This window comes from Microtus oregoni, unplaced genomic scaffold, assembly GCF_018167655.1.
Source record: "Microtus oregoni isolate MIOR12 unplaced genomic scaffold, Mior012 000028F_ref0000031, whole genome shotgun sequence".
In the NCBI taxonomy this organism is placed as follows: Eukaryota; Metazoa; Chordata; class Mammalia; order Rodentia; family Cricetidae; genus Microtus; species Microtus oregoni.
In genome coordinates, this window is record NW_024543087.1 from 21,047,857 (window position 1) to 21,180,000 (window position 132,144).

A 132,144-nucleotide genomic window follows, 5' to 3' on the forward strand; every position below is an offset into this window, starting at 1 on the left:
GAAGTGTAGAAGAAATTTTAATGTCTCTAAACAGAATTTTTATGAGAATTCTGTTACTGGTTTGCTAGCCTATCAGAAGGAACACGTGGGTCCTAGTGGCAGAGTTTTTGTTGGGAGTGTATGTGATGAAAAGGTAAGGTGGAGCTGGTGGGGGGGGGGGATGCACAGGCCCTTTGGGAAGGAATTGTTAATAAAATGGTAGAGTAATCAATTGACTTCATTCATTAACTAAGTATAAACATAGGCAGAGCTCTTTTGTCCTGGACACTTGGTTGTTGACAGAGATTTCTATCCCAACTGGTCCTGCAGCCGTTCAGCCCCAAAGAAACACACAGAGATCTACATTAATTATAAACTGGTTGGCCTATTAGCTCAGGCTTCTTATTAACTCTTATAACTTACATTATTAGCCCACAATTCTTGTCTGTGTTAGCCACGTGGTTTGGTACCTTTGATCAGTGAGACGTTCTCATCTTACTTTCTCTGTGTCTGGAGGATGACTGCAAACTCTGTCTTTCCTCTTCCCAGAATTCTTTTGTTCTCATCACCCCACCTCTACTTCCCACCTGGCTACTGGCCAATCAATGTTTATTAAAATACGAGTAACAAATCTTTACAGGGTACAAGACCATTGTCCCACAGCACTTGGCACCAAATATTCACACAAAAGCTTATGTTAATTACAGGAATCTCGATCTATAGCTCAGGCTTATTTCTAACTAGGTCTTACAACTTAACCTGTTTCTATTAATCTATACTTTGCCATGTAGCTTTGTGGCTTTATTTGTTATCTTGTAAAATGGGGTTGGTAATTAAAAATCTGTGCATAAGTAACCTTAAAAGAACCATGTGACACAGTTTTGTTCTGTGAGACAAGCGACATGTGGCTTCCTGCCATTTTGGGCAGCCGCATGGCTGGTCGCCATCCTGGCTAAGGTTGGAGAAGACAGATGTTTTGTGGTCTCACCACCATTTTGACTAAGGCAACCAGATGCTATGGGCTGACCAAGGAGACAATAGGTCTCCAAAGATATTTCTAAATTGGGGTAAGATTTTTGCATAATTCCTGTCCTGTCTTAAATAACGAGGTTTATAAAAGATAGGATTTGAGCTGGGCGGTGGTGGCGCACGCCTTTAATCCCAGCACTCGGGAGGCAGAGGCAGGCGGATCTCTGTGAGTTCGAGGCCAGCCTGGTCTACAAGAGCTAGTTCCAGGACAGGAACCAAAAGCTACAGAGAAACCCTGTCCCGAAAATCAAAAAAAAAAAAAAAAAAAAAAAAAAAAAAGATAGGATTTAAAACAATGCTTGTTTAGAACTGCACCTCCACTGGGCAGTGGTGGCACATGCCTTTAATCCCAGCACTCAGGAGAGAGAGACAGGAGGATCTCTGTGAGTTCAAGATCAGCCTGGTCTACAGAGTGAGTTTCAGGACAGGCTCCAAAGCTACAGAGAAACCCTGTTTTGAAAAAACAAAAAGCAAAACAAAACAAAAAAAATCAAAACAAAAAACCTGCACCTCCATGTGTTCATATACAAGAATGTATTTTGCTGACAGCCAAACTTTGTAACATGTGAGTAATCCACTTGGTATTGATTTAGAAACACTGGGTTGTTTTCATTGGTGGAGGTTGGCTTCAACTTCTACAGATCATGGCTGCCCTGTATCTTCACTCTTGAAATAAAAAAAAAGTATTTTATTTTGATGTTCCAAGAACACAGTTCTTGAAATTTTAAACTTCTTTCACAAAACTTTGAGTTTAACAAAAAGGTTTTTAAAAACTGGATATTCTTAAGGAACAGCTTTTAAAAATATTTAAATTTATAAGGCTATGAGACATTTTAACATTTATATTTTACTATAATGTCTTTATTAATATGTGATCTTGACAAATAGAAAAATAAGTGGCCAAAAATTAGAGCCCCAGCTAAACACCAGAGACTGAGGCATTCCTATTTTATGATGCAAAGAACTTGGATCAGTTTCTCAGTCTGTGAGTCACAACCCTCTGGGGTCAAAGGATCTTTTTACAGGGGTAGCCTAGGGTTGCTTGCATGTCAGATTTTTGTATTGCAATTCATACCAGTGGCAAAATAAAATAACAATTAGAACGATGATTGGGGGTCACCACAACATTAAAAACTGTTAGAGGGTCACAACACTAAATAAGGAGAGAATCACTGGCTAAGGTCTATTCAGGCTAACAGAGACTGATTTAAGGATGTATGTCTAACCTCCTTGTTTGTAACAGCACTGTTTAGCTATAGCTAATTTGGTAAACTGAGTCATACAGGGAACTGTTGTGCTCTATACTGGTACACTATGTAAGGACCAAAAAGTAAGGTTGCCAGTCTCCCTATGGCCTATATTCATGAAAACAGCCTCAATTCAAAAACTGTTATCTTATAATAAACTGTTATAAATGATTAAGCCTTGAGATGTTCAGAACTACACTCATGATAAGTATTAATTTAATTAAGTACAGGAAAAGCTTTATTTAGCCTCTTGAATTTGCAACTAAAAACAAACAAGGATTATTTAGCTCAGACATATTTAATAGATAACAGTACTTAAACTATTAGAGATCTGTTGATTATTGCATTAAAAAATGTTTAAACTTACTATGACAGATAGACTTCCAGATCCTAACAGTGGTCTTCAAGGTCTCTCTCCAGAAAGACAACAAACAAGACAACAGACAACAATTGCACCTGGATTGTGGTAATGCTAACCACTGGCCCAATGCCCACCTGTGGTCAAGGCCCAGCCCTAACTGTGGACAATCAGAGCACTGGAGGGTTGTTTGTGCCACTTTGCATTGACAAAGAAAGGTCAGTCCCTCCCCTATTTCTCAAAAATGTCTCTCATCTTCTAGGTCTGGAAGTTAAAGACTGATGCTATCCTGATACCTCTGCCCAGCTGAATGGAGACCTCAGGAACCTGGGATGACTATCTGGTAACGGACTATGGATTAGTCTCTATCATTTTAATTGATATATAGGCCACTCGATTATATTCCTGCTACAGTTTATCCTTCTCAGATCTCTGACATTGATGGCTAGGCAACAACAGACAATCAGCTCCTTTCCCCAAGGCTGGCAGCCACTTTGTTAGTTCATTATCAGTTCATTAATTAATTAAAGACACTAAGTCTCTTGTTAAGAAAAGGCATGAATGTTTGCCTTGCTCACGGACTTCATATTAAAAAATAACAGGCTTCATGGATAACCTTCCACTAAAGAAACATGTTTTACAATGACTGTTCTCAACAATAACTACTCATCTCTCTGGCAAATGATTAGATTTCAAGAAGAGGTTCAAAGTCCATGTGAGGTCTGAAGAGGTAAAATCTTAAATAATTTCTAAGTGTCTTAAAAAAATGGCATCTAAATATATCATTTTAAGATATATAATACAAGCTCTAAAGATATTTTGTTACACTGAGATTTCAAGGGTTCAAAGTTTTAACATTGATAACTGGTAGAGCACTGACTGCTTGTTGTGGGACAATGGTCTGGCACCCTGTAAAGATTTGTCACTTGTATCAGTTTAATAAAACACTGACTGGCCAATAGCCAGGCAGGAAGTATAGGCAGAGCCACCAGAACAGGAGAATTCTGGGAAGAGGAAAGACCCAGTCTGCAGTCATCACCCAGACACAGAGGAAGCAAGATGAGAATGCCTCACTGATAAAAAGGTACCAAGCCACATGACTAACACAGACAAGAATTATGGGTTACTTTAAGATGTAAGAGTTAATAAGAAGCTAAGCTAATAGGCCAACCAGTTTATAATTAATGTAAACCTCTGTGTATTCTTTGGGACTGAATGGCTGTGGGACAGGGTGGGACAGAAACCTCTGTTAACAACTGCTCACTATTCAGTCACAAGGTCAAGATTTTAAATTGTCTTTTATTGTCTTCTAAGTATAGACTTAAAGATTTTTTTTTTAATCAAGCTTAAAACATCTCTGTTCAATCTATATACCTGGCTCTCAGACAGAGGAAAAGATAGTTATGCTTCTTAATACAATAATAAAATAATAGATATGCTTTTGTTATGACTCCAAGGTATAAAGCTGGTCCAGCTGTTTTACACACACCCATTAATTGCTTTTTCTACCATGTGGATTTCAGTACAATGGTAATGCTAATATACCTAAAACCTTTGTAAACTAAAAATGTTTTTTGCAAATTAAAAATTCATGTAAGCTTCAGGGAGTCAAAAAGGTCATAAGACTTGGAGTCATCTGTCACAGGTCAACTGGACTCTAGATAAATACATCCTAAATTTTTTTACCTTTCTATTCCTGAAAATGGAATCTCTCTCCTGCTCTTGGGATTCGTCCTGTCCCTCAATTACTAGGACTGTGTTTGGAACTGGAAGTTCCAAATGGAAGGTTTTCTTTTAAGTTCCTAAATTTTAAGTTCTGTCCCTAGACTGTATTTGTCTCAGCAGATTTCTGCTTGGCTGACAGACACCATCCAGGTGCAAACTGCCAGCTCTGGACTTACCGAAAGGTGATGTGATTGTTCCCTGTCTCTTCAACCGGATCAGCTAACCAGAGGCTTCTAATAGATGCCCATTGCCTAGTCTTTGACTAACTTTTCAGCCTTCCTGGGCCACAGCAACCGACACCCCAGTTTCAACTGGAAGTAGTTACAGAAGAGAGTACACCATCCCTTGCCCCTTTAACAGGCTGGAATGCTAAGTCAGAAGGGAACTCCCAGACACAGGCAACAAAATGGCTACCTATAATACCAATTAGCATACCAGGAAAAGTGGGCTCAGATTTATCAATAGGTAGATTCATTAACTAAAACAGTTCTACAATATTATAGAACACTTGGCCTGTTTTATATAGAACAAAGAAATACCATTCATCACCGAGCCTTTGACCTTCCTGCTCCTGCCAATTACTATTGGCTCTTACCTCATTGGTAAAATAACGAAGGAATAATTCCTATCTGGGCACATAAGTTGATGATTATTAGATCAAAATATTAAAAAGCACTTATCAAAGATTTGACCCAGAATACAACTTGGTGGGGGGAATGCAATGCCCTAAGTTAACCTGTGAGCCTCACTTGCCCAAAGACCAGGTAACTTCCAGGGATGCAAGGAATTGTAATTCTTAGAGAATAACAACAAAACCACATAGGAAACTACAGTGGCCTTGTGTGTTTTCCTTAAATAGCTTTGTAACTTGTGTTTCAGGGCCACTCAGTTGGGAAATTCCAGAGAGTGACCCTGACCAAAGCCCAATTTGGTCACTATTTAATATTTAAATAAAGCTTTCTTCAAGTCCAGCTCAAAATGGTGGAACTGGTTTTTCTGTGGTGAATCACAGGATTAACACGAATTGCACTGCAAACCAGGGAGACAGGCAAGTGGATTGAGAACACCATAGCTCACTAGGAGAGGCTCAGGAGGGGACGCCACAGCTGGAGTTGGGAAAGGGGAAAAGGAATATTTAAATAGAAGTGTTGGTGGATGCTGGTGCTGGTGAAGTCGGGAGTCTTGAGGGAGAAGAGTGATCCCAGATACAGTAAAACACACTTGGACACAGATTCTCATCAGAAAGGAGATTTTATTATTGTTAGAGGGACAATTGGGGACTGCTTCTAGACTGGGCAGAGACAGTGATGGCCCCTGGCACACAGCTGTTTTTAAGAGAAAGGAGAAAACGGTTGTCCTCTCCCCCAGAGTTGGGGTGGCTGTCTCTGACTAGCTAGGAGGACAACAATGGTGGTGGGGTGGAGCCTTTTCATCATGGAGCCAGATGCCACTTTATGAGGTAACTAAGACAATTCCTATGAACCAAGCTCAGTCCTCCTGGGCCCCATGGAACCAGGCTATCCTAAGCACAGGATGCAACTGGAAGGAAGAGTATGGCTTTTGTTCCAGGGCTAAGGGCTAGGATATGTGACAACCTTCTCCTCACTGCTCTCACAGATGTTGCCTCATGAAGTTACTCTGCAAAGGGCTGAGGTTCCTGAGAGGAACACTGTCCCACCCTTCAAGGCCAGGTCAGACTGCCTCGCGAAGCCTCGCTGACCCGCCCATTTGAGTGCCTTCCACCTCTTACGCTGGAACAGTAAGCCAGCCATCAGTGCGTGCACAATGCTGGATTCAAGGCCCTCCCATCACTCAGCCTCCTGCACTGGGCTGCTTGTATACCAGGGGTCTACCCCAGTTATGCACAGGGGACTTTTTATTTTGGTATTAGCATTTGTCTAGAGATTTGGGATGGAGGGCTACTTTGGAAAAATCTAACATTCTGTATGTTCCACACAGATTCAATCCACGGTAAGAACAAGTGGGTTCTACATGCCCGTCCTCAGGGTCCATTCCCACTAGGTTCTCCAGCTACTCTCGGGGAAAAGTGTGAGAGTCCCGTCTGCCATCCCATCACACTGTAACCCAGATGGTTAGCATGGCCATTCTTCCAGGAAGGACACTTTGCACAGTCACAGGCTTTGACGGAGATCTCAGAGCCCCAGGGAGAGGAAGAGAAGTCATGATCCCATGGCCTCTCCTCTCAAGCCTTAGGCTAGCCTTCAGCAAAGCAGTTGTCATCACCTGCAGTCATGGCCGAGTCCTGTGGCCAGCACAGGAGCTGGCTAACTCACAAGCCAAGCCATCTGCTATCATCAGGCCATAGCTAAGAGGCACTGAGCCCCCACTTCTATAAAGTGGCCCAAATTATCCCAAATAAAAATCATTAATGACAATAGATCTTTTCACACTGTTACAGAAAGTGGGAATCAAGCCCCTTTAGAATGCTTGGTTATTCTGTAAGCCTGTGGACTCAAAAGAACAGAGTGCTCTCTGCAAACCAGAACAACGGATCTCTGGGTCCCCTCCACCCACAATGCCGCCCAGACGTTCTGACGCTGACATGGGTTGGTTCACTCATTCTTCAATCTCAGAGCACTGTGTACTTCTCAGTGATGTTTATGACTTGTAATCAATTTACCCCTTAACCACGAACAAGTGAAATTACAGAGTGTAGGCAGCAAATTTCCTTATTCCTGCTCCCCGATGCGACCTCCAGCAGGCTCCCAGCTTTCCAATTATTCTTGAATAGTAACCATTATCACTTCTCCAATGATTTCTAGTTTTAAGAATCTTATAATAATGACAACCAGCCCCGTGAAATCACCAGAACTCAGAACTCTGTGACCAGTGAAATTTTCTCCCTTGGTGCCCCAGCCCACTCCACAATCAGCTTCTCCCTACTGGGTTGTCATGTTCTGAAAGTCCCTCTGTGCCTCAATTTCTCAGTCAGCAAAACAGAAAAGCTGCCACGTGCACCGTTTATCTTACCAGTTTCTCTTCTAGATAAACGGTAGGTCTTGCCTGCCAAGTTCGTGTTGTAACTGCACAGCCTGCGTTAGCAGCTTGGGAAGGAGTGATGTGTTTATGGTCTTGGATCTCTGCATCAGAAACACAGTCAACATCGCTGTGTAATCAGAGCCGTTTCCAGCTTGCTGCTTCCATGCATGCGTCACGCATTTGTTGACTTGTTTATTCCTTATTTATATCAGTTGTTTTAAAAGCTATTTTACCCAATTATTCTAAAAAAAAAAAGGTTACTGAGTTTATTACTAGCTATCTGAAAGTAAGACACGTTAAGTTCTCTTTACCGGGTCTCTCAGTTATTAATTAGTATTTTAAATTTATTCTCATAGGTGATTGGCTGTCTTCCACTTTCTGGGTTCATTACAAAATCATCTATAAATCATTCCCCCATTACTTCTTGTCCATGTCTCGCTGTCAGGATGGATGTGCTGGCTGGTTTCATGTCCTCTTGACGCAAGCTGGAAAGAGGAAGCTGAAAAAGTGCCGCCGCCAGATTGGTCTACGAGCAAGCCTGTGGGGCAGCTTCTTGACAGATGATTGATGTGGGAGGGACCAGCTCAGTCCAGGTGGTGCCACTCCTGGGAACGTTCTCCTGCGTTCTATAATAAGCCAGGCTGAACAAGCCTTAGGAAGCAAGCCAGTAAGCTATACTCCCTCTTAGCTTCTGCTTCAGTTTCTGCCTCCAGGTTCCTGCTTGAGTTCCTGCTCTGACTTCCCTCAGGGATGGAGTGCAACGGAAGAGTTGGAAGAAGAAATAAACCTTTTCCTGAACCAGTTGCTTTTGGTCATGTTTTATCGTAGCAATAGAAAGTCTAAAAGACAGTGAGCAATAATGTCACAAGAGCAGCAGAAACGGAGCCTTGCATCGATGCCATACATATCCTGCTGCTAAAATCACGTATGTGAAATGTCCATGCCCCCATATCTGTATGTGGTAGGTCCACATGTGTGAGCATGCATGCGGAGGCCAGAGGAGCTCGGATGTTCTCTCTCACCCTCCACCTCTTCTCTTAAGAGGCTCTCCCACTGAACTGGATAACAAATAGTGATCGGAGAGGCCCCAGAGATCTTCCCATCCCTGCTCTCCTTAGCACTGGGGTGTAGGTGTGGGCTTGGCCATGCCCACCTATTCCATGGGTGCTGGGATCTGAACTCAGGGCTCCACGCTTCCAGAACAAATGCTCTCACCCACTAAGCCACCTCTCCAACTACTGCATGTGCTGCTCCAGAAGTTGGTGTGTTCTGGTGAGTTCTCGAAGAATTGTGTTGTGAATGGGTGCAGGATTATCCAAGGCTCTCTTTAGGGTTTACTGAGGCAATGTTATTTTTTCCATTAATCTCGTGTTGAACCAACATTAACTTTTCTCCATTGATATGGTCATGCTCCTAAGAGTCAGGTTTTGGTTGTCATGATCTTACTATCCTATTTCTATTTTTGCTGGTTTCTACCCAATTTTCATTATTCTTTTCTTCTACTTTTTATCAGGCGAAGCTATTTTTTCTATAGTTTCCAAATGGATGGCCTTAAGGTATTAGTTTTATATTTTCTTACACAGGCATTCAACCTTAGCTATATCTCAAAAATCAGTAATTTGTTATTTTGTACGTATTTGATATGTATAGGTATGTATTAAGCTTCTGAGCTGATCAAATTCTGCATCTGAACTAAAAACTTCATTAGACTTGTTACTGGTGGGCTGGAGAGACGACTTAGTGAGTAGGAGTGCTGGCCACATAACTTGATGGCCTGAGTTTGACCCTTGACACCTCAAGGAAGGAGAGAACCAACTATTGGAAGTTGTCCTCTGGCCTTCATACATGCACTGTGGAACAAGCATGCCTGCACACGGCTGTAAACTGTGTGTGTGATGCTCTCATAAGCAAAACTTAAAGAAAAAGAATTATTATATTGATTATCAAGTTTGGCTATACTTGGAATTATGTAGGAAACATAAAAAAATACTGATGCCTAAAATTCTGATATAATTGTTCCAGGTTGTAGCCAGGGTATCTTGGGTGGTTGGTTTTTTTTTTTTTTTTTTTTCGTTTTTAATTCTCTCAAACTTTAAAATGCAATAAAATCTGATAACCACTGCACTGTGGCCATTGTTGGGCACCTGCGATCTTCAGACTAAGAGCAGTAGCAGTAGGAGCCTGGAGCTCTTGAAAGGCTGGCTGGCAGGCTCCACCCCAGATGCTAAGGTGAGGCCCAGGGTTCTGTGTTTAGAGAAGCCCTCCAGGTGGTTATGAGGCTCACTCCAGTTTGAGACCACAGATCTAAGAGAGAAAACACAGTCCTTAAGAAGGCAAGAGAGCAAGGGCCAGACCCTAGATGGAACTGACCTCTCTCAGGCTGGGATGCTTTCCACCCTAGAGAGAAAGGCATTTTCAACACATGAACCTTCTGGGGGAGACATTCCACATCCTCACCATAGCAGCAGCAAACTTGTGCAAGGATGCTGAGGGCCAGGTGACGTTTGAGGTCTTCATTCCAAAGGGGAACACTTGGCCCAGGTCTATAATTCTCAGAAATAATCAGAGTGGTTTACTCTCTTCCTTTGAAACTGCCGTTTTCCCCCTTTTGTGTTTTGTTTTGGTGAGACAAGAAAATTCCATGTAGCTCAGGCTGGCCTCCGTTAGTTCTAAAAGAGTTCTAGGAGTACAGAAACGTGTAAGTGTGTCTGGCTTTCGAGGCAAGGTGCAGACTCCAAGCACCTGACCTACAATGACCTGAAGAACCTGACCTGGCAGGACCAGGAAGGAGTCTGACTGGTGGAATGGATTAAACATATGAAAACAGCCTTCATGGATCCAAAGGACAGGCGGGGCATGGCTGATGGACAATGGCTAGTGTCTTAGTTTCTTTAGCTGCCATCATAAAACACTAAGTCTGATGGCGTGAGCTTGATCGTTCGATCCCTCGTGGTAGAAGAGGTGAACCAGTTCCCACACGTTATCTTGTGACCGCACACATGTGCTGTGGCTTGGCAAGGATGCACGCCCCACCACACATAAAATAAAATAAATAAAACTGGAAAAAATGTAACGCAACTTGGGGGAGAAAGGGTGATTCCAGCTCATGGTGAAAGTATGGACCTGAAGCAGAGAAGAAGGATAAATACATCTTGCTGCTACGCTCTTTTACTCCATTTACATAGAGTTCAGGATCCCATCAGTAATGGTGCCACCCACACTGGGCAAATCTTTAATAATCTGCCACAGGCATACCCAGAAGCCATTCTCCCAGGCAGTGTAAATAATTAAAAGAAACTGTCACAGCCTGCATGCCTCTAAGCAGCAGAAGCCACCCGTGATCCTGTACAAGAGACACAGCCACTACAGCACATACTCCACATTGATTCCACTCCTTTATGTACACAGACTCTGACTTGAAGCCCCAGTTTCTAGAAGTTTCAGGCCTGAAATGTACACTGACAGAGTACGTAGGAGAGCCAGGGTCATCAGAAGCTTCCTCACCATCAGGCAAAGGAGTGAAAAGGTACCATTTCATCTTCACCCTGGGCTCTGAGTGGGCAAGAAAACGTGCCCCTTGAGGAACAAACAATCCCAGCCTGGTAACTGCATGTGTCTGAACTGTATCAAAAACAAGTTAAGGTTTAATAAGCTATCAGTTGACCAATTAGTACTAGAAGCAACCAGCGAGCTAAATCACTATGAGTCAACACAACAAACGAGACACAGGCTTGACGCAGAGCCTATGGATTTTGACAAACAAGGAATAGGGTCAGAAAAATCATACGAGGAAAAAAGCCACCATGGATAGACAGTAAAAGCATACATAGCTTTCAAGAGCTTCAAAAATCACTATAACATAGTTGTTTTTTTAAGAAAAGAAAAAGCCCACGGTAGTGGTATACAGTCTGTTCTCAAAAAACCAAATGCTCAAAAATTAACATAGGTAAAAAGGAAATCTTTAAGAATTTTAAGAAATGTTGAGCGTATTGGTGTACATCTTTAATTCAGCACTTGGGAGGCAGAGGCAGGTGGATCTCTGAGTTCAAGGCCAGTCTGGTCTACAGAGTTCCAGAACAGCCAGGGCTACACAGGGAACCCCTGTTTTGAAAAAAACAAAAATAAAAAACAAAAAGCATCTAAGTGCAATATCCGGAAGTGGATAAAGAAAGAGCTAAAGCAGACAGAGGGTTACAGTTCCTCTGAGCGCAAAATTAACGAGGAGCAATGTTTTCAAAATACTCCTAAAAAAACAGGGTCTCAAGAATAGAGGCCATAGAAGGCTTCAAAACTAGTTTTTTCTTCTTATTGTTAAGAATTTATTGACCAGCCATAAATCCTGAGCCTATATTCAGCATTTGACATTTTGTCTCAAAAAGGTAATCAAACACTTACTGTACAAATACAAATATGTAGCAAAAATCTACATTTCAGTAGAACTTTGGAAAACAGTTTCAAAGCATCTTTCTAGCAACCTGGGCCTGGTAGGAAAGTGCATCTGTAACTTTGTAACAAGATACCGTGTACAGCAGAAGGCTGTCTTGAGGAGCCCAATTTCCCAGGCAGGAGGGAGACAGGCTACTTGTTGCAAAACCATTTGTGGGCAGTGTCTCCCCCAGGCAAGAGCAGCTGACTGTGGCAGCACCATAGAGCAGCAATTCTAGCTCATGTTCCTGTGAGTGAACCGATGAGGCAGGACATGGCTGACGGCAGGTCACAGGCCATTTCCTCAGTGGGTCAGTCACAGGTTGAGCTCAAACCCAGCAGGCGCCTTGTGGTCTCAGACCTAGATGCAGAGGTCAGGGTCAACGTGTTGAAGTTTCTACTTCTACTAGGAAAGCAACGTTGGGACTAGCTGGATAGTGTAGGCTGAGTAACTATGGGCCAGAGTGTGAGCATAAAGACAGGCTGTGGGAAAAGGCTCTCTGCAGGTCAGCACTGAGGTGCCCAGACTGAGAACAGAGACTTCGAGAAGCCAAGGATCCAGAATAACCTGCAGAGGTGGGTTGCACAGAACGAAAGCGTTGCCTAGACTACAGTAGGGATGGAGCAACATTAGACAGATGAGATTACATGTTAAGGCACAAGGGGTATGTGTGTGCCCATGCATGCACAAGCACATGCAAATTAAATGTCACAAGTAGAAAAGAAACCAGCTTGTGAAGTAGAGGGTCAGGGACCAGATGATGCTACAGTGTGGGACATATATTAAAGATTGGTCCTCTGGTCAAGGCACTATTGTGAGTGGGTATAGCCTTTAAGAGGTGGAACCTATTTAGAGGTCTTCCAGCCAAAAGCGGTCATGCCTTTAAAATGAATACGAAGATCCTGACATTTCCTTTCTCTCTGGTTTCTGGCTACCATCAAGGAACCTGTTAGTCCACCATATACAACCTCCCATGTCATCAACCTGCCATGCCATACTGCCTCCCCACAAGCTCAAAAGCAAGAGGGCCAGCCCTATGTGCACTGAAACCTCCACAAACTGTAAGTGAACATACGCTCTCCTCTTTCCCTCAGTTAGATTGAGCTAACAGAGAGTAGAGGGTCCTGTGTCCTAGGATGCCACTGCTGACCACGCCCATGATGTGACTGTCCCACCCCAATCCCTCCACCTCCCAAACTCTGGCTTCAGGAGTCTTATCCTTCAGAACTAAGCCACTCTGGGCTCAAATCCAGATTCCACTGTAGCCACAAACTACCACCTCTCATTCATCAACTTTCTTCCTGCCCTACCCCATGTTTACTCTGGAAACTCTCAGGCTCACAGTATTCAGATCTTCAGTATCTTGGTTCAGACACTTTGCTTAACTTGAGGGCCTGACGACGTAACTCCCTTTAGCCATCGTCAACAGTCTGGAGTGCTGCTGGCCTCACAGCTATCCAAGAAAGCCCAGTTCTTGACTAACTCCTCCATCACCCCTTTTCTTCTTTGGTAGGCTGCTATTTCCAAATCCATCCTCTCCCAGCCAGCGGCCTCGTTGAGGCTCTTTCTAGATGATGTCCCTGCTGCTGGTACTCAGGTCTTCCCCGACAACAGCAGAAGCGATAGCTTTTCTATCACTTATAAGAAAATGACTTTCCACTCTGCTTGTGCTCTCTTCTGGGAGCTGCAGTGATGTCACAACCCAGCAGGCCCATAAAAATGGCCTGTGACGTGAAAGGATAGAATGGAAGGCACCTGAGATGGGTCCTTAGACACCCTCCTCCCTTTAGACTACAATGTAAGAGGCAAACGTTTACTTTACTATTTGTTATAGCAGATTCCACCATAACCAAATTCCTGAAGAAAAACGGGATGGTTAACCAGGGTAGTATCAATATGGCTTGCCTTGGCTCTGGCCCCTTTCTCATTTGTACCTGGCCAGCTCCCTTTCTAATTTCCCTCTGTAGAGTTCTAGCTCCTACAAGGCTCCCAAGCCCCTACTCAACCTTGCACTCCCAATCAGAATTACTGCCTCTCACACCATTAGAAGTGTTGAGACCAATAGGCAGGGTCTCCTAAGATGTCCTGCCACCCTTGCAAATCCTTTCTTCTCACCTCCAGGACACGGTGTGTTAGCCAGACTCCCTGGATTAAAACACAGCACTACTTATGCAACTGAGCTCAGCTTTCACTTGCTCGACTGCAAACTGGACAGGACAGTGGGTAACCAGTCCCATGCCTGATGTACGGTGGCAACAGCTGCCTGCCACTAACATTGCGGGAACAGTGACCACATCACTCTAATGTGAGCCCTTTATTGAGTTTCTATCACATCCTGACCGAAGTCTCCACTTCTGGTTGTTAGACCCTCACGGCACACCTTCCCACTTACCTCCCAACCTTCCCTCCTTGGGAAGAAATCTCATTTTTAACCAATAATAGCATGCTGTCCATGGGTCCAGAAAACCAAAATCATGAATCTGTACTCATTGGACAGATGTTTATTAAAATGACTATTAATGGGGTGTAGGTCAGCGTCCTATCAAATTCATTTCCTTCCTGGAAAAGTACACCCATTTCCTATAATACACCAACACAAGAAACAGCCTACTACACACCCTTATGCCTACAAGTAACAGTGAGGGAGTTAGGCTATCAGCGCCTGTCTCCAAAGCACAGCTATGTGGAGGAGCGCGGAGGCGGTGATGGGAATCCAGTATGTATATCCTCTACCAGATCTTATACTATTTTAATGCACCTAAGAGCCACATCCTGTGGAAAGAGACCAGAATTCCTCAAGAGGGACAGGCACAGCACGGGCCAGAGGCCGAGGCCAACAACAAAGGGTGCCTAAAGTGTGCAGGGCCTGAAGGTCAGGGAAGGTGGAGCAGGGAACTTCCCACCAAGCCCAACAGGCCAAGCTGTCTCTTCCATTTCCTGCCTTCCCAGAAGGGCTGAGGAGGATCCTATGGGAGCACTTACCACAAAACAAGAATCTCTTTAGGTGACCAAGATGGCTGTCAGGCCAACTCCACCCTCTCACCACCCTCTCCTTCAGCTAAGGCATCTGTGGGCCAAAGGGGCACTGCCTAGAGATTCCAACACAGAACTCAAAACACAAACACCATGCACTGCACTTCCTGGCCTGGTCAGGCCAAGGCCATTCTGGCTACAGACGAGTTGGGGCCGAAGGATTCTTACTCATAATAGTAACTCCGGCATTTCTGTGAAGCCGGGAATGGCGGCCAACACCCCCTCGAGTCGCCCATCTCTGGAGAAAATCCTAAAGTGCTCTTTAAATACACATACTTTCGTGACTACGTGGAGCTAGTTTAAGTTGACAGACCTAGGCGCCAGGGGAAGGAGGGGATGGCTTAGTCAGCAAAGCACCTATCACCGGACCACAAGGATCTGGGTTCAATCCCCAGCACATACACAAAAGCCAAGTGTGACATATAAACCTGCAATCCAATGCTGGGAAGAGATCAGAGGATCCATGAAGCTTATTAGCCAGCTAGTCTAGACAATCAGTGAGAGCAACTGAGGAAGTCAGCTCTGCCTTACACACACATAGAATTAAAATAAAATGTCTAGCTGGGCATGATATCACACACCTATAATCTCACTGCCACGCCAGGGGATCAAGAGTATTCTATCTACCACCAGATCTTATACTGCAGGATTCCACTTAATGGAAAGTTCAGAAGAGAGATAAAGTTCAGATTAGTAACTGTCTAAGGCTAGGAGTGGGAAAGGAGGGCTAGAGAGATGGCTCAGGGATGAAGAGCACTTGCTGCCTGTCCAGAGGACCTGAGTTCAATTCCCAACAACCACATGGTGGCTCACAGCCATCCATAAGATCTGGTGTCCTCTTGTGGCTTGCAGGTATACATGCAGACAGAATCCTGTATACATAATAAATAAATAAACCTTAAAAGAAGTGGGAAAGGAATGTGGGTGTCTGCAAATGGGCACTGGGTTTCTTTCAGGAGTGACATCTGAGCTGGAGAACTAGACACAATGGTGCCCCACTTTATTCCAGTGTTGAAGAGGTTAAAGCAGCCTGGGCCACAGTCAGAACCTCCTGGGCTGCACTGTAAGGTCCTGTCTCAAACAAACAAACAAACAAAAACCCAAAGACAAACTGAATTAGACTGTGGTTGATGACCATTCAACAATGGACATATCAAAACCCACCTACTTTGAATTCGATTATCAATTATATCTCAGTAAAGCTACTTTTTAAAACCCAACAAAATCTAACTCCTGGACTGCAGACGTAGCTCAGAGGTTAGAGCAGTCACTGCTCTAGCAGAGAAGCCAGGTTCCATCCCAGCACATACATGGTGGCTCATGTGTAACTCCAGTTCCAGGTCATCTGACGCCCTCTTCTGGCCTCCATAGGTAGCAGGCACACACATGGTACACACAGTACATACAAGCAGGCAAACACTCATACACATAAAATAAAAATAATTCTTAAAATTTCTTTTTTTCTAGAATGCCTAATAGTCATGTGTACCCATGGTAAAACTACACAGTTAGCCCGCTCCCTGTTCCATGTCTTTGAACTCAATCAACCTTAGACCAAGAAGATTTGGGAAAATGCACTAAACATGTCTGGATTTTCAACTCAGTGTTCCCTACGAGCACAGCAGAGCAACTATTCACGTTCTATTGGTGACTAGAGAGAAGCCACTTTAAGGGCCTTCAGCATCTGTGGATTTGGGACCTGGAACCCACCTCCTTTGAGATGCTGTGGAGCGACTTTTTTTTTGGTTGCCATCACTATGATGTAGGTCTCCACCTAATAACCTGTGCTAATTCTTGGATGCAAGAAAGCTGAAGGCCAAAACCTAAAAAAGATAATCAGAAACGCTGACTCCAAATGGAACTTTCAGCACCATGATGTTTATCTCCAAATTTTGTTTAAAGATAACTTTTTAGAAGATTTATTTATCTATTATCTACACAGTGTTCTACCTGCACGGCAAAAGAGGGCACCAGATCTCATTATAGACTGTTCTGAGTCAACATGTGGTTGCTGGGACTTGAACTTGGGGCTTCTGGAAGAACAGCCAGTGCTCTTAACCTCTGAGCCATCTTCTAGCCCCCAAGATGATAACTTTCAAACTGTGCTTATTTCTTAATATATTTTTTTATAGTTTCAGAGATGTCCTTACTACTTTAGAAATAAATCACTACTAAGCTAGACATGGTGGTTTTACTTTTAGCCAGGCAGGAAGATGGCTGTAAATTTTGAGCCTAGCCTCGGCTACATTGCAAGATGCTATGCCAAAAAATTTTAAGAGTACTGTCAGCAAAGACAGCCTTCAGCTGTCTCTGGTGCTCCATCAACTTGCTTCTTTTTTATACACCTATGTTTTTCTGGGGATGGGGGAAGATAACGCTCAGCAGTAGTCACAAGGTATACAAGCCACTGGGGGAGGATCAGCTGTGGAAAGCTTGGAACTGTCCTTTTCTTCCCTTGCCACTATCTCCAAATAGTTCAGCAGAAAAACCTACTGAAACAAGAGCATGCACACGTGCCTATGCAAAAGAGCTTAACAAAACCCAAAGCAAACTAAGGCGTCTTCACTTTACCTTAAACACGTGTGTGCACGCAACGCACGCCTTTTTAAGTTTATGACATCATGTGCGTGTCTGACACCTGTGGAAGTCAAAGGGATCCCCTAGGGTTGGAGTTCCAGGTGACTGAGCCACCTGCTGTTGTGTTCTGGGATCCTAACTCAGGTGCTCTAGACTAGCAGTGAGCAGACTTACCTACCAGCCATCTCTCCGGTCCCAGACAGGGTTTCTCTGTGTAACAGCCTTGGCTGTCCTGGAACTCGCTTTGTAGACCAGGTTGGCCTCGAACTCACAGAGATCTACCTGCTTCTCCCTCTTGAGTGCTGGGATTAAAGGCGTGCGCCACCACCCAGCTGCCTTTTTTTTTTTCAAAGCAATTCTTGTACACTGAACTGTGACTTCTAAACATTGTTCTCATTTGACGATAAAAAGAGCGCACTGAATGTTGGAAAAGGCGGGAAGCACTGATTGCTCTATGAAGGCGATGTCCACCCTAGGATTTGTTGACTGCCTTCTAAGATGTAGGTTATTAACAAAGCATCTCCAAGCTACAAACACATCAAAGGAAACGTTTTAAAATGGAGACATGTGGGGATGAAGCGCATCATGAACAGAACACCAGCACATAAGTCTGTGTGGACAGAAACATCTGCACGTTAGGTTCTGTGAATAGAACACCAGCACGTTAAGCTGTGTGGGCAGAATATTAGCATATTAGATTGTGTGAGGGTCACTGTGCGTAGGACATCAAGGTCCTGATTGCTTGTGGGAGCTTGTACTGTGGGAGCTGTTTTTCAGATATTCTGCTTATTCCTAAGACTTATTTTAATATAACAGCCCTGTGTTCTCCCTCACAGCCCAGAGAGGAAGGACAGAGGCAGGCCTCTGTAGGCCCAGGCAATTTACGGGCTCACTTGACTCTCCCTTAGGTCAGTGAAAACACATGCCACCTACTGGCTGTGGAGAGACGGCTCCATGTGATACTTCACACGCCACAGAGGCCAGGAAGAGTCAGCTGCTCTCCTATAGGGGTTTTGGAACTGAGGCACATTCTCATAAGATCAAACACAACTATCCAGTGGTTGCATGTTCAAAGACTTCCAAGACACAACCACCAATCACACATTATGAGCAGTATTTGAATACCGTCGTATAAAATGAGTTCTTTAATTTTCCAAATGTTTTAAAAAACAAATTTATACTTAAACCAGCCTTAAAGAGGAGCATAAAAATTACCAATTTAAACTAAAAACAAAACAACCCAAGCCCACAGCAACCGAAGCGCCAGCTCTGTGTACACAAGCCCAGGTGCACGCAGAAGGAACTGCGGGCATAGAGAGGGTTCACTCTCTGGAACAGTATCATCTCCTTGCCCAGAGAGCAAAAATAAATAAGGTCACCACTGCTTCTACGAATCTGCCCCAGCCTTCTTCTGGCTCACAGGAGGGCTGAGATGTGATGAACACAGCCACTGCTTCCCCAGACAAGAGAGCAGAGCCATGTTCGCTAAACAAGCAATTTTCTATGCAGGGGCACTATGGTTTTTGCTGTTGTTGTTAAATTTTCCTCTTTACCTCTTCTTCAATTTTCCTTCTGCTAATATACTGTCTTTCCTTGTATAAGGCAAATCAGGCATTTTTTATGCTGTTTTTCCTAAGAAAAGTACCATGTTTTGAAGACAAACCATTCCCAAAAGCAGTGACAATATTAAAATAGCTTTAAAGGTGAGTCACCTATATTACCTCAATGAAGTAAAGCATAAAGATAAAAGCAGTTGGCACTAAGACAGCTATTCCAAATATCTGTGTCTAAACAATTTTTTAAACTGTTTATTTTTTTTAAGAATGCACCCCCTAGTCCAAAGTAACTATATTTTAAAAAAATTTTTGGCCAAAAAATTTACAAAACCCCTTCAGTTCAACCTAATAAAAGTGGTATCTAGAAAATACTCCACGTGAAATCTGTCTTTAGAAGTTCAGGTTTGAAAGCATTCCTAAGGCATTCTGGGAGACAGAGGTGCTTCTGCAGGCACTGCGCTACAGGCAAAGCATCTGCAACAGGCACTTTCTTCCGAGCTGTGGTCTGGGAGAGTAGTCAGACGTAGGCTCCCAGGGCGGCATGAAACTCTGTGAGGCACTGGACCAGCTGCTGAAACTTAGGCCTCTCCTCCGGGTCCAAGGCCCAGCAACAGGCCATCACAGCAAACCTGCGGAGTGACGTGGAAAGGGGGCTAGTCAGGGTCTTGCAGTCAATTCTGCGCCAGCTACACTTTCTGCTCAAACGTGGTTGTAGAGAAGACGGCCTAGTAACGATCACTTAATCTGACTATGAGTTAGCAGTTTTAGAATTGAAAAGAAGCTGAGTTATTAGGATTACACACATGGATTTCAGTTCTTCATGAGAATACAAAATACTTAGCAAGTGCGGAGTTTCTTGTAAATACACAGAACACAGAATAACAGCCTGTGTCATCTGGGATGCTGAGGGAGAAGAACTCAGAGGAAGAGTTAACTGAAATCAGGATTCCTGGGTGAACTGGCAGAGAAACCTTCTTGGGCCTCTTAGACAACATTCATTTCTGCACTCACTTCCCAGACTCTGTGCACCCCATGGCCATGATGGAGAAGGTCAGCTATGTGATGGAGGCAGGAGGTCAGAAGCACCTGTCACCCGCTAGCCCAGAGCATCTTCCTGAAGCATCACTGATGCTTGGCAAGGCAAGATCACAAAGAGAAATATGTCTGTCTCTCTGTCTCTGATCTCTGGTGGGGTCTATGTACATGTCTGTGTGTGTAGGCCAGAGGACAATGCTGAGTACTGTCTCTATTGTTTTCTTTTTTCAGACAGGATATCTAACTGAGTTCATAGATGCAGCTATGAACGCTAGCCAATGAGCTTCAGGGATCTGCTTGTCTCCAGTCACCTTGTGGTACGGTCACACACACACACTACCATACATGTCTTTTTAGTGGGTGCTGGGCATTCAAACCTGGACCCCAAAAAAGGCTTTCCTAAGTACTGGATCTTGCTAAACATGTCTGTTTAAACAAAAGTCAGGAAACTGAAACAATATCCTGTCAGTTTCCTCACTATTATGTTAGATTCTTAGTAAGTAAGATTGTGTACCACTGATACAAGATGCTAAGGCATTCAACAGTGACTGCGGTTCTCCACAGGTCTCGGTCACATCTTAAGACTCATCACTCTCAAGGGGGAAGGCTCTGTGTGAACACAGGAACTTGTTTTCCTACTTTTATAATAATACAGTAAATGCATCAAAGCTCATGTCCAAGACCCAAAGCACTCACAGTTCATCAGGGCAGTTGATTGGCTGGGCGATTCGGTAACCATCTTTCAGGTAAGCGGCCATCTCAAAGGGGTCGATGTCCACGTAGGGCGTCTGGCCCAGCGTCATGAGCTCCCACAATGTCACTCCAAAGGCCCACTAAGAGAGGGATAGCAGCATAATGAAGGGACATTTAAAAACTGGATGCTGGTGACTACAGCAAGCTATAGGCCAAGAGAGCAGCTGAACAAACTCTTAAAGAGGATACTGTTCATAAAAGAAATCTATCACACTGGCTAGTTTCACTCGCTGGGATAAGAAAGAACATTTTAATGAATTTATTCTTTAATATGAATACTGGTATTATTTGTTCTGAGTAATTACGTCTGTTGGAAGAAGCCATTTTTACCACTGGTTATAAATAATGCTACCCCCAAATTAATCGATCATGCTGGGAAATGGAAAACAACTTAAATGGACAAAACACCCTCGATAAGTGAAATATGTAGATTATATAAACTGTAAGAAGTTTTGAGTTTTTGATTTGCTTATTTTGCAGAGCTAGAGCTGGAACTCAGGTATAATGTAAAAAAAGCATTTGTTCTATCACTGGGGTACATCACGAGCTCTGTATTTACAACTTTCGGTTAGCAGATGGAAACACCTTGAAAAAATATCTCCCGGCTGAGTAAAAGATCAGACTTACTCAAATCAGCAGGTGAACTGTCAGTAAGAACAGAACCTACAAAGAGGCAGCAGGAGCACTGAGGGACGGACTAGGCCTTCCCCTCTCAGCTCTGCCCTGGCTGCACAGTAGCTCCTGGAGAATGTGCTGAAGATAAGCTCCAAGTGCACCCAAAGCTACTGGTATGCCGCTGGGAAGGGTTTGGGTGGGGACAGTCTCCAGTCTGCTGTCACTTGTGAACAGTGAATACACAACAGCTGAAGCCAGGGAAAGAGAGCAATGCCTGTGTGCCAAGAGCTCAAGCATTCTTGCAAGGAGCCTCCAGTCACATTCAGTTTGCACAACAAACCTCGAGAAGCTCAGACAAGGAGCTTAGGTTTATAAGGTGAGGAAGCAGGTGAAATTAGTGGCTTTCCCAACAACACATTTCTCAGTGAGTGAGGGAAAAACTGGGGCGTGGGGAACACAAGGCAAATACATTCCGCAGAATCCAAGCACAGAGCACTGAACTTGAGGTTATTGCTTTTCAGTATGAATGAAATCTGGAATCAGTGGGTAAAATACACGTCTGTTTGTTTTTTAAAAGTTTTTTGCAGGTTGAACATCTCTAATCCAAAATGCTCCAAAATCCAAGTTACAGAGCTGACATGACAATAAAGAAATTTCCATACCATGAAGCTGTTTCATGAGCAAAATCATTAAAAATATTACACAAAATAAAACTGTGTTTAGACTTGAGTCCTATAATACACGCACACACACACACTCAAGTCTAGAAAAAATCCTGACATTTTGGATAAAGGATACTCAACCTATTAGTGAGTAACAGCCACATTTCTTAGCAGAATCTAGGAAAATAACAATGGAATGACATTAAAATTTACTCTAAAAAGTGATCTCCTCCTTTCTAGTTCTAGCTTTGGTCAGCAGTCCTTCGTGTTTCTTAACGTCACATTCCTAGTTACGGGGATTAAGATTTCCACTACATCTTTTGGAGAACTGGGGTGGGAAGGTGATATAATTCAATCCACTATACAATGCTACGAACTCTTAAGGAGCAGGCAGCACTGCCTCAACATCAAAGCCAAAGGGTCCAGCCTTTCAGAATCTGCTGTCCCCTCACACAGTGAGCAGCACAGCCATCTGACTTTGTGGTTGCTTTGACAGAAGGTCATGTAAGTAAGAGGTGTAGGTGAATGCTATTCTCTATTTTGCGGGGAGGTATATGTACACTCCTCTCTCTCTCACCCAGGCTGATCCCAGACTTCAGCAATTCTTCCTCAGCTTCCTAAAGTGCTGGGACACCGCTCGTGATCTTGCCATTTAAGATGAAGGACATGAAGCTATTCTTTCCATTAACAATACAGCATGGGCTGTCAGAGAGTATGGAATTTTTTCATCTTAATGCACGATGCTGGGACCACTGGACGATGGAACTTCTATTTGACCGATTAAAACATCAGACTGTCCTTAGCATAGCAGTCAGTCAGCTGACTGACAGTAAATAAATATGAATATTCAGTGGGAAAGTAGTGCGATGAAATATGCTTCCACACTCTGCCCTGTCTGGCAGACAGCCACTACGGAACTTCTGTGAGCAGCTGTGGGTGAACTTACCAGTGGACCTGGATGGCAAGGTTCTGAGCTAAAGAGAATCACAGGAGTCTAAAGTATCATTGTATTTGCTGGGTTTTGGCTTTTTTTTTTTTTTTTTTTAAATCAGACATTGTATTGTTGTTGTTTTCCTTTCCTGTTTCATCCTTTTGGAGACAGATACACCAACCAACCACTGCATTTTCAAAGTCAGCAACTTTCTTGGTTTCCTAAACTTAGAGCTGAAGACCAAATTGCCTCCGTATAAATCTTACCTTGATGAGATTCTGATTTTAGGCAAATGAGTTAAGGCTTTTAGGACTCTTAGGAAGGAATGACAGCAATCTACCACAAGAAGGATGTGAATTAGAAGGCCTGGTAGCAGAACATGATGTACTCACTGTGCGTGCGCCTCCGCCACACACACGTTGAACTCCTGACCCCAGTGTGATGGATTAGCAGGTGGCACTTTGGGGGGAGTTGACAGCATGAGGGTGGAGATCTCAGGAGTGAGACTGGCACTTTATAAAGACCTCAGCAGACCCCACTCCTCCTTGTGCCATGTAAAGATGTAGCAGCAAGGACATTCTGATCCAGACCTCACACTCGACTTCCCAGGCTTCAGCGCTACGAGGAACACAGCCTGTGTCTTAAGAGACCCAGTCTGTTCTATCAGCCATAACCTACTCAGACACCACTTAACCTTGAAAATCAGCAATCTGTAGCTGCAAGTACAACTAAGTCCTCAGACACTATCTAACGACTATCACAGAACAGGCTGTCCATGCCGTGTTCTCCATAAACGGATACACATGGCTTCATCGGAACATTAGGGTCTTCCAAGGGAGTATGAAGCAGAGGGGAAGAACAAGATTTTAAAGCAACCAGGAAGAGAGATGCTCAGAGCCCCATGAGATCTCGAAAGGTAGCAGCCACAGACAACACTGCCAGGGCAATTGCTCACTTCTGGAAATACTAGAACTGGTTTTTCTTTTCTTTCTTTCTCCCCACCCCCCCCCCAAAAAAAAAAACAGGGTTTCTTTGTGTGGCCCTGGCTATCCTGGAACTTGCTCTGTAGACCAGGCTGGCCTTGAACTCACAGAGATCCGCTGACTCTGCCTCCCCAGTGCTGGGATTAAAGGCATGTGCTACTGCTGCCCGGCTAGTGCTCATTTTCAGGAACTATCAGGACAACTAAAGTTAGAGTAATACAACTAAACAGCATCTTAGCATCAAGAATACTAAATCTCTATTTTTTAGACGAAGTCTAAACTCATCTTTTCATCTCTACATTGTTCTTTGTGTCTTTAAGTTAATTCTCTTAATGAAAACTGGAAACTTAAATAATAGGTTCAAGATTGCTGGTGTGTAAAACCTGCAACCATGAGGGAAACAATCCTCTAAGCACTACTCTAACCTTAGTAATGGAAAACATAAAACAAAAAGCATTCTATACTTTTAAAAATAATAAGCACCTTCCAGTAACTCCAGCTTTCACTGAGTTACCACCAAAGGCGGCTCTCAGTGAAAATACTGGAACCTTGAGGGTCTCCTGAGTGAGTCTGCTCAGTACATGGCAATGGCCTCAAGAACTCTGGGCAAACAGGAGTAAGATGCAGATGCAAGCTCTGGATAACACAGATTTTTCCTCCTAGGGAAATGCCCACTAATGTCTACAAAGAAACAGCAAGGCACACGGGGCACATCTGATTTGCCCTGTGGCGTAAAAACCATTCAAATGCAGTAAAAGATGGCTATAAATCACACTGGTAAGATTAGCATGGGAGTCATTTCCTTGATTTGTTTTTCCCAAGAAAATGCTTTTTAAACACAATGTAGGACCATAAAGACAAGAAAACCAACACGAAAACTCTCAACTGTGGTTTCCTGATTGCATTCACCCCTCAATTGGAGGTAGAGTCTTGACAACTGAACTATGTTAGCTACTATAATTATCTAAATAATTCAAAGGAGGCATCTATCAAAAATATTTTTTTTTCAAATGAAAGAAAAGAAAGTCAGAGAAATCTGTGTTTGTGCCTACATTTGACGAAAATATTGAACAAGAACAATACCCAGCTAGCCTTCAAAGGGCCTATGTGCAGTCACATAGAGACATTCATAATTAGCTGAATCTGGTTGTGGGTATTTCCTAGGCTGATAGTTAAAAGAGTCTAATGGTATTAACGCACCAAAATATTGGAATTTTTCAATAAGAATTACAAAAACAAAGCCCAGTCACAATGTATTACTTTTATGACAACAGGAAACAAAAACAAAAAACACTGTGTTTCTAAGCAGATCACTAAGAATTCTTAACTACAAAGAAATGCAGAATTGTTAAGGTTCTTTCAAGGAAAGAAAAGGGTCCTGTCTACGGCCATACCACCCTGAACGGGCCTGATCTCATCTGATCTCAGAAGCTAAGCAGGGTTGAGCCTGGTTAGTACTTGGATGTGAGAAAAGGGTCCTTATTCCAACAAATGTTCATTTTACACACCTACAAAGTGTGCGTTTTACACACCTACAAAGTGTGCGTTTTACACACCTACAAAGTGTGCGTTTCACACACCTACAAAGTGTGCGTTTTACACACCTACAAAGTGTGCGTTTTACACATGCAGACTCCAGGGGGGGTGAGATTAATTTTTTTAGTACATGATGGTGAAAACTGTTCAGCAACCTCTAAAAATGATAGTGAGTATAATTCTGACACCCACCTCCTAAGCTGGGCATGGTGGGTGGAACACACCTTTAACCCCAGCACCTGGGGGACAGAGGCAGGGGGAGCCCTAAATTTAAGGTCAGCCTGGTCTATAGGGCAAATTCCCAAGAATAGCCAGGCCTACACAGAGCAACTCTGCCTAGAAATATAACTAAATAAATAAATAAATAAATAAATGAATGAATGAATAAATGAGACCTCCCCTCCACCCACAGAGGTAAATGAACTCAGCCTCTGTTCATGGAGCTATTGGCATTTTCTACCCAACATTAGAATGCAACATTTAACAATCTCTAAGAATTTAAAGCAATATTCAATGCCCCAAACTGAAAGGCAGAATTTTCACACTAATAGGCGATCATAGTCACAGGAAAAGACGTAACTTTTAGTCCCAATTATTCAAGGCAAAAGACACTTAGAGGAGGTATCTGTGCATGAGAGAATCTGTGCATGAGATGAATGTAAGAATTTAAAAGAGAAAAATCTGAACATCTTTAAGAATTAGCCACTTTAAATGTAACCAAGGGACAGTCTTATAATGATATGCTAAGCCCAACCAAAAAGAATTTTAAATAAGACAAAAATATAATATTTAAACCCTGGTAGCACATGCCTGCAATCCTAGCACTTAGGAGGCTGAAGCCAGATTTCATGTTCAAAACCAGCCTGAGCTGTAAGAGTGAAAACCTTGTCAAAACAGGGGTTGGTATTTTGAGTTTAGAAAATTCTGTCAAGATGTCCATTACTGAACTCATAGTAATTAAAACAAAATAAAGCTAGGCCATTTGAGGAATCATATGGAAACCTACCACAATAGAAGTTTCTTAAAATATATACATATATGAAAGACAGGCAGATCTCTGAGTTCGAGGCCAGCCTGCTCTACAGAGCGAGTTCCAGGACAGCCTCCTAAGAAAAAGAACCACCATCTCGAACAACCATTTAAAAAAAATAAAAATATTAAACTAAAATTAATAAAAATTAAATTAAACCATTAAAACACACACACACACAAAAGAAATCTAAATGGAGTCACCAAATGATGGAAGAGAGAATGCCCCACCTAGACATCTTTCACCATCAAGTGAAACTTCCCGTAACAGTAAAGAGTTTCATCTAGTTGAGCTGCTGCCAAAAGGGGCCCCATGGAAATCCCCAATCAGCTCATGCTATTGCCAGGGTTATTGGTTGCTCTTCACAAGTTGATAAGGTCTTATCACTGAAGACAACACCTATATTAACTCTCTGAACATGGAGAAGTCACACTGGTGCCGAACTAAGAGTCTTCACTCCTGCTGACTACTGTTTACGGCACACTACCGAAAAGAAAGGTAAAACCACCAACCCATTCACAAACCCTGAAATCTACGATGGTTACTGCCTGCTTGATGCGCTGGTGCCAGAGAGGCACAAACGCTGTGGAGTAGCCGACCACTCTCTGACTGGACTTAAGACCCACTCCATGACACAGAACCCACGCCTGACCCTGGGTGGGTGATCAACAACCTGAGATTAGACTGACCATAATCCTACAAGAAAACCAGATACTATTGTTATGCTAAAGGAAGATAGCGATAAAATGACTCCTAATGACATTCTACCTGTCCCATAGATCAGTGTCTTGCCTAGCCATCACAAGAGCAGCTTTCTCCTGCAATAGATGGGATTACTACAGAGAACCACAGCTGGACAAAGTGCAGACAGCGAGGCTCTGGAATTCTTAGTCCTAACTGGGCTGTCTCCCCTCAGAGCTCCAGGAACTATGCAGAAAAGGCGGCACAAAGATTATGTGAGTCAGAGAGGACAGACAACAGCAAGGAAACAGTATCTTCCAGACACAAGGGCTGACATACATATGAACTCATAAGAATGTGGCAGATGCACAGGTCCAAGCCAGATGGAGTTCCAGGACTGAGAGGTGAAAGTGAACACAATCCCTAACCCAGAAGCTATTTCTAATTGATAACTGCTTACAAAGGAAAAAAATCCAGTTCTCTCCAATGGATCTCATTGGGTATGTAAACAGTTAAGGGCAGGCCCCATGTTCAGCAGCAGAAGGCCAACACAAAACAAACTCACTGATATTTTTGTTTTCGTGTTGCTTTGATTAGGCTTTTTAAATAAAATCTTACTGGTCTTTTGTATAATTTGTATATTATGATTTCTGATTTTGTATTTTTATGGGTTTTGTTTTGTGTGTATGTCTCTGCATGTGTTCTTATGCTTTTTCTTTGTTTTTCTTTGATACAATTCAGTCTGTTTGTTTATATTCGCTGTTTGAGGAAGAAGGCATGGAGTTGGATGAGTGGGGAGGATCGGGGAGACAATGGGAGAAGAGAAACCTCACTCAGATATACTGTATATGAAAAATCTGTTTTCAATTAAAAAGAGGAAAAAATTAAATAATAAAAAATAAGGCTGTCAAAAAAAAATAGAAACAAAGTATTTGGTATAACGGCATTCTGACTCCGACAGGTTCTTACACAAATATGAATGCTCACAAGTTTTATAAAATATCATGACTGCAAAGATAAGTGATCATAAGTATGATTTTGAGAATTTTTTAAAGTATGATGTTCCAGTAGCCCAGAGCAGTTTCATTCAGTAATTCAGCACTCATACATTATATTCTAGTTAATAAAATACATGTCTGAACAGTGCCTGAAGAGGCACCATCTGTACTGTTTAGACTTGCATTATATTAACTAGAGTCCCATTCGTTCTGCTTATCTGTACCGTCTAGACATGCATGACATTAACTCGGATCCCACTCACCCAGTTTATTTTTGCTCTAGGAGTCTAGAAAGTATGTGATCATAAGTGTGATTTTAAAATAGCTTTGCTGAGGCTGGAGAGATGGCTCAGCAGTTAAGAGATGCTCTTCTAGAGGACCCAGGTTCAATTCCCAGCACCCACATGGCAGCTCACAACTGTCCCTAAGTCCAGTTCCAGGGGATCCATCCAGACATACATGCAAGCAAGATACCCACAAACATAAAATAATTTGTTAATTAATTATATTTTGGAATAACTACACAGAAACAAATCAACTAAGCAATTCATACTGAAGCACTATTGGAATCAAGCAATTCACATTAGGGTTCTAGACATCTTACATGCTCTTCTGAAATATTTTTTTAACGTTTATTCTTCTCTTATACAATATATCCTGACTATAGTTTCCCTTCCCTCCACTCCTCCCAGTCCCTGCCTGCATACCCCTCTCTCTCCCAGATCAATTCCTCTTCTGTTTCCATTAAAAAAAAGAGGAGCAGGTCTCCCAGGGATATCCACCAAACATGGCCTAGTAAAACACAGTAAGACTAAGCACAAACCCTCATATCATAGCTGGATGTGGCGTATCATGAGGAAAAGGGTCCCAAGCCCAGACTAAAGAGTCAGAGACACCCCTCCCCCTCTCCCACTGCTAGGAGTCCCACAAGAACACCAGGCCACACAACCATAAGGTATATGCAGAGGACCTAGCTCAGACCCATGCAGGGGCTGTGCTTGCCACTTCAGTTTCTGAGAGACCCTATAACCCCTGCTTAGTTGATTCTGTGGCCATGTTGTTCTCTCGGTGTCCTTGACACCTCTGGTTCCTACAACCCTTCCTCCCTCTTCTGAAATATCTATCAATATTCTTTTTACCAAGAAAAAAATTACTATTTCCCAGTCTCCTGAAGTCTACTTTAAAATAACACAAAATACTTACAAATTATCATCTAGGAAGTGACTCCTTTTTCCTGCCCATCAAATAGCTTTTGAGTTTCCAAAACTACGATTTCGTCAAGGCATAGATGCTACTGATTTCACTGGAACTCTAACTTGTGAACATTAACGTTACAAAAAGAAGCTGTTTCGTGACAAGAAGCTCTGGAGAGAGCCCAGACCAGAGCCCAGACCTGGTTCTCTTCTGTCTTGTAAGCTGAATCCCTAAGACTCTGCATTTATCTCCCCCCCCCCCCACCTGCCACCTTCTTTCCAGCATGCCCCGGGGTTCTCTAAGCAACATAAAGCAGGTTCCTTTTGGAGTCAGCCCGGCAGTCCCTCCTGGAGTCAGGTAACACCCATTCTTATAATTATGTGTGCTTATTCTACACATTTCATATGTCAGGGTTGGGTATTTATTTATTTATTTGTTAAAGGTTTCTGCCTCCTCCCCGCCACCGCCTCCCATTTCCCTCCCCTCCCCCAATCAAGTCTCCCTCCCTCGTCAGCCCAAAGAGCAATCGGGGTTCCCTGCCCTGTGGGAAGTCCAAGGACCACCCACCTCCATCCAGGTCTAGTAAGGTGAGCATCCAAACTGCCTAGGCTCCCACAAAGCCAGTACATTCAGTAGGATCAAAAACCCATTGCCATTGTTCTTGAGTTCTCAGTAGTCCTCATTGTTCACTATGTTCAGTGAGTCCGGTTTTATCCCAGGCTTAGGGTTGGGTTTTTGTTTTTCGAGAATAGTTAATTTAAAAATAAGTAAAAGATGACTTTGACTATATATATTGAAAACCTTAATTAACAGGATAAGTTTTTAAGAACTCAGTAAATTATTCATTCACATCACGTGAACAAATTTTACAATACATAGCACATAAAAGGAGAAATACATCAAACAGCATCCAGTTTATGAAAGAGGAGAAAGAAATCAATTAAATCATAATTAATGAGAGGTTTTTCTCTCTTTATCAAATCATTCTGTTTCCAAAGATTGTAAATTGGAGTTGTTTTTCAAAAAGGAAATCAGATCATTTCAATTATGGAGAACAGTGAACTGAATGATAGCCCTAAAGATCCATTTCCTAACCCCTAAATCCCTTTCTGGAAAACAATGTGACTGAGACCTTGAAAGGAGCTTATTCTGGACTGTGCAGGGATGAATGCAGTTACCAAAGTCTTGTCAGAGAGGAGCAGAGTTCTGAAACGCATCTCATCTATGAGTGTACGACACAGATGGAGCACAAACCAAGGGAGGAGCAGAGTTCTGAAACGCATCTAATCTATGAGTGTACAACACAGATGGAGCACAAACCAAGCACTGCCACCAGCCACCAGATGTCTCTGCCAACATCTTTAATTCAGCCTTTAGAACCTTCCATGAGAGAATAAATCTACTGTTTTAAATTACTGAGGTTGTAGTAACTTGTTATAGCAGCCAGCAAAAATTAATACACTGAGTATATGACAGAGTTTACACTAATCAATGTAAATAATAAACTAGTAAAACTGGTGTCAGTAATACACTATTAAAATAGAAATTTGTAACGCATACAAACTAAAATTAAAAAGGTAACTCTGAATAGTAAATAAAATATACTGGTATACAAAACACAGTAGGCCCAGTTCTTCAATGCTGAAACATTAGATCAAATCCCAATTAATTTTACAAGAATTGTAGTATTATGGAGTGATGATTTAGGGAAACTTAAAGCAAAAATTCTTACCAAATTTCTAAATATACAGCTACAATATGTAACAGACAAGAGATAGAAAAACACATTAGTTTTTCATTCTTTTCTTTTTGTTCTCTGTGTAGCCCTGGCTGCCCTGGAACTTGTTTTGTAGACCAGACTGGCCTCAAACTCACAGAGATCTGCCTGCCTGCTGAGTGCTGGAATTAAAGGCGTGCATCACCACACATGGCTTAGTTATTCATTCTTTCTTAAGATAAGTCACTATGTACCCTAGGTGGGCCTGGAACTCATGATCCCCCTATCTTTGCCTTTCAAGGGCTGGGATTATAGGCATGTGCCACCATGCCTGGCCCAATTATGATCTAAACTGGAATAAAAAGTTAAGCAATGAGATAGAAAACTATTATACCAGATGAGTCCATGTGGCTCCCGAAACTGCCTCACTAAACAGAAGGGCCTAAATGTGTGATGTGGATGAGGAGACGGAGTAACTGAAGCATTGTCAGGATGACAGACGAGAGACTGTTCAACTGAGACCATTTTCAGAAAGCAATGCCTTCTGTGTTTTAGAAGCTTCTTGGTCATCTGAGACTTGTACAGGGAGATAATGAGCTGGTCAACTCTCTGAACCTCAGTGTCCTACTCTAACATTGGATACCAGCTTGTGGTCAGCTTGTGTCCACAGGGAGAGCACAGCACCAGCCCAGGATCTAGGACAGTTTCTGTGTTGTAAGAGGGTCAAAAGGGAGCTAACTACACATGCTCTCTAGTGAAAACACCAAGGACTAGCAGCAAGTTTTTAAAATGACAAAACGACTACATGCTGTTGACACCTGGGCTCCGTACTTACCACATCACTAGCGCTAGAGAATTCATTGTTAACCAGGCTTTCCAGAGCCATCCATCTCACTGGTCTGTTCTCATTGTCCCCTAGACAGTGGTAGTCCATGGGAAATAAGTCTCTGGAAAGGGCATTGTCTGTGATTTTCACTTGAAGAGTGTCGTCGATGCTGAGAGGTAAAAACACGAACATGGCAGGCGTCAGGGTGTCAGGAAGACCAACATTACCCATAAACAGTCTGAGTCCCACAATGACTCCCAAGAGAACCTCAAATCCAGGAAGCACTACCCAGCTAGTGAAAGTAGCAAGCCCTTGGGCACCTACACACAGTTCCTAGCAGCCAGGTCTTTATGGATCACTTCCCTTCTTGCCAGGTAGCTCATTCCACAGGCAATCTGAATAGCCATATGTACCAAGTCTTGCTGGGAAATTGCCTGTCATAACAGAAAAAAAAAAAAGACATTTGCTGACAGTACAAAGGTGATTTGGGATCTGACTACATGAGTCCATAGTCCAGCCCTAAAACACTTCTTTGAACTGAGTTTTTTTAAACCTATTTCTCAAGCAAGATGTGCTCTAGGAGTACTGTCTACTGCTCATCTATTCCAACAACCCGTTCTGTAATAGGATTTGCCATCTGTATGACTTTATCTACGTGATACATCTCATCTGCTGCATCTCTCTAAAATCAGCATTACAGAACAGCTTCTCAGTGACTCCTGCTCAATGACCATGGAATCTCTGAAGCAGCATGTCAAAAGGGTGTGCAGTGTAATAATAGGAGCGGCAGGGCTGTGTCCCCAGCACCCCGGCCGCCTGGCTAGCTTATGCCCCGAAATAACAACACACAAACTGTATTCTTTTAAACACTGCTTGGCCCATTTCTATCTAGCCTCTTCTAGGCTGATTCTCGCACCTGGACTAGCCCATTTCTAATTATCTGTGTAGCCCACGAGATAGTTATAGTTTTCCATTGTTATGATAAAAGATAAAATAGATATAAATATTGTAACTGTAATTCTTGTTTGATAACTGTTTTGTTATATGTAATTTTGCTATGTTAAAGTTAAAGCCTTCCTTTTTTTGTTTAAACAGAAAAAGGGGAAGTGATGTGGGAGTGTCATATATCAATCTGTTGATTTCATTGATTAAGCAATAAAGAAACTGCTTGGCCCTCATAGGTTAAAACATAGGTGGGAGGAGTAAACAGAACAGAATGCTGGGAGAAAGAGGAAGTGAGCTCAGAGAGACACCATGCCCCCCCGCCCCCAGGTAGATGTGATAGCTCTGCTCTCTGAGACACATGCGATGAAGCTCCGACCCAGGATGGACGTAGGCTAGAATCTTCCCGGTAAGCGCACCTAGCGGTACTACACAGATGATAAGAAATGGACTAAATTAATATGTGAGAATTAGCCTAGAAGAGGCTAAATAGAAATGGGCCAAGCAGTGTTTAAAAGAATACAGTTTCCATGTAATTACTCCGGGGTATAAGCTAGCCAGGCGGCCGGGGTGCTGGCGACGCAGCCCCGCCGCTCATATTACTACAGTGTGGCAATGATCTGCTCTTTTCCTTTGTAGCAGTAGGTTTTATCGGATTACCCCTAGGCTCCTTCCACTAAACACGTCCACAGCTCTCTCTGCTGAGACATTCCTAGATGCACAGCAGCACTGCAGGCTGGGGAAGGAAGTTCTCCCCCTGGTGATACTCATGGGCCAGAGCCTCCAACTACATGGTTCAAACCACAGCTTTATCCTTTTAGCTTAAACAACATATCATATACATTAACCCAAATACTCAGGGCAGATCTGAGTCCATTTTCCTTATCAATAGGTATGCTATTATAAATCTTAAAACCAACTTAATAAAACCACAAAATATAGTCGAGAGCAAAACACCAAGCAGACTCTCTTACCACTACATTACATGTCTGGACTCTGCTCAGATGTCCCAGCAGAGGACATGGGTAGTGACAAGACAGAAACTCTGAACTGATGGCACCTTACAGCACAAGGACCTCCCACAATCCAGGCCTCTCATCATCGCCACACTATGGTCACACAGACCTGTTAGGGTTTCCTTTCCGGGAAGGGAAACCTGGACACACGTCTTCAGACGCTATCTTGCAAAGGACTGAGATGCTGTCACCGGGCATTGGAGGTGACTATGAATGAACATACAGTGAACAAAGCAAAACAGCATCGGCCAAGTGTGCTCGAGGGGAACCATGAGTCACCCTTATTTTCCTCTAAATAAACAGATTATAAATAATGCCTGATTCACTCTGAGGTTCTTTGCAAGTCTTTAAAACACACGTGTGGTTATTAATATCTACTTCAAAAGACATCAGAAACCATTGGTATTTGGGGAAATTTTCTCACCTGTGGATTATTGGCTTCTACTAATTTGCACTGTCGTAGAAACAACTTAAGATTCCCCCAGTTCATGTATGGCAGTATCACCATGGGCTTTTCCCCTTCTTCTATGCACACATGAGTAATAGGAAGAAGGTTTCTATAAAATAATAAGAAATTGGGAAAAATACAAATGAAATCAAAAACTTTATGAGTTTATCTTAAATTAAAATAAAGATAATCTAAAGCAAAACAAAATCCCAAAAACATCTAAAAAGATAATCATTACAACTTTTATTTACAAATGTTCTCCTTTTTGAACCATGTGTTAACAGTTCTGTATATATGAGCTTTCTTTGCAGGATAAAAATTACTAACATGGAATGGATCCCTTTATACTAGATTTTCTGAAGATACTCTAGGCACGCTAAGTCTCCACTCCCAAGGATAATCATAGACAGCTGAAAACGGTTTGGCCTGAGTACATCATGACGCAATCCCATTAGTTTCATCATCACACTTAAAAATACAAAGGCCCACACTAGACTGTAGATAAAAATATGGTCATCCAAAAAGTCTTTTAACTAATTCTTACTGTCACAAAAGTAAAATGCTTATGGTCTCATAGAATTTGGAGTCCAATATTTAAAAGTAAAATTCACTATCCGGATGAAAGATGGGGGAGGAGGAAGTGTCTGTGCACCTTGGCCTTAGTTTTCAAACTTGTTACGCGGATTTCACCAACTACAAACAGTTTTCTGTGCAAAATACACCAAGTGTTTGGTGAACAATCTTATCTACTTTACCGTTTGTCTCACACACACACACACACACACACACACACACACGCTCACGCACACGCACACACCATTCTCTGTGGAATGACACCCCAGCTGATGTATGAAAATAATATTTTCCCCAAGATTGTAACTATTGAAGTAATCACCTCCACTTTACTAAGCCAGAAGTAATCACAGACTCAACTTATATATTCAGTGTATCATGTCCTGTTTGAAACACATACAACAATGATGTAAAAGCAATCCTATTTCTTAGTAAATTCTGTTTCTAAGGATGGTTTCATAAAGAACTAAATATCAAACATAAAAAGCTACAATACCAAGATCACTCAATAAGCTATCAATAGTGAAAAGTCACAAACAACGTAAATGCCCAAGAATAATGAAATAACACATTACAGCTGAATGATCACAAAGAAACTTAAGAAAACATGAGAGGAGCTTAAAGAACGTGAGACACAAACCACACATTTACAGGACAGTCGCAAAGACAGAGAAAAAACTGTGGAAATATACCAAGAAGTTGTATCTCTGACTTGTAAGACTACAGTTAGTTTCTACTTTGCCTTTCTTTATGTCCTAAAAAACGTCCCCAGACGTTTTTTGAGCAGAACTGTAAGAGGCATGGGTCTCTAAGAGGCACTGGACCCTCCAGGGTTTCTGCTTGTACTACTGGTAGCCAGGCCAGGGAGAAAGGTTAGGGAACCTACGGACAAAGATCAAGTATAAGGAGAAGAAAATGTAGATATCATGAGATTCCATGATGAGGAAACTATCAACTGATACTTTCAACCAATCACATTTAGTTAGGGTGTGGCCACATAAAGCCCAGGTAGAAAAACCTGGGGACGTAGGTATGCGTTCTCTTGTCAAACATATAGGACATGCAATAGTCATCTATGTTTGTCATATTTATATTTAGGCTAATCAGGTTCTCTAGATACATAGAGATTATATTCAGTATAGATAGTCTTCAACCTCTTCAAAGAGCTGTAAAAAACGGCCTTTAATCTAATTTAGAGATCTGAGGTAATGAGACACATTCGCTCCTGGCAACACCCATCAATTCCCGAGAGAATGTTAAACACCAAAGACACTCCACCTGGAGCCTTTCTTCTTGGCAGAGCTGGCCTTTGGGCAAAGAAATGCCCATACCTCAACCGCTGACAAGAGATACAGAGTATCTGTAAATGGATAAAACAGGACTGTCATATCCTGCCAAGACAGGGTAAGATAGTTTAAAAAAGTTTCTTGCCTTTAAAAAGGCAAGGTGTGTCAGTTCCATCAGGCCTTAGCTAAAGTTGGTTGCTTCAACATTACAAATGAGACTTTGGGTGATTGCCCAGGTAGTCAGTTGTCTCTGTCATTTGTTGCACAATTTGAAAGTTTCTCGATTGCACTTCCTGTTTACTCAAGTAATATTGCTTCCCTTCTCAGATCTTTGGTGGAGTTAAAGATTAGATAATTATAGTTACCTTCCTCATGATTTAGCCAAACTTAATTTCAATACATTATTTAGACTCCTTAAAATAAAATATTTAATAAAACTTTTGTCATGTGTTCCTTGCTTAATATTGTTTACTGTTTGTAATTTTATATTTGGTATCTATTCCTATTGTATACAGTTGTATTGGGTTGGGATCGATCTTGTTTAGACAAAAGGGGGAAATGATAGGGGAACTACCTACCAACTGATAGGTTCAACCAATCACATTTAGTTAGGGTGTGGCCACCTAGAGCCCAGGTAGAAAAACCTGGGGACGTAGGTGCGCGCAGGTGCCCGCTCTCAGGGTGCAGTGCCCACGGGACATATAGGACATGCTGGACCTCCCATTCTTGTAATGTGAGTTTCCCCTTTTCAACTATTAAAATATTACAGTGATTCTTGAGCTGGTCTGGTATAATTCCACACTCCATAATCTCCCCTGGGCTGCTGGACATTTCCTCCCAGTTAAAAAAGGAGAACCCAGGAAGAACTGCAGAGCCACACACACCCCTAGCAACCTCCATGCACACAACAACTCACAACTCACAAGGCAAACCCTGACATCAGAATGGGCAGGTGAACTGGCCCCTTCTTTAGCCCTAAAGGATTATCTCTGCTCCGTCCCTCATGACTGAAATAGTTCAGCAGAATTAATGGCATTTTGTCCAGATACAACAAAAACAATAAATGAAATCAAAACTTTTATTCTATAACCCCAGGATTAAAAATCCTCTGGAATCAGTGGTTAAGAACACTGGCTGCTCTTGTAGAGGGACCAGGTTTCATTCCTAGCACCCATATGGTGGCTCACAACTGTCTTTACCTCCAGTTTCAGGCGATCTGATGCCCTCTTCTGCCCCCCTCAGGTACTGCATACATGTGGTGCACAGACATATATATATATATATATATGTGTGTGTGTGTGTGTGTGTGTGTGTGTGTGTGTATAAAACACTGATGTACATAAAGTAAAAAGGGGGAAAACAACTCTGGAAGCAGTAATAAGCTTTATGGAAATGTTTTCAAGAACAAATGACAGCCCTTCGCTCTGTTCATCTTACAAAGGAAAACAGGACAAAGAGAAAGGTCTGAAACATCTCAGAATGGATTGATGGGTGTAAAGGAGGTGCATGTGGAGAGAAGGTAGAGGGAAGGTGGTGCTGTGGGGCTGGGAATCACTTCCCCACTTGCAGCCTTAAAGCTGTGTTATTCAGCACTAACAAGTGTCATCATCAGGCATTCTGATCAATGGGGATTGCAAGCCACAAGAAATGGCTTAGGGATTCTCTGACATGAAGTAAGGGAAGCAGATTATTTTTAATTTATATGAGTATTTACTTATGATAAAAACTTATGCTTACAAGTTCCAGTGGAAAAATAAAAACCAAAAATTCCAAGATGCTTTAAAATGCATCAGTACCTTTCTACCCTTCATCACAGATCATTAAAACAGAAAGCAAACTTTCTGAATTATGCACCACAACCAGTTCAAACAGTGAAATCTGCAAACAGGTAACATTTCTTGCCAAGCACACTGAGTCTGCACAAAAAATTCTATAGTATTGATCTAAGATTACTGTTTCATTTTTATTCTACGTCTAGCACCAAAACGGGAAGTTAATGAATCTTTAAATCAAAGAGAGCGAACACACAGCCATGAATGCCTGTCTAAGAAGAAAGTTTGGTGAGATGAAGTGCTACAGGCCATGCTGCACACAAACAATTTTATCCCTACAACTGGAGCCCTGATGTCACTTCTCACACAAGACGACAACAAGCTCTGACCAAGCTATAACCTGCCTACAAGTCTCCCTCTCATCCAGTATCAAATGTTTCACGTCAATATCACTCAGCTCCATTCTGTGGGGTGTCATGGGACTGTTAATCCATCATGGTGGGATCCTGAGACACCATGCAGTCCACAGCTCCATGAAGGAATGCTGAAGATGCCTGCTTGGGGTTGCTTAACCAAAGAATGCTTAGGGCTACAATGGATCTAAAACAACTTTTTAAGGAAAACCTGCCTTTGCCTGAATTTATCCCTGCCACATGCTTCTGTGCTGGTGGGTGCACATTTCACTGGGCAGAGAACTGGCTAGGAGAAGTCCTAGTACAGTAGACTTGTGGGAAACACAGCTGGCGCACCCTCCGCGTGTCAATCAAGACTCATAGCGCTGTCAGAAAGGACAGTCCAAATGTCCCGAGGAAACAAAAACACTTTTGAGGGTTGTTCGTTTGTGTTATTGTTTTATTTTGTTTAACAAATAAAACTTTCTGAAAAGCACATATAACCTAAAAGGGGAGAGGGGACTGTCCATCCGTTCCCCACAAGTGAGGACTTCAGCTCCTGGGGCTGAACCTGGCCAATGAAAGGCAACATTCTTGAGTCGTGGACTCAACTCTTTCATGGCACACTCTACTATTCCACAATACTGAATTCAACGTTTTTCCAAAGCCTATTTTTTTCCTTCAGTGAAAATTTTAAAAATGAGCATTTACTTTTATATCAGTCAATATCTACATTATATAATAAACCAAATGTGACATCTGTCTTAGAATCTGAAACCAAAAAACTTTTTAAATTCCTACCCTAAACAAAGTATTTTTTTTTCTTTTCCATCTGTTACTAAGATTTACTGGACTTTAAGGTTGCCTTTATTTCAACTAACTAGAAGCTAAAAATTAAATTGCTTTTTTTATTAAAAAAAAGATTTACTTATTTATTATGTATATAGTGTTCTGTCTGCATGTATGCTTGCACACCAGAAGAAGGCATCAGATCTCATTATAGACGGTTGTGAGCCGCCATGTGGTTGCTGGGAATTAAACTTAGGACCTCTTGAAGAGCACTAGAGCACTCAATGCTCTTAACCTCTAAGCCGTCTCTCCAGCCCAGAATTATGCTGTGTTTAATCACAGCCCAAACAGTTGTCTTCTGCTCTTGGCTTGTTTTCTTTTCTGCTAACACAATGCCAAAAGTCTGTCTCATTTTCATTACCAATTTTATTTTTATGTGGCTGTCATCTTCTTAGGCCCTCAAAAGCCAAAGTAAAAACAAAATGAAAAGAAGAAAGTTCTGAGTTTCTTATTTTTTTAATCAGAGCTCAAGTAACCGCTCAAGTCCACTGAAATGGAAATGGATGCATACATCACTTCCTATTCCCAGAAGTCCATAGACCCTTTCAACATGTAGAGTCATGGTTCATTTTCTGGACATACGAAATTCTCATTAGTCATACAAACTAAGGTGAGTCTACACAGTATCTGTGTGTGGTGCATGGACATGTATATGTACATGTTTGAGCATGTGCGTAGAGGTCAGTGGTCAACACCATGCGCCTTCCTTAGCTGCTCTCCATCACGGTCTCTCACTGACCTGGAGCACATTGATCTGGCTAGGCTGGTCAGTGAGCTCCAGATATGTACTTGTCTATACCCCAAGAACTCTGGGTAATGGATGTACACCACCTCTGAGATCTCTAATCGGTGCTTTGCCAGCTGAGCTTGGTGGCACATGTCTTTAATTCCAGCCTTAGAAAGCAGAGGCAGGCGGGTCTTGGTAAGTTTGATGGCAGCTTGGTCTACAAAGCAAGTCCCAGGACAGTCAGGGCTGTATAGAAACCCTCTTCAAAAACAAAAACAAAAAACAAAAACAAAAAAAAAACAAAAAAACAACAACAACTTTGCCATGATATTGATGCTGCTGTCCCTAGTGATTCTTGATCTAAAATTCTCCCTACAAGTACCTTTTGTGAAATCATACTACAATTCTAGGAGCATATGTAAGAGATGAATTAAATAAAATGTGGTATAGCCATTCCGTAAACCACTAAGTAGCCTTTTAAAATGAGACAGGGATTTATAGTTACCAACATGAAAACATAGAAAGTTTTTTATTAGAATAAGAAATGCACTAATTTTATTAAAGATAACACTATCCTTTTTAAATGTATACTGGAAACACATTAACAAGTTGAGATATCTAACATATTATAAAATATCTCTACAGACAAATACATAGATGCTGTTTCTAGATATACAGACCTCTACCACAGACACACACAGACACGGTCACATACACATACACACACACACACACACACACACACACATTTGAGTGCACACTCAGCAAACATGACAGACCATCAACCTCACTATATCTAAGAGTACTTGAAGTACTTTTGTCAATGGTGTTCTATACATTTGAAATTTTCATTGCAATTAACTTTAATGTATGCATCACTTTGTCATATTTTTTAAGGGGAGACAAGTGCATAAATACACACAGACTATTTCATAAAGCTTAGTTGTATCCATTTATTATTTATGTGGCTTACATACTGTCCTCTATCTTCTTTGTGCTTTACTAACTTCAAATAATATTTTATGAACATGCATTTACCATCATAGTCAGAAAAAAAAGGCAAAAACCAAAAACCAAGCTATTGCAAAAGTTTTCAATTCAGAAGCAGACATAACGTACTTAAATAATAAAAGGAAATGAGCTGTGCTTGATGCTGAGGTGTGGCCTTTGCTCTCACCTGTGATGGAGACCGCGAAGCTTACAGCTCTCAGTCAGCATCATCGTCACCTGAACCTCAGACGCTTGATCTGTATAAAGAAGAGACATAGCCTTAAAAGACACTGTATTCAGGACATTAACATTTTATTAGCAAATACCTTTTACTCCAAAGTAAATTTTCATTATAAGTTATGAGTAAATCAAGAGATACAGCCTAAAGTACCATTGCTGAATAGGTCAGCTTTCTCAAAAACTCCACAGATGACAGAAACTAAGTAAGGTTCCAGAAGCCAAGGAGAAGAGACAGCAGCAGATTAGGAAAATACACGAGACACAGATGTCATACAACTATTAGGGAAATACTGAAGCACAGATGGAGCCCAGCAAGATTATAAAAAGACTCTGGGTCCCACTACTAAGTGAAGATAACCAGACTGAACAAGGAGAGGCCACTTCCCAACAGACCAGTTGCCTGCTGATTTGGGCAAGAATGTATGGAGACAGACTAATGGCAGGCTTGTGGAGGTGGGTGGGAGAAGCCACACTAACGAACATGAGAATATATTTATTTGCACTGCATCATCACCAAATGCAGACCCATCAAGAGCCACATGGGCTCCCTGGAGTGTCTACAGAGATAGGTCTGCACGCACCGACAGTGGAAGTCATTAATTTAAACATACATTAAATTTCAGAAGCAAAGTGCAAAGGTCTGTGTGATCACTAAAAACAAAATTTCTTGGGAAAAAAAAAAATACCCAGGAGCATGTTTTACCTGACTCAGAGAAAGAGTCATAAACTCTTATGCTGGTTCCCTGGGATGAGATAACTTAGATTTTGCACCTCTCTGTATTGTTTCAACTTTCTGAACTTAAAAAGTCTCCTACAATGTAGCCTAGGGTGGCCTTCAACTCTTGATCCTCCTGCTTCAGCCTCTTAGACACTACGACGACAGGCATGCTGTACTAACTCTACTTGTGGCTTTGGTCCAGGTGACACATCAGACACTGGACATCCATTAGCTCTCTGTATACAATTCTTAAACTTAAAAAAAAAAAGCAATTTTTTTCCCCCATAAAAAATATGTGTTCTCGGGCTGGAGAGATGGCTCAGTGGTTAAGAGCATTGCCTGTTCTTCCAAAGGTCCTGAGTTCAATTTCTGGCAACCACATGGTGGCTCACAACCATCTGTAATGAGGTCTGGTGCCCTCTTCTGGCCTGCAGACATACATGCAGACAGACTATTGTATATATAATAAATAAATATTTTTAAAAAAATATGTGTTCTCTAAAACGAAACCCAAAACCCAGAATTTATTCTTTGTAAACTACTATTTATCTAGCATGTGATAAGACGAAATAAAGCACACGACCCTGTGGGAAGTCTGCTGGTAGTACACAACACACACTGTTAACCAAAAATCACCAGGCTAAAGGATAAACTCAGTGTGGGGCGTGCCCCGCTGTGCTTCCCTCAGCCCAACACCAGCCCTGACTGGAGGCTGAGGACCCACTGTGTTCTCCCATTTCCTTCCAATTAGGGAGAGCACAGGAGAGGGAAGCCTAGCCATGACAACAGCTCTGGCTCAGAAGAGCAAGCTTATCGCAGAGTTGCAGAATCCGTACTGTGTTTTCTTATCATTATTATTTCCTTTTCAACCCTAAATCAAACCAATTCTGTGTGGAAAACTCTTTTGTTAATTCAGGACTCATTATGATCCATAGAGTGTTCATAAATCCAAAAAGTATCAGCATTAAAATAAAATATGTCCTTTAAAAAAATAAGAAAACAAAAAGCAGTTTCTTTTACTAAACTTGTGTCTCAAACCTCATATTTATAAAGAATAAAATATAAAGAGTCATGGACGCCATCCTTCAAAACTAGTCAGAAAGCCCACTACAATCTAACAAAATATTAGATGTTTTGGGACCTAAGGGGAGTTGGTAAACAAAAACTAAATAAAATAGCAACTTAAACCATTAATTTAGAAAAGGTAAGGGGAGTGTGAAGGGTTTTAATTATTTAATTATTAACTGGGCAATTTTGCTAAATTACAGGCAATAAATTCTAAGGGTTTAAATTAGACTAGTAAAACCCAAATTTTTAAAAATAATATACATAAGTCTTCCATCCTTCCCATGTATGCCTTTAAGTAAATTTAGAAACAGTTATTATCGTTTAACTTTGTAAATCTCATAAAAAAATGAGTTTAAGTAAATTCCCCTCAATCTCTGCAAAGTGCTTAATTTCTTTTTCAGAAATTAGACTTATTGGTTGGGGAGAAGGCTTGGTCTGTGAAGCACCTGCTTCAAGCACGGGGCACAAGGTTGATGGTGATGGTGATGTAAAAACCCAGCACTGTTGAGGCATGTCCAGGTGGGTCCCTGGAGCTCGTTAGCCAGTCTGCCCAGCCTAACTGGAAAGCCTGGGTCACAGAGAGACACCTGTCCCCAAAACAAGGTGGACTGGGCTAGAGAGACAAAAAGTTCTGGCAGCTTTTCCAGAGGACCTGGGTTCAATTCCCAGCACCTGCATGGTAGCTCACACCATCTGTTCCAGGGGATCCAACATACTCCTTGGGGTCTGGGGTACCCATGTGGTAAAAACACATACCCGCAGGCAAAATACTCATATACATAAAATAAAATATTTAGAAAAGAAAGCAAGAAAACCAAGGTGTATAGCACTTGATTAAAGAAACCTAAGGTTGACCCCTGGTCTCAGCATATATGTACACTTGCTCACCCACAGGCGTGGGGTTAGGGAGTGGCAATGGGGGCAGGGATTGTGTCCGGCAGGCATTCCCTAGGATACTATACGGCATATAACAGAACAAGCTGGAGAGGAAATGAAAGATAAACTGCGTATATCTAAGGTACTGGGGATCTGAAGACATTTAACTGTTTTCTTTGTAATGTCTGTGTTGAAAAATAATGTCAATATTTTCTTAGGTGGGATAAAGGATGGTATGAAAAAGTTTTACAGGTCAAACCCAAAATTAGATACAGCAACAGTCAAGCTAAGAACATGCAATTTAACTACAGTTAAAACCATATCTAATGTTTAGTAAGTTAGGAAACTATTTTCTATACCTGAGGAGAAAAGCGAGCCTCTGAGTTACACTGATTCCAAAGGTCCGGCACACAGAGGCAGAGACAAAGCTTTACCAGCCTGGGTCGTCTACACACAAACTACTATGAAAACAGCAAATAAGAAAACCCTACCTTTAACTGTTTTTACAAATGCTTGCTTTTCTTTATTTGGATCTTTTTCATCTACTAAAATCCCATGGAAAATACGCCCAAAAGTACCTAAAAGAAAAAATAACAGTTAACGAGGCCATATGATCATCTGTCCTCACATCACAAAGCTTTCTGGCGATGTCAGCCAACATGATGGATATGGCAGTCCTTATTCTCGCTCCAGAGTGAACTGGACCAAAGCAGCTAAAAGCCATTTGTGCCTACAAAGCAACTTGCTTTGAGAAATCCCATATCTAAACTAAGTACATGAGAATGTTTTTCTTAACTTCCCTAACTAAACTAGGAACACAGTCAGGAGTGCTTCCTGTATAGCTACAGGTATCAGCCCAAACAGTTGCCTCTGACAAAGAGGGCTTCTCCTTTCTGCTGATGCAGACTTCAGTGAAGAAACTGCCAAGGAATGCACACCCTGGCTTGAGAGGTTCCTTGCCTTGCACCGCTAAGTCTCAGACAGGTGACTGAACTCTCAGGTCATTCTGTGTTCCTAAAAAGCTCTTACAGCAGAAAAAAATTGTAACATTTCTGTGGGGATAAAGCAGTGGTTAAAACAAATATATAAAAATCCACACAGATTTATTAGTAAAATATTTTAATCTTAATCCTCTTTTTTTTTCTTGTTTCCTTTTTTGGGGAGAGGTTGTGAGTCAGTGTCTCTCTGCATAGCCCTGGCTGTCCTGGAAGCAAAAGGCTTTCTAATGAGATGAAAAATTAATTGCATGTTATTCTTTCACACAAGACCATTTTTACGTTCATCCTTCCATAATTTAAAAGAAATGCCTGAAATGCTTTACATTGCTGTGGACATTAAACACACCCCGGGCTTTAATGTCTGTCACATTATGTATGTGCTCAAGTTACTGGTGCCCGTGTGGAAGGTCCCACTGAGGCACAGAGACGGAGGAACGTGGATGCTGGAGGCAGGAAGGCAATGGAGAACCTTCGTGCCTCTGCACTGTCAAAAGAGCTCCTCCGTGGTACACAGTGGTACAGACCAGCTGTTCCTTCTTCCCCATGCCCAGCCCCTCTAACTAACCGGGCGAACCCATACTAAAAGCACATGTGCACACAGATCACCTGACTACAGGTCATGGTGCATATTCACTCATACCCTGTCTGGATTATCTAGACATCTCTTTAATTATGTCTAATCTGACAGATGAAAAGTGGCCCATAAACTATTGTTTGGTTTGTATTTATCAGAGTTCCAGTGAACCTGACCAATTTACAAAATTTTAGCCAGCCATGTTTTCTTTCCTGAAAGCAAAAGTTCTAATAAAAAAAAAAAAAAACTATTACGGTTCCAAAAACATCAAGAAAAACACTTGATTCCAAATTCCCTCAAATTATAAGCAAGTAACCTTGCTCCACTCTGTTTGGGATCCCAGAAAACTGGAAACAAAACCATTAATTCTGTAGGAAATGCTCTTCAGACTGCAGACAGCTCTGAAAGCCAGTTATTCTTAGAAAACGGACAGCTGCAGCAGCAGCACTCACACACTGGAAAGGGAGGGTGACACCTGCTTCCACTGAGGGCCATTTCCTTTAAGGGACTTTAAGTTTCTCACTTAGCTGAGGCTAGTTTCCAGGGGTCCCAGCAAACAGAATGGATTCATATGACCAAAAACATTCCACAGCGAACGGCGGCAGAGGAAACATGAAAAGTTCAGGGCAGTTAGTTTATTGTTAATTTCTGTCCTCCTCTTTCACCATCTCCTTAATCAAGACCCTAAAACTCAAAACAGAAAGCAAGGACCTGCAAGATGAGGAGGAAAGAGTACTGAATATGTCAAATACAGACTCTGTTAACTCTTTCACGTGTGTCCTTTCATCTCAGCTCTCAGCTAGTCTAAGAGTGATCAAGACCACTTTGTTGTTAATTCTACTGTTGTGGAAATTCATTCAGCCAATAGCTTTTTGGGTGCCAGCCCATTAGGGTGTGGTCTGAGGTACTACATGGGTCTGATAACTCTAAGATGCTGTGTGGTTTCTCTATGGTCACACAGGGGCTGGAATCAGAGTCTAACCCCAAAGCCCATCCATCCACTTGATCACCCACAACCCATGAGAGTAAAAAAATTGAACCAAATATTTTCAAATACACCTGCTGGGAACTGATCACTTTAAAAAAGAATAAATAATAAAACATACACCTATAGATAACAAATGCTAGTCTGTGTTTTATCACACTTCAAAATCAAGATGCTCATCAAAGCTGTTAGGGCGAACCGAGTGAAGTCTAAAGAAAAGGAATATGAAATCTTTTTTTTTAAACAAATCTGAAAATTTAGAGAAAATAAGTACCTTCTTGAAGTACATCTTTCAGTGTTATCCGTTCCCTGGATATTGCTATATCCTTCACCTTGGCTTTGGCCTCCAAAAGGGTGACACTCCGCAAGTCGTTCTTCTCTATCCTCAAGGTAGGATAACCTGAGGAGCCAACAAAGCCAGACCAAGCAATATAAATACCCTACTGTGGCACTGGAGTCGGCTAGTTATTTATGATCTCAGGACTGAAGGCACAGCAATGAATAATGCAACAACATAAAAGCAAACAATGTACACAAACCAGGAAAGCTACTTATGAAGGACACATAAGATGTTTTAAAAAAAGGAACTGGAGAGATAGCTCAGTGGTTAAGAGAATTGTCTGTTCTTCCAGAGGACCCAGGCTCAATCCCCACAAGGCAGCTTACAACTTTTTAACTCCTGGTCCAAGGGATCAGACACTCTCACACAGACATACATGCAAGAAGAAGAAAAAAAAAAAATCAAAGCACACGAAATAAAAATAAATTAAAAAATATTAAGGAAAACATTGCCACCCACCACAATACAACTCCCAAATGTCTAAATACAGTGAAAGAAAGAAAAGCCAAAAACATAATGACTACTTGAATGCCTTTAAGACAAACGACATCCTCTGATTTACAGACTTTAATCCCTCTTATGTAGTTTTCCTTCCAAATGATTTTCAAAATAATCATGTAACAAAAGATCTTCTCAAAGGAAGAGATATCTGAAAAGGCATCATTTAATAACATACATCATCAATTCAATCACTTGCGTTTGTACTCCCACAGCCTAGCCCGGGGTTCAAATTTAAGTTCGTTTAATTTCCACCCATTCTCAATACAATGACAACAAAAACAGAATTTACAGCCATAAATTAAAGTTCTCATGACAAGAAAATAATTAGAATAAAAGGAAGAACCACTATGGGCAAACAGAAACTGAAATGGCATTTCTAATGACTTACTACCTTTGATAGATAACAAAAAGAATGCAAGGAGGAGGGATGGGCAAGGCTAGAGGACGGGAAAGGAGGAAACCATGCGATTACATCTTAATTTTTTAAAAAATAAATGGGGGGCTGGAGAGATGACTCAGAAGTTAAGAGCACTAACTGCTCTTCCAGAGGTCCTGAGTCCAATTCCCAGCAACCACAAGGTGGCTCACAGCCATCTATAATGAGATCTGGTGCCCTCTTCTGACATGTAAGCATACATGGAAGGAATATTGTATATATAATAAATAAATAAATCTTTAAAATAAATAAATAAATAGATGGAGCGTGATGAGCATCAGTAGCTGCCAAAGGACTATATGAAGGCACTAAAAAATTTCCTAACAGTTGTAGTCTGGCAAAGCCTGACCCAGTGATAAGCCATTTTCACATGTTTAATTCTACCTGAAGTTCTCTGAGTGTCTTGGATGTGTGCTATGTTCTATTATGTTGCCTTGAAAAATTCTTAGCCAATATATCTGAAGTTTTGGGTTGTTTTTTTTTTTCTGCCCTCTTTTCTTTTCTTTTGGAGACAAGGTCTCAGTAGAACTCATCATCTGCCTCAGCTTCCCAAGTATAGGGGTATGAACCACTATGCCCCATTCCTTTTTTGTTATTAGCTACTATTTTCTTTTGAAAATAGTGAGGATCTCACTATGTAGAGCTGGTATTCCTGGCTGGTGTGGAACTATGTAGAGCCGGATGGCCTGAACTTTACAGAGATACACCTGCCTCTGCCTCCTGAGTGCTAGGATTTAAAATGTGCACCACCATGTCTGGCCTTCCTTTTTTAGTTATAAAACAAATGCATTTCTATTGAGCTCTTTTTTCTAAGAATTTCCTTCTTTTTTGCTATTTTTTTATCTTTTTTCTTTCATCTACTGAGCTTTTTAAACAGTGTTTTATGGTGGCTGGAGAGGAAGAGGTTAAATTCCCAGCACCTACATGGCAGAAACTGGTCCTCTTTTGATCTCTGAAGGCACTTCATGCCCATGGTCACAAATACACATACAGGCAAAACACTCATACATAGAAAATAAAAGTAAAGGTTAAAAAGTTTTAAGTGTTTTGTTTTCATCATCTATTAATAATGAATTATCTGGTTCTTTATGGTAATGTTCACAATTCAAAACAAAAATTAAAAATTTCATATTAATGATAAATTTTTAAGATGTAAATATACTTTTATTGTCTTTCTTAAAAGAAAAAAATTTATCATCTTTAGTCACTGCAGTATCTGTTGATAAGGTCACATGCACAGGAAGAACAGGCCTAATAAGCAAAACCTGGTGTGTAAACATTGAAACCAATGGCGTGTCTTTCTGAGCAGGTATGACTTTCATATCTACCATGGCATTTTCATGAAGGGCTCTTTCTATTTCTTTCTTTCTAGAGAGTGAAAGTAGGTGCTGCAATGATTTCTCTTAAGTTTCTTGTCATCCCCTTTTTCTTGACACAGTGAAAGAAATAAACTATGCAGAACTGGTCTCTCTGCTCCTTGGTGTATCATTTATCTTCTTCCTCTGCTCCTTTATTATACAAAAACTGCAAGCCCTACAGCCTTGGTTAAATTCAGGCTAATTATTTTGGGTTGGAATATCATATCCACAGGTACAAAATATGTGTTTGCAGCATTTTTTCTACAGCTAAGTTTTATCAGTGGATTTGAAGAGGATTTGGGCTAGCTAATGGTAAAGCCTCCATTTTCCTTTGTTCTTAGGGTTTTCATCAATCTTTCATAAATAAAGTATTTTGTTAAGGATTGTAAATCTCATTTTCTAATTGTATCATTCCTTTCACTTTCATGATCTGGGAGCCTTCTGTAAAGAAATGTTTGTCCTTATCAACCAGCACTAGCTCGTGACCCTGGAATATAATTTATTTAGCCAGCTCCCAAAATAATAAGGTATTGATGAAGCCCTAGATATTAATTATGCTGAGCAATTTTAAGCATTATAAATTTATAGATTATTACACATCTTTTGTTCCCATCCACTGCAGTCATCATTCTCTTGGATACTCAATGGCTGCGTCCTTGGTCAGTGGGTGCTTCAATCTGCAGCAACAGGTCTCAGATTTACTCTGTTCATTTCCTGACCCAGACCTGGGATCTGCTTTCTCCTAAAAATGCTCATTCTTTTTCAGGGGAAAATTTAGAAAGGCCACAACAAAGTGTGGTGGCTTGAATAAGGATGGCCGCCACAGGTTCATATACTTGAGTGCTTAGCCACCAAAGAATGGAACTATTTGAAAGGATTAGCAGGATTAGAAGGTGTGGCCTTGTTGGAAGAAGTGTGTCACTGCGGGTGGGCTTTGAGATTAACATTCCATGTCAGGCCCAGGCTCTACAGCTGTGGATCAGGATGTAGATCAGCTATTGTCCTAGCACTATGCTCCCAGGCATAAGGAGAACGTCTGAAACTGTAAGAAAGCCCCCAATTAAATGTTTTCTTTTATAAGAGCTGACTTGGTGGTAGTGTCTTCACAATAATGTACCACTGACTAAGATACTGATGAAGACAGTCTTGATCTAACTTTCCTAAAACGAAAATGCCAGTCCAAGGAAACGGATAACTAACTACAAAACCCTAAACTAATTAGCCACCTTTCCAAGTCAAGGCCTTATCTGCGACTCTTTAGACCTCTCTTTATCTTATGTTTTGTTTTCATGCTGATTCCCCACTATAATCTGTCAATTAATTATTTTTAAAAAAGAATTGCTTTAGCTGGGTGGTGATGGTGCATGTCTTTAATCCCAGGACTTGGGAGGCGAGCAGATCTCTGAGTTTGAGGCCAGCCTGGTTTACAGAGCAAGTTCCAGGATAGTCAGGGCTACACAGAGAAACCTTATCTTGATCCCTCCCCCAAAATAAAAATAAAATAAAATAAAAATACCCCCAAATACATAACACTGATGTGCATGAAAATAAAAATGGATCAGGAATGTTGGCCCCTATAAAGTCAATCAAAGCTATGTGCTAGAGTTCCAGGCTAGCCTGAGCTAAAAACCAGTGAGGCAACATTCATCAAAATTCTGTTAATAAGAAGGAAATTAAGGGGGCCTGGGGAAATGGCTCAGCAGTTAAGAGCACTAGCTGTTCTCTCAAAGGTCCTTAGTTCAAGTCCTAGCAATCACATGATGGCTCACAACCATCTATATAGTGGGATCTGATGCCCTCTTCTGGCATAAAGTTGTACATGCAGACTTTGATTCACAAAAACAAATAACTCTTTGAAAGAATCTTTTTTTAAAAAGAAGGAAATTAAGGCTCAGGAGATGGCTCAGTAGCTAAGAGCACTCAATACTCTTCCACAGGACCCAAATCAAGTAGTTTTCACCAGCATTTGTGTGTGGACGTGTGGACGTGTGCACACATGCATACACATACACACACACACACACACACACACACACACGTTTAAAAAAGTTAAGAAGCTAGGGATGTCACTCAGTGGTAAAGCACTTGTGGCAAGTGTGAGGGCCCTTGGGTTTGATCCTAGCACGGTGGGGGGAGAAACTTAAAATTCCATGTACATAACCAATGGTAACTAGCTTGTATTATGATTAGAAAACAGCATAAAGGACTGGTGGACTGCTCCGTGACACGGAATATGGTCGGCATGCTGGAGACTCTGGGCTCAATCTCCAAGAGCAGGTGAATAAAACCAATTGCAAGTTCCTATGTGTTCCATGGAAATATTAACTCATTCCCTAAAACTACCTAAAAACCTTCAGCTTGGATTTGTAGAGAATTGATTTATTAGCTCTTTTAATATCATTAAAAAGCTCTTTTAATATCATTCCAAAGCAGAATTAGCTCTAACAATTTTTATATTAAATACTCCAATTTTAAAATGTTTTATTCAATGTTCTAAGAAACAAAACTTGAAGATCAAACCAACTTTAGAACAAGTTAGATAATCCCACAAATACACTAACCATATTAGGGCCACTGACAGAGACCATACAAGATTTGCAAACAGCTGTAGAATTAAATTAACTCTTACTGGTGATGGGAGTTGCATTGTTGGGTGTGTCAGCTCTCAGATACTGAGTCGTCTGCGTGGATGGCTGAGACAGCCCTTGGGAACTACTGCTGGCGCTGATGCTGCAAATAATTTTAGAGAGAAATATTTGGCAAGTGAATCTCAGTAAGAAATTTCTTTTGCATACATATAAAATACATGTTACTTTACAACCTGCCTAGAATTCTCGTAGATAAATGCATTCATCCCTATCAGTAATTCATTCTGAACTCCTAAGCTACTTCACAATACGTGGTTCAATTTAGTCTTTTATTTGTACCTTCAAAATGAACAAGCATGTCATCATAGCAAAACTGTTCAGAAATGTAGGTGGAAGTCCTCAGAGAGCAGTTCTGAACCTCACACAGGGTATGTCAAGGAACTATTGGCCCATACCATTCAGCTGGACTGGCTTTCAGAAAAGAGAAACAAGTTCCTTTAAGAAGTGGCCCAAATCAGATGGATTTGAGATGAAGTGGTCACAGTCTACATCAGTGTGCCATGTGCAAGTGTAGGAAGCAGCATCATATCTGACTCGTTTCCCCTCTTCACCTCCCCTCACCCCACTTCCTTGTAATTCACAGTTCTCAGAAATCTCTAGTACTCGAAACCATACCCAAGTAAAAGGAGACCCTGAGGCAGTGTGAGGGCCCTTGTTAGTTAGATATCTGCAATTACTATAAATCAATGGCTCCCAAACCTTTTCTGTGGGTGATCTTGTCCCTGGTCACCCCTCCTGGGTACATCCTGACCTTACTGCCTTATTTTGAGTTTGTAGCCGAGGGGAAATAAACCAGAGAGACTCAGCATAGACAGAACTCCTGTAACTACAGAGGCAGTAGAGCCAACAAATTTCCTACGTACGAACAAAGTTTGGACTGACTGCTCTTTGTGCCTTATCACTGCATTCTCAAAACCTAGTGATTGCAATGAAACTCGTGATCAACTGCCATATGATCTAGAACACTTACACATGTACTTGTGTTTTGTCAATTTCAAGAGTCACACACATGTGAAAACCATGAACATAAAATATCCACACAATGAGTGCTGTAAGCTCTATGTAGTCTTTTAGAGCTAGTATAATTTTGAATTATTATATTGTGGTTAAAGTGAGATAGGGGTGTCCTCTGACAAATATTTGGAGAGCATCTGTATACACAACCATTTTGCTGAGCACATCCTCCATCTGAAATGCCTGTGTCTAATGGGATGCCCTCAGCACGCTGTCCCTGGACATGCTCACATTTCAGATTCCTATCTTCCTGTGAGCCTGCAGCCAGCTTTGTTTCCAAGCAACTTTGCTGAGGGGACTTTCAACTCAGAGAATCTAACAAAGATTTGTCAGGACATCATGTGGTTGGAGTTCTGGAAGTTATTAAGTAGTGATTTATGTGAGTTTACATATGTAGTTGGTCATAAGCAAATGAAAAACATAAACCTTTAAATCATAATTGCCAGCACCACCAGCTGCACAGCTTAGGCAAACTATTCCATCCTTCTGGAGCCTCACACTCTCTGGGGACAGAAGGAACATAAAGCGACTCCCAACAAGACTGCTAACGGGGTTCCATGGAGGATGCGCGGGTACAGCCCTGAGGACGCTGCTCGGCCCTCAAACACACACTGATAAACCATCACTATCTTACCCTGAGGAATACTGTGTGCATCACGTCCCCAACCTTAGAATCATAAGGACCTACAGGGTACATGCTTCTGCTGAGCACTTCAAGGATCGCACTGAAGACTAATTTGTTAGAAGTTCAGTATTTGGTACAGCAGGGGAAGGGCTGCATCTCAAGGGCGAAGCAGATGAGGAATTTCTCCTCAGAAGTGGAGCGAGAAAACCTTGCTCACAGGATTTCTGTGAGGCTCAAATTTATGATGGATGTGAAAGCTCAACAAAATGTCCTGCAAGCAATGGTACCTACGGCTGAATAAACTTCAACAACTGGACACTAGGTGGCACTCCTGGGTCATCTAAAAATGTTCAAGATTGTGAGTGGTCAAGCAGCCTTAGGGCCATCTATGTCAGACTTTCATTTCCTTAAGATATTGGGGTGAATGGCCAAGAAAGGAATGAGCAAAGCAATAGTGGAGAGAGAAACATTTTTTGGAATAAAAAACTTACTATTATAAGAAAAGCAAGGTATAGTCGGAGGCCTGCCCCGACATCCAGTAAAGCCCACATCTTCATAGCTACATCACAAGAGGTAGTGAACAGATTAAAATGTGTATTTGCTAACATTTAATAGTTTAAGACTATTCTAAATAAATCTGACTTTTATAAGCAAGTAGGCATCCTGGTTTAGAATAAGCTAAGGATTTGGACAGAGATCTTTAAAATACTAAATTCTTACTCTATTCTTAGTGAGTCATTGACTCTGTCTAGGAGGTGACGGGTGCTGCTCTGGCTGCTGAAGACACAGCAGGGAACAGAAGTTGTTTCCCACCCTATTTACAGCTGGGACTTTTTGGTGGAGGCCTCACTGAGGCACACCATAAACTCCATGGGGACAGTTGGGTGCCCGTTCACTCTGCCCTCTCCAACACCACCAGTGCCTAGCACAGTAAGCCCCTGACCCCCATGTGAGCCCAAATCACAGTGAGTTAACTACTCGCTGATGCTGACGGAGAAGCCACATTCACCGAGTGGGAAGACGTAACCCAGGCAGAACGTTTGCTTCTCACACGAGCGGCTGATAGTTGATGAAAAAGGTACTCAGTGTAGACTGACTTTCCTGCTTCTCTTCACTCTTCATTCAAATGGGTGTCCTGGATAGTTTTTGTCAAGCTAGAGTTGTTTCAGAAGAGGGAAGTCAATTGAGAAAATGTTCCCATCAGACTGGCCTGAGGCAAGTCTGTAAGGCATTTACCTGATTAATGACCCCTGTGGGAGGGCCCAGCTCACTGTGGGTGGTGCCATTCCTGAACAGGTGGACCCAAGGTGTTTAAGAAAGCAGGCTGGGCAAGCCAGTAAGTAGCCTCCTTCCTCCATGGATTCTACATCAGTTCCTGCCTGGACGTAGGTCTGGGATTGAGTGTGATCTGCGAGTTACTAACTGAAATAAACCCTTTCCTCTCCAAATTCTTTTGGTCATGGTGTTCTATCACAGCAATAGGAACTCTAAGATGGCTGCGGTGGATACATAGAGAAACCCTATCTCAAAGAAGAAGAAAACAAAAGAAACTCTAGTACTCTGTATATTACTATGTATGCCAGTCTGTTACAGCATGAAGGTAAAAACGAATACAGGAAAAACAGACACACTTTGCCACTGGTAAGGATGAAGGTAGTGGGATGCTGGGAAAAAAAATGGAAAATAGAAAAATGAAAATACCGCCAAATAACACATCCAAGCATCGCATATGCAAAGAACTGATTTCTCAATCTCTGACAGGGGACAGCTGCAGGCTCATCTCTCGGGGGGAGACAGACACTCTGCCCCTTCAGGACAGACTCACCTGGTGTAACAGACTGCCGATCAGTTTGCTGGGTTAGGAGAGGAAAGTCACATGTGTGGGCTCCATGGGTCCCTGATGAGAAGACACCTCAGGGTAGCTACACTCTCTGCCTCTAAAGAAACTCTATATGTAACAGGTCACTGGCTCCTGCCTGCTCACAATGAATGAGCTCTCTACTGCTCTAAGAGTTCACTGCAGTACAGGTGCCCACTAGCCTACCAGGGAACAGAGCCTGACGTGCAGTAAGCATGTTATGTAACTACAATACAGAAATGATCAGAATGCAGACTTCCTGCTTTGCACAGGTCACAATGGTACAACCCCCGAAGTCACAGTCTTTAAGTCTGTTTCTGGGTTTTGGTCAGAGTGTGTTACCATGGCTACAGAAAACCCAACTAGAGCCCTGCATGTGTACCACTGTGCTCCCATCTTCTCTTCTCAAGGAAGGGAAGGAACACAATGAAGACAAAGTACTTAGGAGTACTGCATCCATCCGGCTCCCTGGCCTTTCCAGATCTTGGTTTTTTTTTTTTTGTTTTTTTTTTTTTTTGAGGGAAAAATGAGCAATTTAATGAAAGATTACACTTCCATAAATGTATCCAACAATATAAGGTCTCCCAGAAGGTTTATCTCCATGGAGTGGGTCGACATCCAGGTCACCGAGTCTTGTTGAAAGTTCTTCTCCTGCTGCATTTCATTATGCCTGTCCTGGAGATCTGCTAAGGGGCTTCACAACCATCAGTCTAAACTAGATTTCCTTCAATCCAGACTCCTTAGCTCTCGATGATATCATGACACCATCTCACTTCTCAAGGCGCAGCATTATCACGACTTCTTATTCTCAGTGGATAGGATGCTCGATGCCAAACCAGTACGTCTTTTTGTTCCTTACAGACATTCAGGTGGAAGGGCACTTCCCTCGCCATCTTTGTCCTCGGGCTTCGCCTCGGGGACCTGCGGCTTGTTCTGCAGGGTACACAGCAGCTGGAGGTAGGTCTGGTTCCTGCGCAGCTTATCCTCTTCCTGTCCCTCTTGCAGCTTCAAGGTTTCAAGTTCCTGATTCGATTGGTCAAGCTTCTGCTGAGTGCCCGCCTGACGTTCCTTCGCCTCTGCAGAAATCTCTGCCAGCTTCTGGATACGCTTCTGGTGCAGCTGCCACTGCTTCTGAGCTGTTTCCAGTTTTTCCTCAAGTACTTGCTTCTTAGCCTGAAGTTGCTTGTATGCCTCCTGGAGCTCAGTGTACTTCCTTTGGGCCTCTTCTACCTGGGGCAAGGCCTGGGTCAGGGCACATTTCATGGCTTCCACGTGATCCTGGTACACAGCCTTCAGTTCCTTCCATTGCTCTTTTGCTTCAGTGGCCTTCTGGCGACTTGTGTCTTCAGAAAGCAAATTGTCTGGGCTCTGGGCAGTATCTTCCTGAGCCAGAAAAATCTGTAGGAAGTTGACTACCTGAAGCTGGCTGCAAAGCAGCTTGTCTTTCTTCCGGGAGTTCCTCACGAATTCCTCCATGATCCGGGCTGGCAGTTCTGTTTCTTCCTGCAAGCCTACAGGTTCTAGAATGCCTTCTACCTCAGCAAGGACCTCTTCGGTAGCCTCCGCCTGCTTCTCCCAGATCTTGTTTATAAAGGAATGTTTCCCTTTATACCTTTTACAGGTCTACCATACAGTGTTAGGACTCAAGAGTTTAGGGAGAGGAGACACTGCTCTCGGCCTGGAAAAAGCTTACAGTGTTATTCTAGGAAATCTGGAGTATGAATTATGAGTTTAGACTGGCAGAAAGTCCCCATGGCCCCAGTATGAACAAAAGCTCTGAAGGGCAAGGTGCAAGGCACACAGTGAGGGGTAAGGAATCACCTGACAAGGTGCAACTAAGGATTCAGCAAGGGTGGTAGCAAGGGTTCAAAGTCAAATACAATGCTGAGAATGTCTTAACTGTGTGTAGGAGGCACTAAAGATTGTGGGTTGTGAGCACGCATCTACCATTCCATCTTTACTTCTCATTGCGTTGTGGCTACAGCGTCATCTCTGACTCACCCAGGTTAGGCAGGCACCTTCTGTATTCCCACACTACATTATACGTATCACAATAATCAATTCTATACTGTAATTATGAGTTGACATCAAAGAATCTTGATACCATGAAGTGTATCATTAATCTTTGTAATCCCGGCACTTAGTGTGATTATCTATCCAGGGTATCTCTACTTTGCTATGCATTAGGATCATCCAGAAAACTTTAGAGCACAGCAGATACCCAAGTGGGGAGGGAAGGCAGGTGGGGGGAGGGAGGGATAGAGGGAGGGGGTTGGAAGAATCTAGAAGGAAGGAAGGAAAGGAACAGTTTCAAAAATGCAATTGGAGCCTGGAGGCAAGTCAGGATAATGGAGATGAAAAACATATTTGACCACTACTTCTCCCTAGGTTATAACTCCACAAAATTTAAAAGAATAAAATAAAAACAGGAAAACATAAAGAGGGTAACCAAGGCATCTTATTTCCTCTTTGGCTGGGGCTTGATCATCCTCCCTCCTCCCCTGTACTGGTGTGCATGGATGGGGGTTGGGGGGGCACTCATGCACATGGCAAGCAACTGATTTTATTTTTTCTTTTCCCAAAACATGTACAATACCTGTCATCCAGTTCAATCCTTTTCATACTATGAAGGTGCAAAACGGCTAATATTATTGCTACAAGAAATATTACTGCACAACAAACTCCTACACTGATATAAAACACACGCGTGGAAGTGGTTGGAGCTGCATGTACAGGATCATCTGAAACAAAAATGAAAAGCACATTAGGTTTTTTAAACAAAGCTGACGGCGTGCTCTGTCCTAACACAGTGAGCACTCGCCGTTCCTCACAAAAACCCACATTTCATCCCACTCGTTCTTTGACAAAAATCAGAAACCCGCAGTGTGGGGCTCACGCAAATTTTAGTGTCTTTGTTACAGTTTTAAGAAAAGACTTAAAATTTCTGGTTAATAAAAACCATAGACCCTCAAAAGGGGCATAAAGTGCCCCAGTCCTAAGACATCGGCAGAGTTGTCCCTCTGCAGGAAAGAATGCTCTGCAGGAAAGCAAAGTTCCACTGCATATTCACAGAAACAGAAATGGAGTATTCCGTCTAGCACAGGTACCACTGGCCACCTTGGCTATGTGGCATGAAAAACAACTAGAGCAATTTTATATCATGCTAATGAATTTACAACTTTGAGACTACATGGGGCTAATAGTCACCCAGCTGGGCAAACAGTACAGTTTTTTTTTTAAATCAATAAATATTATTTTGCTTCTTTGATTTTTTAAAAGGTTCTATTGATTAAATATGATTATACCCGGCTAATGTTATTTTAAGACAAGAAACACCTCAGGAACAGGAAAATTAATTCAATGCATAAAAGATGATACCACACACACAGCACACACTCTCTCTCCCTTCCTCCCTTTTCCCTCTCTGCCTCCCTCCCTCCCTCCCTCCCTCCCTCCCTCCCTCCCAGGCTGATCAGAGGACAGCAGAAGGCAAACTGTGAAGGGGCTCATAGACACAGAAGTATACATATTATGAGCAGAATGCTGAGACAGAGCTGCACGTGTTTCACATCACAACCCCATCTTAAAGTACCTAAGGAATCTGGAGTTCATTCCAAACGAGACCGGCAGTCGCTACAAGGTATCAAGCAAAGCAGAGACACGCAGTGGCCTGACGAGACTGCACGCTGTGTGACCCAGCTGCCGAGGCAGCAGGAGCAGAGCTGGAATGAATGAGAACCTTACTAGGCCCTCTGATAGAAAGGCTACCTAGGCTTTGCTGGGAGAGCTGGTGAAGGCACCAAGCAAGTAGAGTGAAGCAGAGTCACAAACTTACAGGGCTCAAAGCTAAAGGCAGCAAAGCTGTGGCTTAAAAACCCATTGATGCTACCTTTAAGAAGCTATAAACGAAACAGGTTGGAGAAGCTTGAGAAATAATTCTTGGATATTTTTTTCCTTGTATATAAGTTAAGTATGAAATTACCAAGTGGAGATGTCAAACAAAAAAACAGACAAGCACTGGGTAGTGGAACCAGCTCAGTGGGTAAACAACTTGCTGCACAAGCCTGGCCACCTAAACGTGGGACCCACATCAAGGCCAGGTGCAGCAGCGAGCACTTATAAGCCAGCATTCCTACAACAAAACCAGCAACCAAACAAACTTTGAGAAAAAAATCCAAAAGGTCAATTCAAGCAATCAAGTGGGATGGCTAGCTGTGCCTAGGTGAAGACAGGACTCCCAAGGGTTTCGGCATGCTAAGGGAGAGTTGCAAAGTCTTGGGAGGGGTAGAAAAGAGCTAAGGCCTGCATGGACAATGTGACCCAAGCAGTGTCCAGAGCTTCTGGGCAAGCTGTCCACATGCACTCTGTCCAGCCACTCAGCTTTCGGCAGGCGTAGCTGCTCCTCCTCCTCGCTGAGGTTCAGCTGTCAGAACCCAGCTGTCCCGCAGGTCTCAGGCACTTTCCTTAGACAGCTGCTGTCTCTATCCTTTTGAGGAGATTCCATGCCCCTCCTCAGGGTTTCCAAAGTGCCTTGTGCTCTCCGGATCTCTCAGCCTACCATGCTGGGCTGCCATCACCGCCTGATGCCTGTTCCATCTCCCCTGGAACACTCTAAGCACCTAACAGCTCGGCTCTTTGCTCAGTTTGCTTCTGCCTCAGTCATATATATCATCCTGGTCATTGCAGACTCAATAAATGTTGACTAGAGGGGTAAAAGGTGGAAAGGAAAGGGCAAGGAAGAGAGGAAGGCCAACACTACTACATTGCTCTTACTAAGAAATACCCTAAGAGCATTAAAAAAAAAAAAAAAAAAGCACCAGAATTTAAGTAAACTCGGGAAGCAGTGGCATTTAAATTTTTTTCTTCCTTCTCAGAGATAAATAGTCTAGCAAGTACATAATCTCTGACATTATTTTGCCTTTTAAAAAGCTCTACTTAATTCCTAGCACCCCACAAGTAGAGAAATGAGAATCAGAAACTCAGGGTCACTCTCAACAACACACAGAGCTCCAGGCCAGCCTGAACTAGTGTGTGTTGGTCTGCCTGTCCCATTCTGCCCAAAGGGTGTGTATCTCTCTATCTCTGTGTGTGTTTGTATGTTATATGCAGGTGTTTATATGTGTGCACATGTATAGAGACCAGAATTTGACCTTCAGTATCTTCCTCTATCATTTCCAACCTTACTTTTGGAGACAGGACCTCTCACAGAACCTGGAGCTCACTGGCTGGCCAGCAAGCTCTGAAGATCTGCCTGTCTCTGTCCCTCTTCCACCTCCCACCTTCCCATGCCACACAGTGCTGATGTTACAGGAGTTACCGCAGCACCCGGCTTTTACATGGGTGCTGGAATCAGAACAAGTCTTCATATGTTTGCATAGCAAGCACTTTACCAACTAAGTCACCTTCCTCTCTCAAAATAAAAAATAAATTAAATAACATAAATTTGCATTTTCACCTAGATGCAATTAGCTGAAGGCTGGGCCCAAACTACGAGTCAGATTCTCTAACACTGTGCTAATGAAGGTCTTACACATATTTATTTTAATATTTGTTACTTTATTAGGCCTACCTGAGAAAAATCACAATATAAAGTCTTGCTCCTAAAAGGCATTTGTTAGTTTGTCAGTGCTATAAAAGATGTATGAGTTTCAATTCTCAAAATCCTCAATATCCTAACAGCTTCAATTGGGCTACATATCAATCCACAGAACCCCCGCAGAATAAAGAGCAAACTAACATCAACACTGGAGCAGGCATCAAGCTCCATGCAAGCACACTCATGTGCCCACACACAGGCTCTCTTCACTCTCATGGAGAAAGGGAACACGATAACACTTACAAATAGTTCTGCTAGTGTTTCTGTCCAAGGCTGAAGTTTTTACTTCTTCAAGTTCTGGATTAAAAAGGAAATAAAAGGTACTTCAGAAATGGTTTTCCATAAGAATCCTTACACACTAACACATCTTCAGAAATGGCTTTCCATAAGAATCCTTACACACTAACACATCCTCTGAACACAAGGTATTCGCTGTGAGACGATGAAAACTACTGTGTCCTTCTATGGTCATCAGAGCCATCACCAGTAGAGAAACAGCCTGTGCTGGTCACTTACAGCTTCCCAGTGAGATAGGAATGTAGAGAAACCCACACACTTACCGTCTTCATGGAAACTCACGGCACAACCAGCTCAGTGGAAAGACTCTAGAATTCTAGAGAAGGAAAGCTTCCTGATCCCTAATTCTCACCTAAAGATAAAGAAACTTGCAGGGAATAATAGCTCTTAGCATTCCACACAGCACAGGGGTGCTTGCTAGGGCAGTTGTGGACAAATTACGACCACACTTTAAGAAGGTGGTATATAGTAAATCTAAAATGGAAGTTTTCAGAAGTCAGGCATGGCAGTGCATGCCTTAATCTTTGTTACCAAGGGGGATCACAAGTTCTAGGCTTGACTGGGTTAGGTAGTGAGTTCAAGGCCAGAATGGGTAACTTAGCAAAATCCTGTCTCAAACAAATATGCTAAGATAGAATTGGAATACAGCTCAGTGGCAAAGCACTCTCCTAGCACCGAGTCCAGCCCTAGTATCCATCCATCCATCCATCCATCCATCATCCATCCTCCATCTTGACTAGTTATACAAATCCAGGTAGCCTCTTCAAGGCCTGGTGTCCTCATGCCAATCACATAACGATAAGGTTGGAGTAGGGCCTCTATAATCCCCCTAGGCTTCAAACTTACATCAAAGTAGGTATATAACTCAGAGAACCAGAACTGCACCAAAGCTAAGGGTGCTAATTCTTAATTTTAAAAATGTCTCTATTCAATGCAATATAGCTTCTTTGTTGGTATGTGTCTTGACATTTGCCACCTTAACTCACTTTTTGACCCTGCATGTTTGAATAACACCCAGCACTAATTTCTTTTTCTTTTTTTTGAACTACCCCTTTTTAAATATTTATTTATTATGTATACAATATTCTGTCTGTCTGTATGCCTGCAGGCCAGAAGAGGGCACCAGACCCCATTACAGATGGTTGTGAGCCACCATATGGTTGCTGGGAATTGAACTCAGGACCTTTGGAAGAGCAGGCAATGCTCTTAACCTCTGAGCCATCTCTCCAGCCCCCAGCACTAATTTCAACTGGCAAATTTGTAAACTGACAGTTTCACAAAGAAGCCAAGAACCTGGATTTGCCCCTTAGCTGCAGCACTTTGTCTGAGCCTGGCCAGGTTACTCAGATCTTCTGAAAACACACCACCTGGAGCTGATGTAAGGCTATGTGGTTTAGTGCGGGTAACACAGACCACAGAAAGAGCACTGAGTGAATTTATGGTTTGTTTTGTTTCTACCTTAAACAGTAAACAGTTTGACCTACTTGTAAATTCAGAAACTTTACCTCTGGGCTACATGGAGATTAGATAACCTTTAAGAATTCTTAACATCTCAAAACTCAGCCTTGGTGTGCTAGAACTCACTGATCTGTGGTGACCCAAAGAGGTAATAATTATTAAGTACCCATACATGACATCCTAATTCCTAATTCTAGGCTAGATTGAATTACCCTTTAAACCCTCTCTGAAACAGCATCATGAATATTTTACAGATGAGGAACTAAGCCTCACAAGGTTTAATAACTTATCCCCCTTCCTGAGAAGAGCAGAGATACGGTCCCAACCAGGCCCACATGACCCCCTAAAGTGAAGCTCCTGCAGAAGCCAAGTTCATCAAGCAAGTGCTTAGTCACAGCTGCTGTGGCCCCTGTGGAGTCTATTTCCCTTCTTTACCCGTCAGTCATACAGGACCCACCTCACACATCTAATGGAAACATTCAGGCAATTCTACAGACAGAGAACCAGAGGCTGAGTGGGGTTGAGATCCTGGCTACATACTACCTGGGGTTACCCCAGGATCTCATCAACTTGTGTGCTTTCCTTTTCTCACAACTATAACAAAGACTTGGTCATAATTAGTCTGTAAACAAGCACCACAACCTTCTATGGACCTCTTATTTACATGAAACACGTTTTGTTAAATACAATCCTTACTTTTGTAGCACATTTTCCTTCGTTTAAAATTTAAGACTGTGAAGTTTTTGGAAGGATGTACTGTCAGGTTGAGCTGCATTAGTATCATGACTTCAGAGTCTACTTTGCCGGTACAGGAAAGCTCGACCCGAAACACTGTTTAAAAGAAAGAGAAAACTTCAGTGTTCTAAAAATCAGGATCAATGCCCCAACAGTACGATTCAACGTTTTCATTTATTTCTGCTCTCAAATAAAACAAACAAACACATTTAAATAAGTGGACCAGACAGAAGCTTTCGGAGACTGCATCACCTCAGTTCTGGCCATTTATATCCCTTTCACTGTAGATACAGAAGAGTGCTGAAGAGGAAACAAAACAGAGATGAAGGGATGACAGTCAAGTCTTCTTGAGATTTTGAACATGCTAGTTTGTTATATGTATTCTGCTTTCCAATATACTGAAGCTACAAAACCCTTCAGCAAACCCTGCTGACCTTACCAGTCTCACAAGCAACAGTAACAAAATTACACGGTAAGTAACGACCATGCAGTACCAAATGCATAATATATCGCTCCAGGCCTTGGAAGGATGTAAATGTCAGGAAGGCAGCATATGCGTTGCTGTCTGCGGGGCAGACATGAGAGGCACAAAATAAAACACGTCATCACCATATTCCTAGAGCAGGGGCATCCTTTCCTGCTGTCTAGCTAACAAGATGGGGGAAAACCAAAGCCACACTGAACTGGGTGGCAGGAGAGTTTCTGTTGGACTTAGAGCTATGACATACAGATGAGCAAATACAAACATTAACACACCACCATGACAAACAGAGACATAGTAAGAGCATGTTTGGAAGTACTCTCTGTGGAAAATGTGTATGTATATTTAGGGATCACATTTAAAAATTATCTTATCCAAAAGAGAAATTACTCAGAAGTACCCCTTAGGAAATAAAACCATTGTTACTGGGGTAAATTACAATAAATCTATAAATGAAACTGACAAATTCTTAGCTAGGAATTAAAAACAACACTGCCCTTCTAAATAGGATTAACTTTAAAAAGTTTTCTAGTGATGCTAATGATGAAAAAGTAGATTTTAGTAACTTTTTTCTTATCTTTTAGTTTATGATTTCTTTCCTATAAATTGAGAAATTATTTCACTATCTATATGAGTGGATCAGAGATTTAGGCATTTCTGAACATCCTTGCTGACCAACAAAAATTAACCAGCCTTCCAGCACAGTCTTAAAGCCTAAACGAGCATGTGCCACTAAGAATGAGTGAATAGATAAGTGAACTTAATAAGGGAATAAAACTGCCAGGAAAGCGCTACTTCTTTGTTCTTTAAAACAGTGATGATGATGATGATGATGATGATGATGATGATGATGATGATACATTTTAAAATCTCCATGTCCTAGAGTCTTTCTGTGTTGCTTAGTTTTTATTAGCTTGACACAAACTAGAATCATCTGAGATTGGAATCTCCAACGAAGGGAACTGCCCCTATCAGACTGGCCAGGCACATCTGTGGGGCATTCTCTTAATTAATGATTGATATGAGAAGGCCTAGCCCACTGTAGGAAGTGCCAGCCATGGGCAGGTGGTCCTGGGTTGTATAAGGAAGCAAACTGAGAAAGCTATGGAGAGCAAATAACACTCCTCCAAGATCTCTGCTTCAGTTCCTGATTTGAGTTCCTGCCTTGACTTCCCTTGAGAATGGACTCTAGAAAGTTTAAATAAACCCTTTCCTCCACGAGTGGTGTTTACCACAACAGAAAACTCCCCAGGATATCCTTCAAAGGGTCTGCTTACAAGCTGTGAGGGTAGTGGAAATAAAACATTCAGTCCACTTATTCAGACACATACTGAGCACCTATTGTATGCCCAACTGCTGGGCAAGGAATCACCAGATACTGTAATAAGTTTATTAACAGTTACATGCCAAGTTGGTATGGGCAGGAAGCACAGAGGAGTTAACAATTGGAGGTGGGACAGGAAGGGGGTGGTGCAGACTTTGCATCTTATTCACTGGATAGATGGGAACTCACAAGCAGAAAAAAGGGAAAGAAGGTTCCAAATTGAGGCCAGCACGTACAAAGGCCTGGGTGTGGAAATTATATACAAACTGGAATGTTTGAATATGCTGGGGCATGTGCAAAGGCCTGGGTATGAGAACTGAACACAGACTGGACTCTTGGGGTGCTGGAACATGGGCAGTGGCCAGGGCATGTGGTAATGGACACAGGCAAAAGTTGAGAAGTCTGCAATGAGCCAGCTGACTGGAGCAGGAGACACTAGAGGTCTTGATGCCCTGTGGTCAGATGCAAATGGACAATGGCCACTCAAGTCAATGGTAGCAGGTGGGACTTAAACCAAAGGGAGTAAAGGACAGAGGCAGGGACTCAGATGCAGATGCCAGAAACACAGAAAAGGAGCCAAGGATGAGCTAAGTAAAGACAGCTCTACAAAGATATAACAGAATTCATTAAAGTACTTTTCAGAGCCAGGCATTCAGTAAACTGTCCTTGTAGGGATGTGAGGGAGACAGCTGAAAACAGTGTGCTAAGTCTGTCTTTGCTGGCTCACCTGATAAAGTGCGTGGCACTTCCCCTTGAGCAGAGATATTGACCTGGGGCATGCCCATAGCCACAAAGTTGTCTACTTGGAATCCCAGCTTATATTCAACCTGTGAAATGAAGAGAGAGAAAAACATTGGACCTGTAACAACAGAAAGGACTTCATTAATGAGCTCATAATTAAGCAGGACATGAGCTATTCACAGGTGCAAACAATTCCAAAGAGCAGGTCTCCAATCCCAGCACTCGGCAGGCAGAGGAAGGTGGCTCAGTGAATTCGAAGCCACCTTGGCCTACATGGTGAGTTCCAGGCCAATCAGGGCTACAAAGTGAGACCCTTTCTCAAAAATTAAATAAAAATAATAAAAATAAAACCATACTAGGAATTTTCAACCAGATAAAATTCAATCCGAAGGCTATTTGGTATCTAGACCAGGACCACCCTTTCCCATAAAACTCTAGCAGCCTTCCTGACAGCAATGATACAGCCAGAGATTTACTGTTACCATGGTGTCACCACAACACCATGACTGCCACCAAGGGGTGCGAGAGAGCTATCCCTAAGGTACCCTCGGGCTTTCCAACAATAAAGCATCAAGATGACTGCACAGTTGTGCCAAAGTTATCTCTGAATAGAACCATACAGCCAGGGAAGGTGCACGAAGGAAATTAGAATGGCTCTAGAATCACGAAGTCATGTGACCTACACAGATAAGCAACTTTTCCCAAGCTTCAATTTTTAGAAAATAAGGATCATTCAACATGAGGAGCAACTGTGTTGACAACACGACACACTGTGACAGTGGCCCAGGGCCCTCTGCTAACTGAAGACCCAGAAGCCTCAGAGGCCTCTCCAACTGCCAAGCCGCACTTCTCAGAAACCACCAGCTTCCTCCCACCCCAGGGATTCTCAGCAAACCTCCTGTGCTGTCAACACCGCTGCATTCCTTTTGTTCCCCATGTGAGAAACCTCAGGATTCTGGATAGTCTTTCCTACTCTCAACCTCTTCACAGCCATCTCCCTCGCGCTCTCCCTCAACGTGGCTTTCTCTTCAGGCATCCTCCTCTTCTTCCTAATGTCCTGGGGTCAGTATGGGTCTAAGGCTGTAAGGGCCTCTCTAGAATCACCCTCTACTCCAAAGCTCACTCCCAGTGGCATGTCTCCTGCCATCCACATGCTAACACACTGGACTCTACAGAGGTTCTGACTGCTGGCTCACTTTGTCTCCTGCCATCTTTCTGTTAACTCTGAAATGCAGTGTTCATTCTGACATACCACTCAACTTCTCCATGTCCAAAACAGATAGAAAAATACTGCCCATTCCATCCAAGATCCCAGCACGACCACTGACCACCCACCACTGGTCCCTACAAAAGCAGTTCTTTGTGCTCACTACTTTAAGTCAGACAGCATTTATGAGGCATGTTTATGAGCCAAGGCTGTGCTTGTAGAGGGGGAAGGCAGTGGTCAATTAAACTACTTCCTTCCTTCCCAGCACAGCAAGGACCACTTGGTTTCACGTTCCCACAGCCTGAGCCCCAGCAGGCAGATCACTGACACAGTCATTTTGACACCTTCTCCTGGTTCACTCCTTATTCCACACACTTGCATAGCAGCTGCTGCAAACCCACTGCCCTTGGCTTAGCTTGCTGGGGGAATGAAATCCTGGGGCACAGTGTTTACCCCACCCCCACCCCTGGCAAGTCCTGTGCCCAGTGGTTGCTCTTCTTCAACCTCACTGATGGTCCTTGGTCCTTACTGCTACGGCACCTTCCCCGCTTCTTCTCTTTCAGCTAGCATAGAGGAATTTTGTTTGTCCCTTCCAGCATCGGACAGATCTGTCAGAACATCTACCCTCCGTACTCTGGTCCCAAAGGAAGCTCCAGCCTCTCATCACAGGATAAATCCTTCTCCCCATACACTAGGCTCCAACCCATTTCACCACGACAAGATCTCATCTTGCCTCTCACTCTCCTTTACCTCCACCTACCTGCTAGGCATACCACCTTGTAACCCTACAGCCTCACATTTAAAAGACTCAGAGTCGAGCTTCCCCCCTTTCACCAAACTCAGGAAGTTTCTGTAGAGTGTCATGCTAGAATCCAGCCTCTGCTCAGGTCACTATCTGTAGCAATCTCCTCTCAAAGATCCAGACAGGCACCCTACTGAGACACTGTCTGTGAGTTCCCAGCTAAAAGTCACTCTGGGGTCAGGATCTCTCACCTGGGAAATTAGTTACTTGGTGACACTTCCTGCTCCCCAGTCCTCTCCTGGCTGGGAATCAGAGAATCCGCCTATAGGCATATGCTATGAAACTTAGTCCATCTTCAGATATAAAAATGAGACACTACCTCTATCACATGGGTTCTGATGCCTCTCTCCAGAGACCCTGCCATGCTGTCATTCTCTGATGCTAGAGCCTGAAGTTTCCTTGAGACCCCTGTCATACTGTTGCCTGTCTGTCCATGACATTAATAGCTTTTCTAGAAACTTCTTACTTCCCTAGCAATCCCCTGCAGTGTCCCTCTTGAGTACTCCCCACAAAACCTTTTTATCTCCTTTATTAAAAGCCTCAGTTACTATAAGCAGAGGAAGAGCAGCCCAGGGACCAAAACCCCTAGGAAAGCAAAGACGGTACAGCCAAGGAATCAAAGGGCCCCAATGGCAGAGCTGAGGGCAGGGGACAGAGTAGTAGGCAGGTTTATCTCAGTGTAGCCACAGGGAGAAGGAGAAGGGAAAGAAATGATGCTGTAAAAGCAGGGAAATGAGCAGGAAGGAGCAGGAGGGGATAAAGAGGCTGAGGAGAGGCTTAGAGGAGCAGTGGGAAGAAGCAGGAAGCCTGCCCTTTGGTCAGGCTGAATGGACAAGGGAAGCATCTCTCTTCCCACTGGGCTCCTTAGGGTACCTAATTTTTAAATGTAGTTTTCAAAGTCAGAGAAGACTGCCAATTACTGAAACCCAATTTTCCCTACCTTGGCACGCACGGATCTGTAAGGAACACTTGTCAATCACCTTTGAAGAAACAGACCCATTTAGAAACTACCTCACAGACTACCAGACAAAAACTCTGAACAGCAGTTGTTTATCAGCAAAATAAACGAGCCAGAATACTTCAGAAAAATTACTAGAGAAAATATAAATATTTGAAGAAGCTAAAAAATAAACATGTTTGGTATTTTTCCCCTACTTGGAAGACATGGCAGCTGATGAGTGAGACCATCTCTCTCTGGAACACAGATCTAAAGGGAATGTGCTTGCCGATGGTCCAACGTCCTTCCAATTTGTCTGACACTGCCAGACCTGCCTTTCTCACAGCTACTTCCCTCCACTGGGACACAGCAGGCTGGCCCCAGAGGCTGCTGCTGCAGCTCTGACAGGCTCCCTGCAGCCTCTCCTGGACCGACACCAAGGAGAGTGGGTGGCGGGAGTCTTCTGCCACGTCTTAGTATGCCTCTGCCTTTTGGCTATCTAGCATATCTACTGACACTTAACAGACACAGTTGCAGGCTTTTTCTTGAACACTGGGGAATTTTCTGGAACATACAAGAAACTAATTATCTGTTAAGACCGCCTAGTAGTCTACTCTTGAGAGAATCAATACCAGAGCTCGACTCCCATCTTAAAATACAATTAACACACTCTCAACCACTCACTAAGGCATGCGTGACATAGATGTTAAAGAAAAGGACACACACAGCTCCAGCCTCTGAGGGAACTAAAATCTTTGGCATGGCCAGTCAAGTAAACACTACAGAACACTACCAGCAAAAGCTTTGATGTGGAAAAACTGATGTTAAAATATCTGTGCTATTGAAGTGATACACCAGGGAGTCTGGAGACCCTCGGAAGCAAGTATTTCATCTTCTGGCAAATCTTAAAAAGACCAAGCTGAGAGTTTCTGACAGAGTGTCAGAAACTGAGAGTGGCAGCCTTCCTTCTGAAAGTTTACGACGGCATCTCAGAGCCAAACGATCGAGAAAACAATCACCCAGGAAGCCCAGGAAAGTTATAGATTCGCAGGAGTGAGTAGGCCAGGGCGAGACTGTCCACTGGACTGTGGTTTTGCCAGGGTGCTATGAAGAGTCTCTGAAAGGCAAGAAGAGGGCAAAGAGCATTTGATGGCGGAGGCACCATGCTACTCTGGCCCTCCTGGGTGACTGCCATTTCAGGTCACCTAGAGTGCCTGCTTCTTCTGCCTCCAGACTCATTTGAGCAAGTCCTTCACAAACCGGGGTCACAGTTTCCTCTTGCAGGAAATGATCAACAAACCAAAGCATAGCTATACAGGAAGAAAATATGATACAGTTATTCAAAAGGGAGAAGACACAAATCAATGCGAAGGAACAGAGAACCTTTACCAGGACACGTTGCCCAGAACTCTGCACTACACAACAGCATGAAGCATTTAAGTGTACCTATGCACATCACACACACACACATACACTACCTTCCTTAGGAGACAGAATCGGGCTAGAAGGCCAGGTGAGAGCAAAGATCTGGACGGGCTTGCTCAGCATGCTACTATGATGGTGGAAAACCTTCCTTTCCATTGTATACTCTTACAACATTTGGAATTTTATTATATCCATATACTGCCTACTCATATGATTAACTTTTTAAATAAGCTGCAACTAGTCAACCGTGCCAAAAATCACCAGATTCTATGGCCTAAGAACTAGAATTAGGAACTGCAACATCGTAAGAAGCCCAAAGCTATAGTTTAAAAACATGTTCCAACCAAGTGTGGTAGTGCACATCTTTAATCCCAGCACTTGGGAGTCAGAGGCAGGAGGATATCTATGAGTACAGAGCCAGCCTGGTCTATGTTGAGTTCTAGGACAGCCAGAGCTATAGAGTAAGACACTGTCAAGGAAAGGAAAGGAAAAAGAAGGGGAGGGGAGGGGAGGGAAGAAATCTACAAGATAATGGAATAATCAGTTATACCAGGCCCCTCCAGTGTTTACCCTGCAAGCATATATATTCAGAGAAGATCCCTCCAAGCTAGCTTCTACCATGACAGGTTCCCCACTATCAGTAACTTCTGAGGCTGAAACACATGGACAGGGCAACAAAACTTGAGATTGACACAAACTAAAGCAATATCAACTAGTGAGACATTAGTCTTAAAGACGCTGGGGATAACGATGAACTGCATTAAACTTCCTGATTCTGGAAACTGTACTTGATTGTGTAAATAACACCAGTGTCCTGCAGACTAAGGCATTCAGGAGTGAGAAAGGCAATGCTTTCAATGAACTTTCAAATAGTTCAAGGGCAAACACAAGCAGGGAGCAGGGAGCAAATAATACAAACAGTTTCACTTGGCAAATCTGTGAAATGAGGATGTAAGATTTCTTGGGCTGGAGTAGCCTAGGCAGTCAGAGATGTGAAGAAATCACCAATGAATAAACCAGACAAGAAGTTGCTAAGTCCCCACGTTCAGCCTCTAAGGTTACTGAGGCTCAGCACGGTACACGCAGGAAGCTGCCAATGCTGCACCTTTCTTTCACTGAGAATATGAAAACTGTATTCAAGTCAACAAGTGTCTGGAAGAACCAGCTCAGCAATGCTTCTCCCCACACACCCACACCCATCCTCCAACCATATACGGCTTCTCCATAACAGCAGGGTAATCATCAAATCCAACTGTTCTCTTCCCAAGTTAGAATCAGATCCCACTGGAAAGGCCTGCAAGGACCCAATCGTAGGTGATGATCATCCACCTTGTGGTCACCTAAACCTGACGTTTTAGCAGAACAGGCTCAAGACTCTATCTGTAAGACATAGCCTGAAAAGTCCCAGTGCTCCTTGGTGCACCACCGCTCACCCTTCTGTGGAGAGGAAGGCCCATCCTCAGGGGCAGTCCCTGTCAAGCTGTCCGCCAGCAGCTCTTACCTTGGACTTTGCATGCCAAGTGAAGTGCAGGAAGTTTGTCTCACTGGGCACTAGCAGGTTAAAGGACAGAGCGTAGTGACTAATAAGATCATTTCTCACATAGTAAAGTTCTGCGTCAAGACCTAGAAAAAAAATGGAAAAATAGTTAAACATCCAATGTCTTCAGAGTATCACAAACACTAGTGCAGTGCAGAGAGAGAACGCTGATGCAAAGTGTGCACTGCAGACAGCTGACCTATGAGCAGCCTCACGACGCAGGAGACTGTAGCATCACAGAGAAACGGGCACCCTAAAAGTAGCTGTCCTTCTGAGACAGCCATGCCAGGACCACCTGCAGCCACTTGTATCTTCTGAATATGGTGCCTCTTGGAGGAGCAACGAAAAGGAAAAACTCCTCCTCCTTCAATGTTGACCCAGACTTAGAAAGACTCGAGAGGGAGGGAGACTGCCTGCACTGGAGTTACGGAAGCTTATGAGCCACCACCGCTTGAGTCTGAGCTAAGTCACCTATCTCTCCAGCCCCTGAAGAAAACTTTTACACCACTACCTTCAGTGGAAAATCAACTTCCTGTGGGGGGAAAATACAAGCGGTTAAAAGAAAGGAAGGAAGGGAGAGAGGGAGGGAGGAAGGAAGAAGAAGAAAGAAGTTACAAGGAAAATAAAATAACAGTAATTACTGGTGCTATCAAGACAGTGAACTTGAGGCCTGGGCACTGTTGACAAAAGAGGGCGGTATTAGCAAGTGTTAGAGACAGGCAAAGAATCAAAGAACTGAAAAGAATCATGGCAGAATAATGTCCTATAAATTGATTTGCTGTTAAAGGTTAGTCCAGATGTTCCTAGTGCTCAGGAAGGACAAACTGAAGTTGAAATCGCACATTTCCTGAGCGTGCACGACAGGTCTGAAACCCAAGGGTGGTAAGAAAGAGGTCAAACCGACACCTCAGACCTCCCAATCACACAGAGAAAGCACGACTCCGCCACAGACAGTTCACCTGTCCGTGTTGCTTCTTCATTTGACTCGGATCTGATAATACCTTTAAGTCAAAAATGAGACTTGGGCAGCACTGTTTTATGCATCCTGCATGGGAATACAACGGGAGAAGCCGGAAGTCTGTGCAGAAGGCTCTCCCTGCTGACAGGACAGGAAATGCTAAGGAACATAAAGTGGGGGCTGATGGTGCGGGAGAAAGACAGAAAGACAGCAGGAAGATATAGGGATTGAATGGAAAAGGAATATGAATTCAAAGACAACACCAATAACCACAGTAATACGTGGTTTAAATTCATTTAAGGGGCTGGAGAGGTGGCTTGGCAGTCAAGAGCATGATTGCTCCTTCAATGGACCTGAGTCTAATTACACCCACATGGCAGCTCACAACAGTTCATTACTTCATTCCCAGAGGTCTAGTGCCCTCTCTGGCCTCTGTGGACACTGCACACATGCAGCGCACAGACTCTCAAGCAGATAAAACACCTATGCACATAAAAATAATAAAATGTTTACAAAAACTCACTTAAGCCTGAGATATGCTAGTATAGGTAGATTTATAAAAACAGGACTAAAACAAAGTTCAGAAATATATGTCAAGAAAAAGGAAAAAAACAAATGAAGCAGAAGTGACAGCACTCAATTAGAACTTCAGGTGAAACAACTCAGTCATTAGTTAATAAAACTTACAATGGCATTCTCTATACACAAAAGCTAAAAAAGATACTGTACTCCAACAAACAAGATATATATAGCCAAGACAGAAGACAGACAATTCACAGCCACAGACTAACATCCTTCCAGAACCTAAAGGGTGGACTCATGACTTGAACAGTTATAAATATGAAAAGATTAATCATAAACTAAGACTGTATAAATTTCTTAAAACTCTTAACAATAACATAAATATCATGTAGCCTGCCTTCTCTGGTCAAACATAACAACAAAAAAATTAATTATAAAGATAAAGCCAAAAATAACTCTTTGAAGATAGTTATTATAGTCTTTAGGAGACAGATTTTTTAAAAATACAAAATGCTATTACCAATATTAGAAATAGAAAGAAATATCACTACAAATCTTATGGAGATTAAAAATACAAAAAAAAAACTTTTAAGAATGGTATGACAAGCCGGGCGGTGGTGGCGCACGCCTTTAATCCCAGCACTCGGGAGGCGGAGGCAGGCGGATCTCTGTGAGTTCGAGGCCAGCCTGGTCTACAAGAGGTAGTTCCAGGACAGGAACCAAAAGCTACGGAGAAACCCTGTCTTGAAAAATCCAAAAAAAAAAAAAAAAAAAAAAAAAGAATGGTATGACAATAAATTTAATACCTCAGATCAAAGAGAAAATCCTTGGTAGCATCACATACCAAAAGACAAGAAATAAAAGCCCCAAATGATCAAGAACCTACCAAGGAGAAAACTCTAGTCACCAGTAAATTCAAAACATTACAGAAGATAACACCAATCTTAAATAACTGTCAGAAAATAAGAGCAAAGGTTATTTTCTTACAAGGCCAGCACAAAGCCAAGAACTAATTAAAATAAAACTACAGACCAACATTTTTCATACAGATTCAAACATTCTCCACAAAATATTAGCAAGTGTAATACAGCAGTATCTGGAAGGCAAAGCATAGCATAGACAAGCATCTTCCAAAAAGTCAGAAGTCACCGCACTAGTGGAAAAGGAAAGGATAACAAAGCGGGTGTGGTGGCTCCCAGCAGGAATCCCAGCACTTGGGAAGTAGCAGCAAGAGGGTCAGAAGCTGAGACCCTGCTTCAAAACAAAATACTGAGGACATCTCAGACTGAAAGCCTATACTGATAAAAATAATTAACAAATAATGAATGGACAAATTCTTTCTCGGTCTGGTAAATAGCACTTACAAAGCCACACAGTTAGAATGCTCAATGGTGAAGTCTTAAATTCTTAAAATCACTTACAAGATATAGGACGTCCCTACTCCTACTCAATTTCATACTAGGGGTCCTTGCCAATGAGAAGACATAATAGAAATTATAGGTGTAGAATGCCATGAAAATCCACTAAACACTATGAAAAACTAGTGGGGAATTTGTGCTAGACAAGTGCTTTTAGGAGAAAACTCCACTTGTGGGAAGAGGTCTGCTGCCCCTTTAAATGCTAGTTAGCCTTCTTCCAGGATAGTCTATGCTTTAGATAGGGCCGTGCAAAGAAACCACAAGGAATGAGCTTGAAGAGGCCCAGGCCTCTTGCTCTCAGCCACACCATCTGAGTAGAAGAGGGACTGGTGCGTTCCACAGTAAGATATACACGGAGCCATGGAAATGTGAAGAGGTGCTAAAACACATCATTAATCTTCAGAAAAACAAAGGTTAGAAGTAAAATGAAAACCATTAGCACCCAAGAGAATAACTACAATTGATTCTGGCAACGCTGGCTGGCAAGCATGAAAAAAAAAAATAACAAAAAACAAAAAACACTCAACTGCTTTGAAAAGCTTATAAATGAAACACACACCTACTCTGTGACCATCAATTCCAACTGAGGTAATTATGCAAAGGAAATGAAAACACTGTATCCACAAAACACTTGTGCACAGATGTTCATATGCCTTTTATTCCTAATAAGCAGAGGTGGAAACAATGCAAATGTCTGAACTTGATTCCAACTGTTAACATTCAACAATGGAATACTGCTCTACAATAAAAACCAGACTTTGTAACAAGGATAGACTTCTCAGATTCAAAGAAACGTGACACATGAGAATATCAACCATTTGAGTCCAGTTGGATCAAACTTCTAGAGCATACAACAGTAGTTCATAGTGATAAAACTCAACCATGGCCATCTAGAAAGAAGGATAGGAGGCAGGGGGATTACAAGGAACTTCCTGTGGTAATGGCAATGTTCAATATCTTGCCTTGAGTCTAGGTCACAAGGTGTATATACATAATTTATTTTGTTTTTAACTTTGGGGGTTGGGAGGAGTGTGTGCACATGTCAATGCAGGTACTTGCAGAATCCAGAAGAGGGTGTTGGGGCCCCTGGAGCTAGAGTTATAGGCAGTTGTTAGTCTTCTGACATGGGAGCTCTGCAAGAATTTTAAGTGCTCTTAACAACTGAATCACCTCTCCAGTGCCAAAGTAGGGGTGGGGGGTTGGTGTTTTGGTGCTGCTGCTAGAGCTAGAGGTTGGGCTCAGGGCCTTCCACAGCCTAGCAAGTGCTCTACCACTGAGCTACATCCTCTGCATTTCTTAAAGATCAATCTACTGATCTACTGAACACATAAAGCCAATGTATTTCATTTTATATAAGTTTACCTAAATTTTCTGAGAGGAGTAAAAGACAACACTCAAAGATTTTTACCTCTTTTTAATCTCAAAATTAATTACTAATCACAAATAGGATAGCACAAGCAAATAATTTTTAAAAATTGGTTATATATAAGTAATCAATTTCCAAATTTCAACATCAAAAACTTTCCCAGGGAAATAAGGAGCTCTTCTCCTGACAAAACAGCAAAGGGGCTGGGACAGGAAGAGAACTCTATTTCAGTAGCAATGGCCCGCAAACCAACTCAGCTCCCACCAAATGGCTCTTTCCGCTCCATTTCAAGAATATTAAAGGTGACTACATGCACAAGGGCTCTCTCCCCAAGGGGCACAGACTGACCTGTGCATGGTTCCTGACAGAGCAAGCTGCACTTCCCCTATACAATCCCTAGGGCAGGCTCAGGCTGACAACCGCGAGGCCTGCAATTTCCATCCTCTCACACTTGAATAGCTTTCCTCTGCTCTCAGGCAGCCTGAGCCACAGTAAGTGGTTTGACTGGGTGACCCACCTTAACTCATAAGGTACCAATTATGCTTTTGTTAGTGCTCTCTGGTCTGGAATAGCAAAAGTCTTGAGTGGTCTGCCTTGAACCTTCTTTTCACCATAATCCCTTTATTTTTAGTGAATAACACTCTTGATATTGTACCAGAAATGCTTCTGTTCTTTAAATATAACACTGAATGCTGGGCAGGGTGTGGCAGCACTCCATGACTGTAAACTTATAAGCAATGTAAATTCCTAGCAGGACAGCAGTGATTAATAAACCATGGTAACATCTATAAGAAAACGATGATTTTAAACATTTCTTTCTCTGCAGAAGACCCTCTGAGGTGGTACCCAGGGATCATGGCCTTTCAATCTAACCCATTCCTGTTCATCCTTGCAATACATAGACACCTGTTATGGTTGGAGTTTGGTCTGTTGCCACAAATTCATGCTTTAAATGCTAGGTCCCCAGCTTATGCTTCTATTTTGAAAGCTATGGAGGGAGCCTTCTGGGAGTACGCCCTGCTGTCAGAAGTAGGTCCCTAAGTGCAGGTCTCTGGAGGTACAGGCCACTGGCTTCCAACCTGCCTTGTCTGCTTCCTGTCTGCTGCCTGTGAACAAATCACTGCCTGCACTCCTGCTGCCAGGCCTTCCCTGTCATGACAGACTGGACCCTCTGCAATGCAAAGCAAAATCAGCTTTCCCTTCTGCAACTCGCTTCCATCAGGGTTTTTGTCCCAGCAACACAAAGTAACTCTGATGGCAGAGAAGAGGGAGGGAGGGAGGGAGGAAGGGAGGGAGGGAGGGAGGGAGGGAGGGAGGGGACTAAATTTTAAAAAAAACTGATTAAGACTGGCACCATGAGCAGGGCTTCTACAAACACAATATAATGAACTGAGTTGGTGTAGGAGGTCCTTCTGTTTGTGTGTTGCTTTCATTGGCTAATGAATAAAGAAACTGCCTTTGTCTAGTTGATAGGCAGAACTTAGGTTGGCGGGGAAGACAGAACTGAATGCTGGGAGAAAGAAAGGCGGAGTAGGAGAGATGCCATGGATCCGCTACCAAAGATAGACATGCTGAATCTTTCCCGGTAAGCCACTGCCACGTGGTGATATACAGATTAATAGAAATGGGTTAAATCACGATGTGAGAGTTAGCCAATAAGAGGCTAGAGCAAATGGGCTACGCAGTGTTTTAATTAATACAGTTTCTGTGTGATTATTTCAGGGCTAAGCTAACCAGGTAGCCAGGATGAACAAGTGGGCCCTCTCCCTACAACACTGAGTTTTGTCCAGAATTTAACCCTAAAGGAAAACAGGCAAGAAGCAAATATTCAGCAAATTTTCAAAACTACCTGACACCTAGAAGTGTTGAATAAATATTCAAGAAATTAAATATATACATATATGAATGATATATGAATGTGTGTTATGTATGCTCCATTTTTTTAAAGAAAGTGAATATCAGAATATACTAAGTAGTTGATTATAAATAGTGGATTATGAGTGATTTTCATGTACCCTTTATTCTTTTGTTTCTCCTTAAGCTTTCTTTGAAGGATGGGCATGGTGGTGCATGCCTTTAACTCTAGCACTTGGGAGGAAGACAGGTAGATCCTACATAGTGAGTTCCTCGCCAGTAGCCAAAACAATATACTAAGACCTTATCTAAAACGTATGTTTTCTATAAATTATAACTAGGAAAAAATTAAAGGTTTTCAAAAAACATTTAGAGAAATATGCATATAGTGTTTAGTGAGTCATGAAAACCAAAATCCAATTACTTTCTGTAGTGTTCTGAAAGTAAATGGTCCCTATAGGCTCATATATTTCAATGCTTGGTTCACAGTTGGAACTGCAAGGACTGGGAGGTGTGACCTTGCTAGAGGAGCTGTGTCACTGGAGGTGGGCTTTAAGGTTTCAAAAGCTTTTACCATCCCAGTTAGCTCTCTGTGGGCCTTGTGGATGTGGAGCTTGCAGCAACTGCTCCAACACCATGCCCAATTGCTTGCTGCCATGCTCCCTGCCATGACTGTGGACTCACCCTTTGAAACTATAAGAAGGCCCCCAGTCAAATGCTTTTTTTCTAAGCTGCCTTAGTCATGGTGTCTCCTCACAGCAACAAAAAAATAACACTTTGAGTCGGGTTATGGTGGCGCCTGCACTTGGGAAGTACAGATAGACTCTATGAGTTCAAGGCCAGTCTCATCTACAGAGCAAGTTCTAGGACAGGCTCCAAAGCTACAGAGAAACCCTGACTTGAAAAGCAAAACAACTCACTTTCTTTTAAAAAATCCATTAAGGTTTATAAGAGCTAAGAAAACAGCTGCCCATGTCCCCCATCCCAATTTTTTTCAACTAAAAAAATTACTATGAAGACATCATCTTTAGTATATTAAAGTTAACACTAATAACGACAAATCATTAATAACTAAAATTCCTTCCTCCACCTTCCCTTAAAATATCCTAATATATCAAAAAGCACAATCTGGTGAGTACAAAAAACGAAAGAGCACAGTTTAGGCAGAATCTCCCCTACAGCGCTGACGGACACTGGCCCTGTTCACTGCAGAGACTAGCATGGAAAAAGCCTAGAATGCAGGAACAAAGCAAGTTTTCTGGAGAAGTCCATTTCCAAACAAATTCTGATCCTATGCAAAGAAAGCATATTCTCGGAGGCCTCGGGAAACAGCCATTTGCATAATCTTACCCAGTAAGTAACTCTAACTCACACTGAGCAAGCTTCAAAGTTTCTTTTTTAACAAGGAATAGAGAATCCTTTATACTACGGAAATGCTTATGATAAAATAAGCATCAATCTTTTTTTTTAATGTACATTGGTGTTTTATCTGTATATATCTCTGTGTGAGGATGCCAGATACCCTGGAACTGGAGTGACAGACAGTTGTGAACTGCCATGTGGGTGCTGAAAATTGAAGCTGGGTCCTTTGAAGAGTAGCCAATAACCTCTGAGCTATCCCTCCAAGCTCAGTAAATGTCAGTCTCATTGCTCTAAATCAAAACGTAAAGCGTTTCTGGGACTGGAGAGAAGGCACAATGGCTAAGACCACTGACTGCTCTTGCGGAGGACCCATGTTTGATTTTTAGCACCACATGGCAGCTTACAACTATTTGTAACTACTGTTCAAGAGAATAAGATGCTCTCTTCTGGTCTCCATAAGCATGCACATGGAGCATATACATATATACAGACAAGCAATCATACACATCAACCAATCAATCAACCAATCAATCAACCAATCAATCAATCAATCAGTTATTTAATGTAAAGCATTTCTAAACATATAGAGAACCCAATGTTAAGTACAACTGGGGTAGGAAATTAGTATACAGAGAACAGAAAACACACACATCTATAATCAGTATAGCCATAATTAAGGCACACATCAAGACGGTACATTATTGAAACCATCTCCTCTCAAATCACCCACAAGACAGTTATATGAAGTTATCAGCAGCCAGGCTGGTGACACAATAGTAATTCTAGCAATTGGGGTGTGGAGGCAGCAGGAGTTCAAGGCATCTCAGCTACTTCAGAAGTTTTTAGTTAGTCTGGGTTACATAAAACAGTGTTCACAAATAAAAACAAAACATGGTGCTGACAAGATGGCCAAGTGGGTAAAAGTACTTGCTGAACAAGCCTCGTCAGCTAAATTCAGTGCCCAGATCCCACAGTGGAAGATGAAACCCCTGAGAGCTGTTCTCCGACCCCCACACTGGTGCCACATCCCTCCCCATAGCTATAAAATAGCAATTCTCCCATCATTTAAAAAGTTATCAGTTATAAAGAAATGTACAATCAACTTCTTAAGGCAGGAAATGCACAGGCCACAGCTGGTGGGCAGTGGGTGAGAAGAAGACAGAGTGACAGAAAGCACATGGAGGTTATGAGTCGCCAGCATTCTTCACCTTCAAAGTGTTCACCCACATAAAGAAAAACAAAAATGCAGGAAAAAAGGCTAGAAAGATTATTTACCAAACGTGGTAATGAATGTTCATTATTTTTCTTTTTCTTCTTTATGACCATGTATTTTCCAAATGGTCAATAAAGACAATGTTTTGCACCGACATCCAGGAAATAAAATTAGGAAAATAAAAAGAATTTTAAACAATTTTATCTTAATTTTTCTGACAAATATTAAATTTATAGGAAGTAACATACTTTATATTTCTGGATTTAATCTTTTTCTTTCCTTTCCCATTATATACTCAAAGGGGAAAAAAGGCAAGTGAAGATAATACAATCTATCCCTTTCCAACTGCTACCAATTATCAATGCTTCGACTGTAACCACAGTAATTAAATGCAGACTGAGCTCAGGGATAGGGGCTGGCAGATATAACTATAGAGAATGGTGGGGCATGCATCTACCAACTCAAATGGACACTGAGGAGTAGTGTTGAGGCAGAGAGGAAAATAACACATTCCACAATGCATCCGTGAGCCAGTTTCACAGCAAGCCCAAAGTACAGGAATGCTATAAGATCAGAAACAAGGAAAGGTAGTGGAAGGAAGGCTCAGAGCTAGGTCAGAACAAGAAGAGGATGAGTCTAAAGATTAGTTACTCCAATATGTACCTTTAGAAAAGAATCCAGGGAAACCAGGACCATCGTGATCCAAAGAGAAATAGCTGAAAGAAAATCAGAATGGGTTCTGATATTTTGGGAAGATAAAGAAAAGTCAATAAAGAAATTTGGTCTTACAGAATAAAGTCTTTGGGGATCACTTTGTAGAGGTCTTTTGACTCCAATACTAATGGGCATAAGGTCACATAAAATAACAATCATACCACAAAAGAGAGGAGGATTCCCAGTCACCACCCTGGAGCAAAACAACAGAAGGAAAGACAGAATGCAGAGTAAGAGCAGTTCCTCAAGGAATGATTCCAAAGGAAAAGTAAGAAGCCAATTCCATTTACAGCCACATCTCAAAGGATAAACCACTTAGGAAGCAATGTAACCAAAGAAATAAAAGACTAAGTTAAAAATACAAAACACTGAAAGAACTAAACAGAAAAACATCCCGTGTCTATGGTTGGGGAGACAACAGGCTTAGTCAGACGGCAATATAATCCAAGTATTAAAGTCAGCGCAATCTCTATCTGATGGAGGAAGGTCACTGGTTAAAAAAAATAAAGAAACTGCTTGGCTGGCCCTCATAGGTTAGAACACAGGTGGGTGGAGAAAACAGAACAGAATGCTGGGAGGAAGAGGAAGTGAGCTCAGACTCGACAGCTCTCCTCTTGGGAGCAGACGCCTCAGAAGAGACACCATGCTCCCTGCTCCCGGGAAGATGCACGCGATGAAGCTCTGACCCAGGATGGACGTAGGCTAGAATCTTCCCGGTAAGACCGGCTGCTACACAGATGATAAGAAATGGGCTAGTCCAGGTGCAAGAGTTAGCCTAGAAGAGGCTAGATAAAAATGGGCCAAGCAGTGTTTAAATGAATACAATTTGCGTGTTGTTATTTCGGGGCATAAGCTAGCCATGTGGGCGGCCGGGGTGCTGGGGATGCAGCCCCGCCGCTCTTATCACTACATCTATCAAAATTACATCTGCCTTTTATGCAGAAATAGGAAAGCAGATCCTCAAATAGATATGGAATTGCAAAGCTGCTCCAAATAGTCAAAAGGCACATATATAGAAGACTGACATTTCAGTTTCAGAACTCACTACAAAGTGACTCAGATCAAGACAGTGCAGTAGTGGCACACACACCTTGGTGGTAACCAATGCTCTCTAATTGGACGTAAGACCTGCTCAACATGAGGGAAATCATGCCTGGCACTGGAAACCGAGCCAACTACCAGGGCTAGTGAAGTCATGGGTCTTGGAGGAGAACCTACAACTGCCACTTTACTAAACCAGCATAATCCCTAACTATATTCCAAATATTTATCCCAACACCCACAGATAAGTCCTTCACTGAGGAAACTTCTGTTTTATAACAGAAAGAGACCATTACAGAAAGCCACACCAATCAAAATGCAGAGTTGTGAAGCCCAGTCCCATATATAAATATATATGCATGTATATATGAACGTATGGACACACACACAACACAACTACAACTAAGGCTCAGGGATCACTGTGGAAGACAGGAAGGAGGGAAGGAAAGACTGTTAAGAACCAGAGGAACAGGAAGTTGGCTAGGAGAATGTTAGAAGCTACACCCATAAAGGCTCACCAACATGGCTGCTTAAACATCAGTTGAACGAGGACAACAGACATCTAAAGTGATTGAGAGAAAGTTGATGAGGCCTCAACTCTATACAAACTATAAGCAGATAAGGAATGCTAAGAAGAGCCAGAGAACTAGTCTTCCCCAGGGATAAGCTTACCAACCAGTTATTCAATACCAAATGGTCAGTCCTGAAAACATACATAAAAGTAATATTATACAGACTGATCAGGCTGTATTTATGTATTTAGGAACACACAAACACAAAATGAAAACAGAGACCATGAATTTGAAAGAGAGGAAGGAGGGTTATATGGAAAGGCTAAGGGAGAGGAAAGGAAGGCAGAAATAATGTAATTATAATCTCAAAAACTTTTTAGAAATAGTATGGTTATAATAAGGGCAGCCATTGAAACCAAAAGAACAGAATTGAGGCCAGAAATAAAGTCATAAAGTTCTTAAGACTCAAGTTTTGGTAAGGGTACCAAGATCATTTGCCAGAGAAAGACTATTTTTCTTCAGCAAATAACAGTGAGATAGAAGAATGAAACTGGACCCCTACCTCATACCACATAGAAAGATTAATTCAAAATAGATCAATGACCTAAATATAAGACTTAAAAACATAAAGCACATAGAAAAAAACTGAGACATATCTTCATAACATTGGATTTGGTAACAGGTTTTCTAAAAGATTTACTTATTTATTATATATACAGTGTTCTGCCTACATGTATGTCCGAAAGCCAGAAGAGGGCACCAGATCTCATTACAGATGAGCCACCATGTAGTTGCTGGGAATTGAACTCAGGACCTCTGGAGGAGCAACTAGTGCTCTTAACCTCTGAACCATCTCTCCAGCTCTGGTAACCTAAGACAGGATACCAAAGCACAAGCAATGGATGACAAAAGCAGACACACCAGTTCATAAAGTTTTTAAAGTTCTATGCAAAAAAAGAGAGAAAGAAAGGGGAAAAAATTGCACTATTATAAAGAGGACAACTCATAGAATGGAAGATGATACCTGCAATTCACACCTGGTAAGGGTCTAGAATTCTGGATATATAAAAAAGCTTCACAATTCAACAAAAGGCTATTATTGTGATTATAATTTCAAAAAGTTTTTTTTAATATTTATTTATTTATTATGTATACAATATTCTGTCTGTGTGTATGCCTGCAGGTCAGAAGAGGGCACCAGACCCCATTACAGATGGCTGTTAGCCACCATGTGGTTGCTGGGAATTGAACTCAGGACCTTTGGAAGAACAGCAATGCTCTTAACCTCTGAGCCATCTCTTCAGCCCCTCAAAAAGTTTTAAGAAATAAAAGTAGTATGGTTCTAGCATAAGGGCAGCCATTTAAACCAACAGAGCAGAATACCAGTCCAATCTAAAAGTGGACAAGGGACTTGAACACCCATTTCTCCAGAGAAGACATAAAATAACCACATGAAAAGATGCTCCACATTATTCAATACTAGGATAACAGAAGTCAAAATGAAAACGAGGTACTTCATACTACCCAGAATAACCACAACCAAAAAAAGCAGAAAATTTCAAGAGTTGGCAAAGATATAGAGAATCAGGACCACTGCAGTTTTGGTAGGAATGTAAAACAGTCAGCCACTGAAAATATTCCAGCAGTGCCTCAAAAAGTTAAACAGTGTTACCAGATGATTCATAATTCTATTCTAAGTATATATCTAACTTGAACATGTATCCAATTGGGTACTTGCATGTTCTCAGCACCATTATTCATAACAGCCAAAATGTGCAAACAACTCAAAAGTCCACAAACAGATGAAGAGCAAATTGTGGTATAAAAACAGAATGAAAAGATATATGTGAACCTCCACAATTTTGTGCTACATGAAACTAGCCAGATGAAACACCACACTGTGTGTGAATCCACTTAGATAAATTTATAGAACACGGTCAGTGGAGACCTTCAGCCAGTAAAGTTACCTGCCACCAACAATGACCTGAGTTCGATCCCCAAAAACCTCACAGTGGAGAGAAACAACTCCTGCACGCTCGCGCGCGCGCGCGCGCGCACACACACACACACACACACACACACACACGATAGGCAGGCAGGCAGATTTTTGAAAATGAGCAGCACTATGAAGACTCAAAGGAGACTCAAGAACTCAACTCTACCATATGAAGGAGGAGGGACAGACAAGAGGGAACAAAACAGGGAAAGCAGAACAGGCACAGTAGAAAGGGGCTCAGTGGAGGTAGACAAGGCAAATGCCACCGGCCACGAACTGACTAGGCAGCATTTTGGCATCAGAATGCACAGAATATTGCCATTCTGACTTAGGATAAATGTTTCAACGGCTCAACTACAGTAGCCAAACTTAGCTTCTTGCTGCCAATTCCAGCAAAGTAGGGATAATGATTTCTCCTAAGAAAGGGTAACATTTGTTCATAATTTGATTTTTAAATAACCCATATTTGATGCTGTAGAATTTAAGTTATTCCTGCAAAACTCTCATGACCCTATCAAGAAAACTAGGCTTTTCACTATACAGTGCTAAGTCCCAAATTTAATTCCAGGGTGACCTGCTCAACTGTACAGAATCTAATAATCCACCAAGTAAATCTTTTCCAAGTGATCCTGACAGGTAACTACAGGTTTCCCAATGCTGCCATTCTGTGGGCAAGCGGCACCTCAGTGAAGAAATCTCCCTTTATGAAGAGTGCCATCGTCACAGCACTTGACAGAATGCACTCGACGAGCTGCTCTCATGGCAGGCAACCTCTTCTACCTAGCGCGCTTGCAGCATTCAACATCAGATGCATGGATAGCTGACTGTTGATAAAAATCAACTACATCAAAGATGGGATTTTAAGGAAAAGTTATTTTTAAAAAAATGTCAGGAATCAATTAAAATAAGAAACCAGAAGTAACGCTGTGGAGATGGAACTAGAGCAGCACTATGGTGCGTACTTCTTTTCCCGGCTCTGAGACTAAGTAGCTGAGTGGCCTTTGGCACTCAATTCCTGAGCCATCCAGATGATATTAATCCCCCTTCACTGAAAAATTTTGTAATTTTATGACATCACCAGTTGTTTCCAGATGTCAGCCAAAACATAAGTATTCTATGATATCATCCATAATTCCTACATATCAATCAAAACTTTAAAAAAGTTCATGAAACCAAGACAATCTTTAAGGTCTAATCAGAGAAAAGTAATCAATGAATTTCAAACCACTAAATAAACTTATTAATGCAAAATAAAAATGAAGGGCTCTTATTTCAAATGTTTCTAATTTATGTAAACTAATAAACTGAAAATAAGTAAGTTTGCTGGACAGTGGTGGTGCACAACTTAATCCTTGCACTCTCTGTAAATTCAAGGCCAGTCTGGACTACAGAGCTAGTTCCAGGACAGCTAAGACTACACAAAGAAAACAAAAAAACAACAACAACAAAAAAAGAAAATAAATAAGTTTGTTCATCAAAATTTAGTAAATCTAGTTACACCCAAAGTACAGCCAAAAAAAAATTGTTGAGAACTAATATTTAACCACACACAGCAGATTGCCAGGGCTAGAGAGATTGCTCAGCGGTTAAACATACTGGCTGCTCTTCCAGAAAGTTCTGAGTTTAGTTTCCAGCACACACATGGTCGCTCACTGCAGAGAAATGCCAACATCTAATGGCAGGGAAGGAGCTTTTTGTGTTTTTTTCCATGATTAAAAATGTGCACAGTCTTCAAACCTTGTGGCTACTCAAACACAAACCATGAAAACTGAGAATTATAATGTACTACTCCGCCACACTCAGTATCTGCTTCATTTACTTCTCTTCCAACCTTAAATATCTTGGCAGAATTGAGTTCACAGTGGATAGTTGCACACAGAGGATACAAAAAATCACTCCCAATAAAAATATAGGTCAAAGAAAAATGTACAAGAGAATTTTCCTAAAAAATGTGATTCAATGTGATTTGTACACTAGCCGAGAGTGTAAAAGGTACTTCCCAAATCTCTTTCACTTGTTCCAGTATTAAAACATAAAACATAACCTCCCTGCCATGGAGCCAGAATCCCAGTATCTAGACAATAATTTGGTATTGCTCTGGACACTGTGTAAATTACACTGTGATTGGTTTAATAAAGAAGCTGACTGGCCAATAGCTGGACAGGATATGGTTAGGTGGGAAAACCAAACTAAGGACACTGGGGAAAAAGCAAAGGGTCAGAGGAGTTGCCAGAGAGACACAAAGAGAAAACAGAAGGTGCAAGATGAAAAAGAGGTAACCCAACATGGCAGAGAGTAGATTAAAGGAAATGGGCGAATTTATGTTATAAGAACTAGTTAGTAATAAGCCTGAGCTATCAGCCAAGCATTTATAATTAATATTGAGTCTTCAGGTCGGTTATTTTGAAACTGGCGGTGGGAAGGAAAAGTCCACCTACATGATATGGGAGGTGATGTATGCTGTGAATGTTTTACTGCCATTGGTTAATAAAGAAGCTGCTTTTGGTAAATGGCTTAACAGAGTAAAGTCAGACTCAAAGAGATATAAAGAGAGAGTAGGTGGAGTCAGGAGAAGCCGTGTAGCAGCCCACAGAACACAAACACACAGGAATCTTTCCAGTAAGCCACAGCCACATGGCAATACACAGATTAACAGAAATGGGTTGATTTAAGATATAAGAGTTAGCCAGAAACATACGTAAGCTATTGGCCAAACAGTATTGCAAATAATAGAGTTTCTGAGTGATTATTTCGTGGTCTGGGCAGCCAGGAACGAACAAGTGGCCTTCGCCAACACCTACCTTGTTCCCTGACTTAAAAGAAGAAAGCGATTTGAGCAGTCCACACATACACCACTGACACAGTCAGAGATGGAGACTTGTACCCCGTGCTTCATGATAGCAATGCCCAACTTCTTTCACAGCTACTCCTAGCAGGAGCACACTGAGGCCGGAGCGACTCAGACCTGCCCGCTAATCTAGGCTGATATCACGAAACACAGGGAACTCACAGGCATCACTTCTCCCTGCCAGCAACAAGCAGCAGAGTGCTATCTCAGGAATTCAACTCCAAAGCTATAGGAATTTTTTAAAGGCAAATCACAGAGCTCTCTGTCAAAAGTTAGTTCTACAACGACAGGCTTCTTATCTGTTTTCACCAAAAATATACCCCAGGAACATAAAATAAGGTCATGTTACACATGTAAGTGAATGCTGAGTGCTACTGAAGGTAAGAAACCAACCATCTAAATGGTTCAGAAACCTGAGGCTTGGTCTGTTAAAGTAGTGCCAGATAGTAGCCACTCCAGTGGGTTGTGCCTCAGACAGCAGGCCGCATACAGTATTTCCTCTTGTAGCCGAAAGGAGCTCAGGGGTTGCAGTTACCTGCTCCTCCTGGGATGATCAACAGGTTCTTTCTCTGTCTCCTGCAGCGTATTCCAAGCCCTTTCTCGTAACAGAATAGATGCAGCAGCCTACCCTCATTGGTGGGGCCCAACCAGAAATGAAGCAGCCTGAAATGTTTGGATATTTGTTTATAATACAAAGATGCTGAAACCCCCACCAGTGACTAAAACAAACTGTTCTGAAGCTCACGCAGCATGTTCAAATGCATGGCAGCCCCTGTATTAGGAGCAACCCTTCTCACATACGCAAAGGCACACTCAGAAAACTGGTCACACGCTGCTTCAGCACGCTTCTTTGCTGCTGTGATACATCAAAGCAACCTGGGGAAGAAGATTGATTTCAGTTTATACAATCAATGAGGGGAGTAAAGCAGGACCCAGAGAGAAACAGAAACTCTCCTACACTTGCTGGCTCACTCACTAGCTCATGCTAGACAGCTTCTGTTTCTAAGACAGGATGTCTCTATGAAACTTACTCTGTGGACCACTCCTCAGAGATCTGCCTGACTCTGCCTACTGAGTGCTGGGATTAAAGACATGAGCCGCCACCACCTGCTCAGAGATGGCACTACCCATAATGGGCTAGGCCCTGCTACGTCAATCATTAATCAAGAAAATGCCCCACAAATATGTACACAGGACAATCTGATGGGAGCAATTCTTTAATTGAGGCTCCCTCTTTCCAGGTCTGACCACCAAGATTAGCGACCACACATGGCCACCCACAGAGTAAAAGAAGGGATGGAATTGACACTCAAACGTGAACTCCCAACCCAATACTCATCTGCTCACAAACAGACCCGAACCTTACACATTGCTTCTTTTAGCAGACTACTTCCTTCCTCTAGTCAATTATTAAGGAATTAACCATAGGGAGACACAAACAATAAGCATTTAATTAGAGCAGCAGGAGCTACATTGATCCTCTCATCTGAAATAATCAAGACTGGACACAACTGACTCACTAGTTTAAATCACTGTTACCAGTCAACAGTGAACCCTGAACAAAGACCCCAAGTAGGTGAGTTCTAAGGTTACAGTGCAGAGGAGGGAGGGAGTAAGATGGTTCATCACAGAGTCTAATGACAAAACCCACATGGCTGAAAGAGAGAATTGGCTCCTCAAAGTTGTCCACATGAATGTTGTGGCATGTGCATGCACACAGATAAATAGACGGATGGATGGATGGAGATAGACAGACGGACAGACAGGGCTGAGGAAGAAACTGAGGCAACAAAGGTAAACTAAGCTTGTAGCATACACCTGTAACCCAGGTACTCAAGAGGCGAAGGCAAGAGGGTTGCTGTGAGTTTGAGAAGCCAGCCTAAGCTACAGCTTGAGTTCTTGTCTCCAGAAACAAAACAAAACAAAACAAAAAAATCAAAAGATAGTAATATGTTTAAAAAAGGTCAAAATCCAGAAAGGTAAGATTCTAGAGATACGGTTCACAAAACAATTACTAGAAAGGAGAGCTAAACAAGGTAAGAAATTCAAGGTCTGGAAGGTTGAGTTCCAGTGTCCTGATGGGGCATACATATAAGGAAGCCATTCAAGGGCAGAGAAAGTTTAAAAGTGAACAGTTCCCAGCACTTGGATTCTGGACCCATTCCCACCAGCCAGACTGGAGGACCTCACGCTTCATGGTTTGTGGGGATAAATAGAGAAGTGTCTTGACTCACTGGTAAGGAATAATGAGCCTGTTTACTTTGTACTGTTTTGTCCCATCCAACAAAACTTATAAGCAACATCCAGAAGACTCAAACTGTTTCCGAGTAATTTAACTGTGTCCCAGAACAAAATCTAAGCATTTTTAAAGGACTACATAAATGTTCAGCAGCCAGGCATGCTGGCACATACCTACAACTCCAGCATGGAGGAAAATAAGGAGGATCATATGTTCAAGGCCAGCCTACATCATAGAAAAAGGTTCTGAGTTCAATTCCCAGCACCCACATGGTGGCTCTCAACCATCTGTAATGAGATCTGGTGCTCTCTTCTGGCTTGCAGACATACAAATAGGCAGAACACTATATACATAATAAAGCTTTAATAAATAAATAAATAAATAAATAATTCTGGTGTTGCTGAAGAACATGTGTGAAGTACCTGGTGAGTGTAAGATGTGTTTGCTCTCTCTAGGTTACAGGCATCTCCCAAGTTAGGAGCTGTGTACATTTTATTCCAGCTTAAAATGTAAGAACGACTGTTACTCAGCATTGTCATTGCTGGGAGCAGCAAAATAAACTGTTCAGAAAGCACTTACTACACAACTCGGCCCTACACACACATGTTTTGGCAAGGAACGTTTTAGGAAGTCCTACACAAGGGAATGCTGTTTGGTAACATCTAGATTAGAGCATACATCAACAAGAATAACACACAAAAAAAGTGTATCTCCACTATAATTTCAGAGTAACTTAATGGTTTGGTCTCAAGTACAGGATATGCTTATCTCTCAGACTGGCGAGATCTGTAAGACAGAGACATAATGCCAGCAAAAACTAAAGCGATGCTTGACAATGTCTCAATTCCAAGTGCTCGAGGAAAGAGATGGGCACCTTCCATTTACTCTTGAAGTGAACCTTAAAACCCAAGCAGCATTTTAGGCAGCACCTTCAGAATTCACTCATTAACTCAGGATGTGACTCACAGGGGACAAGTTTAGCCATAATTGGATAGAATTTTCCTCCATATGTGCAATGGGGAAAGAAATTCAAACCCACAATGGCACAATGTCTCAGCCCCGCTCTCCCAATGAAGAACACATGGGCTCGGATTAAGCTGTGCCAATACCACCAACCCCAATGTAACGCCTAGGGTTAAGGGTTCACTTCAGGATGCTAACCCTCTCCCGCCAAAGCTGCCCTGTGGCAGGTTGTGCCAGTCCTACCAGCACGGAGGACATCAGCCCTCCCTCCCCAACCAGAATTTAGCCTCAGATTTTGGAAGAAAGTCTGGCCGGGAAGAATAATTGGCTCATCACAGTTTTCTTATTCCTCAACTGCCTTTCCCATAAAGACACCCAAATCTAAACCACGGACTCTGAAGAAGACCTTCTCTTTAGCCCCAAGGTCTCCTTCCTTTAAGCCTCCCAATTCTTTGCAATAAACCCACCCCACCTCTTTACCTGTTCCCCCAACCCACGAAACCATGACAGGTGTCTTAACTATGACCAAGGGGCCACACATTATCTTTTCTATAACCCAGTACTGACTACATGCTCCTTTTCCTAAATTCTGCTTAACTTGTTTTGAAGTGATTTGTTTTGTTGGCTAGGTTTTATTGTTTTGTTTGGCAAGGGGGTGGAGGGTGGGGGTGGGGTCAAGAGGCTGGCCTGGAAGTCCTGATCTTCCTGCCTCCACGTCTGGAGTACTGCCCAAATGCTTCAACAGCTTTCCCTTTCTAATCCCTAATCCACCATCCAAAAACCTCCCAGTTGTCCTTGTCTCTTCTTTGCTCCCTGTTCTCATCCCAGCCACTTCTGAGTTCTGTATTTCACATACATCTGCCTACACACCCCATGCCACCCTCTCCGCCTGGCTTCAGTGCTTCTTTTTCTCTCTTCTGCCTGCCCAGCTTAACCTTGAGATGAGATGTAAATGATTTCTTTCCTGGGTTCCCTTCCCCAAATGCTCCAAGCCTCTCTTTTCTCTCCCTACAAATAAACATCAACCACAGTGGAAAGCAACCCTGCCCATCACTTAGCCCTATCAATCACAGTCAAAAGGGATCACTCCTCCAATAATGTATCAATCCCAAATGGAACTCTTTACATGGAAAAATCCCCCAACAAAATCCTCAGCTCAAGAAGAGGAATCTAAGCCGGGCGGTGGTGGCGCACGCCTTTAATCCCAGCACTCGGGAGGCAGAGGCAGGCGGATCTCTGTGAGTTCGAGGCCAGCCTGGTCTACAAGAGCTAGTTCCAGGGCAGGAACCAAAAGCTACGGAGAAACCCTGTCTCGAAAAATCAAAAAAAAAAAAAAAAAGAAGAGGAATCTAATCATTTTTATAGTCATTAGCTCTACAATACATAATACTTGATTTGGTTTCAATTTTCTTTCCCTAGACTGCTCTGAAGAGCAAGGGTCTAAAACCAGTGTGAACTGACTTTTAAATGAAATGTGAACAAGCATGGCTCTCCCAGAAGCTATTCAGTGTGAAAGGAGAAGCAAGCTCTCCTGAGGAAATGTTTAACTGCTCCATTCTCTCAGATGCTGTCTTCACCCCTATGCACTCCTATGGACCACCACTCCCTGTCACAGTCATCACTGTCACCGTGACTTCCTAACCCACTAGGATCGTATTCCCAAAACCTCTGGCACTGCTCCAGCAGTTACAGAACACAGGGCTATGGCAGCAAACCTAGGAGGACACTAACAGTAACCAGGACCACAAACTAGCACTGCTTAAGATCTGGCTTAACTGCAGCTCTTACAGGACTGACGGAAGCAGCAGGGACAACTGAGTCAGGCCTCGCTTTCTCAATGTCCACAATACCCTGAATCAAGGTCCTCACAGTTAAAATGTGGGCACTGATAGCCAGTATTGTAGTCCGTTAAGGACAGTATTAAGAGCCATAGGCAGGGCCTCATGTGACATGAGATTAACCCCACCCCACCCCCACAAGAGCTGGGAAGTCTTCAGAAAAAGCAGACTTCCACCAGGACCACATGCAAAGGGCATAGACTAAGGACCCACTACAAGCCTGTTTCATCAGTGCTAAGGTGAAAACCTCCCCCTGCATCAGAATTCATGTTACAATTCTAAACTCCAGGTAAGACAGATAAGTAAGCAGGGCCTCTGGAGGGGACTAGGCCAGAACGAGGTGAGTGGGACTAGTGCCCCTGTAATGAAGACCACAGAGCCCACTCCACACTCTCACTGTGTGAGAACACAGCTAGGATATCTATGAAGCAGAAAGAAAGCCCTCACCAGAAACCTACCCACCAGCACTTTGATAGTGGCATTCCCAGCAACCAGAACTGTGAAAAATACATTTCTGTTGCTTCTAAGCACTTCAGTTTGTGGGATCTTGTTTCAGCAGCCCCTGTGTACAGGGTGAAAGCGGCAGTACACACTTATGAGGACGATGCATTTGACACAGGCAAAGGACTCCCACACATCAGCAACACTCCCTCCACCACTCTCCCTACGAAACAACTGCCACAAGTCATATTCAGTAAGGACCAAGCTTAGCTGCCATTACACAGCTAAGAACGTCTCAAGGCTTTAGACAGTAAAGGAACCGCATATATCAAGCCAAGATAGGAAGAGGAAAATATCATATATTTTAGCAAACTTTTGCTGATGGAAAGCAGGTAGAGGAGATCACAACCTCATGATCCCTCAAAGGCTCAGTTCTAGATGTGTACCTAGGAGGTACCAAAGGCTGCCCGGAAGTCAGGACTCACAAGGAAGGAGCCACTCTGCAAATACTCAAAGCTGCAGGTCCCCAGGTTCAGCAGGAGACCCAAGGTCAAGGAAATAGAGCCAAAAGGGAGGGGATTTTATAGCCAGTAGTCAAAGCCTATAACCCAAAGGGTGATAACTTCCATTCCTCCCCCAGCCAGGTAGTCCAAATCCTGACAGCTGATTTATCACCCAGCATTCCAGAGACAGGAAGTTTCCAGAGGCTTCTTTACCGACACTGAGCAGAACCCTAATTGGATACAAACTCTGGTGTTTTGGACAGGCTTCCAGCACAAAGTCCATCTGCACTGCAGCAGACATCAGGACCCATCCACATCTCTCCTGTCAATCCCAGGAGGCATCAGGATTCATCCTCATCTCTCCTGTCAATTCCAGCAGACACCAGGACTCATCCACATCTCTCCTGTCAATTCCAGCATCTCACTCCTACTAACAAAGCCAAGGATCATCCATCTATGACCATAAACAGAACTGAAACAGAAAGGCAAAAAAAAAAAAAATAAAATAAAAGTAATACACACCTCTGAGAAAAATGATGACACACTCATAAGACACAATGAAATATAGAGAACAAAAATCCTAAAACTTACAAATATTTTTTAAATGAAAGGGAAAACTCTCTGTCTACTAGCTTCATTACAAAGAAATAAGAAGATAAGAAAACTTCAAGATCAACTTGGAGACTCAATAGACACAGGATAGCCATCTCAGAAAAAAAATATATGGGAAAAAATAAGGCATAGGATATTATTTAAAAAGTGAACAGAGGGCTGGAGAGATGGCTCAGTGGTTAAGAGCATTGCCTACTCTTCCAAAGGTCCTGAGTTCAATTCCCAGCAACCACATGGTGGCTTACAACCACCTGTAATGAGGTCTGGTGCCCTCTTCTGGCCTGCAGGCATACACACAGACAGAATATTGTATACATAATAAATAAATATTTTTAAAAAGTGAACAGACCTTCCCAAAATTGGAAGACTTTGCATCCAGATTAACAAATGAACCCAATGCTTGCTTATAAAACTTCAGAATACTGCCAGGCAGTGGTTGCACACACTTTAATCCCAGCACTCAGGAGGCAGAGCCAGGCAGATCTCTGTGAGTTCGAGGCCAGCCTGGTCCACAGAGCAAGTTCCAGGACAGCCTCCAAAGCTACAGAGAAACCCTGTCTCAACAAACAAACACACAAAACACTTTAGAATGCCAGAGGAAAACACTCTGAAAGTCTAAAAACTGTGCGTGGGGTGGGGGTGGGAGGTTAAAAATGATTTCAGATCTTTTATTTGAAATTCTTACAAGAAAAAAATACCATTAGAATTATAAACAAAAATCTAAAATTCTAAAGCCAGTCAGACTGTCTACAAAGTGCGAGGATAAAATGAAAATGTTCAGACATGTTGGGCCTCAAATAACTTCTCTTCCCTATGCACCACATCATTCTGAGGACTGTGCTGAGGATATACACAATCAGCAAAGGAAAGCAAATCAAGAAAGCAGAGGACACGAGACCAAAAGAGGACAGAGGAGGCACAAAGTGCTACTGTCCAGCCTGAAGCAAGAGTGTGGAGGACACTAAATCAAGACATCACTAGGAGAAATGCAATGGAACTAACAGATGTCCTGAAACGCTACCTGGAAGGAGGGTTGGGAGAAGGGGGGAATCAAAAGCACTCAGCACGTACCTGAGGGAATACAGGCACAGACACAAGGCAGACTAATCAGAAAAGCTCAAAATCCAACTCTTTGCTCCTGGGGAAACAAAAAATGGGGTGGGTGTGGAGTGGCCAGTTTCTATTCAATTCAGACAAGGACAATGTATTTGTATACAGTATTATCAATACTGACTTCTGGCTTTAAAATGCACTGGAGGGGTTCAGAGGTTCAGAGCACTGGCTGCTCTTGCAGAGGGACCTAGGTTCAATTCCCAGCATCCCACGTGGCAGCTCACAACTGTCCGTAACTTTAGTTCCAGGGGATCCATCACTCTCATATACTTGAATGCACATGAAATAAAAAAAAGCATTTAAAGATTTTCTTAAAAACTGCATTGGAGAGTATGGTTTATAGGAATGATTCTGGAAGACAAATGCTCATTCCACTCTGGTGTAGAAATTCAAAAAGAAAACAAGGAAAAAATAAACAGAACAGTTGAGAGAACTATGACCACTGGGGGAGTGGGGCCCACAGAACAAAAGGGCCAAAGGCAGGGAGGGTACCGACAGTTTCTGGGTTAAGCCCTCTTTTGCTATTGGATTTTTTTTTTTTTGCTCTGTGCTTGTAGTGACTGAATTAAAACCACTTCTATCAAGCATGACTAGTTCAACATATAAAGTTGTCACTACTGAGGTCTAAGTTTTTACTTGGCATTCTGAACCCACTGTCTTAGAAACGCTCTGAAATGAAGATTAGCTTATCTAAGCTTTTGGAAGGCATTCAACCATGTAAGCATTTGAAAATATGTAGGAACGCACTATTCCAAGTAGTGCACACCATAACAGCCACGTTCAGGAGGCCCTGCAGACATCCCACTTCTTACTCTGTGCCACCCAGACAAAGCCAGAGAATCCTTCAAAGGCAGCGCCTCTGCATGTGACATTAAGGGACAAAAAGAGGCCCAAGCTCTGGTAGATGAAGATTTAGACGCTACACTAATAGGTCAACTCAGTTTGCTTGGCAGATACTACCTCAGGGTGGATGAGAGAGAACTAGGAGGCAAGCTCCCCATCTCCACATCACACACTGCTCACTCGCCGGAGTGAGCATAGTCGAGAGCTCATCAATCCTAAGAAGATCAGTTCCTGGCTACAAAGGAATCACTCCAAGTACTAATGAGCAGTGGTCTCTTTTCTAACAGGCCATAATCAAACTTCTATATACACAATATCGTCATGCCTTAAACTTAGTCTGCAGCCAACAAACACTGTTTTGTGTGGGCATAAACTATATATGTAATGTATGAAATAAGCCATGTCACCTCAAGCAAGTTATTTAAAGCCTCACTTTCCTCATCTCCCGTGACATTTTTACCCCACTGGATAACAAGAAACTTAGAAGAAGTAACATGTATAAGTTTACACTGCTCCCCAGCAAGATGGCTCAGCAGATAAAGGTGCTAGAAGTCACAGTGGATCACCTGAGCTCAAGTCCTAGGACCCATATTGTGGAAGGGGATAAGCTACTCCCTCAAGTTGTCCTCTGACCTCCACACAACAAACACATCCTGGTACACACACAAAAATAAATAAATAAATAAATAAATAAAGCAAGCAAGCAAGCAAGCAAGCTCCTAATGTGCAGCATATCTACATACGTGTAAGCACTCGGTCCATGTCTGCAGCTAGCTGCTTTTGTCCCCCACTTCCATCCAGGCTGAGACAGGAGAAGAGGAAGTGCATGTTGATAAAGTCACAACTGTGTAAGTTCTTTCAACAACAACACTTTACAACAGCATGAGTAGCCTAGGAGTTGCTTTACAAATCGTCATTTTTCTTAAGCCCTTCTCCCATGTTCCAAGAGCAACTGAGATGCAGTTTCAATTCTGCTAGACGAAATTCAGACTATAAGGAGGATTAAGACAGGACGTTACAAAAACACAAGTCCTCTTTGGTTAGAATACGAACCCACACGTATAGCAAAGTCTAAACAGTCTGCTAAAAGCAATTTCATTCCGATGCTGAGCTCTCTCAACAGACCTCAAGAAACTCCACTAACACACTAACAGGCTGGCCTGTGAGCTCGAGGCCAACCTGGTCTACATAGTGGGTTCCAGAACAGCCCGGGCTACACAGAATCCCTGTGAGAGAGAGAGAGACAGAGACAGAGACAGAGAGAGAGAGAGAGAGAGAGAGAGAAGAAACTCCTCTAACGCGCACACACACACAGAGAGAAACAGAGAGAGAGAAGGAGGGAGAGAGAGAAACATGCGCGCCCACTAAAATAAAAGTGACAGAAATGGATGTTTAGGAGGCGAACTTTTCAGTTCCAACACTCCACTCAGAAACGCCACACCCTGAGACCAAGAGGACTGCCTTAATGCACAAAAGGTGAAAGTTGGGTATGGTCAACAACCAGAGACTTCATTCTGATGGCTGGTCAGGCCTTCCTTGAAGGGCTGACCTTCCGAATCCAAAGTTCCAAACGAAGGGGGAGAATCATTTTCCAAACGGACTCCCACACAACGGAGCTAACCAGGTAAACGCAACCACCGACCGACCCAAAGCCAACTTCTCGCTCCTGGGTCTGCAGAGCAGGCGAGTGGCCTGGAATTGCAGCCCCAGGTCACACTCAACGACCCCCAAGCCCAACCTCAAAGGTGCAGGTCCGGTCGGCCTAAGGTGTGCAGGATGCCACACACCCGGGGCGCCCGGCTCACCTTGCCCCACTCGCTAACCAGAGAGCACGCGCGCAGCAGCGTGGCCTCTGGGCCACCCACAGCAAGCTAAGGGACGGCCACCCAAGTCCGAAGCGCCGACTCCGGGACTCCGGAGCTCCGCGGCCTAGAGTGACACGCGCAGAGAGGCTGCGGCGAGAGCGGGCGAGTGAGCGCGCGCGGGCGGGCGGCAGCACCGCGGGCTCACGAGGCCCCGGGAGCGGCGCCACTCACCGAGCAGCCGGCGCACCTCGTCCTCGCTCAGGTAGAGGCTCACGCTGGGGCCCGCAGGAGCGGCGGCCAGGGCCGGGGACCGTGGGGCGGCGGCGGGCAGCAGCGCCAGCAGCAGCAGCAGCAGCGGCGGCGGCGGGGCCCTCAGGCCGCCGGTCCCCGGGACGTCGCCCCGGCCCGCGCGCATGGCCGCCGCCGAGCAGGAGCGTCCGCCGCCCGCCGCGCCTCCGCGCACCCCGGCCCCGAGCGCCTCACAGCCCCGAGCCGGGGGCGGCCGGCCAGCTCATAGCGCCGCCGCTTCAGACCGGCCGCCCGGGAACGGGAGGGCGGGGGAGGGAGAGAGCTACCGGCGGAGACGCGCGCGTGCGCGTGACCGAGGGCGCGCACGCACGCTCCGCCCGGCTGAAAGCGCCAGGGTCTGGAGCGCGCGTGCACGCCGCGTCGTCGCAGACTTGAAGTCGTGGTAGGGGCAGCGAGTCCTGGTTGATATAAATAACATACGTTGTTTACATGTGTGGAATGTGCAAAGAATGAAGAAAATAAGATAAAGAGAAACAAGTTAATCCAAAAATAATGAAGTGACCTGACCAGGCGAAGGGTTCTGTGTGCAGCCTATGTAAAGATAGCCAGTCCCTGGCCCACGTTGTTGATTGCTGGGGTTGATTGGTCCACGGTAAACCTCTGGCCCTTCCATTCTTCCCCAGATGCGCCCCAAGTCTTGGGTGCATTCGGATGCTGTTTTGTTTAGTGAGACGGTGTGGGTAAGTAGTCTTCCCTTATCCCATCATCAGAAGTCAGTCTTGACCTTCGCGAGTCTGTTCCCTGGGATTGTATGCCCCACACTTTCCAGAAAGACCTAGGCAAACTTTGGTAAGCTTGTTTTTATTTTATATCTTGGCTTTTGTTCTTTTGTTTGGGCTTGGGTTTTTTTGTTTTTTTTTTTTTTTTTTTTTTTTTTGAGACAGGGTCTCACTATGTAGCCCTTGCCTGCCTGGAACTTGATCAGCATACCAGGCTGGCCTCAAACTCACAGAAATCCGCCTGCCTCTGCTTCCTGAGTGCTCAGATAAAAGGCGTGCACCACCACGCCCAGCAAACTTGTTTTTATATGTGACGAATTTGTATTTCTTATTCTAGTTCTACTTCGCTGTAAGTCAACAAGTATCTGGAGTTTTAACCTGTGGTCCATGCTCCCCCCAGGAAATATGCAGCATATGTATGCTATGAATTGCTGTCTGTGTTCATGGATGCTTCCACATACACCAAAGTGGTTTTTCATTTCATTGCTTGCTCTAAGAAGCCTTTGCTCCCTAAACAAGATAAGTAAGAATCTCTGATATGCGCCAGAGACTCTGAAAAGGAATATTGGGGAGTTGGAGTTCCCTACCATGACAACCAAGCTCACACCAAGAGTTGTCACTCAGGTTGGCTCCCAAGTGTTCCGCCTCAGTTCCTCCGGACCAGGGTCATCCCATCCTTGTAGCCTGTACACTGACCTCATGCCTCCCTCCCTGCCTGTGGAGAGCAGCTGCTCTCTGCCCTGCCCGGCTTCAAGCTCACAGTTGCCCTGTCCACACTCAGGTCCTAAGAGATGCTATTTTTATCCTCTGCCAGGCAGGAAGAGAAAGGCTGAGGAGGGAGGGAAGTGTTGGACCATGATTTTTCCCCCTCTCTCCTGTAGTGAGAGAGGGCTGGATTCCATTTGGAGACAAGCTGGCCTCAATTTGTCAAGCTTTAATTCCCCAGCACGGAATACAGTGCCCATAGCCCTGCAGGAAGAGACTGGGAAGTGGGCATGAACTGAATGAAAAGCATGCCATCAGTGACTGGTGGAGAACACAGAAGTCTGCGGTGGCCACTGCTCCCTCGTAGGGAACGAGGGCTCCTTCAGGAAAGACCTGAGGCTGGAAACCCGCTGTGCGGACAGGGCTCTCCACTCAAGAAAACAAAAGGCAGGTGGTGATTGGGGGGAGGGGGTGTGTTACTTTAAGGCGAAGATACAGCATCCACATTTTGCAACAAGCTAATAATCCCCAAGGAAAGAAGCTGAGGCTTCCAGAGGACCTTTCAGACGTCCACATTTGACCAATGACATCTTGAGACAGTATGATCCCAGAGCTGTCATTCAAGCCAAGCTAGATTCTGGTATTTACCAATGGTGTAGCCTTGGGAAAATTTAACTCTCTGAGCTTTGGTTTCCTCGTTTATAAAACAGAAGCGCTAAGGCCTGACTTGCAGGGCTTTTACAAGGACTTAATTGGAGAAGCTATAAATAAAAGACCTGACCAGACACCAGGTACGCGCTATGCTTGCTATTATTACTGTTGGTATAATGAACCCTTCGCTCTAGTGACCACTTCTGTGAGTTTCATCACCAAACACTACCAAACAGTTCAAATGAGGAATTTTCGACAAGTTCCTTTGCTAATCCTGGCTGTGGCCAAAAGCCTGTGCCCAATATACATACATTTTTGCTGGACCAAACATGAGGCACTAGGGACACAGGAATGACAAAGAGCTTCCTTGAGTGTTTAGAAGCAGCAATTACTAACTGTAAGTTTTCATCAGTGCTGTGAAGGAAATCTTAAAGGACCCCTGGGTGTGATTTCCAAACCAGCTGCATCACCAGGGAATTATAGAAATGCAAATTCCTGGGCCTCACCCCAGACTAAGAGGAGGAGCAACTAGAATGGGGGTGGGGGGCAACCTGTGTTCTCAGGAGCCCTAAAGGTGATTCTGGTACTAGCCACCCAGTAAAGAAAGGCTCAGCTCCCGCCTCTCCTTTGATGTGTTGCAGGTGCCTCCCCACCTCCACGCCCCCACCCCATCACCCCGTCACCCCATGGCGCCTGCCTGCCACTCTCTCCCTCGCTCACAGTGTGTTCTACCGCACCAGCCGGAGTCATCCTGTAAAAGCGTCAGCCTGATGCGCCATGCACCAGCTTTCTGGTGCCAGTGTCTCCCTAGCTCATCCAAAATAAAAGACAGAGTTCTTGCAAGATGTGAGTGCAGTTCTCAAGTCCGACCCCTCACTCAAACGTGCCTTCTAATGGTACCTCCTACTCTCCTCCAGCTACCATGGCTGCAACTGTGGCTCCCTGACTCTCCTTCCAACCTTAGACACACAATCTTTCCTCTGGCTTGGATTCTTCTTCCCTCTGACATCCATATCGCTTCTTTTCTCACCTTCTTCACATCCGCATTCAATGTTAATCTCTGAGTAAGAATAAAATAGCAACACTGTGGGGGCTGGAGAGATGGCTCACTGGTTGGAAGCACTGACTGCTCTTCCAGAGGACCCGGTTCAATTCCCAGCACCCACATGGCAGCTCACACCTGTCTGTAATTCCAGTTCCAGGGAATCTGACACCTTCACACCAATGCACATAAAATAAAGTTGTTTTTAAATAAATATATCTATCTGACATAAAAAAAATAGCAACACTGTTATTGAACCCTCAGAAACCAAGCACAGACTCTTCCTGATGTCACACCATGGTCCCCACACTGTGTAGCCCTCTAAGTCTCTTCTCTCCCTTGCCAAGGTGTGGGTGGCAATTTCTGACATTTCCCAATATGCCTCAGCATCTAGATGCTGGGAAGCTCTGACCTCAGCCTGAGGCTTCTTTGCCCCAGGGAAAATGAAAGCCACAGCCACAACCACACTCTACAAACCTACCCCAACGTCCTTGGTTTTGCCTGTCACCGTGGCTGAACTTATTCTTCTCCAGAAGGACATAATTAAGAAAAGTCAGAAAATACCATAGCACTTGGTATTTACTACTCTGAAAGCAGGCCAGCCTTGGGTTTGAGATGCCACAGGATTGGGGCCTTGGTGGCTGGGGGGGGGGGGGGGGGATATGGAGTTGACAGGTGTTCTTTGCATGGCTCTGTTATAGCCTCAGTGATTCCACTGGCTAGTACCCACAAAGACAGATATCCAGGCAACCCAGAGCCCACAGAGCCAGGGATGCCCGCACCCCTAGCGTACATCTCCTGGTTACATCTCCACAAGCGAGCATCATCTGCTGGATCACCTGAGAGTGCCCCTCTGCAAACCTCCCTCCACCGTGCTGGAAACAAACAGCAGGGACGCACAAGGCATAGAATGTGAACTTTCCCCTCCACATGTGCCTTCGCTCTTCTTCCCTGTCACCTAGCTTGGTGCTTGCCCCATAGCCCTTTCTCTAGGCATTTGCACATATATTAGATCCACAACTGTGTTTTAAAATTTTCCATGGTTCACATGATTGTGATGGGATTTTTTGTTTGTTTGTTTTGTTTTTTGTTTTTGTTTTTTGTTTTGTTTGAGACAGGGCTAGTATCCCAGGCTGACCTCAAACTCAACATATAGTTGAGGATGCCCTTGAACTTCTGATCCTCCTTCCTTCACGTCTTGAGTGCCGGGATTACACACGTGTTCCACCATGCCTGGTTTATGTGCCTGCTGGAGAACAAGCCCTGGACCTCATGCATGCTCCACAAGCCGGCCAGGCTCCGCTGTTAACCCCATAGTTTGCTTCTTTAACTCATCAAAATCCCTTGAAATTTTGAGGAGTCTTGTATGACAAAGCACCCAGAGATACCCCCAGGGTATTCCTGATTCAGGGGGACCCTGAGAGATCTTATCTGTTCGGGTACTATACTTCACTTCCTTGCACACTCATCCTGGTGCGTGTAGATAGATGTTTCAAAGGGTGGATTCCTTGAAATGAAATCATGAGCCAAAGGGAGTTTTGTTTTAATTTTGGTAGATTCTTTTTCAGTTGCCCTCCAAAAGACTTTACCAATGTATACTTCTACCAAGGAGCTTAAAAGGGAATCATACCAGTTAGTTATTGGCAACTTGGTACAAACTAGAGTCACCTAGGAAGAAGGAACCTTGTTGCAGAATATTACCTTAACTGTGTAAAGGTATGTTGCATTTGTTTTACCTTGCCTGCCTAAGGCAACTGATTGGTCTAATAAAACACTGAACAGCTAATAGCTAGGCAGCAGAGTGATGGGGGTGGGGGGAGGCGCTGGTAGGCAGAGAGAATAAGTAGGAGGAAGAATCTAGGCTTGAGAGGGCTAACAAGAGAGACACCCAGGGCCAGCCATCCAGGCAGCTGCCAGACAGTTAGACACAGAGGAAACAGAAAGATAGGACATACAGAATGAAAGAAAAGTAAAAATCCCTAGGCAGAGCGTAGATGAAGAGAAACAGGTTAAATTAAGTTATAAGAGCTAGTGAACAAGCATAAGATAAAACCAAGCATTCATTGTTAATAAAAGGTGGCGCACGCCTTTAATCCCAGCACTCAGGAGGCAGAGGCAGGAGGATCTCTTGTGAGTTTGAGGCCAGCCTGGTCTACTAGAGCTAGTTCCAGGACAGGCTCCAAAGCTACAGCGAAACCCTCAAAAAAAAAAAAAAAAAAGTCTCCATGTCTGTAGGCAGAGACTGTTTGTTTATTTCCCAGCCTCCCAGATCCAAAATAATCACACAGAAACTATATTAATTAAAAGACTGCTTGGCCAATTAGCTCAGGCTTATTAACTAACTCTTACATCTACATTAACTCATCTCTGTTATTTTATATTTTACCTCGAGGCTTGTGGTTTACAGATAAGGTTCTGACATCTGTTTCCTTCAGCAGCTACATGACATTTCCCTGACTGACTCTGCCTACTTTCTCCTCCATCTCTGCTTGGAATTCTCACGTTGCTCTATTCTGCCCTGTAATAGGCCCAACCAACTTCTTTATTCATTAACCATTAAATGCACACATATACAGAAGGACTTCCCACACCACATGTCATGCTTTGGGGGCTGGTGGTCCGAGAATGTCTGCTACAAAACCTCACTTGAAGAATTGCCTCCATCAGATTGGCCTTTGGTCATGTGTATAGGTCAGTTTTGGTGATTGTTATAGCAGAGCCTCACCCATTGTGGGTGGTGCCATTCCTGAACAAGCGGTATAAGAAAGCAAGCTGGGCAAACCGGTAAGCAGCATTCTACCATGGTATCTGCTTCAGTTCCTGCCTTTAGGTTCCTGCTTTGAGTTTATGTCTTGGCTTCCCTCAATGAAGAATAAACCCTTACCTCCCCGAAGACGTTTCTGGTCATTGTTTTATCATAGTAACTGGAGAAAGAAAAGTAGTACATTATTGTTTGATCTTTATTGCCTTCAATCAGCAGTGAGTTTGAGCTGACATTTATAGCTTTTACATAACCAATAACTACAGAAAGGAGAATGTATGCACTTTAGCTTGCATTTTAAAGTATCTGTTCAGGGAACTGTGAAATGGCTCCAGTGGGTAGAATTGTCTGCCAGGAGAGCCTGATGACTAGGATTCGATCCCTGGAACTGACCATCCCTGGGGCTAATGGACAAGTGAATGGATAACTGACTCCACACATGCACCATGGTGTGTGCATGCCCACACAAACACACACACACAGAGAGACACACACACACACACTAGAAATAAAACGCTGAGTGTAATAAAGTATTTGTAACTTTGGCATGGTTTTTGGTTGGTTGTCTTCTAACTGATTTATTTGCATTTCTTTTTCTGTATCCCTTGTCCTTAACTTCGCTTACTATTTTGTTTAAAGTTTGGTTTTTTATTTTTGGTAACTGATAGTCTTTTCTATTATGGTTTCTGAATCTTGCTTAAGAAGGACTGTCCAATTAACAATTTTTGCATTTTTAATGCTTTTGTGTTTTTCTCTTTAAGAAATTTGGTTTCTTTATCCATCTGGAACATATGTTTACACACAGTATATGACACAATTTTATTTTTTCCATATGGGGGGCCATTTGTTGAAAATATTATGTATTGTATATTGAATATTGCATAGTCCACTCAGTAGCTCTCTGGAACTTTAAGCAAAACAAGAACTTTCACCTGCTTCCACCTCCTCCTCTCTACCCCTCCACACAGAACTCTCTAGAACTCCACCCATGGTACCAAACATGTTACCCATGCTCGTGTGGCAGCTGAGTGCTTGACATATGGCTGGTAGGAACTGAGATGGGTAGAGTACTAGTGAAAATATCCACCAGGCTTTGAAGAATATACAAGTGTCATTAACCTGTACTACATTGGTCACATGTTGAAGTGATACTATTTTAAATAGTTTGTGCTAAATTATATTTATTAAAATTTATTTTACTTGTTTCTTTTTACCCCCTTGAAACATCCAGATTGTTCAATATTTCATTTTAATGGGTTAGATTTTTTTCTCTTTTTAAAATTTATCTTATTTGCATTGGTGTGAAGATGTCATATCCCCTGGAACTGGAGTTACAGGCAATTGTGAGCTGTCATGTGGGTGCTGGGAATTGAACTTGGGTCCTCTGGAAGAACAGTCAATGCTCTTAACCACTGAGCCATCTCTCCAACCCCTGGGTTACATTTTTCATGGCACTTTAAACAGTTCACTAATTGCCAGAGTTACACAATAGTAGAAACTAAAGCAGCCCCAGTATCATAGATGATTTTTATAAGCATTAAAAAAAAAAACCACAAACACAAAATAAATGCCACAAAAATGATACAACTTTCATCTAAGTAAAGTATTACATTGGCATTTGAAATGAATGCAGAGTTCACTCAGTTGGTAAAGTGCTTGCCACACAAGGATAAAGACCAGAGTTCGAGTCTCCAGAAGCTAAATTAAAAGCTAGATATGGCATACACACCTCTAGTTCCAGAGCCAGGGAGACTAAAGACAAGAGGATCTCTGGGGCTGGCTGGCTAACCATACCAGCCAAATCAGCGAGCTCAGGTTCAGTAAGAGACCCTGTTCAGAAAGATAAGAAGTTGAGCAGTTGAGGAAGATGCCAAGCATCAACTTCCATCCTCTATAAGTGTGCACGCACACATTCACACAAATACAGGCACATACATAATTTTTATTTTAAATTTTATATTTCGATTTATTGTGTGTGTGTGTGTATGAGTATTTTTCTCACATATATGTCTGGGAACCACATGGGCGTCTGGTGCTTGATGTCAGAAGAGGCCGTAAGATCCCCTGGAACTGGAGTTATGTACCATTGTAAGCTGCCATATGAGTGCTGAGAATCGAACCTGAATTCCTGAAAAGTCAGTAAGCGTTCTTAACCACTGAGCATCTCTCCAGGCCCATTTATTTTTAAGAGAAAAATAAGTCAGCGCCTTGGGCTAACACCTCAAGATGCCTATTTGTACTACTAAAAGGGACAGGGAGTCTTGGCCAGGCTGGAAGTCACAGTGAACTGTTGGGAGGGATCAGTTCTCACCAGTACAGCAAAATTCAAAAGTTTACTAACATATTCTATTGGCACAGATGTAGGAAAGCTCTGACAATGGCATGGTGGCTATGAACGCTTATACCTACTGACCCCGTAATTCAGCACCAAGGGCTTGACCTTATGCATATATCTGTACATTTGTTCAACAGTTTAGAGTAGAGATAACTTTAGCAGTACTGTCTGCCAGAAGATTGAAAGCCTGGAGGTTTGTCAGAAAGAGGTATCCTTATTTATGATCCATCACAAGTGTCTTAGAAAAGCTGGAAGTGGATGACCCTCTGGACCCCGGGTTGAGGATATGGTTGGAGCCAAAGGGAAGAGACATTCGTGTTCCTGGCAGGCACAAGTTGTCCCCTGAATCCATCCTCCTCTTTGTCAACTCTCATACAGTTTTGGCTATGCCAATCCCCCAGTCTCCCTTGCAATTTATCTAAATTCTCACTGATGTGTAGTAATAGGAGCGGCGGGCTGTGTCCCTGGCACCCGGCCGCCCACATGGCTAGCTTTACCCGAAATAATTACACGGAAACTGTATTCTTTTAAACACCGCTTGGTTAGCCGGGCGGTGGTGGCGCACGCCTTTAATCCCAGCCCTTGGGAGGCAGAGTCAGGTGGATCTCTGTGAGTTCGAGACCAGCCTGGTCTACAGAGCTAGTTCCAGGACAGGCTCCAAAACCACAGAGAAACCCTGTCTCGAAAAACTTAAAAAAAAAAAAAAAAAAAAAAAGTTTAAACACCGCTTGGCCCATTTCTATCTAGCCTTTTCTTGGCTAACTCTCGCACCTGGACTAGCCCATTTCTAATAATCTGCTGTAGCCCACGAGCTGGCTTACCAGGAATGATCTTAACCTGCGTCTGCCTGGAGTGGGAGAATCATGGCGACTCTCTGACTCAGCTTCTTTCTCCCAGCCTTCTGTTCTGTTTACTCCTCCCACCTATGTTTTAACCTATGAGGGCCAAGCAGTTTCTTTATTGCTTCACCAATGAAATCAACAGATTGATATATGACACTCCCACATCTCTGATGGGATGTGAGAAAAAAAAATGGTATCTGTGACTTGTGATCTCCTTTGCGTGCTGTTGTGGGGGCCTCAAGAGAGCACAGGGCCCGAACAGAGGTGAGCAGGACAGTGAGACTGGCCTGTGACTTCTTTCTCCTCAACTTACATCAGGCAGACTTATGTGGGAAGGAGGCTTCTGCCATACAACAGTCCCTGGGAACTCTGCTATGATGGCTTTTTCCTACCCTACTCAACTGTTTAATCTGTCTATTAGAACATAGACCTTTACTTAGGGAGAAGACCTAGAACAGTCTTTCGGATAAAACCACCTTCAGGTCTGCTGCACCTGATTTGAAGGTATTCACAATTCTGAGTCACTCTTCACTGAGGGAAAAAGAGACATCCATGACTTTAGACCACCAACTTGACGCTTGGCTTAGAGTCCTTTCAGGGACCTGAGCATGATTTTAAAAAAACTTTTTGGAAGGTAGATTTGAAAATGTTGGGCACATGAACAAGGAGGAAGTCAGAGAAAACCCAAGGGATGTTCTTTTAAATTGTAACCGTGTCTGCACCGTTGAGGATGTGCATCTGCGTTCTCCTGGAACTGAGTGCGTTCCTAGCGGGATGCGCAGGAGGTGGTTCTTAAGACAAGCCTTTCTGCAGCTACTTTCCCCAGTGCCAAGCACTCCTGTCTGCTGTAGCATGCTGCAGCGGAAGAACAAGGAAGCCCTCATGGAAGGCAAGCTCCAACTCCCAAAAGTTGTCCTCTCACCTCCAGGCACGCATTGCCACACATGTGCACACACGCGTGAATAAGTTAAAAAGAAAAGAGATTTTTTTTTTCCTGTCTGAATTCCTGACATTCAAAGTTATGGTGTAGAATATTCCTACATTGATGTTGACTGATATTTCCTTATGATTCAAGCTAAGTAGTTTAGGCAGGAATATCACAGAAATGTCATATTCTTCTTAACGCACTATTTCAGGCCTTAGACTGAGGGTGGAGCATGGTGGTAGAGCACTTACCTAGCATGTGGGATCCTGGGTTCCAGCTCCAGCACAGAAAAAATAATTTTGTCCTATTACTGTGATATTAATCTTAACTACTTAGCTAAGGTATTAAGGATACATCTTCTACTTTAACATTTGGTATTTTCCCTTTCTAAGAAGTTTGGGAGTAATATTTTGAATTTATGTTTCATATCAAATGTTTGTCTAGTAATTTGATCATCCATTGATGATTTTCTAATTATATTATTTCTTTCCAATTGAGCTGACATTCTGACATAATGCGATTTTTTTCATATTCCCCCACTTATTGTTCACTTACTTATATTGTAATTAATTCATATTTTATTTGGTAGATTCCAACCCATTACTATCATCGTATATTTTCAGGCTCAAATTGGTCCATATTTTCTTGTGTGATTCCCTGCAGCTGGCATCTGTGTTTTCTGGGAAGGTCTCTAGGAATTTATTGAACATTTTCATAGTTTTGAAAACAATATAATATTCCTGTCTCCTCCTTTTCTGGCCCAGTTTAAAAAATAATTTTATAATTTTATGTATATAATAATTTTGCCTACATGCATGTCTGTGTACCATTTCTATACCTGGTGCCCACGGAGGCTAAAAGAGGGCATTAGAACCCTGGGAATGAAGTACCAAACTGTTGTGAACTGCCATGTGGGTACAGGGAATCAGACCCAGGTCCTCTGAAAGAACAATCAGTACTCATAACCACTGAGCCATCTCTCCAGCCTCTGAGTTGGCATTTTTTTAATCCTCAGAACTTCAGTTTCTTTTTATGAAAAATGGCATTTAAAATAAAGATTTGCAAGCCAGGTGTGCTTACTGCTACAGTGATATAATTGTTCAAAGGCCCTTTCAAGGATACATACTAAAGAAGTAATGTATTTATGGAAGTGTATATCTGTGTGTGTCTATATGTTTATGCACACACGAATCTGTAAATCTATTTGTTCTCTTCAGCACTTCTGATTCCAGGCCCATGCATTATTCCTTCCTCTTTCTCTGCTTTTCTTCCATGACAATAAGAAACCTGGCTCCCATTATCTTCAATGAATCTTACTTCTCTCTTCTCCACTGGTAAGCACACACCTGCCCCACCTACTGAAAATTCAGTCCCAGACACAACAGTCTTCACATCCGTGATACCCTTTAGAGGGTCCACTTCTGTGAAGGGACAGGGAGGAGAGGCCAGTTACAAAGCTGGGCCCCTGACATCCTATGCCCCATCTCCTGGGGTCACTGGCCCTAATCCTAATTCACTTTATAATCTGTCCTATGACATTGTTCAGTGCACCTTGCTTATTTACATATTTGCCATTAACTATTGGTTTCTAATTTCTTAATTGTTCTGCCACTCTGCGGCAACCAGTGGTTGCTTGCTTGCTTCATTTGGTTTGGTTTGGTTTGGTTGTTAGAGACGGGTATCCATTATGTAGTCAAGATTGGCCTAGAATTCAGGATCCTCTTGCTTCAGCTCCCTGCATGCTTAGATTAAAGGCAAACAGCACATGCTGGTCCTTTGTTTTCATTTGTTTGTATGGTTGGTTTTGGGGTTTGTGGGGGGTGGTGAGATGGCCTTGAACTCACTTTGTTGCTGAGGTTGGCCTTGAGCTCCTGATATTCCTGCTGTCACCTTTCAAGTACTAGGATTACAGGTCTATGTCTGTATATTTAATAACAATAATGTCTATGTTTATTGAGCATTTATTACTGGCTCATTACTGAACTGAGTGTTTTTATCTGATTATCTCAGTTAATTTTCAGAATGATCACATATGCTTGGTATTATTTAGATCCCCATTTTATAGATAGGAAAAATGAGGCGTAATTTGGGCAATGATGCCAATGCTTTCCATGCACCTAGAACATGGTACGGCTGAACATTGATTGCAGGCCATTTGATTCCAGAGTCCATATAGGCTAAACAGTCTTTAGAATTCTCTGAATTCTCTCTTTTGTGGAAAAGTCTGCAAGACACTATGGGCCTGTAGGCTGAAGATGGATGCTCCAACATTACAAAAGAACTTTGGGTGACAGTCCAGGTAGCAAGATGTTGCTGTCATTTTTAGAGTTTTGGAAGTTTCTTACAAAGTACTTCCTATTTACTTAGGTAATATTTTATTCTTCTGGGGGTCTTTGATGGAGTTAAAGACAGTTATAGATTTCCTTAGTTATGATCAAAGATAAATTAAATATAAAACTTTAGACTCACAAAGATAGGATAGATGGTAGAGTATTTTCCTTAGGTTGCCAAATGTAAATGGACTAAATATTATAGCTATAATTTTTGCTTGATAACTGTTTTGTATTTGTAATTTTACTATGTTAAAATTGAAACCATTTTTATTATGTATACAGAAAAGGGGAGATGATGTGGGATTCCCCTCTGCATGCTCTGAATGTTAAAGTATTTATTTATTTATTTATTTATTTATTTATTTATTTATTATGTATACAATATTCTGCCTGCAGTCCAGAAGAGGGCACCAGACCTCATTACAGGTGGTTGTGAGCCACCATGTGGTTGCTGGGAATTGAACTCAGGACCTTTGGAAAAGCAGGCAATGCTCTTAACCTCTGAGCCATCTCTCCAGCCCTTCTCCCCCCCCCACCCCCGTGAATGTGTTTTATTACCATTGGTTAATAAAAAAGCTGCTTCAGCCTATGGCAGAGCAGAATAGTACTAGGCAGTAAAACTAAACTGAATTCAGGGAGAAAGAAGGCAGAGTCAGGGAGACACCATGTATCTGCCGAAGGAGGAGGATGCCAAAACCTTACTGGTAGGCCACAGCCTTGTAGTGATACATAGATTAACAGAAATGGTTTAATTTAAGTCATAAGAGCTAGCTAGAAATATGTCTAAGTCATCAGTCAAAAGTGTTATAATTAATATAGCTTTTATGTGATTGTTTAGGTCTGGGCAGCCAGGAAACTAAAGCTTAGTCTCTGTTTACAAGTCCACATTCACCATTCTGTAGCAATAGGTTACTGTACTTTAAACTCCCTCTTTGTTCTGACTCTTTTCCAGACGTCTGTCTTCTCTGCTCTCTTTCAGGGTGTTGGTTTCCTCTATGATCTTGTAACCATGGGTTACCTGTCACTCTGGTCTTATTCTTCGTATGGGTGGTTTGCCTTTGTGTGTGCCTGAGCATTATTTTCATGTCTAGTGCCACGGAGCCAGAAGAGCCTCAACTTGTGAGCTACCATGTGGGTGTGGGAATCGAACCCAGTCCTCTCGAAGAGTAGTGAGTGCTCTTAACCTCTGTACCATCTCTCCACCTGCTTGTATCTTGTAAACTTATGTTAAGCTTGGAGGTGCAGATACTAGAGGCAATGGTGTGTTGTGGGGAGCACACAGATCTTCTGTGGGTTTATCTCCTACCCATGCTTTCTCTGTCCTGGCGTTGCTTGCTGCCAGGACATCATTCTGTCTCTCTGGTCCCAGCTCCGCAGGTCACTCCCCAGGAAACAAGTCCACCTCTAATGCCTGCTCAGCACAGGAGGGACAGACTGAAGATTGCTCCAACCAGATGCTCTAAATTAAATGCGCTGGTGTTTGCCCAGGGGCACCCGCCCCTTCCTTGAGTCCCTTGACCCTGAACTTGGAGCTGTTCCAAAATCACTCCCACCTCCAAAGCAGGACCTTCTCTGGGTGTGTTTTACGATGTGGTTTTCTCTGATCTTATTTTGCTGCTAATTTGATACCATCTGCTTTCTTTTACACGATTTCTCAAATTTTTTTTGTGATCCATTCATAAGAAATAATATGTTTCTGCATGACAAAATAACTATAAACAAAGGCAGAAAACAGAAGACAGACTGAGGGAAATCTTTGCAGTCTCACCAAAGTCAAAGAACTGTGTTATGTGAGGAGTTTTTGGCGGCTGACAGGAACAGACACTGGTGTACACACATATACACACACACACACACACCATTAAGCCTACAATTCAACAATAATAAAAATAGGCAAAGAAATAGAAAATCCACAGAAAATGCAAATGCTTTGGAAATGTGTTAAAATACTTAATTATAAAAGTCTTTTTAAAAAAATATTTTTTTTATGTGTCTGGGTATTTTGCCCACCTGTGTGTATGTGTACCACTTGCATACAGTCACTACAGAGGACAGAAGAAGGTGTCAGATGTCCTGGAACTGGAGTTACAGATGGTTGTGAACCACCATGTGGATGCTGGGAATCAAACCCTGGCCCTCTGGGACAGCAATCAATATTTTTAAATGATCAGCAGTCTTTCCAGCCTCCTTAACCACAGTCAAGAGAAAAATTAACTTTCCCTAACTAATAATCTGTACTTTAACCTATTAGAATCTAGTCTAATGATTAGATGATGTGGTGGTTTGAGTAAAAATGGTCCCCATAGGTTCATAGGGAGTGACACTATTAGGAGTTAGTGTGGCTTTGTTGAAGGAAGTGCATCACTAGGGTGGTGGGCTTTGAGGTCTCAGAAACTCAAGCCAGATCTTCTGCTTCCCGTGGATCAAAGTGTTGAACTCTCAACACCTTCCCCAGCACCACGTCTGCCTGCATGCCGCCATGCTTCTCAAACTGAAGCTGTAAGCCAGCCCCCAATGAAATGTTTTCCTTTATAAGAGTTGCCGTGGTCATGGGGTCTCTTCATAGCAATAGAAACCCTAACTAAGACAGATGGTCCAGTTCCTACAGTTTGACAGCATGGTATTGGTCACAGTGTGGGGAAACAGGGACTTTCGTACACGCCGGATGGAGTGAAAGTCACTAGCATCTCCTGTGCAGATAGTGTGACAATTGTCCGTTCATCTCACAGCGCATATTCTTTGCAACGCGGCCCTTCCACGTCTAGTACTTCGATCTGAAGATGTGTTTGCGCATCCTGCACCAACTGAGGCCACTGTCCTCTTTTGCTTTCTGTTGATGCAAGAGACACCATGACCAAAAGCCGCTTGGGAAGGAATAGATGTATTTCACCTTATGCTTCCACATCACTGTTCATCACTGAGGGCACTCAGGGTAGGAACTCAGACAGGAACCTGGAGGCAGAAACTAAAAGAGAGGCCATGAAATCTCTCCGTCTGACTTGCTCAGCTTGTTTTCTTAGACAACCCAGGATCAGCAGTCCAGGGGCAGCACTGCCTACAGTGGGCTGGACCCGCCTACTTCAAGTCAAGAAAATGCCCTCTCAGACTTGCTCACCGGCCAACCTGATGGAGGCAGTTCCTCAGTTAAGGTTCCCTCTTCCCAGGTGACTTAAATTGGTGTCAGGTTGATAAATGCAAGCCAGCACAGTCACCCACAGCACTGTGTTCGTATGATTGCAGGAGTCACTGGGAAGCAGCGGCCCACCGGCAGCACAGTGTGTAACAAGCCACAGCAAGTGCACCTAGCATATGGCCGTAAAGAATATAAAGAAATCTCTTTTTTTTAAATATTTATTTATTTATTATGTCTACAATATTCTGTCTGTGTGTATGTCTGCAGGCCAGAAGAGGGCACCAGACCCCATTATAGATGGTTGTGAGCCACCATGTGGTTGCTGGGAATTAAACTCAGGACCTTTGGAAGAGCAGGCAATGCTCTTAACCACTGAGCCATCTCTCCAGCCCCAAGAAATCTCTTTAAGGTATAGATTCTCTATGAGAGCCAGAAGAAGTGCAGGGCGGCATAGAGAGCAAGAAGTGGGGCGAAAATACAGTTGGATTGCTTGGGTTTGCTGTGAACCGCTGACCCAAACTGAGAATGACGATTAGGGCTGCTATGAAAGAGAAACATCCCTGTAGACCAATGGGACTTTTTAGGCCTTCGGATCCAAGTGAGCGTTCTTCCTTCTTCAACAGCTTACTCTATGGTTCTCAGAAGCCAGCAATGGCGTGGTACTGACTAGACACTTCCCTGTTTTCGGTCTCTATTGTGAGTCTGCTTCCCTGCCTCCTTGGTCCCTTCTCTTTCCTATGTTGTCCCCCAACTTCCGGAAAGGTATTTGGGACTTGTGAGGGGATAATAAGCATGTACCTCCCTGTTTCCACCTGGTCCTTTAAGTTCTCTTTCATTTTTATTTATGTATGTATGAATTTGTTTGTTCTGCCGTGTCAGGAATGAGACCCAGGGTCCCATTCATCCTAGGCATCCCTTTAATTCTTAATCTCTAGTGAAAACGGTAATGCTAAAAATAGTATAAATGTACATGTATAGAGACAGACAGACAGACGGACTCAGTGAGACAGAGAGGGACTTTAAGGAATTAGCTCACATGATGGTTGGACAGGCAAGGCTGAAACTTGTAGCAGCCAAAGGCGTTGAACATAGAGGGAAGAGTTAATGTTCATGCCTCAGCTGAGACTGAAACCTGTGGACTAGAAACTCAACCCAGGTTTCTTTGTTGTCTGGAAAACAGCCTTTGCTGTTAGGGCTACAACTAACTAGATAGTTGCCCACACTCCCGGTAGAAGGTAATTTCTGCTTCTACAGAGTCAAATGTTAATTACATCTAAAATATATTTTCATGACATTATTTATACTGGTGTTTACCAAACAACTGGGTACCATAGCTAAATCAAGTTGGCGAATTTCAAGCATCGTGGCCAGCCTTCCTTTGACTGCTGTATTATGCTAGTTACTGCTGTTGCCGTCAAATAGGTACTCAACACACTCACTCCTCTGCTCAGCTGTGACACTTTCCAGATACCTGCACTATAGCAGAGATCACAGGAGTGTCCTTGTCACTCATGTCAGAATCATTCCATGGTTTCCTCTAAACATTAACGGAAGGATTTCCCACAGGAATTGGACCCCACTGAAGCATATTTCTTTTTGCTGGCTTCTTTATTGAGTGAATTCATCTTGACATAATGGCAGCCATCTTGAGTTGTAACAGAGAGGATCCGGCCTAGAATAACCTGGTTGAGTTTTCCTGTATAGTTCCCAGCAGACTGTAAATAGACAGAGCCATTAGACTGGCATGTGGAGTTTTACAGCTGGGCCAAGGTGCTAGGAATGTGCCTGTCTCTTTGATGCTAGCTTAAGATAAACCAGGTACATTCCACTTTTATGAGGACACTTTTGTCCTAACCAGCATATGCATCTCTCCTTCTGACCCAAACTGTGAGGATCCACAGTTTGGAGCCCAGGACCTTACTTCTCTAAGCAAATCACCTGGACTACATTCTGCAGAATCCTGAATTGGTTCGCCTTTATTTTTTTTTATATTTATTTCTTTCTTTATTTTTGTCTCATTGCACTTGGAAGGCTGGGTTGTCTCAAGACAGTATAATGATAATAAAAATATAGTGATAGCCGCTCTATGAGCCTTCCCTGTGTTTTGTGATATCATGTGTTTTTGGAAAGCACGTTTTTATTGAGTTATACATTTTTCTCCACTCCCCTCCCTTTCTCTCCCCTCCCCTTCTACCTTCTCCCAAGGTCCTGATGATCCCAATTTACTCAGAAGATCATGTCTTCTTCTACTTTCCATGTAGATTAGATCCGTGTATGTCTCTCTTAGGGTCTTCTTTGTTGTCTAGGTTCTCTGGGATTGTGAATTGTAGGCTGGTTTTCTTTGTTTTATGTTTAAAAACCACTTAAGAGTGAGTACATATGATAATTGTCTTTCTGAGTCTGGGTTACCTCACTCAATGTGATGTTTTCTAGCTCAAACCATTTGCCTCCAAAATTTAAGATGCCATTATTTTTCTACTGTGTAGTATCCATTGTGTAAATGTATCACATTTTTTCTTATCCATTCTTCGGTCTAGGGGCATTTAGTTTGTTTCCAGGTTCTGGATATGACAAACAATGCTTCTATGAACATAATTGAGCACATGTCCTTGTAGCACGATTGAGTATCCTTTTGGTATATACTCCAAAGTGATATTGCTGGGTCTTGAGAAAGATTGTTTCCTAATTTTCTAAGAAATCACCTACTGATATCCAAAGGCTGTACCAGAGTGTACTCTCACAAGCAATGCAGGAGTGTTCCTTAACCCCATGTCCTCTCCAGCATAAGTTGTCAACAGTATTTTTGATCTTGGCCATTCTTACAGGTGTAAGATGGAATCTCAGAGTTGTTTTGATTCACATTTCTCTGATGGCTAAGGATGATGAGAATTTCCTTAAGTGTCTTTCAGCTAATTTGGATTCCTCTGTTGAGAGTACTCTGTTTAGGTCTGTACCCCATTTTTTAAAATTGAATTATTTGTTCTTTTGATGACCAATTTCTTGAGTTCTTTGTATATTTTGGAGATCAGACCTCTGTCTGATGTGGGGTTAGTGAAGATCTTTTCCCATTCTGTAGGCTGTCCTTTTGTCTTGTTGATTGTGTCCTTTGCTTTACAGAAGCTTTTCAGTTTCAGGAGGTCCCATTTATTAATTGTTTCTCTCAGTGTCCGTGCTACTGGGGTTATATTTAGGAAGTGGTCTCCTGTGTTCAAGAGTACTTCCCACTTTCTCTTCTATGAGGTTCAATGTGGTTGGCTTTATGTTGAGGTTTTTGATCCATTTTGACTTGAGGTTTGTACATGGTGGTAGATATAGATCTGTTTTTATTCTTCTACATGTTGATATCCAGTTATGCCAGCACCAAAGAATGTGCTTTCTTTTTTCTATTTTATATTTTTGCTTCTTTGTCAAAAATCAGGTGTTTGTAGATGTGTGGATTGAAATCTGGGTCTTCAAGTCGGTTCCATTGGTCCTCCTGTCAGTTCTTATGACAATACCAGGCTGTTTTCAGTACTGTAGCTCTGTAGTAGAATTTGAAGTCAGGGATTTTGATGCCTCCGGAAGTTTCTTTATTGTACAGGATTATTTTGGCTGTCCTGAGTTTTTTGCTTTTCCATATGAAGTTGAGTACCGTTCTTTCGAGGTCTTTGAAGAATTTTGCTGGGATTTTGATGGACATTGCATTGAATCTGTAGATTGCTTTTGGTAAGATTGCCATTTTTATTTTAAAGAAAGTAGACTTTTTAAATATTTATTTATTATTTATTTATACAATATTCTGTCTGCATGTGTGCCTGAAGGCCAGAAGAAGGCACCAGACCTCATTACAGATGGTTGTGAGCCACCATGTGGTTGCTGAGAATTGAACTCAGGACCTTTGGAAGAGCAGGCAATGCTCTTAATTGCTGAGCAGTCTCTCCAGCCCTAAGATTGCCATTTTTACTATGTCAATTCTACCTACTCGAGAGTATGGAAAATCTTTCCATTTTCTGGTGTCTTCTTCAATTTCTTTCTTCAAAGATTTAAAGTTCTTAAAAAAGTAATAAAAAAAAGATTTAAAGTTCTTGTCATACAAGTCTTCTACTTGTTTGGTTAGTTACTCCAAGATATTTTATGCTATTTGTGGCTATTATGAAGGGTGATGTTTCTCTGATTTCTTTCTCAGCCCATTTATCATCTATATAAAGAAGGGCTACTTATTTTTTTGAGTTAATCTTGTATCATGCTACATTACTGAAGTTTATGAGATATAGAAGTTCCTCAGTAGAATTTTTTGGGTGGATTATGTAAACTATACTATCATCAGCAAATAGTGAGAGTTTGACTTTTTTTTTTATTTGTATCCCCTTGATCTCCTTTTGTTGTCTATTGCTCTAGCTAGAACCTCAAAATCTATATTGTATAGATATGGAGATATGGGAATATATTGAATAGATATGGAGAGAGTGGACAACCTTGTCTTGATCCAGATTTCACTGGTATCGTTTTGCATTTCTTTCCATTTAGTTTGATGTTGGCTGTTGCCTTTATTATGTTTAGGCATCTTCCTTGTGTCCCTGCTCTCTCCAAGACCTTTCTCATGAAGGGATGTTGTATTTTGTTGAAGGCTTTTTCAGCATCTAATGAGATGACCATGTGTTTTTTTTTCTTCAGTTTGTTTATATGGTGAATTACTTGACAGATTTTTGTACGTTGAACCATCCCTGCATCGCTGGGATGAAGCCAACTTGATCATGGTGGATGATTTTTCTAATGTGTTCTTGAATTCAGTTTGCAAGTATTTTATTGAGTGTTTTTGCGTCAATGTTCACGAGTGAGACTGGTCTGTAATTCTTTTTCTTAGTAATATATTTGTCTCGCTTGGGTATCAGGGTAATTGTAGCCTCATAAAAAGAGTTTGGCAATGTTCCTTCTGTTTTTATTGTGTAGAACAATTTGAGGAGTATTGGTATTAGTTCTTCTTTGAAAATCTTGTAGATTTCAGCGCTGAAACAATCTGGTCCTGGGCTTTTTTTTTTTTTTTTTGATTGGGACAGTTTTGATGACTGTTTGTATTTCTTTAGAAGTTATAGGTCTATTTGATTTGCTTACCTGGTCTTGATTTAATTTTGGTAAGTGATATTTATCCAGAAAATTGTTCATTTCCTTTAAGTTTTCCAATTTTGTGGAGTACAGCTTTTCAAAATATGAACTAATGATTCTCTAGATTTCCCCATGTCTATTGTTATGTCCCCCTTTTCATTTCTGATTTTGTTAATTTGGATATTCTCTCTCTGCCTTTTGGTTAGTTTGGATAAAGGTTTGTCTATTTTGTTGATTTTCTCAAAGACCCAACTCTTTGTCTCACTGATTCTTTGTTTCTATTTTGTTGATTTTAGATCTCAATTTGATTATTTCCTGTCATCTAGTCCTCCTGGGTGAGTTTGCTTCTTTTTGTTCTAGAGTTTTCAAAGGTTTTGTTAACTCCCTAGTGTGGGATTTTTCCAGTTTTTTAATGTAGGCATTTAGTGCTATGAACTTTACTCTTAATACTGCTTTCATTGTGTCCCATAAATTTGGGTTTGTTGTGTGGTCATTTTCATTGATTTTTTAGGAAATCTTCTATTTCTTCCTTTATTTCTTCTTTGACCCATTGATGATTCTGGTGAGCATTGTTTAATTTCCGTGTGTTTGTAGACTTTCTGGAATTAGTGTTGCTGTTGAATTCTAATTTTAAGCCATGGTGATCTGGTAAGACACATGAGGTTATTCTAATTTTTTCTATCTGTTGAGGTTTGCTTTGTTACCTAATATGTAGTCAATTTTTTAGAAGGTTCCATGAGGTGCTAAGAAGAAAGTATATTCTTCTATGTTTAGATGGAATGTTCTGTAGATGTCTGTTAAGTCCATTTGAGTCATAACATTTGTTAGTTCCCTTATTTCTCCATCAATTTTCTGTCTGACAGACCTGTCCAGTGGTGAGAGTGGGGTGTTGAAGTCTCCCACTATTAGTGTTTGGGGTTTTATGTGTGATTTAAGCTTTAGAAGTGTTCTTTTGTTTGTTTTTGTTTTGTTTTTTTACGTATGAGGGTGCCTTTGTATTTGGGGCATAGATGTTCAGTATTGAGATTTCCTCTTGATGAATTTTTCCTGTGACTATTATGAAATGTCCTTCTTTGTCTCTTTTGATTGATTTTAGTTTGAAGTCTATTTTGTTAGATATTAGGATAACTACACCAGCTTGTTTCTTAGGTCCATTTGATTGGAAAATTTACTTTGAGGCGATGTCTGTCTTTGAGGTTGAGTTGTGTTTTTGTTTGTATGTGTTTTGTATGTTATGTTTTGTATGTATAATCTGTTAGCCTGTGTCTTTTTATAGGTGAGTTGAGTCCATTTATACTAATGGAATATTAATGACCAGTGATTGCTAGCTTCTGTTACTTTAGATTTTATTGTTGGTGATACTATTGTGTGTGTTTTCCCCTTCTTTGGGATTTGCTTCTGTGAGATCATCTATAGTCTGTGTTTTTGTGGATGTAGCTAACTTCCTTGGGTTGGAGTTTTCCTTCTAGTACTTTGTGTAGGGCTGGGTTTCTGGTTAGCTATTAGTTAAATCTGGCTCTGTCATGGAATATCTTGTTTTGTCCATCAATGGTGATTGAAAATTTTACTGGATATAGTAGTCTGGGCTGGCATCGGTGGTCTCTTAATGTCTGCATAATGCTTGACCATGACTTTTCATTGTCTCCAATGAGAAGTCAAGTGTAATTCTGATACATCTGCCTTTATATGTTTACTTGTCCTTTTTTTTTTACAGTTCTTAATATTCTTTCTTTATTCTGTATGTTTAGTGTTTTGATTATTATGTGGCGAGGGGACTTTTTTTTTTTTGATCCAGTCTATTTGTTGTTCTGTAATCTTGTATCTTCATAGGCATATCTTTGGGAAAGTTTTCTTCTATGATTTTGTTGAATATATTTTCTGGGAAAGCATTTTTTTTAAATGGTGCTGTCAGAGACATAATTAGCTAAAGAAAGGAGAAATATCTTCCCCCATTCAAGGGAGTCTTTGGACAGAGGATGTGGTCATTCGAGTGCTTATCTAGTGTACATGAAATCCTGGGTTTGATCCTTAACAAAGCATAAACCAGATCTATGAGATGTACCTATAATCCCAGTATTTGGGAGGTAGAGGCAGGAAGATTGTAAATCCAAGGCTTTATTTGACTATATAGTAAACTCGAGATTACCCTGGGCTATATAAAACCCTATATAGCTGGGCGGTGGTGGTGCACACCTTTGATCCCAGCACTCAGGAGGCAGAGGCAGGCAGATCTCTGTGAGTTCAAGGCCAGCCTGATCTACAAAGTGAGTTCCATGGCAGCTAAAACTGTTACACAGAAAAACCCCATGCGGGGGTGTTGGGGGAGGATGCTGAAGAAGATGGATTGTCTGTACTTAGAGTAGGCGTGGACTGGAGTGGGGTGGTAATCAAGCTGCCAGGGAAGAAGGTGTATACCCAGTTGCCTGTGGCTTCAAAGAGAAGGATATCAGATGCTATGTAGGGCTTGTCTTTGGACACTGACCAGTTGCCCTGGGTGCGGCAAGAGTCCCAGTCTCTGAGCTCTGTCTGTGATACAGTACTGGGAGGATCTTCTCAGACTCCCAGCCAGAGAGCCAATGAAATTCTATGCTGGAGCCCACATTTCAGGACCAGAAGTCATGGCCCCCAAGTGTTACTGACTTGACAAGCTTGGTTTCCAGAAAGATCTAAGAGAAGGAGAGAGAGCACAGGGACTGAATGTCACGGGATATGCTGTCTACCATGGTGAGTAGGCCTAAGAGACAGATTGATTTATTGGAGAAAATAAAACAAAGAAGGTACTATCACTCTTGTGCTCGTTAGACCCTTGCTAGTTAGAAGGTGTACATTCCTTGCTAATCTAGCTTTTCTCCCAGACCCTTTCTGCTATGTTCCGTTTCCTCCAAAGCCTCTCCTATGTAGGATCTCATTACCCCAATGTCTTTTCTCTTTGGAGTCCATCTCCACCCAGGACTCTGGAGCTTCTCCCTTCTTCCTACAGAAGCACAATCTCTTGGAGGGTCAGTTTACTTCTTGCAATGCCCTTATTTCCTCATATCAAGCATCCTTCTGCATGGAAAGCTGGAGTTCTCAAACTATTCCATGCCATCCTAGCTTCATATGAGGTTCACAGATGCTCCAGCAAAGTCTTTGTCCCTGAGTTTGGCAAACATAGCCACCCAGTGCTTGCTTTGAGAGAATCACATGGAAGATTCTGAGAAGTATGTTAAGCTGCATTTATTGCAATCATTTCATGCTTCTTTTGCTGCAGGACACTTCTCTCATGGCACACCTGTTGGCCCTGCCAGTTCTTCAAGCTCAGTCTGGGACTCTGGTGCAGTAGAAGGAACACCAGACTTAGGTTAAAAGGAACTTTGTCCAAGTCAGTGTGGCCTCCTGCTCTTCCTCGGAGAAATCGCTTTCTGTTTGTGAAGTGAATTGATAGGTCTGGTAGTTTTGTTCAGAGCTGTAGCTGGAGCAGTTTAAGAACTGGAGCTGAGTGTTCATCCAAGAATAACGGCAGAGTACTGACAGGCAAGCAGAGAGATCCTCCATGATCTGACAGAGCCGACCAGACCCCAACACCTACACTCCCCCAGATCTATGGCTCTAGGCACATTACAAGCCCTTGTTAGTGGAGCTGATAATGCTGGCTCCACAGTGGAGCCCAGGAGAAGGTGACGTGAGATTGTGCTTACAAATCTCAGTCTACTGCCTAGTCTCAAAGGAACATAGTTGCTATTATCACCATAGCAACATTGCCATAGTAAGGATGCCCTAAAAAGAAAACTGAAGGCACCAAGGAATTTAAATAGCATGCATTTGCTTACATCAGGCTTGCTCCTCCTCACCGCTTTGGTCCTCTAGAAAGCGTGTTTCAGTTCCATCCATTCCCAGAAGTACTGGGACCCTTTCCCACCTCAGGTCTCCATCTCTGCTCTTAGCAGAGCCAAACAGAGCACAGCTGCTGTGATGGCCACTCTTGGTCATCAATTGGTTATATCTGGAATGAACTATAATCCAGATATGGAGGGCACACCTGTGAGAGATTTTCTGCCTCATTTAAGTGGGTGAATTCATTTGTAGTTCAGACTTTTGAGGTAGGGGGAGATGCACCTTTGATCTGGATCAAAAGGCTGGAAGACACACACTTTTAATACCAGTCTTGAGGTGGAAAGACATACCTTTAGTGTGGGCCATACCTTCTGCTGGAAATCTGTATAAGGATGTAAAAGAAGGAAGTATTTGCTCTTTCCTACTTGCCCTCGCCTTGCTAGTATATTCATTCCTTCACTGACATTGGGGTCTACTTCTTCAGGATTCCGGCATATACAGAAGGCCAGCTGAGACACGCAACCTCTAGAGGGACTGAGCAACTACTAGATTCTTGCACTTTCTGTTCACAGCCAGCCATTGTTAGATTAGCTAGACTGTGGACTATAAGTCATTCCAATAAATCATATATCTATATGGATCTCTACTTATCTATGTACATATATATGCCATATATAAATCGATAGATAGATAGATAGATAGATAGATAGATAGATAGATAGATTCAGTCCATAAGTTCTGTGACTCTCAAGAACTTTGGATAATAGAGTTCCCTTCTTCCATAATAATAATAAGCTTCATTAAGATGTAAGTTTATGAACATAGGGTCAGGTGCTTTAGAGCAGTGTAAGACAATCTGAGTCTTGGAAGATCATACTAGACATTTATGCTATTTACACGAGATTCCCCACTCCCAGCCCAGCCTAATTTTCCTCCAGCGTCCCCCTGAGATAACGAGGTGATGTTTTATCCTCCAAGGCTTTCCTCTACGTTCTTCTCTTTCTAGATGCCCTCCAGGACCTACACCCCCTATCTGTTTCCTCTGCAGAAAAGCCTGGCCCTCTTTGTTTTATACCCACAACTGTTCACCTTCTGTGTCCACCAGGTGTTTTGCAGAACAAAGAGGCTTGTGCTGAAGAGGAATGCCTGCCTCGGGGGAAGATGCAGCTGTGGTCCGTTAGGACTTTAAATGTTAGCTTTCCTTTTCTCCACTGCAATTCTAATTCCTATGGAAACATGCCTAGGAGCGCTGTGACACCATGAGACAAGCTCGTTGGCTGGAATAGTGCAGCAGAGATTTAGAAGATGCACGGAGTGGAACACGGTGGGACCAGAGGCCGGTGACCAGACGGCATGGCTTTGCCAGTAGACTAGCTGGGTGAAGACTGGGAGGGGATCAGGAGGACAATGGAGGAGGAAACTGAGGTCTGGTGGTAGAATGGGACCCAGAGCCTTGATGCCAGATTAATGCTGAGGGTGTAGGGAACAAACACTGATAAGCAGAGAGGCTAAGGATGAATCCTAAGTGTTGAACTGGGGATAGCTGGCACAGTGCCAGGCTACTGGGACGAGGGTGATGGTTGTATTAATACCAGGCTCCTTCCCTCTGCAACTCTTACGACCACTACTAATAGAAGCACTCACAGTGTGTCAGACACTTGCTGAGAACTCAATGTGGACCCTAGTCCGTGCTGTGTTTCTCTAACAGAATAGTACATAGGCTGGAATTTTTGTTGTTGTTGTTGTTGTTTGTTTGTTTGTTTTGAGACAGGGTTTCTCTGTAGCTTTGGAGCCTATCCTGGAACTCTCTCTGTAAACCAGGCTGTCCTGGAACTCCCAGGGATCTTGCCTGCCTCTGCCTCCTGAGCGCTAGGATTGAAGAAGTGTGCCACCACTTCCTGGCTTTTCCTTTTTCTTTTATTGAAAAGAAAGGGTTCTTGTTACCCCAGTGAGAACTCCTTTGGAGAAAAGTAACTTTTCATTTGCAAGTGATCATCAATTGGAGACACCTCTGGTTTAGGGGTGGTGGCAGGTGTCTACTGCTGTCATCTCTAGGACACCATCTGGAGCAGACCTGCGCAGGCGCTGTACATGCTGCCTGGCTCAGGGAGTTGATGTGCCCTGGTCTGTTGTCTTTAGAAGGTCTTGTTTTCTTGGCATTCCCATCCCCTCTGGCTCTTGCACTCTTTCGGCCCCTCTTCCTCAGAGTTCCCTGAACACTGAGGGGAGGGATTTAATGGAGACGTCCCTTTTGGAGTGTGTTTTCCAAGTTTTTTCAATCTTTGCATATTGTTGGCCTGTGGGTCTCTGTGTTTGTTCCTATCTGCTGCAGGAGGAAGCTTCTCTGATGATGACATTGATCTATGAGTATAACAGAATGTCATCGCGAGTCATTTTGTTGCTATGTCCCTGTAGTAGACAGTAGCATTTTGTTTTAAGCTACGTCCCCAGGCTATCTTGTCTCAGGTTCTTGGTCACCCAAAAAGCATTAAGTATGGGTTCCGTTTCATGGCATGGGCCTTAAAAGTCAGATCAGGTTACTTTCATAAACCTATGGCACCCTTGCTCTGACACATCTTGCAGGCAGAACACCCTTGTAGATCAAAGGGTTCATAGCTGGGTCTGTATTTACATCGCTCCCCTGGTAGCATGCAGAATGCTTTCTGGTACCAAGAACTTTATTCTGTAAGAGTGAAGGATCTAGTTAGGCACCAGCTCAATTTCGCTGTGTTCAATGAGTTTTGCAGGTGTTGTCTTCGGCAAAGGGCCTTGCTGTAGGTTTGTGGAGAGTGACCTATGGCTTTGGCAACAGCCAGAGTTGTTTGGGGTTTCCCATGGGACCCCTTTGGTCAATAACTCAATTAATTATATGTGGTGGTGACACACACCTTTAACCCAGCACTCTGGAGGCAGAGGCAGGTGGCTATCAGTGAGTTCAAGGCCAGCCTGGTCTACGGAGTGAGTTCCAGCAAGCCAAGACTACAGAGAAACCCTGCCTCTAAAACAACACCATCAAAACAAACAAACAAACAAAAACTCAATTAGTTGTAACCCATTCCTGGTACTGGAAGCCTCATTTGGTGACAAGATAGGGAGTTGGGGCTTTGTCTCTCTCGTTACTTGGCAATTTCATATAGATCACCTTCATATATGTCTATATTTTAGGAAGCTTCCATACTACCCCTCAAATGACCTTAATTTTAGCTGTTTCTTCCTGTATTCCCTCCCTAGTCTCCCTCGTCCATCCCCCTCCCTGCTTGATCCTCCTATCTCAGTCCTTCCTACCCCACCTCATCCATCTATAACTATATGTTTTATTTTGGACTTGGAAATTTATAATGAACAGAAACTTACTTGCTCCTGATCCTGGGGGATGGGAAGTCCAAGAGCAAGAGGCATCTAGAAGGGGCTTGTTATTATATCCTATGAAAGACGAGAGAGAGAGAGAGAGAGAGAGAGAGAGAGAGAGGATCCCAATACCCTTCCATATGGAATGGACTCATTCCTGTGATAATGGAGTTAATCTATCCACGGGGTGCTGTCCCTATGACCTAAATACCTAAGATCCATTAGGCTCCACTTCCTAATATTGTCACATGGGCATTAAAGTCCCAGCACGTGAATTTTTCAGGCCATAGCAGCATACATCATGAGATAAAATGGTACCATTTAATTCCATAAGGAATTTATCGTCATTCAGTTTCCCAGACAGGAATACAGTAACTTTTCCCAGTTTTCAGAGATAGCAAAAGCATATCATTACAAATTTAAGTTCTGAAATCATGAGTCCAGTTGGGTGCACACTGAACTTGAATATCCTGTGGCGTGTCCTAGTGGGAATCCATCAGTCGCAGATGAAAAGGCAGATCTGAATTCAGAAGAAAAGCCTGGGCAAGAGATCCGGTCATATGTGCAGGAGTGGTAGAGAGGCCATGGGGTCAGGATGAGACCCGTTAGGAAAACTATATACAGAGCCAAAGGCAAAGAGGGCCGAGATGGGCACTGAGGCTCTAATGTTCCAAAGAAACTACAGTAAGGGAGTGACCAGAGGCTTGGGAAAGCAGATGGGGAGTTGTGGGGTCTGGCACAAGGAGGTGGGGTGTGTGAAGTGCTTCTGGGGGAAACAAGGCAGGTGGGGCACACACCGGTCAGAGGGTGTTGAGAAGACTGGCAGGTAAAGGTCACAACAGAAGGAGGGGCAAGGAAGGCAAGAAGGTAAATGCAGAAGACAATTTTAAGATATAATAATAGTAAGGAGGGGGAGGGAGGGAGAGGGAGGCAGGCAGAGTAATATCTCGATAAGGATTTTTTGTTTGTTTTTGTTTTTCTATACAGGGTTTCTCTATGTATCCTTGGTTGCCCTGAAACTCCCTCTGTAGAGCAGGTTGGCCTTGAACTCAGAGATCCTGCCTCTGCCTCCCAAGTGCTAGGATCAAAGGTGTGCGCCACCCCTGCCTAGCTCAATAAGGATTTAGAGGGCTTTCTTAAAAATCAATACATAAAATAAAATAAAAACTAGGGCTGGAGATATGGCTCAGTGGTAGAGTACTTGCCCAGTATGTGGCAGGCCCTGGGTTCTATCCCTATCACCATACACATACACACAGACACAGACACAAACACACACACACACACACACACACGCACGCACACATGCACACACACAGAAAATGGAAATTTTTAAGCTGCTTCAAAGCTGAAAGGAATGTGCTAAAGAGGTCAAAGACACAAAGCACAAGAGGAAACAGGGCAGTTTCCCAAAGACACAGATAGCCTGGGCCTGAGAGCCACTGCTGTGGTCTCTGTGCCAGGAGAGACACCCCAGACTCTCCGACTCTCCGGACAGTGCAGAAAGAGCCTATTATAGATGGACCTGCGTGTGGGTAGGGAGGCCTGGATGGCTGCAGATGTCGATATCTCTTCACACTTAAAATGCAGCTGGACTGGGGATGCAGAAGCAGGTGGATCTTTGTGAGTTAGAGGCCAACCTGGTCTACTAGAGCTAGTTCCAGGACAGGCTTCAAAGCTACAGAGAAACCCTGTCTCAATAAATAAAAATAAAAAAATAAAAAGAGAGAAAGTGAAGCTGAAGCTGGAACTGGTAAGGGAAGCCTCTAGGCGACACCAACCTGTGCGTTAAGCAGTCTGGTGGCAAAGCGGATGACCTATGGGACTGGGGCTGTGGTAGGCAGGACCTGAGCAGTGGAGAGAAATGGAACATGGCTGCAGAGGATATTGAACATGACGCATCAGCCCACCTAGTCTGGATAGTTCCCAAATTAGATCAGAGGGACCAAAAAGATTGAGACCCTTTTGCTTTATGTAGAAACAAGCAACAAACCAAAGGCAAATCCTGAACATGGTGGCAAGCACAGACAAGCCTAGCAGGGGGAGGTGGATCCAGGAACATCCCTGAAGCTTACTGGATAAGCCAGCCTGGTCAATTGGTAAGCGCCACAATTCCTTTTCAGTTTGGTGTGTGTGTGTGTGTGTATGTGTGTATACGTGTGTGTGTACATATATGGCATACACTGTGGAGGCCCAAAAATGTGAGTCTATTTCCACTTTGTCTGATTGGAGGTTGCTCAAAGTGGCTGACAAGCAGTAGTTGTATGTCCCAACTCAGGAGGTGATTACTTAATTTTTTGACATTAAGATAGCCCATACAAGTAGGTCCATTCAATCCTGACAGGTGGTCAGGATATGCAAATGTACTTCTGCTCCTTCTTTTGTAACTATGACGTCACCTGGGGAGTGGCTGTCTTCAGGATATGTGGTCTAGGGTAGCTTCACAGCCTAAACAACAAAATGCTAATGATTTGATGTCTTAAAGTGTTAAAGTGATTAACTGTTTGAGTTGTCCTATGTATCATGTTAATAAAATCTTTTGCTACATTCCCTCTCCCCTCATTTGTATTGGGTATAAAAGCATATGGAAAAATAAACACGGGCAAATTCAATATTCACAGGAATGCCCTCCTGATACTTTCTATGGTTTCAGTTCTTATTATTTGCCATGCACCTTCATATTCTTTACTTATATTTCAAAACCTCATGCCCCTACCCTGGCAAGAGGTATTTTTGTCTAGTCTGGTTCACAGCAACACACACATGAACAAGCACATGAGCATACCACAGCACACAAGCTAAGGTTTCAGGAAAAAATTGCAGAAACTGGTTCTCTCCTTCCACCACGTGGATTCCAGGTATTAAACTCCAGTGTCCATTGAGGGCAAGTGCCCTTACCCACTGAGCTTCAAGCTCCAGGTTTAGTCAGAGACTCTGAGAACAGAAGGTGGAGAACAATAGAAGAAAACACCTGATACTGTCATCTGGCCTCCACATGTGCACACATGTAATACACACAAACACACACACGCCAAAATAAAGAACAAAAAATTTAAATCATTTTTCAAAAGCAAATGGTGGTAAATTAAACACAGCGTTTATCTCAGCAATCTCCACAAACCTTTTTGGAACAGCAGAAAGTGTATTTTTCTTAAGCCCACAAACCCAGATGGAAAGAGGAATGGGAACAGAGAGAGCAACAGCTGGCTATATTTTGAAAGCTGAGTGCAGCTGAGTAATAGTGACTAAATCAGGTAAAATCAGGAATTAGAGGCTGCAGGTATCTCTGAAAACAGAATGCAAGAACTGCAGATGGGAGGATAGATTGTCTCAAGGAAAAACATAGATACACAGTCTCCTTGGTTTGAAGATGGTGTTCTGCAAGGGGTAAAATAGGTCTATGGACAGAGGGACAACAGGAACCAATGACCACTGAGATGGTGTGGGTAAGTGGAATTAATGTATCCAATAGGAAGACCCTGCTCGTCCCTCCAACTTGCACACTTCTTTCTCAGGAAACTGGAAGGGAACGTTTCCCCCAGGAAATCTGATCTAAGAGAAAATACCTATAGATACTGGCATATGGTGTTTTTGTACTCAGATTACTTTAGGTGAAGGTCAGCAATCAAAGGTCATCAGATTTTTAGCACTATACCCCTAAACATGAAAGGGAAACTGAGGATCGCCAGACAACTGAGGAAGTTGTTCAACATAAAAGGCAGAGACCAAAGTAAATAGAAAAGAGTCTACAAAAGACAAGGTAGAAAGTATGTAACACACAGTTACTAATTCCTGGAGAAATTAGGGATAATACAAAGCCCATGAAAGAACAAATTTCTAATGAGCAAAAAGCATTCTTAGCAAAGCATGACAGAAGAGACTAAAAAGGCAATATTAAAGTTGAGACATAAAGGAATTTCTTAGAAAGCAACATGAAAACAAAGAGAGCATGGAAGAAGGGAGCAGAGATAATCCCAGCACTCAGGGAACAGAGACCCTGGGATCTCTGAGTTCAAGTAGCCTGGTCTACAGTGTGACAGAGTGAGTTCCAGGACAGACAGGGCTACACAGAGAAACCCTGTTTGAAAAACAAGAGAGAGAGAGAGAGAGACAGAGACAGAGACACAGATAGAGAGAGAAACAGAGAGAGAGAAAAACAGAGAGAGAGAGAGAGAGAGAGAAAGAGAGAGAGACTTAAAGTCCATGAGTATTTACCAAAATAATCTAAAAGATGTGGAATAGCCAGGCTAATTCAGGACACAAGGTACATGGATTTCAGGAAATAAGAGAGGCAAGGAGAATCCTTGGGAAGATGATGAAGGATATACCACCAGGACAGCAGTGATGCTGCAGGCAAGAGAGCTAGACACAGAGATGTGGGAACTAATGTCTTCACAAAGAGAACATTGGTTTCATAGTGAAACAGTGGCTTGAAAACTTTAAGAGAAAGCCATTACTGACTTGGAATCCTATACCCAGCCAAACTATCCACTACTGTGAAGATAGAATAAAAATACTTTCAATGAAGATCTCAAAGTACATCATAAGACAACATCTTTAAAGTATTATTTCCCATAAACAATTTCTTAGGAAGTTTTTTTTTTTTGCTTTGTTTTGGTTTGTTTGTTTAGTTCGTTGTTTGGTTGTTTAATTGGTTGGGTTGTTTTTTGAGACAGAGTTTCTCTGTAGCTTTGGAGCCTGTCCTGAAACTAGCTCTTGTAGACCAGGCTGGCCTCGAACTCAGAGATCTGCCTGTGTCAGCCTCTCAAGTACAAAGGCATTTAACGTCCTAGTCTACAGAGCGAGTTCTGTAGAGAAACTCTGTCTTGAAAAACAAAAACACCAACCAAAAAAAATGCTGTATGTTTCACATGATTAGTATTTATGTTGTAATTTAATTTTACATATTTAATTTTAAATATTTGTGGAGGGAAGAGAAGCTAGTAGAACGTGGTAGTTTAAAAATACAAAATAAACAACAACAACAACAAAAACCTTACTTTTTTTTTTTCCATACTGGTAAATTTGCCATACTGGAAAATGCCTAGCTGAAAACTCTAAAAGTAGCTATATAGCCCTATTCCTTGGCAATATAGAGTAAAATATCAACAGTCAGATGGGTGAACAAGATGAAAAGGGGAAGGAACAAAAGGATGCCATTTCCCTGCTTGTTTTGTTTGTTTAACTACATAACTTTGAAGAAAATAAAAATTCTGCCAAAGCTGGAATGACGCACACCTTTAATCCCAGCACTTGGAGGTAGAAGCAAGCAGATCTCTGTGAGTTCGAGGCCAGCCTGATCTACAGAGTGAGTTCCAGGACAGCCAGAGCTACACAGAGAAACCTTGTCTCAAAAACCAAAAATAAAGTTAGGAAAAAGATCAGAATGAGCTGTAGAGAGTAACCTGGATTCTGAGCACTCTGAGGGCTGTGTTTGCTAAGGCAATTCTGACCACTCCGGGACTGAGTAGCCCTTCAGTCCTCTTTCCAACATGAGCTTAGTGATGACCAGGGTAACGCGTGAGACAAGATAGAGTGATGAATTCATTTATGGCAGCTAATAATCGGTCCCTCACATAGCCTGTTAATCCCTTCAACCACCACGAATGGCTGTTGATAACAAGAGACACAAACTCCTTGGAGTAGCATTTCAAAGAAGTTCTATTCTCCTCTGGTTGGGAATGAAGGAACCAGGAAAGCACTCACAAATTTGGAGAATCATTTCCTCTCCTGAGTGTGTGTGTGTGTGTGTGTGTGTGTGTGTGTGTATCACTGCAACTTACACAAAGTACTCGAGCAGAGTTACAGATGGAGAGCAGGTGGCGCTGTGAACTCCGACGTGAGGGGAGAAGGGCCATGTCCCTGGGAGGGCGTGGCTATGAGTGAAGTGCGTGCAGTGGGCTCCACTTCCCAGCTGCACTTGCTCATCCAGGCCTTTCAAGCTCTGGTAAAGGGAAGCCAGAAGAATGCTGGCATGAGGCCTTTAGACCTTTGCACAGTTGCTTTGTTAATGCCTATAACTAGATATCATTTCTGATTGATTTATTCATTTATTCATTCAAAAGAGGGCCTCACTCTGTAGCTCAGTCCAGTCTAGAACTTTACTATTTAGTCCAGGCTGGACTTAATCCCATAATAATCCTCCTGCCTCTGCCTCCCAAGTGCTGGTTTGGGGATGGTTGAAGTGCCACACAGGCCTGAAACCCCAGTTGTCATAATCCTTTGAAATGTTGTTCACTGTTAATTGCTATTTGCAGGGGACCCACAGTCCAATGCCCAGAACCTCATTCAATTCTCACATACCCAGTAATGTAACCCCA

General features: G+C 42.6%; 2 protein-coding genes across 3 annotated transcripts; both read right to left on the reverse strand.

Moving 5' to 3' along the window:
- Positions 1-18,496: 18,496 nt before the first annotated feature.
- Ryk (receptor like tyrosine kinase) lies at positions 18,497-98,400 on the reverse strand. 2 transcript variants are annotated; one of them, XM_041677385.1, is made up of 15 exons: positions 98,058-98,400; positions 71,630-71,751; positions 65,744-65,843; positions 63,173-63,307; positions 60,965-61,018; positions 57,722-57,866; positions 51,610-51,710; positions 46,620-46,745; positions 44,280-44,366; positions 41,074-41,143; positions 34,274-34,406; positions 32,216-32,325; positions 31,901-32,060; positions 20,662-20,798; positions 18,497-19,559 (listed from the first exon to the last, which is right to left on the reverse strand). In XM_041677385.1, the coding sequence occupies exons 1-15, from the start codon at positions 98,239-98,241 to the stop codon at positions 19,448-19,450; spliced, it is 1,776 nt and encodes a 591-aa protein (XP_041533319.1). In that variant the 5' UTR covers positions 98,242-98,400; the 3' UTR covers positions 18,497-19,447. The 2 variants fall into 2 exon arrangements, with proteins under 2 accessions (XP_041533319.1, XP_041533318.1); XM_041677384.1 differs by having other exon boundaries at positions 46,620-46,754.
- LOC121464510 (ZW10 interactor-like) lies at positions 55,670-57,093 on the reverse strand. The gene is made up of 2 exons (XM_041677542.1): positions 57,073-57,093; positions 55,670-56,748 (listed from the first exon to the last, which is right to left on the reverse strand). Exons 1-2 carry the CDS (start codon positions 57,091-57,093, stop codon positions 55,981-55,983), a joined length of 789 nt encoding a protein of 262 aa, XP_041533476.1. The 3' UTR covers positions 55,670-55,980.
- Positions 98,401-132,144: the final 33,744 nt, after the last annotated feature.

What these genes read in the sequence shown, in the direction of transcription:
- Ryk (XM_041677384.1), bottom strand. Translation starts at nt 98,241, where the DNA reads ATGCGCGCGGGCCGGGGCGACGTCCCGGGGACCGGCGGCCTGAGGGCC. An exon ending in AGGATTGAACTGGATGACAG is followed by an intron (nt 51,711 to 57,721) that starts GTATTGTACATG and finishes AATTATTTGCAG; the next exon opens with CATCAGCGCCAGCAGTAGTT. An exon ending in TCTCTAGCGCTAGTGATGTG is followed by an intron (nt 20,799 to 31,900) that starts GTAAGTACGGAG and finishes TCCCTCTCTTAG; the next exon opens with TGGGCCTTTGGAGTGACATT.
- LOC121464510 (XM_041677542.1), bottom strand. Translation starts at nt 57,093, where the DNA reads ATGAGAAGTAAAGATGGAATG. An exon ending in TGAGAAGTAAAGATGGAATG is followed by an intron (nt 56,749 to 57,072) that starts GTAGATGCGTGC and finishes ACTGTATGGTAG; the next exon opens with ACCTGTAAAAGGTATAAAGG.